This window comes from Eleutherodactylus coqui, chromosome 7, assembly GCF_035609145.1.
Source record: "Eleutherodactylus coqui strain aEleCoq1 chromosome 7, aEleCoq1.hap1, whole genome shotgun sequence".
Lineage (NCBI taxonomy): Eukaryota > Metazoa > Chordata > Amphibia > Anura > Eleutherodactylidae > Eleutherodactylus > Eleutherodactylus coqui.
The window spans coordinates 28,305,784-28,446,746 of record NC_089843.1 but is presented as its reverse complement, the minus strand read 5'-3'; the positions used below and the strand labels follow the sequence as shown (position 1 = coordinate 28,446,746).

Here is a 140,963-nt window from a genome sequence, read left to right as displayed (position 1 = left end):
GGATAATTTCAATTCTCCCTGCTCCTGGCTACAAAACTTAGCCAAGAGCCTAGAGATTCCACGGGGGGCCGCGGTGAGCGGTTCCTGGTCACGTGTTCGCCGTTATACAATGGATAATGGCGATCACGTAAAAGTTTTAAAAAAAATTAAAGTTTCATCTCCCCTCACCGATGCGATCAGTGAGAGATGAAACTTTTTACCGGAGGCCACCGTATTTAAACCCTGACGCGATCCTCCTTCGTGAACCTTCCCGGATTTTGCACATGCGACAGCCGGCAAAATGGTAGACACATGCGCAGGTGTCGGGGAGCCCAAGAAACTTAAAATCTCCTTGCTCTCGGCAATCGTTGGTCGCCGAGAGCCTGGAACAGTGACAGGTGGCCTCGTTGAGCGGTCTCCGGTCACATAATAAAAAAGTACCGATCAAACATAGGTCGGTCTCACATGGCCGGATAAGAATTAGATTCCGCATGCGTCTGATCTGCGGTAATACGCAGATCAATCGCATTGGATTACACAATTCCGCCCACATTAGTGGGTCGCAATTGTGTAATCCACTCGTAGAAAAGAGAACGCAGCAGGTTCTATTTTACTCCGGATATCTGCAACGTAGAGCCCATTGTGCTCCATGGTCATGGATATACCCGCTGCCCATACGCAACTACGTTGTGTACAGGCTGCAGGTACCCACGTCATCGCTAAGCGACGGTGCGGGAAATACAAAAAAAAAAAAGTGTACTGCGAATGACGGCCTGTGTGAGTAGACAGTTATGCGCAGTACTTTACGCAGCCGTACGTAGGGTCACAGCCGGGCTCACAGCTGGGATCCGCTGCGGGCCTCCGCAAGCGGATTCCACATATGGATGTGTGAGCCCGGCGTTATTCAGACCGCTACCTGTAATACGTATTTTACAAGAAGCCCCGGGAACGCTTGCCTTTCTGCAGTTCCAGAAGCAGCTTGTTGAGCGCCTTCTGTGCGAGACCGCCGCACCTCCCCAAGCTTATGAAGACTCATGGAGTGCCATTTTTTACACCCCACACCCGCCACTGAGGTCAAGAAATGACCCCCAAAAGTATGAGAGGAGGGGGGATACCGGTTTTATTGCCCCATGTGCCCATTCCAACCAGCCTCCGTAATTACCCCTGTCTTAGGAAATACCACACAGTTCACATTATTACTTTTATCTAAGATTTGGGGAAAGCCAAAAAAGGGCACGGAGTGGATATTTTTAAGGAGTCAATTTTTATTTTGTACAAATGAGGAATGGGGCCTGGGATTTATACAGTTGTGCCCTGCAATCCAACGGGTGTTTCCTCGATTATAGGCCTTGCCATGGGCCCTGTAAGTAGATTAGGGCCACAATGGGTATGTTTCTGAACTCGGAACAAACGTGGGTATCCATTTTGGGGTGAATGTCTTCATTCCTATGTACGCTGTACAAAAAAACTGTTTTTAATTTGAAAAAATTGCCAAAAAAATTGAAAATCGTAATTTTTTCCTTCTGCTTTGCTTAGATTCATTCAAATACTGTGGGGTCAAAATACGCAGTATAACCTTAGATGAATTTGTTAAGGGGTCTAGTTTTCAAAGTGGGGTCATTTGAGGGGGTTCCTTATCGTTTTGGCCGCTCAATGGCTCTATAAGTGGGCGATGGGACCTGGAATTTATTCAGTTGTACCCTGAAATCCAACGGGTGTTCCTTTCATTATAGGCCTAGCCATGTGTCCTGTAAGTAGATTAGGGCCACAATGGGTATGTTTTTGAACATGGGACAAACAGGGGTATCTATTTTGGGGTGAAAGTCTTCATTTATATGTGTGCTGTACGAAAAAACCTGTTTTTAAATTGACGCAATTGCCCAAAAAATGAAAATTGTAATTTTTTCCTACTGCTTTGCTTAGATTTATTCAAAAATTGTACGGTAAAAATACACAGTACACCCCTAGATGAACGCGTTAAGGGGTCTAGTTTTCAAAATGAGGTCATTTGTGGGGGTTCTCTATTGTTTTGGGCACTCAAGAACTCTACAAGTGTGGTATAGGGCATAAAAGGCCTTCAAGCAAAATTTATGTTCTAAAAGCCACCGACTGCTCCTTTCATTTTGGGCCCTGTTGTGCATCCAGACATAAAATTAGGGCCACAATAGGTATATTTCTGAAAACAGCACAAACAGGGGTATCCAGTTTGGGGTGCAAGGCTTCATTCACATGTGTGCTGTACAAAAAAAGCTGTTTTTAAAGTGACAGAAAGCCAAAAAAATGAAAATCACATATTTTTTCCTTTTGCTTTGCTTGAATTCATTCAAAAACTGTGGCATCAAAATAGGTAGTACACCCCTAAATAAACTCGTTAAGGGGTCTAGGTTTCAAAATGGGGTCATTTGTGGGGTTTCTCTATTGTTTTGGGCGCTCAAGAACTCTACAAGTGTGCTTTGGGGCCTAAAAGGTCTTCAAGCAAAATCTATGTTCTGAAAACCACCGATTACTCCTTTCATTTTGGGCCCTGTTGTGCATGCGGACATAAGATTAGGGCCACAATGGATATATTTCTCAAAACAGCACAAACAGGGGTATCCATTTTGGGGTGCAAGTCTTCATTAATATGTCTGCTATACAAAAAGAGCTGTTTTTAAAATGACAGAATGGCTAAAAAAACGAAAATCACATCTTTTTCCTTTTGCTTTGCTTGAATTCATTCAAAAACGGTGGGGTCAAAATGGGCAGTACACCCCTAGATAAATTCGTTTAGGGGTCTGGTTTTCAAAATGGGGTCATTTGTGGGAGTTTTCTATGGTTTTGGGCGCTCAAGAGCTCTACAAGTGTGCTATGGGGCCTAAAAGGACTTCAAGCAAAATCTATGTTCTGAAAACCACCGATTACTCCTTTCATTTTGGGCCCCGTTGTGCATCCAGACAGAAGATTAGGGCCACAATGGGTATGTTTCGGAGCACAGGAATTTCGGTTTAGACAGTCTATGCACCCTATCCACTATGCGATCTTGTTCGGTGCTATTTGGCAGAAGACACGCCATAAATTTAGAGAGGAAGTTCTTCAGGTGAGATTGACTAATGTTTTCCGGAATTCCTCTGAGTTTAATATTATTTCTCCTGTTCCTGTCCTCCAAATCTGCTAGTTTGAGTTTAATAGAAGTGACCTCCTCCTCTAGTGCATACTGAGCATCAATCAAGTCATTGTGTGAAGAAGTGAATTCTGCTATTTTAGATTCATTATGTTCAGTGCATTCTCCTAGCTCTTGTAGGGAGTTATGGAATGTAGAAGTAATATGCTTTATGTCGCTCTGTAATGACCCTCTCAGAGCCAGAATCATATTTTTAATAAAGTCCTCTGAAGCTGGAGTATTAGATGCTGGGAAATTTATAATTAAATCTTCTTCTGCATCCTCAAATCTGTTTAGGGAGGAAGGAGGTGTAGAAAGCCTAGGCTTCTGCTTTTCTGGGCTCATAGAAGGGGATGGGGGTTGGGAGGGGGAGCTAGAACATGGAGATGAGGCCATTTTATTGTGCTGTTTGATTTGGGAATAATCCCATGTCACCCCTTTCTCCTTAGGAGGCTCCCTCTCCCCACCTCCCACATATCCTCTCTCTTGTCTTTTCTGTTTTGGGAAGTTTTCTGCTCCCACACATAATGGGTTAACTGATGTATTCACTGTCGGCAGCGTGGAAGACAGGGCGGCCGGGGAGAATGAGGAGCGCTCAAGTGAGACACTGGAAATGCTTGACTGCACTCTGTCCGTCTCTCGTCTCCCCTCACTCACCCCTCCTCGAAGCAGGATCTTCTGTGCTGTGTTCCGCGGTGAGCAGCTTTCAGCAACAGGACCATCAGCGCTGGTATTACCCGCAGGGAGACTCCTGCCTTCCTCTGTACTGGCTGTAGTAATGGCTGGGAAAGGAGGTCTCCCGTAGCCTGCGTCCCACTCCCAATTCTCACCCCTCTCCTGGAAGAAATCTGAGACCCTCTGTGGAGGTGGTTTGAATGCCCTCTGCTTCGGCATCTTGTCCTGCAGGCTTTTCTCTCTTTAGGATCGCTGCTGGTAAGCTTCAAAGTAGGTTTTAAGGCTGGATCCGAATGGAGCTTAGCTCAAGACCTCTGTCTTCTCCTGCAGTCAGGCCACGCCCCCGGGCACCACTGCTTTTTCACTTAGCAGTGAATTTTTTAATTGTGACCCTTTCAATTTTTGTATTCAGGAGCTAAAGAATGCTCCTGAGAAATGTTTGTACAGCTTTGGAAAGTTAGAGAATTAGATTTAGTACATTACAAAGGGCTGCCAATATACTTGCACTTAGCATCGACTTTTCAAGTTGTGACCCTTTTACTTTTCCTATCTGGGACCTAAAGAATGATCCTGCCAAATTTCATGTTTGCACGACATTGGTAAGTTAGAAATTAGATTTAGTATATTACACATGGGTGACATTTTTTTTTGCACTTAGCATTGAATTTTCAAGTCTTGACACCTTTAATTTTTCTATATAGTACCTAAAGAATGCTCCTACCAAATTTAATTTTTTTAAACTATTTTGGGAGGTTAAAGAATTAGATTTGGTACATTACACAAGGGCGCGAATACTTTTGCACTTAGCATTAACTTTTCGAGCTGTGACCCCTTTACTTTTTCTATTTAGGACTTTCAAATGCTCCTGCCAAATTTCATGTTTGTACGACATTGGGAAGTTAGAGGATTACATTTGGTAATATCATAGATACATCAGTTTTTATGCACACTTGAAAACTCCCCTATTTTTATGGATTTTATTGGAATTTATAAATATTTAGTAACTCTGTACCCCCATAACCCTCATCATTACGTACAGTACAGGCGTCTACGTATGCTATTTCCAGGATCAGTGGATTGTTACGTCTGCACAGTCATGCTATTCTCACCCCTCTTCTCATGTACAATATGTAGATAAAACTTTGACTTACTCTAAACAAAATACAGTCCTGGAATTGTCCGTTTGAAACTGTCTACCAATTGGTTTTGCGAAACTTGTCAACAAGACACCAATGATGAGGTCTCCATCCTGGTAAGTCGGTTTTAACTCTGTATAATGAAATACTCTTATTTTGAGATCACAGAATGATTGTGTTACAGGAAGCCATGGAAGAACCAATATAATGAGACAAAACATCTTCTTGTAGGAATATGAAAGCTATAAAGAAGTACATAGTATTATAAGTAATACACGATGAATGGAAGCAGCAAGAGCAGCAGTGACACAGAGCTCACAGGATCAGTGACATTATGCTGACTGCTATCATCTCCCCTCTTTTTATACAGTATGATGGGATATATTTTACATTGTCTGCTCTCATCACACAACATTCTGAATCCGCTCCCCGGTGATTGTGGCCCGAACCGGCTTTACATTAGAGAATTACAGAAGATGAAGAAACAGAAATAACTAGTCAGCCATCCTTGTGTTATAAAAATTTATTTATTTCCTGTTACTTTATAACACAGACAGTTCTGTACAAAGACTGCCATCACTCACAGTAATCCCTGTCACCGGCAAAGTGACCAATCTAATGTTCACTCTAAAGGACACACATTAAACACCCAGGCAATTTTATAATAAGACAATTAAAGGGATTATCTACTTAACGCACTTCCCCCCACCTCCCCCTTTCCCCAGGTCACTGCTGACGCAAATAAAAAAACATAGTTCTGCATTCTATAACCCCTGGCATCATGGTGCTCAGGATTTGAACATTGATGCCAAGGGAGTGAGAGTACATACTGCAGCTTCTAATTGGCTGCAGCTGTCACCTGACTCCTGATGACAGCAGCTATCATGACAAACATCAGCACCACAGCAGGGCTGCAGTGTTGGATCCCCACATAAGTGTAAGTACAGCTCAGATTATTCTCTTAATACAAGCAGCCCTATTAAAGGGGCATCGTCAGGTCGGCAGATAATACCTATTTACCTATCAAGAGGTTTGTGGATTTGGGGAGAAATAAACAGGAAAACATGGAGGAACCCAAGTAACCCCTTGAATATGTCATACTTGTTCAGTAGAGATGAGCGAACGTACTCGAGTTAATTTCATTTCCTTCCCTGCAAGTTTTGCGCCATTTTCTGGCCAATAGACATGCAGGGAAGGCATTACAACTTTCTCCTGTGACGTTCCAGCCCTATCCCACCCCCCTGCAGTGAGTGGCTGGTGAGATCAAGTGACCGTCGAGTATATAAAGCAGTCCTGCCCGCTGCTCGCCTCAGACACACGCTGGCAGAGATTAGGGAGGGTGCTGCTGGTGCTATAGTTAGAGTGTTGGCGTCTTCAAGAACCCCAACGGTCCTTCTTAGGGCCACATCTGACCGTGTGTATTACTGTTGTGGCTGCTGGGAGCAGTTTTGCACAAATTTTTTGTTTTCATCTTGGGCTATGCAGACTATTGCGTTCTCAGTCTGCAGCCAATGATACAGAGTATAGGGGCAGTACTGGTCAGGCCGGGACAGTGGTAGTGTAGAATCCTGTCAACAAGTACCCCAAAAAAGCTCCTCCATAGGGGTTCCTGTGAACGTGTGCATTACTGTTGTACTGGCTCACTATTAGCCAGCTAGGCCCTTCTGCAGCTCAGCGCATATTTTTTTCGGCCAACAGTGTGCATTACATAACCGCTGTGACCTTCCAAGTGCAGGCCAATAGTTGACTAATTTTTTACCCCGCTCTGTGCGTCCCGTCAACTTCACGCACAGCGTACGCCCACAGCTGCTGATAGAGGGAAAGACCTATACACGCTATCTAGGCTGTTTGTTTTTTCAAAAAAATTTGAAAAAAAGCTCCTTCTTAGGGCTACTTGTGACTGTGTGCATTTTACTGCGTGGCCGCTGGGAGTTGTAGTGGCTCACTATTACCCAGCTAGACCTTTTTGCAGCCTAACATATAATTTTTTACGGACTGCAGTGTGCGTAACATAACCGCTGTCAGCCTCCAACTGCACGCCACTAATTGCATAATTATTCAGACCGCTCTATGTCTGCTCTATTGGTAATACACCATGCTGAAGGGTAGGGGTAGGCCTAGAGGACGTGGCCGTGGACGCGGGCGAGGACGCGGAAGTCCAAGTGAGGGTGTGGGCAGAGTTCCTGGTCCAGGTGAATCGCAGCCGGCTGATGCGGGATTAGAAGAGAGGCAAGTTTCTGGGGTCCCCAGCTTCATATCACAATTTTTGGGTCCACGTGGTAGACCTTTATTACAAAATGAGCAGTGTGAGCAGGTCCTGTCGTGGATGACAGAAAATCCATCCAGCAATGTATCGACCACCCAGTCTTGTACGCCGTCCACTGCTGCAACTCTGAATTCTCTCGCTGCTGCTCCTCCTTCCTCCCAGCCTCCTCACTCCATGAAAATGACACATTCTGATGAGCAGACAGACACCCAGAAACTGTTCTCGGGCCCCTGCCTTGATTGGGAAAAAATGGTTCCTCTCCCACCTGAGGAGTTTATCGTGACTGATGCCCAACCTTTGGAAAGTTCCAGGAGTCCGGGTGATGAGGCTGGGGACTTCTGGCAACTGTCTCAAGAGCTTTCAGTGGGTGAGGAGGTCGATGATGATTAGACACAGTTGTCTATCTGTGAGGTAGTAGTAAAGGCAGTAAGTCCGAGGGAGGAGCGCACAGAGGATTCGGAGGAAGAGCCGCTGAACGATGAGGGGACTGACCCCACCTGGCTCGCTAAGCCAACTGAGGAGAGGTCTTCAGAGGGGGAGACAAGTGCAGCAGCAGGACAGGTTGGAAGAGGCAGTGGGGTGGCCAGGGATAGAGGCAGGGCCAGAGCGAAGACTCCCCCAACTGTTTCCCAAAGCACCCCTCGCGCCAAGTCACCCTGCAGAGGCCTAGGTCTTTAAAGGTGTGGATGTTTTTCAGTGAGAGCGCGGACGACCGACGAACAGTGGTGTGCAACCTGTGTTGCGCCAAGATCAGCCGGAGAGCCTCACCACCACCAGCATGCGCGGGCATATGTTGGCCAAGCACCCCACGAGGTGGGACGAAGGCCGTTCACTGCCTCCGGGTCACACCACTGCGTCTACCCCTGCGCCCCAACCTGCCACTCAGATCCAACGTCCCTCTCAGGACGCAGGCAAGAGCGCCTCCCGGCCAGCACCCACACCCTCACTTCCGCTGTCCTCGGTCCCATCCAGCAATGTCTCTCAGCGCAGCATCCAGCTGTCGCTAGCACAAGCCTTGGAGCGCAAGCACAAATATGCCGACACGCACCCGCACGCTCATGCTTTAAACGTGCACATTGCCAAATTGATCAGCCTGGACACATGGAAAAGTACTGGCGGGTAGGGCCACTATATCTCCCTGACGGCACATTGGGTGAATTTGATGGAGGCTGGAACTGAGTCAGAGCCTGGGACCGCACACGTCCTACCCACACCCAGAATAGCCGGTCCTTCCTCGGTTCTGGTATCTGCGGCGGTCTATGCCACCTCCTCTAAACCCTCCCCCTCCTCCTCCTATGCAACCTCTACCTCTCAATTAAGAAATGTGAGCAGCACGTCGCCAGCAGTCGGTGTGGCGCGGCGCGGCAGCACAGCGGTGGGCAAGTGTCAGCAGGCCGTGCTGAAACTACCCAGCCTAGGTGACAAGAGGCACATGGCCCCCGAGCTGTTGCAGGGTCTGACTGAGCAGACCGACATCTGGCTTTCGCCGATGAGCCTCCAACCGGGCATGGTCGTGTATGACAACGGCCGTAACCTGGTGGCGGCTCTGCAGCTCTGCAGCTCGGCAGCCTTACACACGTGCCATGCCTGGCCCACATCTTCAATCTGGTGGTTCAGCGGTTTCTGAAATACTACCCGCACTTGTCAGACCTGCTCGGCAAGGTGCGCCGCGTCTGCACACATTTCCGCAAGTCCACTACGGACGCTGCCACCCTGCGGACCCTGCAAATTCGGTTTAATCTCCCAGAGCACCGGCTGCTGTAGGACGTGCCCACACGGTGGAATTCTACGCTCCACATGTTGGCCAGGCTGTATGAGCAGCGTAGAGCAATAGTGGAATACCTACTCCAACATGGGCAGCGTAGTGGGAGTCAGCCTCCCCAAATCTTTACCGAGGAGTGGGCCTGGATGGCAGACATCTGCCAGGTCCTCGGAAACTTTGAGGAGTCTACCCAGATGGTGAGCGGCGATGCTGCAATCATTAGCGTCACCATTCCTCTGCTATGTCTGCTGAGAAGTTCGCTGCAAAGCGTAAAGGCAGACGCTTTGCAGTTGGAACAGGAGACTGGGGAAGAGAGTATGTCGCTTGATAGTCAGAGCACCCTCATGTCTATATCTCAGCGCGTTTTCGAGGAGGAGGAGGGGGAGGAGCAGCAGGAGGAGGGGGAAGAGACAGCTGGGTCCACTGCAGAGGGCACCCATGCTGCTTGCCTCCCATCTGTTCAGCGTGTATGGCCTGTGGACGAGGAGGAGGGGGAGGAGGATCCTGAAAGTGATCTTCCTAGTGAGGACAGCCATGTCTTGCATACTGGCACCCTGGCACACATTGCTGACTTCATGTTAGGATGCCTTTCTCTTGACCCTCGCGTTAGATGCATTCTGGCCACTACGGATTACTGGGTGTACACCCTTCTCAACCCCTGGTATGAGGAGAACCTTTCCACTCTCATTCCCAAAGAGGAAAGGGGTTCGAGAGTGATGCAATACCACAGGGCACTGGTAGACAAACTGATGGCAAACTTCCCATCTGACAGCACTAGCGGCAGAAGGCGCAGTTCCGAGGGCCAAGTAGCAGGGGAGGCATGGAGATCAGGCAGCATGTTCAGCGCAGGCAGGGGAACACTCTCCAAGGCCTTTGCCAGCTTTATGGCTCCCCAGCAAGACTGCGTCACCATTTCCCAGTCAAGGCTGAGTCGGAGGGAGCACTGTAAAAAGATGGTGAGGGAGTACGTAGCCAATCGTAGCACCGTCCTCCGTGATGCCTCAGCTCCATACAACTATTGGGTTTCAAAGCTGGACACGTGGCACGAACTTGCGCTGTATGCCCTGTAGGTGCTGGCTTGCCCTGCCGCTAGCGTCTTGTCAGAGAGGGTGTTTAGTGAAGCTGGGGGAATCATCACGGACAAGCGTTACCGCCTGTCAACTGCCAGTGCCGACATGCTTACACTCATAAAGATGAACAAAGCCGGAAAAAAAAATTACGAAGGTCTGTTCTGTATATGTATACTGTTTTCTCTAGGATGTCTCACTTTCTACTTATGGAGATAAACTCCCACTCTAGAGATACAAGTCTACAATATGTAACCTTTTCATTGCTAAAGACCTACAATAAAAATCTATTGGTTGAAAAAAAGATGAACAAAGTCAGGATTTCCCCAGACTTCTCTTCTCCACAAGCGGAACCTAAAGATTCTTTTCGCTGCAACAGCAGATAAAAGCACTCTCCTCTATATTACTGGTTTAACTGGGCATTTAGCTTTGTCAATCTGTCTCTGACATTAGTCCTCCTCCTGCTACTCCTCCTCCAGAAACAACATGTCATCGCGCTGAACGGCCAATTTTTCTGCGGCCCAAAAGGCTCATCTACATCTACCAATGTTTTTTACAATTTTTCAGTTTCAAAAGTATTGAGACTGTAACATGAACCAATTTTTTTCAACAGGGCTGCCTCCAGGCTCTGTTACCAATTAAGCAACAGAGCTGTATCTTTAAAAAAATGTTTATGGGTTTCACCGGTCCTCTCGGTTGATAAATTTTTCAGAGGTACACTTGTACTCTTGGTACAATAATTTTTGGGGCCCACGCCTACACTCTTATCCAACTAATTTTTCCAGCCTTTGCCTACGCTCATGGTACCCCAATGTTTCAGAGGTTGGCCTATACTATTACTACAGACATTTTTCTGGGGTCTGCCTGCCTGCCTATACTTCTGCTACAAGAAAGTTACAGCTGTCTGCCTATACTGCTGCCACAAGGATGTTACAGGGGTCTGCCTATACTGCTGTCCCGTTAATTTTACTGGGGTTTGCCTATACTTCTGCCATCTAAATTTTATAGGGGTATGCCTATACTGCTGCCCCGTAAATGTTACTGGGGTCTGCCTATACTCCTGCTACAAAAATGTTACTGTGGTCTGTGTATACTGCTGACACGTAAATTTTACAGGGGTCTGCGTATACTTCTACTGCAGAAATGGTGCTGGGGTCTGCCTATACTGCTGCTACATAAATGTTACTGGGGTCTGCCTATACTTCAGCCACATAAATGTTAAAGGGGTCTGCCTATACTGCTGCTACAAGAATGTTACTGGGGTCTGCCTATAATTCTGCCATGTAAATGTTACAGGGGGTCTGCGTATACTTCTGCTACAACAATGGTACTGGGGTCTGCCTATGCTTCTGTTGCATAAATATTACAAGGGTCTTCTTATACTGCTGCTACAGAAATGTTACAGGGGTCTGCCTATACTACTGCTACATAACTCTCACTGGGGTCTGCCTATACTTCTGCCACATAAATGTTACAGGGGTCTGCCTATAATGCTGCCACTTAAATGTTACAGGAGTCTGTCTATACTTTTGCTACAAGAATGTTACTGGGGTCTGCCTATACTTCTGCCACGTAAATGTTACAGGGGGTCTGCATCTACTGCTGCTACACAAATGTTTCAGGGGTCTGTCAATACTGCTGCTACACAAATGTTACAGGGGTCTGCCAATACTGCAGTTACATAAATGTTACAGGGGTCTGCCTATACTTCTGCTAATGAAATGTTACTGGGGTCTGTCTATACTGTTACTACAGAAATGTTAATGGGGTTTCTCTAGACTTCTTCAACATAAATGTTACTGGGGTCAGCTTATACCTTTGCTACAGGAATATTACAGGGGTCTGTGTATACTATGGGTGCACTAAGTCTTCCGATCACAGTGTTCTACCTATCTGGCCCCCCAAAAACCCAGACTGACTAGGGCATGGATTGTGGGCCGAGGCCAACGTATATTTCCTCTCACGTAACCTCAGCTATCCGGGGCACTGCAATGGGATTTCTTTATGTACCGTCTGTGTGTTCCTGCTAGCCACCCATGCTGTGGGTGCACACAGTTTACCCATAGCAGAGTTGTACCTGCCTGGCACTTTAAAAAAAAAGAAAAACACAAATGTCTAGGGCACGGACTGTGGGCCGCAGCCAACATGTATTTCCTCTCACGTAACCTCAGCTATCCGGGGCACTGCAATGGGATTTCTTTATGTACCGTCTGTGTGTTCCTGCTAGCCACCCATGCTGTGGGTGCACACAGACTTGCCATAGCGCAGTTGTACCTGCCTGGCACTTTAAAAAAAACAAAACAGAATGTCTAGGGCATGGCGTGTGGGCCGTAGCCAACATGTATTTCCTCTCACGTAACGTCAGCTATCCGGGGCACTGCAATGGGATTTCTTTATGTACCGTCTGTGTGTTCCTGCTAGCCACCCATGATGCGGGTGCACACAGACTTGCCATAGCACAGTTGTACCTGCCTAGCACTTTAAAAAAAAAAACAGAATGTCTAGGGCATGGCGTGTGGGCCGTAGCCAACATGTATTTCCTCTCACGTAACATCAGCTATCAGGGGCACTGCAATGGGATTTCTTTATGCACCGTCTGTGTGTTCCTGCTAGCCACCCATGCTGTGGGTGCACACAGACTTCCCATAGAGATGTTTTACCTGTTTGCCCCCAAAACACTGACAGACTTGGGTATCGTGCAGAATGCAGATGGTTTACCCCTTGAGTTGTCGATGAGGTATCCGACACCCAAACAGAATGAGTAGTGTGTGGACACATGGAGTCCCCATTGCTATGTCATTCGCAGCACCTTGGGCCACACAAGGTGTTTGCTGGGACAGAGGCTGACCCAGGGCCCGCTCACATACTTCCTACACCAAGTATTGCTGCATTGTGGAGATGTGTAGAAGTGCTGGGCTGGCAGTGGAGTCCCATTTATGCCCACGTTTGCAGCTCCTGACGGAGGTGGCAAAGGATTGGAATGAAGATGGAACGTCAATCTATTATAAATTCTTAACAACATTGTGGGCTATCGCCGACCCCCCCTTTTCAAAGAGGGTCGCTGCCTGGCCCTGCCAACCCTCTTCAGTGTGTGCCTCCGGTTCCTCCCCATGGCAGACGCACTTATAAATAGACATGAGGGGGTGTGGCTATGAGGCCAGCGTGTGGCATGAGGGCAGCTGAAGGCTGCGCAGGGGCACTTTTGTGTGCACTGCGGACACAGGGTTGGGCAGCATGTAACCCAGGAGAAGAGGCAGTGGTGTGTCCCACAGGCAGTGATTGTGCTTGGTTGGAGGTAGTGTGGTGCTTAGCTAAGGTCTGCCTTGCTAATGAGGGTTTATCCTAAGTAAAAATTGTTAGGGGGAGGGGCCAACTCTTGCCGCTATTGTGCCTCAATAGTGAGACCTGGAACCTGAGATGCAGCCCTGCATGTTGCCCCTTGCCTGCCCTATCCGTATCTGTTTTGTTTCTATCACTTTCGTAGGTTTTGAAGATTTGCACAAATGAAAACCTTAGCAAGCATCGGTCATATACAAAAACTAGCTGATATACCCGACTTCGCCCGTGTTAATTTGGTACTGGTGTTTATCTGGTGTTCACATGGAAAATCTTATGAAGTTGTGGTTACTTTAGAGATACCGGAAAAACATATGTTAACAATGTTGCATAGTTCTCTGCGTTACCCAGGAAACACCACGGGGAGGCAACCTAGCAACGTTTCCTTTATATAAAATGACATCAGGAAGTGAGAGAATTAGACTCTGTACGTAAAATTTGGACGCCAATTCTTTTGCACATAGAATTGAATAATCGAGTTGGGACCCATTAGCTTTTCCTATTTATGACATAATCAATGCCTGTTCCAAATTTCATGTTTCTATGACACCAAGAAGTGAGAGAATTAGATTCCGTAAGTAAAATTTTGACACTAGTTCTTTTGCGCTAGAATTGAATAATCGAGTTGGGACCCATTAACTTTTCCTATTTATGATATAGTTTATGCTTATGGCAAATTTCATGTTTCTATGACATTGGGAAGTGAGAGATTTAGATTATGTACGTAAAATTTTGACGCTAATTCTTTTGCGCTAGAATTAAATAATCGAGTTGGGACCTATGAACTTTTCCTTTTTATGACATAATCAATGCTCGTGCCAAATTTCACGTTTCTATGACACCGGAAAGTGAAAAAATTACATTCCGCACATAAAATTTCGACGCCAATTTTTTTGCGCATAGAATTGAATAATCGAGTTGGGACCCATTAGCTTTTCCTATTTATGACATAATCAATGCTCGTGCCAAATTTCCCGTTTCTATGACACCGGAAAGTGAGAGAATTACATTCCGCACGTAAAATTTGGACGCTAATTCTTTTGCGCATAGAATTGAATAATGGAGTTGGGACCCATTAGCTTTTCCTATTTATGACAATCAATGCTCGTCCCAAATTTCCTGTTTCTATGAAACCGGAAACTGAAAAAATTACATTCCGCACGTAAAATTTTGACGCCAATTCTTTTGCGCTAGAATTGAATAATCAAGTTGGGACCCCTTTACTTTTCCTATTTTGGACATAATCAATGCTTGCGCCAAATTTCACGTTTCTATGACACCGGAAAGGGAGTAAATTAGATTCCGTACGTAAAATTTGGACGCTAATTCTTTTGCACATAGAATTGAATAATCGAGTTGGGACCCATTAACTTTTCATATTTACGACACAATCAATGCTCGTGCCAAATTTCCCGTTTCTATGACACCGGAAAGTGAGAAAATTACATTCCGCACGTAAAATTTGGACGCTAATTCTTTTGCGCATAGAATTGAATAATGGAGTTGGGACCCATTAGATTTTCGTATTTATGACATAATTAATGCTCGAGCCAAATTTCACATTTCTATGACACCGGAAATTTAAAAAATTACATTCCGCACCAATTCTTTTCAAGCTTCTCAGCAGACAAAACAGTGGGATGGTAACGCTAATGATTGCCGTATTGCAGCTCATCATGTGGGCAGACTCTTCAAAGTTTCCGAGGACCTGGCAGATATCTGTCATCCATGCCCATTCCTCAGTAAAGAATTGCAGAAGCTGACTACTAGAGATGAGCGAGCATACTCGTCCGAATTCATGAATGGGTGTAAGTGAGGGATGCCTCTGATTGGTCAGGCTGTGACCAATCAGAGGCATCTCATTCAGCAGGCGGGGATTTTAAATCCCCGGCTGCTGAATACTACTCACAGCTGTTCAGAGCAGTTCAGGAGAACTGCAGCCTGCCGCGCTGAACTCCGTCTGCCGGGACCAGGTAAGTATATATATATTTTTTATTTTTACACATTTCTGGATGAATTGCAGGGAAGGGCTTATATATTTAAGCCCTTCCCGACAATTCATCCGGCGTACGCCGGCAACCCATTGCTTTCAATAGAGCCATTGCCGGCTCCATTGAATTCAATGGGCTAACATCGTTCTTCTCTGCCACAGCTGTTACAGCTGTGGCAGAGGAGAACGATCTTTACGCTGACAGTGGGGGGGGGGGGGGGGTCTCACTCTTGCCGCTATTGTGGCTTAATAGTGGGACCTGGGAACTTGAGATGCAGCCCAAAATGTAGCTCCTCGCCTGCCCTAATCGTTTCTGTGTCGTTTCCATCACTTTCTTGTGTTTTGCAGATTTTCACAAATGAAAACCTTAGCGAGCATCGGCGATATACAAAAATGCTCGAGTCACCCATTGACTTCAATGGGGTTCGTTACTCGAAACGAACTCTCGAGCATCAGTGAAAGTTCGACTCGAGTAACGAGCACCCGAGCATTTTGGTGCTCGCTCATCTCTACTGACTACCTCTCCGCCGCCCATGTTGCAGCTGCTGTTCCACTATTGCTTTCCGCTGCTCGTACAGCCTGGTCAACATGTGCAGTGCAGAATTCTAGCGTGTGGGCACGTCGCACAGCTGTCGGTGCTCTAGCAGCTGAAACAGACTCTGGAGGGTCCTCAGGGTGGCAGCGTCCATGGTGGACTTGCGGAAGTCTGCGCAGACGCGGGGCACCTTGCCGAGCAGGTCAGACAAGTGGGGGTCGTTTTTCAGGAACCGCTGAACCACGAGATTAAAGACGTGGGCCCGGCATGGCACGTGTGTGAGGCTGCCGAGAGGCAGTGGTGTGAGCCCGAGGCGGTGAATGGCCTTCGTCCCACCTTGTGGAGTGCTTGGCCATCATATGCCTGCACATGCTTGGGGTGGTGCGGCTGCTAGTGGTGGCTCCCTGGATGATCTTGGTGCAACACAGGTTGCACACCACTGTTCATTAGTCATCTCGCGCTCTCACTAAAAATATCCACACCTTTGAACACCTAGCCCTCTGCACGGAGGCATGCCGCGAGGGGTGCTTTGGTAAACAGTTGTGGGATTCTTTGCTCTGACCCTGCCTCTACCCCTGGCCACTCCACTGCCTCTTCCAACCTGTCCTGCTGCTGCACTTGCCTCCCCCTCTGAAGACCTGTCCTTAGTAGGCTTAGCAAACCAGGTGGGGTCAGTCATCTCATTGTCCAGCTGCTCTTCCTCCGAATCCTCTGTGCACTCCTCCCTCGGACTTACTGCCTTTACTACTACCTCACTGACAGACAACTGTGTCTCATCATCCTCATCCACTAGAAGCTCTTGAGATAGTTGCCGGAAGTCCCCAGCCTCATCAACCGGACTCTGGGAACTTTCCAAAGGTTGGACATCGGTCACGACAAACTCCTCAAGTGAGAGAGGAACCGTTTTTTCCCACTCTGGGCAGGGACCTGGGAGTCTGCCTGCTCAGAATACGTCATTTTCATGGAGTGAGGAGGCTGGGAGAAAGGAGGAGCAGCAGCCAGAGGATTCAGAGTTGCAGTCCCTAGGCCGAGAGTAGTGGACTGAGTAGAAGACTGGGTGGTCGATACATTGCTGGACACGTTTTCTGCCATCCATGACAGAACCTGCTCACACTGCTCTGTTTGTAATAAAGGTCTACCACGTGGACTCCTAAATTGTAATATGAAGCTGGGGAGCCCAAAAACTTGCCTCTCTTCTAATCTCGTAGCAGTCGGCTGTGATTCACCATGTCGAGGAACTCGGCCTGAGGCCACACCGTCAATTGGACGTTCCTGTTCTCGACCCTTACCCCTACTCCTCATCATGGCGGATTAAGAATAGAGCAGGGCCCAAATAAATTTCCCCACTCAGAGACTTGTAGATAGCGGAGGCTTTATGCTGTGACTTGAAAAATGTAACCCGCTGTCTTGCGCTGATACGTAGGGGTAATTTACCGCTCGCAGAGACTTGTAGATAAGAGAGGCTGTATGGAGTGGGAGAAGACTCTAAAGCCAGTGGATAGTGCTGGTAACTGCGGCTATCTCAACCCCACCAAGGAAAGGGTATTGTGAGACGCTCTGCACAGCAGCAGAGCTGAAATACTTTGCAGTGGCCCATGAAATATTACAGTACTGTTTAGCGATGTGACCTCTGTCTAATGCATTGCAGACACAGAACTGTATAACTGAAGTCATTTGCAGTAGGCTAGGAAATTTTAGAGTGCAGTTTCATGGTGAGAGCTGGTTGTACGGCACTGCAACCTGAGAACGCAATTACTGACAAGCTGGAAACTGGCCTAGGCCCTAGATGCATAATACAAAAATTGATGCACTATAACTCCCAGCCAGCAACAACTATAATGCACACGGTGAAATGTAGCCCAAAGAAGGACCATTGGGTTTCTTGTACAGAGGATCAAGAGGACTGTATAACTTTCCCTATATAAGTAGCGGTGTCCCTAAATTCTGCGTTATGCACTGCACACACAGAACGGTATAGCTGAAGTCACTTGCAGTAGGCTAGGAAATGTTAGAGAGCAGTTTCACGGTGAGAGCTGGTTGTTTGACACTGCAGGCTGAGAACGCTATTACTGAAAGGCTGGGAACAGGCCTAGATGCGTAATGCAAAAGTTGATGCACTACTGCTCCCAGACAGCCACAACTATAATGCACATGGTAAGATATAGCCCTAAGAAGGAGCGTTGGCGTTCTTTCAGGAGGATCAGAACTGTATAACTTTCCCTATAGAAGTGGCGTTGTCCCTGGACTCTGCGTTATGTACAGCACACACAGAACGGTATAACTGAACGAGTTTGCAGTAGGCTAGGAAATATTAGAGTGCAGTTTCACGGTGAGAGCTGGTTGTACGACACTGCAGGCTGAGAACGCTATTACTGCAGGGCTGGGAACAGACCTAGATGCGTAATACAAAAGTTGTTGCACTACTACTCCCAGCCAGCCACAACTGTAAAGCACACGGTCAGATGTAGCCCTAAGAAGGACTATTGGGGTTCTTGAGGACCAGGCCTGTATAACTTTCCCTATAGAAGCAGCTCTGTCCCTTAACTCTGCGTTATGCACTGCAGACTGAGAATGCTATAGTTGAAATGGCCTGCACAGCCCAAGATGCTTAAAAAAAAAATTGGTGCACTACTGCTCCCAGCCAGCAACAATAGTAATGCACACGATGTGGAGTAGCCCTAAGAAGGACTGTTGGGGTTCTTGAAGACAGGATCCTACTCTAACACTTTCCCTAGATCAGCAGCAGCACTTTTCCTAACCTCTGCCAGCATGTGTCTGAGGCGAGCCGCGGGCGGGACCAGTTTAAGTACTCAGCGGTCACCTGATCGGCCCAGCCACTCACTGCAGGGGGGTGGGATAGGGCTGGCACGTCACAGCAGGAAGTGGTAATTCCTTCCCAGCATGTTTATTGGCTAGAAAATGACGCTAAACATGCGGGAAAGGAAACGCAATTGACTGGAGCACCGCGTGGTGTTTGTCTCGAGTAACGAGCATCTCAAGTACCATAAGGCTGGGTTCACACAGGGAGGATTTCCCGCGGAAAGGCACATCCGCCTGCGGCCCCTAATCGCGGGATTAGCCTGCCATGTGGACGAGATTTCTCAGAAATCTCATCCACATGGGGCGGCCAATCCGCTGCGGTTAATCCGGCCGAAACCGGATGCAGCATGCCGAATGCAGCATGTCTATTTATTTTTTCTTTCCGCTGCGGCCACGCTCTCCTCTATGGGAGCACCGGCCGCAGAGGAAGAGCGGCGGCCGGGCCGCTTCAAAGCCACCGTGTGTTCTTCCGCAGCGCTTCTCCGGCGGAAATCTCGCGGTTTCTGCTGCTGCCACACCGCGAGATTTCCGGCGCGAATTTGCCCCGTGTGACCCCAGCATAATACTCGAATGAGCATCAAGCTCGGACGAGTGTGCTCGCTCATCTCTAATTGAAAGATACAGCTTGTCCCACACGGTTTAAAAATAAATAAACTGCAGAAGGAATAAGTCATAATACAGGAATCGAAAAACAAATTTTATTAGACAATTGTAAAACTTTTTATTTATTCACTGATAAATCTTTATTTTTATAAAACCAGAAAACTTCCTTATTGTGAATCTAGAAGATGTATAATGTCAGGAAGCGGTGACCCTATACGTAGATATCTACTACATTGCTTTTTATGAGAGCTTCATTCATCAAGTTCTTTCATGCTACAGACGGCTTAAGAGAAAATTCTGCATCTAATTCCCACTAGAAAGAACAGAAAGCTCTGCAGTTGTAAATAACTAAAAGTTCAGTCCGTATTCTCTAGAGTGATGATGACAGCGGTAATACGGTTCCTGCCCTGTAATTATGATGTGAATTGTGGCATATGGCAGGGGAATTCTACAGGGGGCGGGCAGCATCCTGTAATGTGAGGAGGGGGCCAGCATGCTCCTCTGGTTCATTTTTACCGTCAATGAACTTTGATTCTCCGTCTGCCCTGTGTAATTATGTATTCAGGTGACTGACTCCTGGATGTAGTACAGATTTATCCATGTAGTGAGGGAGGGGGAGCGGAGCGGAGCGGCTGCTGTGACTGCGGCTCTGACCTGTCATCTGGTTATACAAGAGGATTCAGTGTAAAATGTAATACAATAAAGCCATAGAGCTACACGATACAGGTTATAATACAATGAGTAAGCCAATAAACAATGCGGAAGACAATACACTCACAGGTCTGGAGTATACAGGGTATAATACAATAAACGTACAACATAGCGAATGATACACTAAACTCATAGATATATAATACAGTGAATGATACAATATTGCCTTAGGTCTGAACAGTACAGGATATACTACAATGAATAATACAATCAATTTAAAAAGAAATTCTTAGTTCAAATACAGAACATACAAGAAGATGATCAGTAAAATGCATATAAAATGAAATTAATGGTTTCAGCAAATACATCTTTCTTATATACTTCATATATTAATGTAACCCCTTAACCCCTTGAGTGGCGGGTTTCCTACCACCCTGTCGTGCCCACCAGGGCAGGTTTTTTAAAATGGTCTAATCATTGAATTTCAACTAATCTTGCAGTTGCGTCTCAAGAGCCATACCTTTTTCATTTTTCCATTGACATGGCCATATGAGGGCTTGTTTTTTGCGGGACAAGTTGTGATTTTTTTAAACAGGGGGGAGGAAAAAAAGAAATGGGGAAAAAAGAAAAAAAAGGGGCCATGTCATTAAGGGGTTAAATAATGGATTAACTTCCTTCTCTGGGTCATTACGATGCACATGGATACCACATGTGTGATTGTATTTTTGATTTTTTTGCAAAGTAAAGGGAGACAAGTGTTTTTATAATTTTTCTTTATAAGTTTTTTACTTTTTTTATTTTTTATTTTTTTTTGTCCCTTTAGGGGACTTCCACAGGGACCCATCAGGACCCCTGATCACATTCCGGGGGTCCGATGGTGACAGCCCTTTACATGCTGCAGTGACAGCCCTTTACATGCTGCAGTCACATAGACTGCAGCATGTAAAGGGTTAACACAGCAGAGATCGGAGGTTTTCTCTGATCTCTGCTGTAAGAGCAGGTACCTAGCAGTCCTCTGACAGCTAACAACCAGCTCTCCCTGCCACAGAGACCATCGGCTTGCTTCTGACAAGCCGATGGTCTCTATGGCAACCTGTAAACAAACCAGGAGATTGCCGGCATATCGGCAATATCTTCTGCTGGTTTTTCAAAGCCCTTGCTTTGTTCTCTGTGGGTCTGTGCAGGCAGAGCACACTGTCACAGCTTGAGGCATTGTGCTCTGCAGCTCCCATAGTGATACATAGCCCGGAAATCTTCCGGGCTATGTTGCTATGAGCAGTGGAGCTCGTCCCGGAAATTTTCCGGGCGTGCCACTCAAGGGGTTAAGGTGGTATCGCTGGAACAGCGCTGCTAAGCAGTGCTTAGAATGCACTTCTCTAAGAACCAATAGGTTCCTATAGAAGCGTTCACATGAATGATTGTTAAGTGCATGAAATTGTGCACATCTAACAAAGATAGGAGATAGGAGTGCAGATTCACATGTCGTCTCCGAGGTGTGGGACAGATAGGACATGTTCTATCTTTGCTGCGTGCTTTCCATAGACTTCTATGGGAGCCTTGAAGGCATGCAGCACGCACTTCGGATCGTGTGAACGGGCTGCTACACAGAGCTTGAAACAGCCCGTTCACGCGATCTTTTCAGGACTATAGCAGAATGGAATTCTTGCTGCTTAGCAGTGCAAAAACAGCGCTTGTCTGAACAAGGCCTGAAAGTGGTTTTAACATTACAATAAATGTCCCTTCACCTACTGAGCCTGGCCTAAAATAAAAAAGGAGAGCATACTCACCTCTCCCGGAGCCCCAGGAAACAACTGAGTGCTGTAATCTATATTGGCAGCAACTTCTGGGTAGATGGTCTGGCGGAAGTCAGGTGTCCACTGCAGTCCATCAGAGGCTGCAGCGTCACCGTACATACTCATGGTATCAGCACTGGGTACAATGATACTAGAATATGTATGGTGACGCTGCGACTTCTGATTGGCCACAGTGGACACCTGACTTCCGCCAAGCTGTCTACTTGGAAGTAGCTACCATGGGGCTCCGGGAGAGATGAGTAAGCCCTCTTTTTATTTTAGGTTGGGTCCAGTGGGTGGATGGGGTTTTGTTGTAATGACAAATATCCTTCAGCGAGGACAAAAGAGAAAGTTAGTTCAGCTCTTGACTTATGAAAGGCCACTAGAGGTCACCTCGGCCTGCGCCCACACCCTCACTTGGACGTCCGCAGCCGCGTCCGCATCCTTGACCCTTATCCCGTTTTTTTCCCCACTCAGGGCAGGGACCTGAGAACAGTTCCTGGGAGTCTGCCTGCTTAGAATCTGTCATTTTCCTGGAGTAAAGAGGCTGGGAGGAAAGAGGAGCAGCCAGAAGATTCAGAGGTGCAGTCCCTAGGCCGGGAGGAGTGGACTGTGTAGAAGACTGGGGGTTTGATACATTGCTGGACGCGTTATCTGCCATCCATGACAGGACCCACAAATTTTTATATGAAGCTGTGGAGCGAATGGACGTGGCTCTCTCCTAATCCTTCAGCATGCGGCTGTGATGCACCCCGCCCAGGACCTCGACCCGCGGCCACGTCCACGTCCACATTCTTGACCCTTACTCCTACTCCTCATCATGTCAGATTTATGATAGAGGGGGGGCCAAAATAAGTTACCCCACCGTATAGCACTGAGAACTGTTTCTAATTCACTGCACACAGAGACTTTTATATACTGGAGGCTCCATGCTGTGACTGGAAAAAAATTAAACCTCTGTCTTGCGCTGATACCGAGGGGTAATTTACCACTCACAAAGACTTGTATATAATAGAGAGGCTGTATGGAGTGGGAGAAAACTAGAAAGCCAGTGGATAGTACTGGTTACTGCGGCCACCTCAACCCCCCGAAGGAAAGGGTATTGTGAGACTGTCTGTGGACAGTGCTAATAACTGCGGCAACTTCACCCAACACATAGAATGGAATCTGTGAAATGGTCTGCAGTGGCCCAGGAAATATTAGAGTACTCTTAAGCGATGAAACCTCTGCCTAATGCACTGCACACTCAGAATAGTGTAGCTGAAATTCTCTGCACAGGCCTATATGCTTAAAAAAAAATTGCTGCACTACTGGTCCCAGCCAGTCACAACAGTAATGCACAGGATGAGGAGTAGCCCTAAGAAGGACCATTGGGGCTCTTGAAGACAGAATCCCACTTTCACACTGTCCCTATATCAGTAGCAGCACTTTCCCTAACCTCTGCCAGCATGCGTCTGAACGCACAAACCATACGATCAAAAAGGACACAGCTACAAACTACAAAGCATTCTGTGAAGTTCTTCTATGACTCACTAACTTATCCTAAATGCACCAAAAATGTGAAAACAAACGCTGCCCAAAAGATACCACTCCCATACTCATCCCCACAAATTATGCCTGTCCACCACCGAATCACTCAAGAAAGGGAGTGAGACTAGTTATCTGCGACTCTCTGAAGCCATCAGTTTCTTGTTGTCCTTTCAGGTTCGGAGCACTAAAAAAAATTGGTCACATCTAGAACATATAACATTTTAACCCCTTCCCAACATACGCCATACATGTACGGCACACTGAGTATCTGTGTATGGAGTGGGCCGTGGAGCCAAGCCACTACATATACAGCGGGTATCAGCCATTTTTGACAGCTGAAACTGGTCAGGAACAGCTGCAATCAGCATTCATGCAGATCATAGCTTTTAACCATTTAAATGCCACTGATTTCTGGCATCAATATTTAAATGCCCTGATTGTAATTTGGGAGTCCCGAACAGCCCCCATGCAATGTGATCGGGGGGCTTTCTGAAAGTCCCCTGTGCTGCCATTAATGATAGCCTATCAAGAAATGCCCGCTGCACATCTTTTCAATGCCTGTCAGAACATGGTATAAAGGCCCATTTACACGGGACGATTACACTGTGCAACCATTTTTTGTAAACATTTTGTAACAGAAAGTAATAGAAGTTTCTGCAAACTGAAACCGTGCTGATTACACTGGTAAAACGTTATAATAGCTAGCATGTGTCATTTTCAAGTCATTTATTCCCGTAGTGACAAAACCTTTTTTTTTGTTTTAAAAAATCGTTACTCCTTTATTTATCCATCAACTTAGCTGTATGAGGGCTACCATCGTCTGAATGCAATAACTTTATTTTTTCTGACCAAATATAGATTTGCTAGAGTTCATTTCTTGTGGGACATCCTGTAGTTTGTGTTAGAACCATTTTGGAATAATACAACTTTGTTATTGCATTTTTATTTGGAGAAAAAATGACCAAAAAAGTGCTTTTCTGGCGTTCTTAGGTTGCATTCACGAACGTATATCGGCTCGGTTTTCACGCCGAGCCGATATACATCGTCCTCATCTGCGGGGGGGGGGGGGGGGAGGATGGAAGAGCCAGGACCTGAACTGAGCTCCCGCCCCCTCTCTGCCTCCTCTCCGCCTCACTGCATTATTTTCAATGGGGAGAGGTGATACTCTAATTTAGTCAAACCAATGACCTGTAAAAACACAGTTCAATAATTACTACTTACTGGTGGATGATCCGCAGTGTTTATGCCACAAGGAAACATACCCTATATACCCTATGTACACTATATGTTACCTACCACACCCTTATATTGTTCAGTCAGCCCGTTGTGTGTAAGGGCTTGTTCAGACAACAGTATATCGGCCAGGTTTTCACGCCCAGCTGATATACTTTGTCCCTCTCTGCAGGGGAGGGGGCTAGAAGAGCCAGGAGCAATCCACTGAGTTCCCGCCCCCTCTCAGCCACGCCCCCTCCCATTGCAAATAGTAGCTAGGGGCGAAGTCCCACCACTTAACTTTCCCCCTTTGCAAATAGAGGCGAGGTGCGGTATATGGTCGTCTGAAGCCGCCCTAACAATGATTGCAAAATAGTTGTGCAATCACTTGTTATTCTTTTCATTAAGCAAGGTTAATGGTGAGCCTGCTGGATTAATTGTAAAGGCAGATTTCCAAAAAATACAATACAATGGCAATTGGATTACATTATTCCCCATAACTATAAAACCCCAAGTATCAGGGAAAAAAAACAGATTTGAATTCAGCGGAGTAAAGTTACTATAAGCCGCCTATCTGCTTATCTGTTAGAAAAATTGTGTTGCAGTGTTCTCATTCAGAATTGTTCAAAACATCAGTGTAAACAGCAGTTGGTCAGCTCTGAACGACTGCCTGCTTACAGTGAATGGAGGTGAGTGGAGGAGAATGCTCCCCAGCTGGCCCGCCTCCTTGTTTGTTGGCTGCGCTCTGAGCGATGCCAGTGATACCCACTTCCATGTAACAATACCAGAGTGAACTTCCCTGGGACGCATTTACGGGGCATCGTTTGCCTGACAGTTTGTCCTGTGTAAATGGAACTTTATGCAATACTATGTTATTAAAGTCCCCTGTGAGGAATAATTTATATATATAAATGTATGTCTGTTTGTCCTTTATGTATTACTACACCATTCATCCGATCGCCAAGAAACTTTGGGAAGTTGTTGAGTACACTCCTGCGACGGTTACTGGCATAGTACATCTATCCTACGATAGGTGGCGTGTGTACAATCATCGTCGACAGTTATGCCCCCCAGACGTAGATCGTTCGATTTCCATCGCAGGCACAAAAGAAAAAGGCATTACGAGTAGAGATGAGCAAGCATCAAAATGCACGGGTGCTCGTTGCTCGAGTCGAACTTTCTGCGATGCTCGAGAGCTCGTTTTGAGTAACAAACCCCATTGAAGTCAATGGGCGACTCGAGCATTTTTGCATATGACCGATGCTCCGCATAGGTCTTCACTTGTGAAACTCTGGAAAACATCCGAAAGTCATGGAAACACCACAGAAATTGATAGGGAAAGGCAGGGGCAGCATGCAGGGCTGCATTTCAAGCTCCGAGGTCCCACTATTAAGCCACAATAGGGGCAAGAGTCTGCCCCCCCCTCTAACAATTTTTACTTCAGTCAAACCCTCATTAGCAAGGCACACCTTAGCTAAGCACCACACTACCTGCAACCAAGGACAATCACTGCCTGCGGGTCACACCACTGCCTCTTCTCCTGGGTTACATGCTGCCCAACCCCCCGCACGACCCTGCGTCCACAGCGCACACAAAGGTTTCCCTGCGCAGCCTTCAGCTGCCCTCATGCCACATGCTCACTTCATAGCTACACTACCCTTATGTCTATTTCTAAGTGCGTCTGCGATGAGGAACCGGAGGCACACACTGCAGAGGGTTGGAAGGGCCAGGCAGCGACCCTCTTTGAAAGGGGGGGGGGGGCGATAGCCCACAATGCTGTTGAGAATCGATGATAAATTGACGTACGATCATCATACCAATCCCGTGCCACCTCCGCTGCAAAATTGTCAGGAGCCGCAAACGTGGGCATAAAGGGGACTCAGGTGCCAGCCCAGCACTTTTACACATCTCCACAATGCAGCAATACTCTGCGTGGGAAGTATGTGGGCGGGCCCTGGGTCAGGCTCGGTCCCAGCAAACACCGTGTATGGCCCAAGGTGCTGTGAGTGGCATAACAATAGGGGAATCCATGTGTCCACACACTACTCATTCTGTTTGGGTGTCAGTTACCTCAATCGACAATGCAAGGGGAAAGCCATCTGCACTCTGCACCCTACCCAAGTCAGTCAGTGTCTTTGTGCCAGACAGGTAAAACACGGCTATGGGAAGTCTGTGTGCACCCACAGCATAGGTGGGTCCTAGGAAACCCAAGACATGAACCATGAAGAAATCAGAGTGCCCAAACATGGCAGACTTTCACTGCGCCGAGGACATAGGCCTCTACACAAACCCTCAGCAATCGCGGTCATAGAGTGCACTCCGATGCTAGTGCAGCTGTGAACGTCTCATTAGGGCAGTATCGCTCCTCTTGTTGGGCCCAAACCAGTGCTGCGGATATCTGTGGTTACATGAGAGAAAATACATGTTGCCGAGTGCTGATCCCCTGTCCCCAAGCAGGAGGAGGAGGTGGCATTACAAGGCCAAAAATTCATGACCAGGACCCGCTATAGTCTGTGTGGGAAGTATGTGAGCGGGCCCTGGGTCAGGCTCGGTCCCAGCCTCCACCTTGTGTGGCCCAAGGTGCCGCGAGTGACATAGCAATGGGGAATCCATGCGTCCACACACAACTCATTCTGTTTGGGTGCCGGTTACCTCATCGACAACGCAAGGGGAAAGCCATCTGCACTAGTCTGCACCCTACCCAAGTCAGTCAGTGTATTTGTGCCAGACAGGTAAAACACCGCCATTGGAAGTCTGTGTGCACCCACAGCATAGGTGAGTCCAACGAACCCCAAGACATGAACCATGAAGAAATCAGAGTGCCAAACATGGCAGACTTTCACTGCGCCGAGGACATAAGCCTCTGCCCACACCCTCAGCAATCGCGGGCATAGAGCGGACTCCAATGCTAGTGCAGCTGTGAACGTCTCATTTAATCAGTTACGTTTGCTTTCACCGCTCCAAGGACTGCATTAACCAGGAAGAAGTTCCACGGGCCCAAACTGGCACTGCTGCATTAACCCCAGGACATAGACCTCTGCCCATACCCTCAGCAGTCGCGGGCATGAAGCGGACTCCAATGCTACTGCTGCTGTGAACGTCTCATTAGTGCTCCTCTTGTTTGGCCCAAACCAGTGCCGCGGATAACTGTGGTAACACGAGAGAAAATACATGTTGACCTCGGCCCACAATTCATGCCCTAGTTAGTCAGTGTATTTGTGGCAGATAAGTAGAACACCACGATGGGAAGACTTAGTGCACCCATAGTATAGACAGACCCCAGTAACATTTCTGTGGCAGAAGTATAGGCAGACCCCAGCAACATTTCTGTGGCAGAAGTATAGGCAGACCCCAGTAACATTTCTGTAGCAACAGTATAGACAGACCCCAGTAACATTTCTGTAGCAACAGTATAGACAGACCCCAGTAACATTTCTGTAGCAACAGTATAGGCAGACCCCAGTAACATTTCTGTAGCAACAGTATAGACAGACCCCAGTAACATTTCTGTAGCAACAGTATAGGCAAACCCCAGTAACATTTCTGTAGCAGAAGTATAGACAGACCCCAGTAACATTTCTGTATCAGAAGTATAGGCAGACCCCAGTAACATTTATAGACATGAGGGTGGTCTGGCTATCAAGCGACATACTCTCATCCCCATCTCCTGTTCCAACCACAAATTGTCAGCCTTTACGCTTTGCAGCGAATTTCTCAGCAGGCATAGCAGCGGGATGGTAACGCCAATGATTGCAGCATCGCCGCTCACCATCTGGGTAGACTCCTCAAAGTTTCCGAGGACCTGGCAGATATCTGCCATCCAGGCCCACTCCTCAGTAAAGAGTTGAGGAGGCTGACTACCACTACGCCGCCCATGTTGGAGTTGGTATTCCACTATTGCTCTACGTTGCTCATACAGCTGGCCAACATGTGCAGCATATAATTCAACCGTGTGGGCACGTCGCAAAGCAGTCGGTGCACTGGCAGATTAAACCGTTGTTGCAGGGTTCTCAGGGTGGCAGCGTCCGTGGTGGACTCGCGGAAATGTGCGCTGACGCGGCTCACCTTGCCGAGCAGGTCAGACAAGTGTGGATAGTTTTTCAGAAACTGCTGAACCACACAATTGAAGACGTGGGCCAGGCATGGCACGTGTGTGCGGCTGCCGAGCTGCAGAGCCGCCACCAGGTTACGGCCGTTGTCACACACGACCATGCCCGGTTGGAGGCTCAGCGGCGAAAGCCAGAGGTTGGTCTGCTCTGTCAGACCCTGCAACAGTTCGGGGGCCGTGTGTCTCTTTTCACCTAAGCTGATTAGTTTCAGCACGGCCTGCTGATGCTTGCCCACCGCTGTGCTGTTGCGCGATACCGACTGCTGGCGACGTGCTGCTCACACTTCTTAATTGCGAAGTAGAGGTTGCGTAGGAGGAGGAGGAGGGGGAGGGTTCAGTGGAGATGGCATTAACTGCCGTAGATAGCAGTACCGAGGTAGGACCCGCTATTCTGGGTGTGGGTAGGATGTGAGCGGTCCCAGGCTCTGCCTCGGTCCCAGCCTCCACCAAATTCACCCAATGTGCCATCAGGGAGATATAGTGGCCCTGCCCGCCAGTACTTGTCCACGTGTCCGTTGTTAAGTAAACCTTCCCAGTAACCATGTTGGTGAGGGCGCGTATAATGTTGTGGGAGATGTGCTGGCGCAGGGCTGGGACGGCACACCAGGAAAAATAGAGGCGACTGGGGACCGAGTAGCGCGGTACCGCTGCCGCCATCATGTTTTTGAAAGCCTCCGTTTCCACAAGCCTATACGGCAGCATCTCCAGGCTGATCAATTTGGCTATGTGCACGTTTAACACTTGAGCGTGCGGGTGCGTGGCGGCGTACTTGCGCTTGCGCTCAAACAGTTGCGCTAGCGATGGCTGGACGCTGCGCTGAGAGACATTGCTGGATGGGGCCGAGGACAACAGAGGTGAGGGTGTGGGTGCAGGCCAGGAGACGGCAGTGCCTGTGTCCTGAGAGGGGGGTTGGATCTCAGTGGCAGGTTGGGGTACAGGGGGAGAGTGAGTGGTGCAAACCGGAGGCGGTGAACGGCATTCTTCCCACCTTGTGGGGTGCTTGGCCATCATATGTCTGCGCATGCTGGTGGTGGTGAGGCTGGTGGTGGTGGCTCCACGGCTGATCTTGGCGCGACAAACCTTGCACACCACAGTTCGTCGGTCGTCTGCACTCTCAGTGAAAAACTGCCACACCTTTGAGCACCTCGGCCTCTGTAGGTGGCATGGCGCGAGGGGGCTCTTGGGGAAACAGTTGGTGGATTATTTGGTCTGGCCCTGCCTCTACCCCTGGCCACCGCACTGCCTCTTCCAACCTGCCCTGCTGCTGCACTTGCCTCCCCCTCTGAAGACCTGTCCTCAGTAGGCTTAGCAAACCAGGTGGGGTCAGTCACCTCATCGTCCAGCTGCTCTTCCTCCGAATCCTCTGTGTGCTCCTCCCTCGGACTTACTGTCCTTACTACTACCTCACTGATAGACAACTGTGTCTCATCGTCTTCGTCCTCCTCGCCCACTGAAAGCTCTTGAGACAGTTGCCGGAAGTCCCCAGCCTCATCCCCTGGACCCCGGGAACTTTCCAAAGGTTGGGCATCGGTCACAACAAACTCCTCCGGTGGGAGAGGAACCATTGCTGCCCATTCTGGGCAGGGGCCCGAGAACAGTTCCTGGGAGTCTGCCTGCTCCTCAGAATGTGTCATTGTAAAGGAGTGAGGAAGCTGGGAGGAAGGAGGAGCAGCAGCCAGAGGATTCAGAGTTGCAGCAGTGGCCAGAGTAGATGTCTTGGTGGTCGATAGATTGCTGGGTGCACTTTCTGCCATCCACGACAGGACCTGCTCACACTGCTCCTTTTCTAATAAAGGTCTACCGCGTGGACCCATTAATTGTGAGATGAATCTGGGGACACCAGAAACGTGCCTCTCTCCTAATCCCGCAGCAGTCAGCTGCAATACACCTGGATCAGGAGCTCGACCTGTGCCCACAGCCTGACTTGGGCCTCCACATCCTTGCCTGCGTCCACGTCCTCTAGGCCTACCCCTACCCCTCAGCATGGTGTATTACAAGTAGAGCAGAAACAGAACGCTGTAATTAAATGTGCCGCTTATTGGCCTGTGGTTGGAGGCTGACTTCGCTTACGGAACGCACAGCAGAGCCAGGAAACAATTTTGCGCACGCCTGTAGTGAGACGTAGGTGCGTATGACTAAGCGAGTGCAATTCACAGCGCAGAAGCAGTCAAGTGGCCAAAGGGCAGTGGTAGGCCTTAAAGGGGTTGTCCCGAGGCAGCAAGTGGGTCTATACACTTCTGCATGGCCATAATAATGCACTTTGTAATGTACATTGTGCATTAATTATGAGCCATACAGAAGTTATAAAAAGTTTTATACTTACCTGCTCCGTTGCTAGCGTCCTCGTCTCCATGGAGCCGACTAATTTTTGGCCTCCGATGGCCAAATTAGCCGCGCTTGCGCAGTCCGGGTCTTCAGCAGTCTTCTATGGAGCCGCTCGTGCCAGAGAGCGGCTCCGTGTAGCTCCGCCCCGTCACGTGCCGATTCCAGCCAATCAGGAGGCTGGAATCGGCAGTGGACCGCACAGAAGAGCTGCGGTCCACGAAGGTAGAAGATCCCGGCGGCCATCTTCAGCAGGTGAGTATGAAGACGCCGGACCGCCGGGATTCAGGTAAGCGCTGTGCGGGTGGTTTTTTTAACCCCTGCATCGGGGTTGTCTCGCGCCGAACGGGGGGGGGGTTAAAAAAAAAAAAAACCGTTTCGGCGCGGGACATCTCCTTTAAGTATTTTGCTTCAATTTTTTTAAATTGCGAGCTGAAACACCAGACAGATACTGTATGCAGCGTATATTATGTATACTGTTTCCCTCTGGCGCTATGACAGCGGTCATGTAACGGGCACAGCAGAGCCAGGAAACAATTTTGCGCACGCCTGTAGTGAGACGTAGGTGTGTATGACTAAGCGAGTGCAATTCACAGCACAGAAGCTGTCTAGTGGCCAAAGGGCAGTGGTAGGCCTTAAGTATTTTGCTTCAATTTTTTTAAATTGCGAGCTGAAACACCAGACAGATACTGTATGCAGCGTATATTATGTATACTGTTTCCCTCTGGTGCTATGACGGCGGTGATGTAACGGGCACAGCAGAGCCAGGAAACAATTTTGCGCAAGCCTTCTGTAACGCTTAGCTGTGTATTAATTAGGACTACTACTCCCAGCAGACTCACAGTACACTGAAGACGGTCACAGGCAGCCCAAATATAGTATTTTTCCCCATTTTTTTAAAAAAAGCCCACTGCCTATATAGACAGTATATCTCTTTCACCTTTCCCACTGTCCCTGCCTCACCAGTACTGCCCCTATACTCTGTACAATGACTGCAGACTGAGGACGCAATGGTCTGCACGCCCGATATACAAAAAAAAAAATAAAATGTGCAACACTGCTAAAAGCAGCCTCAACAGTACTGCACACGGTCAGATGTGGCCCTAAGAAGGACCGTTGCGGTTCTTCAAGACGAATATAACACCTAACACTCTCCCTATAGCAGCTACAGCAAGACCGCACTTTCCCTGATGTCTGTCAGAATGCATCTGTGGCGAGCCGCGGGCAGGGCAGATTTTAATACTCGGGTGTCATCTGATCTCCCCAGCCACTCACTGCAGGGAGGTAATATAGGGCTGGAACGTCACAGGAGGAAGTTGTAATGCCTTCCATGTCTTTCTATTGGCCAGAAAAGCGCGCTAATGTCTCAGAGATGAAAGTGAAAGTAACTCGAACACCGCGTGGTGCCCGCCTCTAGTAACGAGCATCTCGAACACGCTAATACTCGAACGAGCATCAAGCCGGACGAGTACGCTCGCTCATCTCTATTTGCAAGTCATTATTGCTGAACTTCAGACAGCATAAAAACTATTGCTGGATCACTGGTTTCTCGTTCCGTGTAAATGCTTCCCACTTAGCGGTTCCCATAGAAGGTGAAGCACTGAGCGATATGCCAGCGAGAATTCTGTCAATCTAAATACTCTGCACCAGCCTAATGACCTTAGCGGTGACATCAGTGCTTGCACAAGAAGCAGGAACCAAAGAGTGGCAACAGCATGCAAAATACATTTACTATCAGAGGTATACGTACCTATAATCAGTACTCTGACCACATTAAATAATGCAAGGTTCTTGGTATATAATTTGATCAAATCATATTGGCCCATCTACCAATGTCCAGGTGACCAGGGAGAAGCTGTGGCTGCCTCCACCTAGTCATGAACGCCCACTGCCCATTTACCTTCTGTGTCTCCTATTAGAGCATATAAATGGTATCCTACCTTCCCTGATTTTATTTGTAGGCTTATTCCCAAGAGAAGAGCATTCTTAAGGCCCATTTAGACCCAATGATTATAGCTCAAAGCCATCGTGCAGTTTCCCCTAATGAGTCGTTCATCATTGTCTTTCCACAAGCTGAAATAGAAGGATGAGCCTTATCAGTGCCGCACGCTGAGTACTCAGCAGGATAATGTTGATACTATTGTTTCAGCTGGTGTCCTGCTCAGAGAACACAGCCAGAGTATGAAGAAGACAGCGCTGGATACCAGCTCAGCGCTCCGAGAAGACAACAGCTGTGTGCAGAAGATAGCGGTCCCGCTTGTGTTCTGCATACAGCATTAGCCTTCATTTACACACTTATGCAAAGTGAACGTTCAAAACTGTCACTCAAACTGTCGTTTAAGCGAATTTTGAGCGATCATCTTGCCGTGTAAATGCTGTGGGAGGACAGCTCGGTAGAGTGCGGGTTTTGCGGCAGTCAGAGATTGAGACAAGTATGTAAAGTCCAAGTGCAGGCGTGACCTGCGTTTATTTCAGTCCAGAAAATCATAACAAATCCAGTCTTAGCTTCAGTCAAGAAAACAACAGTCCAGCATTAGGAAAATAGGCAGTCCCTGTCGGTACAGGTCATGTTCAGCAGGTGCACCACACAGCAGGGCATTTACCTACAGCAGGTATCTCAGGCTGCCTGGGTCCAGCAGCCATCCAGTCTCCCCTGTGTCAGTGCACACTGCTATTTATATACACCTCTTCCTGGCCCAGCCTCAGCACCTGTGCTGATTGACCTTGTACATAACCTGGAGTGGAGGAAGTGGAATGGATGGCCCCACTACCTACCTGACATCCATTCCAAAAATCCAGGCCCAAAGACTTTTAAAGAAAAGACCTCCAGCAACTACTTGCTGGAGATTACATTGCACTCCTGGATTTTCATGTTTCAAACAGCAGGACATGGACTTCCTCCAGCTCCACTAGGCATAATAATGGAACCTAGGGGCGACATAGCGACCATCGACTATCATGCCCCTCAGTACCTCACAATGTACACAATGATTAATGCTCAAAAGATTTCTTTTGAGAGACTTTTGAGCAATAATAGTTGTGACTAAATAGGCCTTTACTATGGAATGTGAAAAGGCCATTAGAGGTAGGTAGCCATATTTCCAATGTTAAGATTAAACCCCCTGGTATTAGCATTAGGACCCATCTGAGCTTGTTCACCTGGACGTTGGTAGATGGGCCAATATGATTTGATCAAATTATATACTAAGCACCTTGCATTATTTAATGTGGTTAGAATATTGATTATAGGTATGTACACCTCTGATAGTACATGTATTTTGCATGCTGTTGCCACTCTTTGATTTTTGCTTCTATTGTATGTTGCAGCCATGGTTTAATGTACATCTATGGATTTCTATTAGGAAGTGCTGACCTATTTTATACTTTTGTTGTCAGCGCTTGCACAGTCATTTAGCCGACTGTCGCCCATTGTAAAAGGGCCATAAAACAGTGCAAATATATGATCATCTAAATAATCTCTTCCCACTACTAACGTCTCCCATATCTGCATAATCATTGGGTAAGTGAACAGTGTGCTAACATGAGGTTTACCATTCAGTGTCAGATTATTGTCTGCTGCTCTTCTAAACAGGATGTGTTTGAGTATACTCATATATGTGTGATCATTAGTATTAAATCCCCATTTCATAGGTATATTGGCTTTGGTCACTGACCTCACTACGGTTATCTCTTATTTGACCTAAACACATGAACAGTTGTGGAAGGAGAGAGAGCACACACATGAGGTAAAAGGTATGTGACTGATTCCGCCTTCCCCACTGGGCATGGACCGATTGAGAATAAGCCAAGAATCCTAGCACCAAGCACCAACTTAGAGTGTATAATCTTTTTTTTTTTTTTTTTCTCATTCTTTATTTTATTATGGTAGAAGAGTACAGAAAATCAACTATAATCACATTACAATGCAATATTGAGCTAAACATAGTTGTACAATGATTAGTACATTTTAACAAGTTTTTTGAGGGTAGGGATGTGAAGGGATGGGGGGTGGGGGGGAGGGAGGTAGAGCATCTTTTTTATCTTATATCTGACGATGTCTCATACTTGAGGGCGAGTATGTTAGGTTTACAATCTAGATTTCTTTAAGGAAAAAAAAAAAAAAACTGTGACTTGAGATTTTGGGCTGTACCAGTGAGTAAGAGAGTAAGGTCCAGGTTTGTTGCTGTTTTATTTGTGTGGTGAAGGTGGGTTTCCTGGCCAGTGTTCCCACGTTTTCTTGAATTGTGTATGTGTCCTGCATGACCAACTCGTTAGTTCCTCGAATCTGCGTATTTCATTTACCTTTGCCATCCATTGTGCGTAGGTTGGTGCCTGAGGCTAAAGCCATGATAAGGGTATTAAAGCTTTTGCTGCTGATATAAGGTGTGTGGTCAGACTTGTTTTAGAGGGCCTATATTCTTCTGACGGTTTGGCTAGAAGTATGTGTTCCGCACAGAGGTTGAAAGTGCTGTTGACTACTTCTTTTATTTTAACTTCAATTTGGTCCCAAAAGGGTCTTATTAGCGGACAGGTCCACCAGATATGCACCAAGGAACCTATATGTTCTTTGCATCGCCAACATTTGTTTGTGTTTGAGAGTTTGTAGGCATAGAGCCATTCTGGTGTTTTATACCAGCGTGTTAGTAATTTGTAGTGGTTTTCTTGTATTCTGATGCACCTGGAGTGGCCGTGCGAGCTGCTCAGAATTGACTTTACCTCTTTGTCTGACAATTGTATTTTTAGCTCCATTTCCCACGATCTGATGAATGCAGGTCTAGTTGTGTCTTGGTAGTTTACAAATTTTTTTTTGAGGAGCGCGAGTTTTCTGCCATGTGTGATTTGAGCTGCCGCTATTCGCTCAAATTCAGTTAGCGGACGCGAGGATGGAAAAGTTTTGTTAAATTTTTCCAGAGTTTTAGTTAGATGTAGGATTTGTAGTTGGTTAAGTTTAGGGCATGATGTTGATGTTAGCAGTTTTTCGGTGAGCTGTGTGTCTTTGGTGGAGCGGTGAGACCACAGGTCCGCTATAGTAAGTTTTCCGAGGATATTCCATAGCTGTTCTGTGTGTTTATCGAGTTTTGTATCTAAATACTCAGGGATGAGAGACAGTGGTGCTATAGGGGATGGAAGCGGGGCGAGTTCCCTTTGTAAGGAATCCCAGATTTCACATGCTCCACTCAAAAGCGGGTCAGATGAGGGCTTTTTGTAGTTTTTACGTGCAGGGAGCCATAAATCTCGTGTGAAAGTTGTTCCATGAGATGATTGTGCTAACGCGCTTACTATTGGATTTTTCGAGGGTTTCACCAGTTCTAGCCATCTGTTTAGTTGAATTGCTCTGTAATATTGTGACATGTCTGGTAGATTGATGCCGCCGTTCTCCCTTCTCTGAGTCAGCAACTTATGCGACAATCGGGGTCTTTTGTTATTCCAGAGAAATCTAGAGAAGATTGACTTGATGTTTTTAAAGAAGGAGTTTGGTAGCGAGATCGGTAACATTTGTAATTTATATAGGATTTTAGGGACAATGTATGTTTGGATCAGATTTTTCCTGCCAAACCAGGTAAGAAAGGGTAAATCATATGTTCGTAGTAGAGCTGTTATTTCTTCTAGGAGGGGAATGAAGTTTTTATTGTATAGGTTTTCGAGGTTTTTTGTAATTAAAATCCCTAGGTATTCGATGTGGGTTTCGGCCCAGCTAAAGGGGGAGGATGTTTGGAGTTTTTTCGCAGTTGATGGTGGAAGGGTTATATTTAGTACAGTAGATTTGGATGTATTTACTTTAAAGTTTGAGATTGAACCGTATATTTGTAATATTTCGTTAATTTTGTCAAGGCTCTTTTCCGGGTTTGTTAAGATGAAGAGTATATCATCCGCGAATGCTACTGATTTAATTGAGTATTGGTTCAGTTCTATTCCCTTGATGTCATTGCTCTGTCTAACCATCTGCAATAGGATTTCCAGAGAAAGGATGAAAAGGGTGGGGGAGAGGGGGCAGCCCTGTCTTGTGCCGTTAGTAATTGTAAAAGGTGTGGAGAATATATTGTTAATTTTTATTTTTGCGTGCGGGTTAGAGTATAATGTGAATATGGCTTGAATTAATGTGGTTGGGAACTTGAATTTATCTAGTACCGCTTGGATAAAGGACCAATCAACTCTATCAAATGCTTTTTCGGCATCTATACTAAGGAGTGTTAGAGGAATTTTTTTGTTTTGAGCGTATCTTATAATATGCAGGAGGCGGGTTGAGTTATCTTTTTCCCTCGCGACCCGCTACAAACCCGGATTGTTCTTCACTAATTAAGTTTGGGATGACTTTGTTAATTCTTCTGGAAAGTAATTTAGCCCAAATTTTAACATCCAAGTTTAGGAGAGATATGGGCCTGTAACTGCCGCACTGAAGGGGATCTTTGCCTTCTTTGTGTATTAATGAGATAAAAGCTTCTTGGGCCTGTTTGGGTAATTGTGCCCCTTTCAGTAGGGCGTTAAAGGAGGTGACCAATTGTGGAAGTAATATTTTTTGGAATTTTTTATAGTAGGCCAGAGGGAGGCCGTCCGGGCCTGGGCTTTTGTGCAACGGAAAACTATTTAAAACTAGTGTCAGTTCTTCGGGAGAAACAGGTTTTACTAATTCAGACGCCTCGTCGCAGTTCAGGCAAGGGAGGGTTAATGAAGATAACAGGTCTTTAATTGTTTCCTTTTTGTCGCTTTCCTTGTTGTTATCTGGTTTGTTCAAGTCGTATAAATTTGTGTAGAATTGTTGGAAAGTCTGCGCTATTTTAGTGGAGCTATGGTGTAAATCTCCTGCTTGGTCTACAATGCTATGTATGTGTGTTTTGCTTCTGGCCTTTTTAATTAATGAGGTCATCAGTCTACCTCCTTTGTTGCCATGTGAATAAAGTTGGTGTTTAAAATAAAGTAGGGATTTTGCGAATTTGTTATTGAGTATATCTTTTAGTTTTTCTCTGAGTTCTGTGAGTTTTGTTTGTGCCTCTTGTGCTTTTTTCTGTTTTGCCATCTGTTCTAGGGAAGCAATTTGCAGAAGAATATCATCGATCTCTTTTTGGTTGCGTTTTTTCTGAGCTGCCCCTAAGGCCTCCTTCCCACGAACGGATTTCCGCCGCGTAATTCGCGGCGAAAATCCGCTGCGTTGCACGCAGCTATTAGGTTCTATTGAACCTAATAGCTCAATGCTCACGATGCGTAATTCCACCGCGGAATTACGCACCGCGATTTCTCCCGTCCTCACCCGCAGCATGCTCTATTTTCTGCGGGTGAGGACGGGCTGTACGCACTGACGGCTTCCATTGCAGTCAATGGAAGCCGTCCATTCACGCTATCTCCCGCTGTAACCAGCGGGAGATAGCGTGAAAAAACGCTTTCCCGCCCACTGCCGAGCGTCATATGACGCCAAATGACGCGGTCCGGCCGCGTCACGTGACACGGCCGGCCGTGCACGTGACACGGCTGGTGACGCGAGAGCGGTGGGCGGTGACGAGCGGTGACGAGCGGTGACGCGGCGGTGGTGGGCGGGGAAGCGATTTCACGCTATCTCCCGCAGGTAAGTATAGGGGCTCTGGGGGGCGCCGTGACGGGCTTCACTGCGTAATATTACGCTGCGGAGCCCGTCACGCTCGTGGGAAGGAGGCCTTAAGCTATGAATAGGCCTCTGATATATGCCTTATGGGTCTCCCACACCAGAGGTTGTTTTTCTGGGGTTTGAATGTTTTCTTTGAAGAATAGTTCCAAGTTATTAGATATTGTTTTAATTGTTTCCTGGTTATCCAATAATGACTCATTTAGTCTCCAGCTCCAGCTTTTGCGTACTGAGCCCGTTAAAGCGAGCGACATTGTAACTGGTGCATGATCGGAGACTGTTATATTTCCTATACTTGAGTTTTTTATTTGATGGATTAAGGATGTAGAGACAAAGACATAGTCTATCCTTTGATGTGATCTGTGCACCTGTGAGTAGAAAGAATAGTCCTTAGTTGATGGATTAAGGGTTCTCCATACATCTATGACCTGGATATCTTGGAGTGTGCTTAGTAATTTTTTCCTCGCTTTCTGGGGTATTTGAGACTTCCCAGAGGACGAGTCAAGGATGGGGTTTAAAGTAAGATTGAGGTCAGATCCTATAATTATTTTGCCTTCCGCAAATAGTTTGAGTTTATTTAAGGTTTCTATTAGCCATTGTGTCTGATTTCTATTTGGGGTATATAAATTTACCAGAGTATATGTCTCTGAATATATCTTGCCCTTTAAGAAGAGCATTCTTCCTTCAGTATCTACTAGTTTGCTCTCGAGGATGAATGGTATTGAAGCGTGAATCGCTATGGCTACGCCTTTGGATGCGCTTGAGGGGTGGTTATTGAAATGCCATTTGTCAAATGGTTTTTTTAAAAGCTTGGGTGGGTCACCACCTTTAAAATGAGTCTCTTGAAGAAAAACAAGTGATGTTTTTAATTTCTTCAGGAGCCACATTACTCTGCTTCTCTTTTGAGGTGTGTTCAGCCCTTTAGCGTTTAAGGTAGTGACAATGAGTTCCTCTGCCATTGGGATTTGTGATGGGGGGTTGTGCATTGGTATTAAGTTCATCAGATATTTTAGATGCTCTCCGGGATAGGATGTGGTTTGGTTTAGGGAATAGGGAGGGAAAAAAAGGGTCTTGTAACGATCTCCTGAGACAAAGTCTAGGAGGTTGGTATCAACACTTCTCTGTCTGACAACAGATTTGTCAGGGACTTTGAAAGTGTGGTTTGTTCTAATTGAAAAGTGCCCTACTTAACGCAGTTAGGATTTAAATTAACCTTTAACTTTTCTTAACAAGAGACAATTTGTATGGTCATGCTTAGATTTGGGTTTTTTGTATCATGCATACCAGTAAGTTTTCCAAATTACTAAGAGCAATCTGGATAACGTGTGTTCTCCGTCCCCCTCAAACCAGGGGGAAGGAGCCCAGAATCGTCTATAACAATAAATTCACCTTATCAATATATCACGAGAAAGAGAAAAAAGAAAAACGGGCAGCCTGTACTCACCCGCCCCCCCTATGTGAGGAGGCGAGGAGCCCAGACCCGCCCACTGAAATAAGTTCAACATATCGACCTATCAATCAAGTTGTGGGTAATATGTACCCGCCCGTCCCACAGCGGGGGGGGCGGAAAGCCCAGAACCGCCCGCTGCACGGGACTCAATGTGTCTACACCTCAAGGGAGGTACGGGCGGCATGCACCTACCCGCCACCCCGAGGCGGAAGGGCAGGAGCCCAGGCCCTCCTACGACAACATATTTAATGTGTTATCACGTCGAGGAAGAAACAGGCAAATTGCACCCGCCCGTTCCCCCGAAAACGGGGGCAGGGGGCCCAGGACCGCCCATTACAGTAGATTTAACATATCACACATCAAGGGGAACATGAGCCGCCAGTACTCGTCTGCCCACCCGCCATGGGAGGGGGAGCAAGGAGCACAGGCAGGCCCACAGCACTAGAGGCAACGCACCAGCACTCCATCTCACTAATTCCACCGATGGTCTGATGCAAGGCCGGTTGCGGGGTCGGATCCACCGCGGGGAGCCTATGGGCCACCCACGAGTGGGCCCAAGCCGCCCGGCCAAGTCGGAGAGTGGAGATACGGGTGCATTAATGTAGGAGGCAAGACATATACGCAGGTGCAGGTGTAGGTTGGTACTTATCCACTGAAGTTTAAGTCCATTTCTGCAGCTGCGTCGTCTCTCCAAGAAAGAGGGTTCCTTTCCCGCTGTGTTAGTGTTCAGAAGTTTCTTTTACCTGTGTAATACGTCTAAAGAAATGGAGAGGTAGGGTACAATAGTTAAAATTAACCATATTCCTCTGTCAGTTTTAGGTGGCAGGTCTGCTTAGCTGTACGTTGATGTCAAATTAAGTCAGACCATCTGTAGGTCGTGGTCCTATTTCGCATATTTCTCTACGGGTCTTGTGTAGCGGGAGTCTCTGTGAGCTGTGTTTGCTGGAATTCAAGTCTGGCTCTTGTTCTTCTGTTTTTGGGTGATCTGAAGCGTGGCACCTCCTTCCAGGGTGTCTGTTTTTCTATTTTTCTGTCTGCCCGCCTCTCCCCAGAGGGCATCCATGAGGGGATCTGTATCGGTTCTATTTCCAATATATTCCAGGCCTTTTCCAAGTCTGCTGGCGTGTGTATAATGACGCGTTTGCCATCTTTAAGTATCGCCAATCCGAATGGGAACAACCATATATATTGTATATTTTTTGCTCTGAGCGTTTCAAGAAGAGGTTTCAGTTGTCTTCTTTTAGCAAGGGTAGAAGGCGCTAAGTCCTGGTATAATTGGATGTTGGTGTCTTGGTATTTTATTTGGTCTTTATCTCTAGAGGCCGTCAGTAGTGCTTGTGTATCGTTGAAGGAAAGGAGTCCACAAATTATGTCTCTTGGGGGGTCTCCCATTCTTGGCTTGGGCCTAAGGGCTCTATGTATTCTTTCTATAATAATTGGTCTGGCTCGTTCTTCACCCAATAGGTCTGAGAATAAGGTTGCAGCCATATTTCTGAGGGTATCAGGAGTGACGGATTCCGGGACGCCTTTAATTCTAATGTTGCGTCTCCGGCTCCTGTTCTCTTGGTCCTCAATCAAGGTCAGCGCTCTGTCAATTTGATCCCTCTGTGCTTCCATGTGTTCAGATATATCATTTGTTTGTGCGATAAGGTCTGTACAAGTATTTTCCAGATCTTCCACTCTGTTTCCAATTTGCTGTATTTCTGTTTTTATATCTGATAGTTCTTTTAAGACTGGGTGTAACGCTTGTGTTAGCGCCTTTTTAAGGAAGTTTTTTTATATACTTGATCTATGCGTGCTGCTTGATTCTGCCTCATTGTCGCTTTCCATGTCTGATGCTGAGGTATTTTCGTCCTCCACCGCTGGCGGAGGGTTCTTTTTGGCTGATCCCGCTGGAGATTGAACACTTTTTTTTTTTAAGTAGCGTTGTAGGTCCGGTTGGTTTTTGGATGTTGTCTGCTGTCCAGCTGCGTATTGTACTTTCTCTTTTACTGTTTTAACCATTGCGCTGTCTGTTAAGAGCTATTGTTTCTGCGTAGGGCACTAATGTAGGTAGATCTTCAGAACATGTTTGTTAAGCAAATTTATTGCTTATGTCTTTTAAATTGGTCTTATTAGCATTGGTGTCGTTACAATTTGGATAAAGAGTATTTGCAGAATGTAGAAGTAGGTTTGTTTGCAGTAATTGGGGGTTATGGTTCACCACCACTAAATGGGAGAGACAGCACAGATCTAGAACAGATAGGATCTGGCCACAGTGAACAGTGTGAGATAAACACTCTAGGCTATTTGCAGGTTGAATGAGTGTTCTATTTCTGTGGTGACCGTCTGTGCCTGTGGATGTGCACAGTGCTGTCTGAGAGGGAGACACGTGACTTCTGTGCAGGGGGAGAGATGTTCTATGTCGGCTTTCTCGGGGCTTGGAGCTCCTGCTGCACCGGCGGGCTAACTCCTACAGGCTGCTGTGGGTAAGTGTATGCTTATTATCAGCAGGCTTGCTAATTAGCTTTCTCCCTTACCGCTGCTTCAGGGCTTCTCCCGTTGTTTTCCTTGTCCCTCAGGTGGTCTGCTGGGGTGAGGGAGGGTGCAGGAGGGCTCTCTCGTCCAGCGGCACGCTCCGGATCCTTCTGACGTGGAGCGATCGGCCGCGGCCGTTGGTAGCCGGAAATTTAGTCCCCTGCTCCTCAAAGTCCACCAGGCCTCACTTGCGGTGGTGTTGCAATACTTCCCTCTCGGTGCCGCAGGGTCTCCGTTGGCTCCTTCTGCTTCTAGATGGTCTTACTGTAGTCTAGAGAGCTATGGGTATGTGGAGAGTGTGTTAAAAACACAGTTTTTATGGGTATCTCCAGCGAGCTCTCTTTCAATGCGTCCTCCAGCTATGGTGGTTAGAGAGTGTATAATCTTTGACCTGGCTTTTTCTTTTCATCTGTATGAATTTAACATTGTTACAGACTATGTGTTGGAGTTCTGATGGAATTATGGGTGTCGTGGATTTCCTTTTGCATCCAACAACTTACTCAATTAGGAATATTTACACTCTTCCAGATTAATTCTGAATTGATTATGCGCATAAGAAGTTTTCACACTGACACAGGTTCAGCATGTATGAGCTTCCTCAATTCTGCTTTATTGTTGGGCGCGCAGCCTCATTTAAAGAGTTTAACATATCTGCCCATCTAGGCAGGTCAAAGATTACATAGATACAACGTATTTTTTGATTATTGGATAAGCATCTTGCAATTCTTCCATCCTCCGGTCATCTGTGATTGGCCATCATGTGGTGGACGAGATGAGTGGGTTGTCTCGGACCCACGTGTGGTTCCTTCAATATGATTGGATGTTACATCATGAATTAGTAATTGCACAAACCCCCCGTGTTATTTGCATAGGTTTCCAGTAAAACTGCTTGGGTTATTATTGTGGTAGCTGCTTCAGACTGCGGTTATCTATGTCTGATTTTTAAGATTCTAAAGTTACAAAACAGATGGAAAAGTATAGCGTGTTCATGTTACATATTATCTTTGTCAGCATAGTTTAGGAAAAAGATGTTTCATTAAGGAAGTAGAAATATTGCATAAATGTAAGAACATATATCTATATTTGTATCAGAACAGAAGACAAACATGTCATTTGTTATACAGAATGTTTAAACGTACAAATACAAGTTCACTGTCCACTACCAAAGGTCCACAGTCCAGAATATAGATATATTGGGTTTTCACTACATGGGGAATAAAGGGGACTGCTATTTACAGCATAGGTTTAGCAGATATGGGACTATGTGTGCATTTCCAACAGTTTTTATGTTTCTCTAATCTATCAAGTCTTCACAATAATCCCACAATGCTTAATAACATATTGTCCCAATGTTCATTTTGCACATCATACAGTCCCTTTATACTGAGGATTGTCCATAACAGCAGAAACAACCTTCCAAGCATTCATCAGGCTCTGGAGACAAAACCTTTTTTTCTGTGGCTACATGTAACCAGGTCTCTTTTCCTTCCAACTTGACAGAAGTGGCAGTTGTCAACTAGATCTGGTGTGGACCATCAAATCTTGTTTTCAAACCTTTTCTGACACATCTTTTGAGGACAACCCAGTCTTCTAGAAGCAAACTATGCCACCCCTTTTTTGGGTAGGTATCTGGAATCCACGAAAATACACATTTATGAGTGACAGTTAATTGCTGATGTGAGGCATTCACGAGGGAGTTAAGGTCCTCATGCTGGAAATGGAGAATGTATAGGCCTGTTATAGGCGCCCTATCAAAGAAAACGTTTTATGGGAACAATAAAATGTGTACCTCTATGGCTTTCTATGACTTCTGGCATACTATGTATACAAATTATTTCAACAATTTCTTAGCCATAGTCTCAGCTTTGGCATTTTTGTTTTCATTTTTATTTTACAAGCCACTCCTTTAGCTAAGCTTAGAAGAGGTCAATGCAAACCAACATAAACTCCAAAGCACTTATCTTAGGTAGCTGTATATAGCCAATCTGCAGTCACTGGCATGCATTGAATGACTGTGGAATAACAGCGAGGAGTTTGTCGGATGCAAACCATGCATCCCTGCACAAACCTAGTCACAACACTGTTGAACCCTGGGGTAATCCAAGCAAAAGACCCTGCACTACACATTAACTCCTTTGACTTGTAAGTTGGTCCGTGACTCAAATATATCATAGAATAGAGCATTCCAGGAAGGCACTGGTGTTTACAGTTCCTCCAGACTCCCTTTTCATCCAGTTCCACGTCCCTTTTCACCTCTAGGGGCTGTATCCTGCAAAAGGGACAACAAAGTGATATCTAAACCTAAATCAGTTTCAACCAGATTGATGTCTGCTGTATCCAGTGGGAGTAGGGCTTCTGCATGCACCTTTCGATTTCCAATGGCCTCTGGAGCCACTTCCTTGGTGTGAGCCTGGAATTTGAGGACAGCTACCTGTTTGAGAAGAGCTAAAGCTTTGTACCACAGAGACAATGCTTCTACATTCCAGGCTGGTTTACCAGAAGATCCAACAAAATTCTATTGCACCACAAGGGTATGGAATCAAATCGGTTTGGCCTACTGAGCAGAATTCGCAGAGGGAGTGGTTTCTGTGCAATTAGCTCATTGGTGGTTACCGCTGAATAGCCTGTTTGTTTGCCAATTTTTTACATTAGTATTTATTTATTTTACATTGTACAGAGTGCGGTAATAACTGAACATGGATGGTATATTATATACCAATGCAAATATAATATAACAAGATAAAAAAATACAGTAATAGGTGATTTTAGTGCTTCTAATAGATGTGTTTCTTTTTTATTTTATATCTCTGCCCCATTATAGGGTCACCCATCAAATAATGGCCAGGTCAGGGCCTAACTCCTAGCCTACAATTATTAAAGGGATGGGGAATAAAGGGAAGTAAAAGGGAGGATGAGGTTTTATCTTTTGTAGAGTCACAATTCAAAATACACAAAGTATTGTCAGTTTTACTAGTGCGGCAATTTATAGGAAAATTAATTAGATGTTTTTTGAAGGGAACATATAGCCATGGTGTCCAGACTCTCAGAAATGCCTAGTGGCAATCAAGAATTATTGAAGTCAGTCTTTGTTTAATCATCTTTTTTATTTCTGAAAAGTCCAAGACTGGACAATTGTCTGTTTTGTTGTTAGGAAAAAGAAATCTATTTTCCTTATTTTGGAGATATATTTGCGATGTTTTTATGTAATATGGAGCCTTTCGCATATTGCAAAATGTAACCAAATAAATTAATGAGTAGACTCTTATCCATAGTTGTTTGATTCGGAGACAGAACGACCAAATGTGTATCATGTCATCTGGAGGTTGAAAACCACAAAAACAATTTGAAGGGTATCCTGGCACACTCGGGGTATTCGGGTTGGGACTAGACACCAAGAGAATAGTTCTATAAAGGGGGTTGCTAACATGAGTATATTGCAGGAGCTTGTTTAGTTGATTCCCAGATCAGAGACCAAACATCTTCAATAAAGGGAACTTCCAATATCTGTGTCCCAGTAGGAGATATATGATCATGGAGTATGATAAGAGGAGTGGACTAGTCTGGCATAGATTTGAGATATAAGAGCTCTGTTGTATACTTGTGATTGTTCAATAAATACTTTAAACACTTTAATAGTGTTGTGTGTAAATTTTTAGTTGGCTGCTAATATAATAACAATTGAGGGTGGTGGAAAGAATAGGCTCAAGGCTCAAGTGTGGAAAAATTAATAACTCCTGTGTCAGGAGAAACTCATTGAGCGACAGGTTGGGCCCTCACTACTCCAGGAATGGAGGTGGACTGATTAGCAGTACTTAAGGGTGGGGCCACCTGCACTATTACATGGAGCGAGGAAATACTTTGACGAGATATGATAAGTGGGTTGGTACATGTCTCTTTCCTGCGAATGGGTGGTTTGATGGGACATGTACATACTATACTACTTTATATTATCAGGTGGTAATATTTTGCCAACATTACTTCCTTTTCCCCAGCAGATCAATTTTTCTATTCATTTCAGATTTGAACAAAATGATAAAACATTTTGGGAAAAACACACAACCTAAAAGTCCAGCACTGGATGCCATTACTGCAAATATCTCCACCACTACCATATATTTCCCTCTGGTACTCAGATAAGCCGGGATCATGGAGATCCAGACACTGCAGAACAGCAGCATGCTGAAGGTGATGTACTTGGCCTCATTAAAACTGTCCGGTAATGTCCTCACCATGAAAGCCAGAATAAAGCTCACCACTGCCAGGAGCCCCATATAACCCAACATGGAGTAGAAGCAGATATTTGATCCTTCATTACACTGAATAATGATCTTCCCAGGATAAGACTGAGTGTCCAGGTCCTGGAATGGGGGAAAAATAGACAACCAGATAACACAAATGACAACTTGAATAGATGAGCACAACAGCACTATGGTATAGGGCAGCTTCACATTCAACCATTTTCTCCAGGGGCTTCCAGGCTTGGTGGACTTAAAAGCAACACAAACCATAGTAGTCTTGGCGAGAAGTGAAGAGACGGCTATTGAGAAAAAAATCCCAAAACTAGTTTCCCGTAATCTACAAGTTACATCTCTGGGACGACCAAGAAACAAGAAGACAGAGAGGAAGCTGAGGATGATGGAAACCAGGAGGAGATAACTCAGGTTCCGGTTATTAGCTTTAACAATAGGAGTGTCCCGGTAGGAGATAAATATTCCAAATATGAAGCCAGTCAAAAGACATCCAAAGACCGAGATACCAGAAAATACAGAAGCCATTGTGTCATTCTGGTAAGAGATGAATTCCAGGACTTTGGGCAGACATCGGTCTCTCTTCTCATTTGGCCATTCATCACTTTGGCATTTAATACAGTCCTCAGCATCTGTAGGAATATTTCATAACACATTAAATGTTACATTTATCTATCCTTTGGCATAAGCTTTCCCAAGATGACTCACTTCATGGACAACGTGAAAAGTTATTTGTAGCCGTTTAGGCTGTTTTCATGTTTTTGTTGCATTTTTAAACCACAATTTAAAAAATATGTCAAAATACTGCATGCAGTATTTAAAAACTACATGCATTTTCAAGAAACTGCATACTCTATTGAAAATGGCATGTGGATTTAAATAATACCGCATGCAGCTTTTTGTGCGTTATTTAATTGTATATAAAGTGTGACATCATATACAGGAGGTACCCAGGTTATACTAGCACGGTACATATTACTATATACAGGGAGTTGCATAACTTATACCAGCTGTGCAGATATAATTATATGCAGGAGATACCCAGGTTATACCATGGCGATCAGCAAGTGACGACGACAGAAGGACTGTGAAATCTGGAAGCCCCTAGCCACAGACTGGCACATGGGTGCTGGGTAGAGATGAGCGAGCATTGCCTTTAGCGAGTATCTCACCCGCTCGAGACTTCAGGTTCGGGTGCCGGTGCAGGGGAGCGGTGAGTAGCGGCTGTCAGCAGGAGGGAGCGGAGGGGAGAGAGAGATCTCCCCTCTGTTCCACCCCGTTCTCCCCTGCAGCTCCGTTCCCGCTGCCGGCACCTGAACCTGCAGTCTCGAGCGGGGGAGATACTCGCTAAAGGCAATGCTCACTCGAGCAATTGCCTTTAGCGAGTATACTCGCTCATCTATAGTGCTGGGTATGGATTCAGTTGATCTATTGTAGTGGCCCAGAGTTAGTGGGGCCTCTCCATAATATTCTATGTCTGCCTTGTGTCATTGTCTTGTCAGTGTCTTGTATGCAGAGTGCATTAGATTTATGTGTAGGTTGAATGTCTGTAGGACTGAAAGGGTTAATGTCGGGCATGTTCTGTCCTGTCTGGAGAATGAATCGTTATGTATATATCATTTGTATGCACGTGATATGGATAGATATATGTGTTTGCTGGAGATTCAAGAGAGAGAGGAGATTCTGGATGTTCTGGAACTCAGATACACGAAAGGAAGAGACAAAGTTGGTCTGTGTGTGAAGTCATGGAGGAAGCTGTGCAGCCTCCTTATGCTCAGCGTGGGCCCATTCGACCTAGGAGTCCTCGATGCTTCTGATGAACGCTGAGAGATAGATAAGTCACTTCATAGCTAGAAGGAGAGAGAGAGAGAGAGAGAGAGAGAGAGAGAGAGAGAGAGAGAGAGAGAGAGAGAGTGTGTTTGCCGGTGGAGAGAGAATTTGCTGGGAGATAAATCTTATCGATAACAGACTGTAGATTGTGCAAATGCCCCAATAATCCTCCCGGGTACACCACTATGACTTGTTTTCTGTATAAAGACTGTTTATTTGGAACTAAGTTTGAGAGATTCAGTAAACAGACAGAATCTGACAGTATCGACCTATCTTGTTCAGAAGTTACCCTGTGTGGGATTACATAATAATAATAATAATAATAAACTTTATTTGTATAGCGCCAACACATTCTGCAGTGCTTGCATAGACGGGGGATACAGAAAGACAAAAAATAGAAAAATTACAGAACCACGATTACATGTAGTAATCAGTTGATAGAAACAATAGGGGTGAGGGTCCTGCTCCAACGAGCTTACATACTACAAGTAATGAGGTTATACCTTATTACATCTGGAAGATCCACCACAGAGGACAGAATGGTTGCATAAAGAGTGACAAATGGTCTACATGTAACCTCTGGTTACTAACCATGTGATCTCCCCCGGCAGTGCCTTGGTCTGGTCCGGAGCTACCCCCAGGGACAGAGATTGTTGAGCCCTGTGACAAGGCTTTTATCTACCCTGCTGTTTCCTTGGCTGTGGCCTGCTCCTCGGACGCTGCACTATCTCAGGGTACGAGGCAGCTGAGCAGTTCGGCATCTATATTCATGACCGAGCAGTTCTATTTAGGACCCACTCTGCTCACCCCACATGGGGAGGGAGCTAAAAAAGGTGCCCTAAAACACATTCTGCCTCTCTCTTCTCTGACTGGACTACTGTATCCAGAAGCGTCACCACCTTGTGGTCAAAGAGGAAACATGAACAATAGGGACCGTGGCCTGGATGGCGGTGGGAGTAAAAGCAGATGACTGAGATCCGCTGAAAGAAACCTTTACAAGCAAGAAACAAGTAAGGAGAAAAGAAGAATTAGGACTTACGAGAAAGAAGAAGAAGAGGAAAAGATGCAGAGGAAACGATTGCTAAAGAAGGAGATGCAGAGTTTTTCCCAGTGCGAGATGCAGGAGGGAAGATGGATGTGCCGACTGCAGGCACAGAGCAACTGGAGATCATGGAGACAGTGGGCTCAGGGGATACCCCACAGTGAGAGCAAGGTAAGCAAGCTTCCCAATCTCACCTACTGCACAAGGAAGAAGCTGGGGAAGTGAAGAAAAGAAGAGAGAGAGAGCAAGTCTTAAGCCCAGACCCTGATAAAGAAAATGGCGCCTGCAGCGCTGCAAGAGGTTGGGCTATAGTTGGCAGCCACAAAGAGGGGAAAGGAGAGAGGGGAAATAAAAGAGCAGTAGCAATGCAGAGTCCCTCACAAGAAGGGGTGCATATCATACAGAGAGAAGGAATAGGAGGAAAGATAGGTGAATAAAGAGCAAGATAGAGAGAGGTGCAGCCACTCACACACAAAGCCCCTCAGAGGATATTACACCAAGAACACCACAAAGAGGGCAAGAGGAAACTAGCAACAGTGAGAGCAAGAACATGGGGAGAGGCAGAGATGATACTACAGTCTCCCAGGCCCCCATAAATGAAAGGGTGTCCACTGCACAACAAGAAAGAGGGGAAGCAGCTCTCCATAGGAAGAAAAAAATTATGTAGACAGCCTCCACAATGAGGAGGATGGAGCAGCAAGGGAGATAGCAAAAGAGAGAGAACCAATATTGGATATCTACTGCTTAGCTAAGGCTGCATGTTTCATAAGAGAGATGATCCTAGCTACCAAAAGGCTGCACTCTGGAACTTCATATGTAGAGATAAAACTTTCATACCTGCAGGAAAAAATGTCAGAAGTGAATCTAGATCCACTAAATGAAACTTGTCACCGAAAGGACCAAAAATAATAAAACTTAGCTTTTATTGATTTTTAAATAATAAAAAGGCGTCCTTATTAGAGATGAGCGAACATGTCCGTTACGGACACATCCGCACCCGGACACCGGCTTTGCCGAACACTGCAGTGTTCGCGCGTAAAGGTCCGGGTGCCGCCGGGGGGCGGGGAGATGCGCGGCGGCGCGGGCGGCAGTAGCGGGGAACAGGGGGGAGCCCTCTCTCTCTCCCTCTCCCCCCCACTCCCCGCCGCACCCCCCCGCGCTGCCACGGCGGCCCCCGAACTTTTTCGCCCGAACACTGAAGTGTTCGCAAAGTTCGGTGTTCGGGCGAAAAAGGGGCGGGGCCGAACGTGTTCGCTCATCTCTAGTCCTTATATTTTCTCATATGTGCTAAAAGTCACACAATAATTAAAAACAGTAGGGCTTAGATATATAGATGAATACTGCTCTGTCCCAACAATCTAGGTGCATTGGCCGGGAATCGAACCCGGGCCTCCCGCGTGGTAGGCGAGAATTCTACCACTTCTACCACTTTTGTATTCCCTGATGTCTTTTTCTATCCAGGGTTCCTCAGATTACTATTTGTCAATGACTTGTGCCACCAGATGTTTATTAAAGTGTGGTGAAGCACTCACTGTCAGTGACCTTGAACACTTTTAGTTCTCTATCACAGGGTAGGCCTGATGTCCTCTGATTAGTCACAGTGCAGTGGTGTCTGTTAATTTACAGTCAGTAATATTGTACCTGACACACACATTTACTAGTACTGTCGTCCCATTTATAACAGTTGCTCATTAATATTGCTTGGGTCGTATTTGTTCTTATTATTTCTAGAACAATATCGCGGTGATTGATTTATATAGAAATCACCCCGATGTGTCACCATTAGGTGTTAAGTCCGGAGTATGTTTTTGTATAACGTAGACCCAAGCTTATATTGGCTTGATACTCTATGGTATTCCCTTATGCCTATGACTGATCGCATGGGCCATTCATTTCTTATGGCTCATGTGATTATATACCAAGGTTAATTGCAACCAGACGACAGTTTCAGTGATTATCAAGGATAGAGATAAGTTGTTCCAAATAATAATGTGTTTTCAATATGTTCTCTCTCCTACTTATACATAGGCTCTCTGCTCATTTTACATCCTGACAGCCTGAGAGGCTGGTCATGTTAGGTTAGCTCCATCCTGAGGAAGCAACCATCTCCAAGGTTGTGGAAACGCGTAGATGGAGAGGGAGGGATAGGTTCCATGGGCCGATTCTCTCCATAAGAACTAATCTATGTGGGGGTTGTATGTTCATCATAATGCAACCCACGTAGACATATACAACTACAACTATAACAGACAGAGTCTATCATTATCACTCTAGTCAGCAGCTGTTGGTGCATCACAACAGACTGCATATACAGAGACAGAGATTTATCCAAAAGGGCATTGGATATAGGTAATAGCCTAGAATTCAGTCTGGGCTACCACCAAACTATCTATGTGCATTTTATTGTAGCTATTTAAATCCTGAAGGATGAGTAGCTCATAGATGAATACTGCAGCTGTTCCATTTAATGCAGCCACTGTCTTTATTCATTTTATATATGTTCTACCTGTAATAATCACTTATACAAGGGGGAGCATCATCTCTCCGGAATAGAGCCTATGTATAAGTAGGAGAGAGAACATATTGACAAATAGAAATCTGAGTAACCCTGGATAGAAAAAGACATCAGGCAATACAAAAGTGGTAGAAGTGGTAGAATTCTTGCCTGCCACGCGGGAGGCCCGGGTTCAATTCCCGGCCAATGCACCTAGATTGTTGGGACAGAGCATTTTATTGCAGCTATTTAAATCCTGAAGGATGAGTAGCTCATAGATGAATACTGCAGCTGTTCCATTTAATGCAGCCACTGTCTTTATTCATCTTATATATGTTCTACCTGTAATAATCACTTATACAAGTGGGAGCATCATCTCTCCGGAATACAGCCTATGTATAAGTAGGAGAGAGAACATATTGAAAACACATTATTATTTGGAACAACTTATCTCTATCCTTGATAATCACTGAAACTGTCGTCTGGTTGCAATTAACCTTGGTATATAATCACATGAGCCATAAGAAATGAATGGCCCATGCGATCAGTCATAGGCATAAGGGAATACCATAGAGTATCAAGCCAATATAAGCTTGGGTCTACGTTATACAAAAACATACTCCGGACTTAACACTTAATGGTGACACATCGGGGTGATTTCTATATAAATCAATCACCGCGATATTGTTCTAGAAATAATAAGAACAAATACGACCCAAGCAATATTAATGAGCAACTGTTATAAATGGGACGACAGTACTAGTAAATGTGTGTGTCAGGTACAATATTACTGACTGTAAATTAACAGACATCACTGTACCGTGACTAATCAGAGGACATCAGGCCTACCCTGTGATAGAGAACTAAAAGTGTTCAAGGTCACTGACAGTGAGTGCTTCACCACACTTTAATAAACATCTGGTGGCACAAGTCATTGACAAATAGTAATCTGAGGAACCCTGGATAGAAAAAGACATCAGGGAATACAAAAGTGGTAGAAGTGGTAGAATTCTCGCCTACCACGCGGGAGGCCTGGGTTTGATTCCCGGCCAATGCACCTAGATTGTTGGGACAGAGCAGTATTCATCTATATATCTAAGCCCTACTGTTTTTAATTATTGTGTGACTTTTAGCACATATGAGAAAATATAAGGACGCCTTTTTATTATTTAAAAATCAATAAAAGCTAAGTTTTATTATTTTTGGTCCTTTCGGTGACAAGTTTCATTAAAGTTGAAAAAGGATTTCATTGCTACGGTGACAATTTAGATCCACTAATTAGTGACCCACGAGAAGAGCTGAGAAGTTTTATGAGGCAAAAACCCTCCGGTTTAGACCGAATTATTTTGTATAAAATTATGATACTTCCCAGGATTCTCTACATCTTGCATACAATGATATTCCCCATTCCCTTAAATTTAATAAATATACTTCAGAAACAACTGCAGACATTAATCTAGAATGATAAGCAACCAAGAGTAGCAGCATCAATATTATATGCCCCAAGTAAAAAAGAGGGGTTATGGGAGTACTGTAAATTTCAGCATATTACAACACAATTTGATTAACAGGAGGTGTACCATTACATGCCATACTTTGACGTATTCACACACTCTCTCTCTCTCTCTCTCTCTCAGCCAGCCCAAAGATTTGCCATTGATACGCGCGCTGCGTCGCGGTGGGGAGGGGCCAAAACAGGCACGTCACAGCAGGGAGGATCCAAATACTCGAACAAGCATCAGGCTCGGCAGAGTACGTTCGCTCAACTCTAGTATTTACTTAAAAATAGGTATAGTCAATAAACAGAGCACAGTCCTCTCTTTCAAAGGTGAAAATTGAAGGTTTATTAGCAGGACATGTTGAAATATCGACCAAAATGGGACAAAAAAAAAAAGGCTATTGCAAAGGTTTCAAATGTTAATAAGGCCTTTTAAGAAAAGTTGACTTTCCTGCAATGTTGCTTTAAAAATGCTTTCAAATGTATGTTGTAACAATCTTTCAATAAAAAACAATGGGATTAAATATAAATTAACTTTGTCAAATTGAACATTCGGACACTATTGGACAATATGGACAATGAACGCCCTGAGCGCAGAACTGCTATTGTATCAGGGGAGCTGAAGTGCTTTAACATCGATATAGCAGCACTTCAAGAAACCCAGAGAGCAGGAGAGGGACAGCTGAAGGAAGAAAAAGGATGCTACACCTCTTTTTCGGAGGGCATGCCTGAACAAGAATGTAGAATTCACCGGGTTGGCTTTGCAAATAAAAATAGCCTGGGGAAGTATCTATCTGAAACACCAGTCAGCATCAATGAACGACTCTTGACTCTCCGAATAAATCTTGCCAAAACCCAACAGGCAACTATCATAAGTGCCTATGCACCAACTTTAGATGTTGATGAAGACATCAAGTAAATATTTCACTGTTAGCTGGACACCATCCTATCAGAAATACCCAAGGAGTACAAAATTATCCTCTTCAGTGATTTTGATGCAAGAACTGGATGAAACTTCAAACTGTGGCCAGGGACTACAGGAGAAATGGAGTTGAAAACATCAACATGTATGGAATCCTACTACTTACCAAATGTGCAGAACATAACCTTGTTATCACTAACACGCTGCTCTGCCAGAAAAATAAATTTAAGACATTATGGAAGCACCCCCGGTCAAATCATTGGCACCTCTTAGACTATGTAACTATGCGTGCTAGAGACTGCTGCAATGTACTTCTAACAAGAGCCATGACAGGGGCTGATGATTGCTGGACAGACCACAGGTTAATTCTATCTATCATGGCCATCAAGATTGTCCTCAAATGTAGATTCCGAACTTCCAAGCATTTCAAGAGCCCTCTAAACGATCCATTCTCCAAACAATACTCAAAGATCATCTATCCATGAAATACCCTGAAAATGTTGACAAATATTAGAATAAACTGAAGATCGCCATTATTACAGCCTGTGAAGAAATCATTGGATACCAAGCTAATAAACATTAAGACTGCTTTGATGAAAATGATGAGATCCGACAACTAATTAATAAGAAAAGGAAAGCTTTCAAAATATGGCAAAGATACACCAACTGTGTTGCTATGAAAAGATCTACACTAGTGCAAAACCTGAGGTCCAAAGAAGGACTACCGAACTCAAGAACATCTGGTGGACAAAAACGGCTCAAAATATCTTACATTTTGCAGATATTCCTGGTGCACATGGTTTCTTTAAAGCCCCAAATGTTATCTATGGGCCAAAAGATCATGGCATACACCCCTATATCAATCAGAGGGAACCAAGCTTCTAAATGAGAAAAAAATCAATTGCACTATGTTGGAAAAAGCACTTTAACCCTTTCCAATCCAATTTGTATCCTGGTTTTCCTAGGAGGTTACTCTTTTTCTGACGTTATACAGGGGCACTATATGCTGGCTAAAGCCAGTACTGCCTGAGGTGACATGTTACATAGGCTCCGACAGCAGAGAAGTTGGCAATATGCAGTAAGAGAACCCCTGAAGGACGTCTTTCAACAACGGAGCTGTACAGCCTTAAATCATAATGTCTTCAGACGTCAGACAGTGGATTGAAAAGGGTTAAACATCTTTGCAGAAGCATATGAAAAGCTTGGCCTCTTACTGAAAATCAAGAAAGCCAAAGTGTTCTATCAGCAGGCACTAACTAATCCTTCTGCAATGCCAGACTTACAGCTTAGTAGTGTAACATTGGAAAGTGTTAACAATTCCACTCCCTTGGCAGCCAGATCTCCACAAAAGCTAACATCTATGCAGAAAACAACACTGTCTAAGCCCTGCAAATGAAGCATTTTTTCGAATGAAGCAAAGAGAGTTTAAGGACTGGGACATTCGTAGGGATACCAAGATGCTTCTTTATAAAGGTATTGTTCTCCCAACCCTGGTATATGCCTGCAAAATGTGGACCATCTACAAATGTCACTCTCAACTTCTGGAACTATTCCATCAGCGTTGCCTTCAAAAAATCTTACAAACCTCTTGTGAAGACACGTGTAAAAATGTCAGTGCTGTGGAAGAAGCAAAGATCACCAGCATTGAACTAATCAACTTCGCTGGACTAGCCACTTTGTGCGAATGCTGATTACCGTCTCCAAAAGCAAATACTATACTCTCAACCCAAGAACGGAAAACGGAATGTTGGTGGACCGCAAAAGAGATTTAAATTTAGATGGACTTGAAGCTAACCTTAAAAACTGTGGCATGGACATCGAGAACTGGCAAGACCTGGCAGACGAGCGTTCAATTTGCCATCAGCCGTTACCAACAGCACTGTGAATTTCGAAGATGCACAAATAGAGGGTGAAATCAGAAATGTAACAAGAGTAAAGCACGTCAAGCAAACCCTTGTCAGGACTGTCAACGGTATATTATATATATACACACAGGGAGATTGTTAACCTATACCAGCTGTATATATTAAATATAGGGGATATCCAGGTTTTATCAGCAAGGTGGATCATGGCTTGCAGCTATTAGTGCACAGGAAACCAGGTTAGCTTTTGGATAGCAGAGCTGTGATACAACAATTAGATGTATTCAGGTGGGCAGATGGTTTTGAATGGTTAACTTGTGATGTTGTCAATTTGTATTCATGTGAACCACACCATGTAGCCATGCAAGCCGTTACATTCCATCTTGGCAAATATAGAAACTATTCTGCTGATCTGAAGGAATTTATTGTATTGAGCATGGGTTTTTTGTTGAAACACAATTTTTTTTTAAATTTGACAATGACTATTTTTTGCAGGTCACCGGAGCCCCTGTGGGCCCCAAATTCTCCCCCACCATAGCTAATCTTGGTATAGCATGGTGGAAGTAACTATTCATTTTTTCACACAGTAATTTACAAGTGTGCAAAACAAAATAGATTTATCTTTTTTGGATCTAAAGCTAAGCTAACATTGCTACAAAAAGAATAGACACATCTCTATATACAAAACTCAGTGCAGGGAACACAATCTTACAGGCCGGAAGTTGTCATCCTAAACATACAATACAAGCTATTCCAAAAGGTGAACTCAGCAAAGCAAAGCATGCCTGCTCAGATCCAAGAGACTACGCAAATGCTGAGATTGATATTTGTCATAGATTATGTGGGAGATGGCCGATAGGTTCACCATTTTGTATGTATTTTCTGTTGTCAGCTATGAAGATGCTATACTGTGTCTCTAATCTAATCCTCTGGGGGAAGGGAACATTGCCCCCCCCCCCCCCCCCACCTTCACAAGAACTAATGGAGCAGTGCTTTGTGTCCATAAACTGGTCAAACTGGTTCCAACTGGCAAAAACCTATCTAGGAATGTCTTTGTCTTGGACAAGCAGAGAGGAGAAACAGGATGTTCTTCTCATGAGACCAAATTCCAGAATGAACTGAGCGTGCTCACCGAAGTTCCTTCCAGATGGATGACATCACAAGCTGCCTCACAAATACCTCCCTCTGAGAATGACCAATCAGCACACTAAATAATGTAACTGTATCCTAAATTACCTAACTTCCTGTGTTGAAACTTTATTTAAACTTTATGCGCCTTAATAAAGACGGACTCTTTTGGGACACATGATGTAGACATGTGGTCTTTGAAAGGCTCTCCAGGCCTGAACACTATTCTATATAATATGGAACCCACAGTATATCTAAAAGCGTAAAATTGTGCTAACAATTACATACTAGGGGCTACAGTAAGTCATCCCTAAATAACGCAAAAAATAAGGTGAAAAATCTTGAGAAAAAAGAAATAAAAGACAAATCACAGCGGTAAGTGGGGCCAAATAAGCTTGGTTTTTCTACTGCGTATAGTAAAGATTTTTATTCTATCCAAAAAATCTTTTTTGAAAAATCTGCTGATTTTATAACAGGAAGAAACATTTTGGACAGTGGAATACAACGTGCTGCTAAAGAAAATTGTCTTGGGGGTAAATTAGCTTCAAGTTATTTTTTTAGCAGTAGAGGAAAGGGACACTGGTTGTCCCAAAAAGGGTTTTACAGATGTGGGATAATAAATGCCAATATGCGATGAAAAATAGTAGTTTTGAAAGCAGCGACAATAAAACCAAATATGTTATTAAAGATTTCATCAATTGTAATTCCAACAATGTAATTTATGTAATATCCTGTACACATTGTAAACTAATGTACATGGGATGCACCACCAGAAGATTAAACATGTGTATTATGGAACATATAAGGAACATGAATAATGTGAGTATGAACACCTCCGGGCACCCAGACATTTCCTGGAGGAACATAATGGTAACTGAAATATTTTTTCATTTTTTTTTTCCATATTGAATTTTTATTAGGGATTATAAGCAAGTACAAGTATTTTGCATAGTGTTGAGATAAGTACAATGAGCTGACAGTACTTGATATTTTAAGTATGCATATCACAATTTAAAATGCATATGTCCCATTTTGATATTAATATAAAAGAAAGTTAGACATTAAACAGCTGTATGAACTGTAATCCTATTCAAACAAACATTTAATAAACCAAACTTTTGGCAATGAAACTGTTTATCATAAGATTATTTTCTTTGGACCATCTCCACAATTTCCAAGCCTCTTTGTGTCTTCTCATAGAGTTATTTCTCAACGCCAACCATTTCTCGAAAACTTGTTGTTCTTTGAACTCTCCGAACGTGGGAGGGGCAAGTTCACTCCAACGTTTGGCAATAAGGGCTTTGTTTGTCATCAGAGCGTGGCACAGTAGGTATCTAACATTGGGGGTGTATGTATTTAAGTCGATCAATAGTAGTAATAATTTGGCCTTCTTTTCTATGCGGAGCTTTAAACTAGATTCTAATAGATTGAGGATCGGACCCCAGTAGTTGTCCAAATTAGGACACGACCAAAATATATGGGAAAGTGTGCCTCTTTGCCCGCATTTTCTCCAGCAGTCGTTTTCGTTGTTCTGGAGTCTGGTGGCCAATAAGCATGGTGTATAATACTATCTCAAATTTATTTTCAGCTGTGTCTCTAATATACCCAATCCCCTGGTGGAGCCGCAGGCCGCCCTGTACGCTTTTTCCCAAGCGTCATTTGATATCTTTTCTCCTAATTCTTTTTCCCAACTCTGCATGTGTGTTCTATTGGATAAGTTGTTGTTGCCTGTCAAGACATCATAAAAATATCTGGTGTCGGATTTCTGAGGCAATGGGTGTGTTGTTATTTTATCTAACACTGTGGCTGGAATTTTGATTTTGTGAATGGACGATTTTTTTAAGGTTCTAATTCTGGTGTAGTTGAAAAGGTCTTTTGGGGATAGATTGAATTTTGAGCTTATGTGCTCAAAGGATATTAGTTCAGTGCCTTTTGTCAGGTCATCTATCGTTATTATTCCCTTTTCCTTCCAGGCATCTAGGTTTAAGTCAGTGATGAATAAATTTAATATTTCAAGTGGTATGCTGGGCTTTTTATAGGTATCATATATTGCCGCTTTTATGGTATACTCTTTCCAAGAGTCCAATGAGGCCATCACTGTAGGAGCTGGGTTTGCTAAAATAATTTTAACCTCTGTTTTTTTTTGCATGGCCTCAAGGGAAGCGGCGAGTAATAATGATTTACCCTTATGGGAATTAGCGAGGCTGGTTTCCATGCCCACCCAGGCCATTGCATCATCTTGTTTTGTCCAATTTCTTGTTTGGTTTAGAATAATTGCTTTGAGATATAATTCTAAATTAGGTAGGTCGACTCCCCCCTTTTTGCGGTGTAAAGCCAAGATTGGTAAAGCTAGGCGTGATCTTTTCCCTTTCCAAATAAATTTAGATAGTTGTCTTTGTAATTTGTTGAGAGTGTTCTTTGATATGGGGATTGGGAGGACCCTGAAGAGATATAAGATTTCCAGTAATATTTTCATTTTATATGTCATGATCTTGCCTAGCCATGATAGATTTATGATGGATAAATGCTCAAGTTCCTTTTGGATTGATTCCATAAATGGGATAATGTTGGTAGATTCTAGATTAGCAGTGTTAGTTGTCATAAGTGTTCCCAGATACAAAATGCTTTCTTTACCTCATTCAAAGGAAAACTCCGACTGTATTGTATGTTTTAATTTTTTTTAAACGTTTCTACCTAGTATTGTTGATTTGTCAATGTTAAGCTTATAGTACGAAGTCTCGCCGAACTGATTGAGGATCTGGCAGGCAGTTCTCAAGGATTCGAGAGGGTGAGTCAATGTTAGGACAATATCATCTGCAAACAATCCGATTTTGTGCTGCCGGGAGTTGAGAGGGACTCCCCTTATTTCTATAGAGGACCTAATCATTTCAGCCAACGGCTCCACCATGAGAACATATAACATTGGGGAAAGCGGGCACCCCTGGCGAGTTCCGTTTGTTATAAGGAATTTGTCAGAGAGGGCCCCATCCACCAACACTCGAGCTGTCAGGCAGGAGTACAGGGCCCAGACGGCGCGAATTGCACTCTCTCCCATGCCAAATTTTTCTAAGACTTTAAATGCATAGCCCCAATGGACCCTATCAAAGGCTTTTTCAGCATCCAATGCTATCAGAATTGATGGGGAGCCTGTGTGTTTTAACGAGTGGATAATATTGAGGAGTCTCCTAGCGCCGTTCAAGGGCTTCCGCCCCTTTACAAAGCCGACTTGGTCAGATTGTACAATAGTTGGGAGGACATCAAGCAGTCTGTTTGCTAATATTTTTGCATAGACCTTGACGTCCGTATTAAGTAGAGATATCGGTCTAAAATTTGCCGGAGTGTCCGTCTCCTTGCCGGGTTTGGGCAACACTACCACTGTGGCTTGAAGCATTTCTTCAGGGAAACTACCTTTGCACATAGCTGCATTAAAATTTTTTTAGAGGTGCTGGGCCAGCGATCCTGAGAACAACTTATAATATTCAGCCGAAAATCCATCTGGCCCTGGGCCTTTTGGTGTTTCATGGAAGATATTGTTTTTAATATCTCGGACCTCGATATTGTGCGGTTTGGCGCATCAGCTTGGGTTATATTTATTGATGGGAGGTTAATTTTGCTTAAAGGGGTTGTATCGAGGAAGCAGTGAAATTTTTTTTGCCCAGTCCCCCTTATTAAGCATACATTACTAAGCACCCGTGTAAATGACTTTTCTAGCTGGTTTGTACTTACAGTTCCAGCGTTTCAGCAACTTATAAAAAATTTCCCAAGATGGACGCCGGCTTTTTTCCCGTCGCTTGCTGTAGCCCGACGTGCGCGCTCCCGAGACGCTACCAGCTGTGTCTCCCTGACAACCAGACGCCCCGCAGCCGCCGACCGGAGCCCGGGATTGAACGCGGCCGACCACGGCACACAGTCACCCACCGCCAGGCAGCAGGTAACCGGCGCTAGACCCCTGACAACAGACGAAGGCCCCCCCGGCCCAGCGGCAGTCCCCCGGCCCAGCGGCAGACCCCCCGGCCCAGCGGCAGACCCCCCGGCCCAGCGGCAGCCCCCCGAGCCCAGCGGCAGCCCCCCGAGCCCAGCGGCAGCCCCCCGGCCCATCACTTACCAGGGCGGCAGGACGGCGGGACGGCAGGACGGCGGGACAGCTGAGCGGCTTCTCGGGGCGGCTGGGCGGCTTCTCGGGACAGCTGGGCGGCTCAAGTTTCTGCACCTTCCTCTAAGAGAGGATGGTACAGAATGGCCGCTCCAGCGCGCTCCCGAGAAGTGACAGCTCGTCTGTGCATGCGCAGAAGAGCTGTAGCGGCGAGCACACTGAAGCGGCTCGTGCTCAGAGCAGAAGACCGGACTGCGCAAGCGCGTCTAAAAAAGCAAGCCGCCAGCGAATTTAGACGGAACCATGGAGACGAGGACGCTAGCAACGGAGCAGGTAAGTGAATAACTTCTGTATGGCTCGTATTTAATGCACGATGTATATTACAAAGTGCATTAATATGGCCATACAGAAGTGTATAACCCCACTTGATTTCGCGAGACAACCCCTTTAAGAATTTTTCTATGTTTGCATTTTTTGGTTGGGTAAGTTGGGGGTCATCCTTTAAATTATATAGTTTATTATAAAAGGAACGGAATGCTTCTAATATTTCTTTTGGATGGGTTAATTTGTATTCTTTATTTTTTGAATTCCAGATGAATGGGACGTTGGTTTTGGGTATTTTTCTTTTTATCATGTTCGCCATCCATTTCGAAGGCTTGTTAAGGGAGGCGTATATATTAGCGCGATGGGATGTTATTTCCCTGTCATGGTCCCCCTGCAGTACTTTGCGTAGCTCGAGACGTGTTTTGAATAGTTCATTAAAGGGCTTCTGGTTCTTTGAGGTTTGAGCCTGTTTCTCTAGGGATTGGATCTGGGACAGCAGTGCCTCTGTTTTAGATAATTTTTCTCTTTTGTATCTGGCTCCTATTTTTATGAGGATGCCTCTCATGTAGGCCTTATGTGCTGTCCAGAGCGTTTCTGGGCTGACATCTGAGGTGTTGTTTAATAAGAAATAGTCTTCAAGTGCGTCCTGTATGTTTTTCCGATATTTAGGAAGTTTCATTATATAGGTATTGTTTTTCCACAATTTGCTAATGTGGCGGTTCTTTTCAAAAGCTAAGGAAGTTAATATGGGGGCGTGATCCAACCACGTTATTGTGTCTATTTCGGCTTTGATTACCGAGGTGATAAGGGATTTGCCAACCAAGCAGAGGTCGATCCGAGAAAAGGATTTGTGGCGTGCAGAGAAGAAGGAAAATTCTCTGGCGGAAGCATTGGTACATCTGAACGTGTCAAAGAGGGCATTGTTTTTTATCCATTCGCTCAGAGTCGTCCCCCCTTTCCTCTCGAGATTTGTGGTGTCAATGTATCTTTCCGGCACTAAGTTAAAGTCACCTTTTATGATAATTGACCCTTTGGCTACCTTTTTTTATAATTCTCATTATTTTGTTTAGGAAATTAACTTGTTTTGTATTTGGGACGTATACATTAACTATTGTTGTTTGCGTGTTTCTTAATAAGCCAACCAATATTATGAAATGGCCCCTGGGGTCACATGTTTGTTTGTCTATCTTAAAAAGGGATGATTCCCTGAACGCTATTAACACACCTGCATGTTTTTTGGGGGCACAAGCATACACAATCTGGGGGTACATCTTGTGAGACATTCTTTGACTGTCCGTGTCCAGTAGGTGTGTCTCTTGGATACATACAATTTCTGCATCAAGGTGGCGTGCCTTCCTCCACACCGAGCTCCTTTTGAAAAAGGTGTTCAGACCGTTGGCGTTTAGTGACATCATCCTCATCGCCATTTTTTTGTGGCTGGAAGGTTACGATGGGTGGCGGTGGGGTGAAGAGATCCGTGTTTATCTGCCAAGAAAACAAGTAACACAAAACAAGCAAAAACAACATGTTGGTTAAACATAACAGCCTCACTGTAGATGGGGTATTCCTCTTTCTTTGGTAGATATGTAGCGCAGTCTGTGGCCCAACAAGTTAGGGAGACTTTTGGGTGATTAAAGATTTGCTGCATGAGTAATGAGGTGGAGAGGTAATATATATGGATAGTTGTCAACACAAGCTTATGCCTGTGGGTTCGGTTGGGGGGTAAATTCACCATGGTGAGAGGGCTCAGAACATCTTGTGTTATGACGGGTTAGATGGGTAGGTTTTTCCTTGCTCTAGTAAACTCTTTTTTGGACTACCTCCAGAACGAGATATGCTTTCATCCTTATCTTCTGATTTCATCAGCATTAGGTTTATCAGAGGAGGACTTCGCCCAATTAGGAATTTTGATACCCCATGCGCTCAGGGTTTCTATGGCCAAGTTGGGGCTGTGAAAGACATATGTCGAATTTGCTTTTGTGGCAATGATTTTTGTAGGGAATCCCCATTTGTAAGGGATGTTTGCGTCTCTCAAAGCTGATGTTACTTCTGCAAAGCTTCTTCTTGCTCCCATAGTAGCTTGTGGAGAGGTCAATATATACACGAATGTCTGCGTACGGACTTGGGAGGGTCTTTAGTTTCCTGGCGGCGTTCATGAGGGCCTCCTTAGTGCTGTAATGATGTATGCGCACTATAATGTCCCTGGGAGTATTGTCTTTGAGAAATTTTGGTAGAGGCAGTCTATGGGCCCTGTCTATTTTTAGTTCTTGTTCTGGGATGTCTGGAAGAATCTTGCGGAGAAAGCGCCCCACAAAGCCTGCAATTTCAGCATTTGACACCTTCTCGGACACTCCTCTTAGTTTGACGTTGTTTCGTCTATTTCTGTCTTCCAAGTCTGTCAGCTTTTACTGCAGTTTGGCGACGGAGCCTTCCAACTCATAGTGGGCATCTATTAGAGAATTGTGAGATTTGACTAATTCTTCCATTTTAGATTCTGTCTTTTCCACGCGGTTATTAACATCTTGGATTGAAGTGTTAACGTTGGACGTTAGGTTTTTAAAGTCTGCTTGAATATTTTCATGCAGTGCTAGGATGATCTCTTTTATATAAAGCTCTGAGGCTGGTTTATTAGAGGCAGAAAGGTTTGCCAGCGTGCCTTCTTTTGCATTAATGTAATCATCTGAGCTGGCCGAGCTGGTATCAACAGATAGCTTTTGCCTCTGCTTTTCAGGGCTGCCTGTGGGGGAGGGGGTGCATGATGGTAGCGTGCTCGGTGCCATCTTGTGTCCCTTAATATATTTTGTGTTGTCCCCGACTTCTGGGATTTCTCCCTCCTCTGCACCCTCTGCAGCACTCTGGGAGCTCTCCGCTGCTGTTCTCTTCTCTCTTACAGCCCGCGGCTCACCTGTCACTGCAGTGCCCGTGATCCCCGACATCTCCTCCGATGCCGAGCCGCCGACCGGGGCTTCCCCTGCTTCCATGTCAGAAGGGGAGCCACGCGCCGGGAAAATGTCCTCCAGTCTAGCAGGTCCCGCTCTGGTTGTGCTTCTTTTTGACATCGCTGGGTCCTCTGTGGGTTCCTGTGTCTTGTAGTATGTTCTTCCCCGTCTTCTGTTGCTTTTTTCTGTTGCTGGAGAGCCTAAGCTGAACGGACCCTAGGTGGATGCGTCCGTCTTGGTGCCTCTCTTAGCCACGCCCCCATTTTTTCCCATTTTTTAGTATTGAACAGATTAGGGGCACCAAAAGATAAAGTGTTAATAAAAATGTGGTATTGAAAAAGACTCATGGATTCCGAAATTGGACACAAAGTTCACTAAGGGGTTAAATTCTAAAACAGGTCTGATGTACATATACTGAGAATTTGTGTCCTATGTCCCAATCATATTCTCTCTTCAAAGATGCTACAAGCGATCTAATAACGTTATGTTTATGTGCATGGTTTATATAATAATAATAATCTTTATTTGTATAGCGCCAACATATTCCGCAGCACTTACATAGACAGGGGGAATACAGAAAGACAAAAGTACGAAATATTACAGAACCACGGTTACAATCGTAATCAGTTGATGGAAACAATAGGGGTGAGGGTCCTGCTTCAATGAGCTTACATACTACAAGTAATGGGGTGATACAGAAGGTAAAATGGCTGGAGATGTGCACTGTATGGCAAGGTGGAGAATGAGGGATGCTATAAACAGACAATGGTCAGACATTTAGCTATGCAACGGCAGGATCAGTACGACTACAGGAGCAGTTTATGATGGCTAGCAGGGATTGCAGTCAGTAGGTCAGGGAGCATGTTATCAGGCAGCGTATAGAGGAGTTTGTTTAGAGAATGCGGCAAGCCTCCCTGAAGAGGTGCATTTTTAGAGCATGCCTGAAGTTTTTCGAGTCCTGGATTGCCCATGTATACTTTGGTAGCGCATTCCAGAGGACTGGTGCTGCTCTGGAGAAGTCTTGGAGGCGGGAGTGAGAAGTTCGAATTAGAGGGGTGTGCAGTCTAGTTTCGTTTGCCGAGCGGAGAGCCCGGGCTGGGTGACGGATTGAGATGAGGGAGGCAATATAGGGGGGCGCTGCGCTGTGGAGGACTTTGTGGATTAAGGTAGTAAGTTTAAATTGAATTCTGTATTTAACGGGCAGCCAGTGCAGTGACCGGCACAGGGCAGAGTCATCCGAGTAGCGGCTGGACAGGAATATGAGCCTGGCTGCCGCATTCAGGATGGATTGGAGAGGGTAGACTCTGGTGCAGGGGAGGCCGATCAGCAACGAGTTGCAATAATTGAGCCGTGAGTGGATGAGGGCAACAATAAGCGTTTTCAGCGTGTCTATGGTAAGAAAAGGGCGGATTCTTGCGATGTTCTTGAGGTGCAGCTGACAGGTTCGGGCCACAGATTGGATGTAGGGGGTAAATGAGAGATCGGAGTTGAATATGACCCCAAGGCAGCGGGCATGCTGTTTGGGAGTAATGGTGGCGCCACACACTGAGATGGAGATGTCAGGATGAGGTCGATTAGTGGAAGGAGGAAACATGAGTAAGTCAGTTTTAGAGAGGTTTAGTTTTAGGTAGAGAGAGGACATAGTGTTAGAGACAGCGGACAGACAGTTGGTGATGTTTTGGAGGAAAGGTGCAGAGATGTCACGGGAAAAGGTGTATAGCTGGGTGTCGTCAGCATAGAGGTGGTATTGGAGGCCAAAACTCCTGATGGTTTGTCCAACAGGGGCTGTGTAGATAGAAAAAAGGAGGGGGCCAAGGACTGAGCCTTGGGGGACTCCAACAGCAAGGGGAAGAGAAGGAGAGGTAGAGCCAGCAAAGTAGACACTGAAATAGCGGTCAGATAGGCCGATGGAGTGAAGCATACGGAGGAGGAGTTTGTGGTCGACAGTGTCAAATGCTGCGGAGAGGTCGAGGAGGATCAGTAGGGAGTAATCACCCCTCGATTTGGTTGTCAGTAGGTCATTTGATACCCTTGTAAGGGCAGTTTCTGTTAAGTGTTGGGGTCAGAAGCCAGACTGTAGGGGGTCGAGGAGAGAGTTCTCTGATAGATAGCTTACAAGGCAGGAGTAAACCAGCCGTTCTAGTAGTTTGGAGATGAAGGGGAGGTTTGAGATGGGTCGGTAATTGGCAACGTCAGTCGTGTCAAGAGTCGGCTTCTTTAGCAGTGGGGATATGATGGTGTGTTTGAAAGAAGAGGGAAAGATGCCAGAGGTCAGAGAGAGGTTGAATATAGTGGTGAGATGGGAGATGACCACTGGGCAGAGGGATCGGAGGAAGTGTGAGGGGAGAGGGTAGCTAGCGCAGGTGGTGGGGCGAGCAGAGAAGAGCAATTTGGAGACTTCTTCCTCTGTCGTTGGTCTGAGTACAGACAGTGAGCAGGAGCTAGATACAGTGCTGACAAGACTAGGGTCAGGGCTAGTCTGGGATTGGGAAGTTATTTCTTGACGGATGTCATCAATTTTCTTTTTGAAGTAGGCAGCCAACTCTACAGCAGTGAGATCCATCACAGGGGGCTGTGGTTTAGGGCTGAGAAGCGAGTGGAAAGTATCAAAGAGCCGTTTAGGGTTGTGTGATAATGAGGAGACGAGAGAGGTGAAGTAGACTTGTTTGGCATGATGGAGGTCAAGGTTGTAGGTTCTGAGCATGAATTTGTATTGGAGAAAGTCTGCGGATGTTTGCGACTTCCTCCACAGCCGTTTAGCACTTCTAGAGCACCGCCGGATGAAGCGTGTTTGAGGCGTGAGCCAGGGTTAGCGCATTCTACATCGGATGGCTTGGATCCTGGGGGGAGCTGCTTCATCCAGGGCATGTTTGAGAGCAGTATTGTGGCGATCGGCAGCCAGGTTGGGGCAGGAGAGGAGAGAGATAGGGGACAGAGAGGACTGTAGGGACTCAGCAAAGTCTTGGGTGTGAATGGCCTTAAGGTTCCTGTAGGTACGATAGGTAGGTGGGTCTGAAGAAATGTTAGGGAGCATGACAGAGAAAGAGAGGAGGTTATTATCTGAGAGCGGGAGAAGGGAGTTAGTGAAGTTGGAAGCAGAGCAGAGCCGGAGAAAGACCAGATCCAGAGTATTGCCATCCCTGTGAGTGGGAGAATATATACACAATAGTTCAGACAGCGCCAACGGATATTAAACAGGCTCCCAATGTGCTTTTCTCCTATCCCCCGTGAAGGAGGAGAGCTGCAATGACAGTAAGGGGGAACTCTCACCAGGAGAGTGAACCCCCAATAAAAACAAACAGTAGGGTTTCAATAAAAAAGCTATGCGCTCACGAAGATAGCAGACAGGTCAAGCGGAATGTATACGATATCCGTCCTGTAAGGGACGGAAAATAAAATAAAATAGAGAGGCACTTACTCGAAAGGAGGGGGGTGTATGAAACAAGAAGCCCCCTCCTCTAAGTGCTGACTCCTCTAGGTCCTCTTAGTCGCCGATGGAATTTGCAGGAAGCAAGTTGATTTGTTCGGTTTTATTTGTCTAAAAACAAATTTACAAGAAGGCAACGCGTTTCGGTGCAGCATGCACCTTTCTCAAGCCTATGCATACATAAGTATAAACATACATTTACTCACATTTATAAATCTCTGAGTAGCACTTTCGATCTGTGTATGGCTCCATTTTCTGGGTGGAGTTATGTGATTCTAGAGGGAGGAGACTGTGGTGATAGGTCCGTATGTGTCACATGTTCAGTATGGTGATGTGGCCGCATTCACCGGATGTGCTACGTGGCACTGTGTGTTTTACTTTCGCTTCGGAAGTTGCGTGGTAACGCTGCTTAAGCGTGCCACGTCATCACGGAAGGTGATTGGTCACATGACCTGATGACGCGATCGCGCTGTCAGTGCGTGCCGCGACATCCTGGGAGAGCCGGTGGATTAGTGATGCGGTCACGTCGGGCGTACGTACCGCCTGTACTGTGAGTCACATGATCCTGAGTTAAAGTCTAAGCTTCTTATGTTGCTATGGAGAGCGGTCACGTGACTGTTCGGTGTAATAGAATGCTATTCTAGCATTCTCTGTCTCTATAGAGACTGTGCAGTTTAATTGCTATAGAACGTGTAACCGTTGTTTGTAGGGTAAGTGTGTATTTTTTGCACAGTAGCATAAAATCCTCATATTTAAAAGTAAATATGCATTCTATTTTTTTAAAAAAGACAAACAGTAATTTTTTCTTGTTCTATAACATCCGATAAAAAATAGATACAAATGAATATAAATATAAATATATATTGATTAATAGGTTTTACATAAAAGAAACTTATTCATTATTAAAAAAAACATGTAGTGTCATCATATATGTTTTTTGTATATATACCAAAGTATATCTTATGGCATGTATTACCTCTTGGATGGCGGGGAGGAAGTGTGTTTGGTGTTTTTATGTATACACCAAAGTGTATCTTGTAGGCATATATAACTTTTTAGATGGTATATTGAATTAAATTGCAGAAAGAAATGTATTTACCACTATGTGTATTTAGAAGTTCTTTTCCAGTGCTTCATTGAGCCCCTGGGGAAATAATGTCTGCATTTTAAATATCCAGTACATTTCTCTTCTTTTCAATAGAGAGAAGAGACCTGGTTTTATTGTTTCCACTGGGACAACTTTCAGTCCTGTGGGATCCATATTGTGTGTTAGTTTAAAATGACGAGAAACACTGTGTTTTTCAAAGCCTTTGATGATGTTATTTCTGTGTCTATTAATACGTATTCGGAGGGCGTTAATCGTGCGACCAATGTATTTAAGGCCGCATGGGCATTCAAGTAGGTAAATGACATAATTTGTGCTGCAGGTCATCAGAGATTTCAGTGCATGTTCTTTTCCAGATTGAGGTAGTGGGATTTCCTTCTTACCATTAATGATAGATGTACAACATTTGCATCTTGCCAGTCCGCATTTGTATGCACCCTTAATGGGCTTCATGATGCTATTTCTTGTGGAAATATGGATCCCACAGGACTGAAAGTTGTCCCAGTGGAAACAATAAAACCAGGTCTCTTCTCTCTATTGAAAAGAAGAGAAATGTACTGGATATTTAAAATGCAGACATTATTTCCCCAGGGGCTCAATGAAGCACTGGAAAAGAACTTCTAAATACACATAGTGGTAAATACATTTCTTTCTGCAATTTAATTCAATATACCATCTAAAAAGTTATATATGCCTACAAGATACACTTTGGTGTATACATAAAAACACCAAACACACTTCCTCCCCGCCATCCAAGAGGTAATACATGCCATAAGATATACTTTGGTATATATACAAAAAACATATATGATGACACTACATGTTTTTTTAATAATGAATAAGTTTCTTTTATGTAAAACCTATTAATCAATATATATTTATATTTATATTCATTTGTATCTATTTTTTATCGGATGTTATAGAACAAGAAAAATTTACTGTTTGTCTTTTAAAAAAAAATAGAATGCATATTTACTTTTAAATATGAGGATTTTATGCTACTGTGCAAAAAATACACACTTACCCTACAAACAACGGTTACACATTCTATAGCGATTAAACTGCACAGTCTCTATAGAGACAGAGAATGCTAGAATAGCATTCTATTACACCGAACAGTCACGTGACCGCTCTCCATAGCAACATAAGAAGCTTAGACTTTAACTCAGGATCATGTGACTCACAGTACAGGCGGTACGTACGCCCGACGTGACCGCATAACTAATCCACCGGCTCTCCCAGGATGTCGCGGCACGCACTGACAGCGCGATCGCGTCATCAGGTCATGTGACCAATCACCTTCCGTGATGACGTGGCACGCTTAAGCAGCGTTACCACGCAACTTCCGAAGCGAAAGTAAAACACACAGTGCCACGTAGCACATCCGGTGAATGCGGCCACATCACCATACTGAACATGTGACACATACGGACCTATCACCACAGTCTCCTCCCTCTAGAATCACATAACTCCACCCAGAAAATGGAGCCATACACAGATCGAAAGTGCTACTCAGAGATTTATAAATGTGAGTAAATGTATGTTTATACTTATGTATGCATAGGCTTGAGAAAGGTGCATGCTGCACCGAAACGCGTTGCCTTCTTGTAAATTTGTTTTTAGACAAATAAAACCGAACAAATCAACTTGCTTCCTGCAAATTCCATCGGCGACTAAGAGGACCTAGAGGAGTCAGCACTTAGAGGAGGGGGCTTCTTGTTTCATACACCCCCCTCCTTTCGAGTAAGTGCCTCTCTATTTTATTTTATTTTCCGTCCCTTACAGGACGGATATCGTATACATTCCGCTTGACCTGTCTGCTATCTTCGTGAGCGCATAGCTTTTTTATTGAAACCCTACTGTGAGTGGGAGAGGCTGTGAGTTGAGAGAGACCAAAGGAGGAGGTGAGCAAAAGAAGCTGAGAGGCAGATGGGGAGTTGGGGTCATTAGTGGGGATGTTAAAATCGCCTAAGATGAGGGTTGGGATTTTGCAGGATAGGAAGTGGGGGAGCCAGGCGGCAAAGTGGTCCAAAAACAGGCGAGGAGCACCTGGGGGGCGGTAGATAACTGCTACTCGCATGGACAGCGGGCGGAAAAGCCATAACGTATATACCTCAAATGATGGAAAAGTGAGTGAGGGTACAGGGGGGATGACCTGTTAGGTACAATTTGGGGAGGGAAGAGCACCTACTCTTCCGCCATGCCTGTCATCTGGTCTAGGGGTATGGGAGAACTGCAGGCCATTGTAAGACAGTGCAGCAGGGGAAGCCGTGTCAGACTGCTGTATCCACGTTTCTGTGAGAGCGAGTAGATTTAAAGAATGAGCAGTAAAATAGTCGTGGATGGTGGGGAGTTTATTACATGCTGACTGGCAATTCCAGAGGGCACATTGAAAGGAGTCAGGGTATGGTTTGCATGGGCTAGCAGTTGGGCTTGAGGGGTGTATTAGTAAGTCAGGTAGGGGGTAATAGTTAGGAGCAGTGGAGGGTGGGCCAGGATTGGGAGAGATGTCCCCAGCTGCTACTAGCAGCAAGATAGCATTGTTAGTGGTATTAGCTGGTGTGAGGCTTAGTAAAAAAGTATAAAGTGCATGCGAGCTGTGCATAGGGGAGGACAGGAGAGAGGGGCTAATGTGAATAGTGCCCCCCGGAGGTGGGCACTTGAGAGAAGTTCTAAGACTAAGAGCAAGGATTAGAAGAGAGGTGACAGCATTAGCGAAAGCTTTGAAGTGCAAAGCATTTAAGCAGAGTTTGCGACCTACCTGTCTCTTGTCATGTTAAACTGCATAGAAGTTACACTTGATCACGGGCACACTTCAGCACAGGGACCACATGCGTACACTGCCACATGCGTGTCAGTGAAAGGATACTACTTTTAAAACCAAGCAGCGGCCAACACCTGGGAGGGACTAGTCCAATTTAGCTTCGTTAAGCAACTGGCTGGTGACCCACCCAGAGGTTTTATGGCTTGCTTACATAAATAACACCTCCACACTAAAAAGCTGGACATAGAAGTGGGGGATGCACAAATATGGCCAGTAGTCAAGCTAGGCAAGAAACACATACCATAAGCATAATAGTGAAAAGATGCAAGAAAATAGCAATGGTGCAGGTTATAAAGATTTCATTGTCTTAGGGAAGCTCCTTCTTTCTTCCCCTTTTTATTCTCTCATGTTCCTTTTCAGGGCTCCGTTAGACAAGCGATTTTTTGTGCGCGCCGATGTGCACAAAAAAAACCCCATCTATTAGAACCATTGGTTCCCTTTTGGACTGGTCAGATATCTGTTTTTGAGGGCATAAAAATACTCACACCTGCAAAAGATAGGACATCCGTGCATATAAGGTACGCTTGTGAGGCCGTGCTGTGCGTAAAGAAAGAGCCAAGCTCGGTTAACCAGTGAGCAGTGCATAAGTTTCCATTGACTCCTATGGGACAAGTAGCATGCACCTCCGGCCATGTGAACGAGCCCATAGTCTACAATATGTTCTCAATCTTTACAGGGAAGGGGGATTTTGGTGCGCTTGCAAATAGCCTCTAAAAACATTTGCTTGTGCATTAAGGGCTTCATTCTGTCGGGTAGTGATGGTAGCAATTATTCTGGGGTAAACATTTGGCTTGCTTGAAATACAAGTGATATGAAGGCGGATGTTTAGATCAGCTATTGCCCCAAAACAAAAAGTGTTTGTGATGCCCTTTTTCTGTCAGGAATGGTCTCCATATAGGCCAGTGTGCCTAGAGTCCTTAATTTAGCCATTGCATTGGGTGCACTAGTCATGCAGTTTGTTCTTACACGCTGGCGCATGAGCGCCGTTTTTGGGCGGCTGAGAGGCAGTTTTATTAATTTTGCAAATGCTGACAGCTTTTCAGGATAGACTTTGGAAATTAAATCATGAGGGTTATACTGTGTACTTACTGTTTGCAATTCAAATCAAGTGCACTTGCTTGACCTCTCTTTGGCCAATATGCAAGCAGTCTCTGAGTTCTCTCCTATTTGTCTTTCAGAAGCAGACAATTTCATTCTATCATTTTGCATATTTTTAATTTAGCCCTTCTCCACGCCAAACGTGCTCTCGTGCTTCCATTTAGCACTCATGTCAAATTAATTATGGGCCCAGCTTTGCCTATTTTCCGCCACTTTATAAGCCTCATTGGCATGCGGTGGAGGTGCGGTTGACATGTATATTGGCATTTGTTTATTTTGGACTCATTAAATGGACTTTATCACACTGCCTTTGTGCTAATGCTCAATACGTATATCTGCTAATGAGCTGGGCTGCAGCACCTTTTGTTCTAAATGCTATTTGTGTGGCTGCTTTTGGCCCCCTTTTATGTGCCATTTGTGGCCCCTGTATGTGGGCCATGCTCCTGTACCTTGTTTGTTTTGTAGACTACTGCCCTAGAACACCTGCATGCCATTGGAATATTACTCCCCTCCCCTCTTTTAGTTTCTTTATTAATTAGCTCATGTATATTAGACACACTGTTTTTTATAGTCCTTGATGTTACTGTTAAGTAATTGTCTTCTTGGGTGTTATGACCCAAATCTCCCACCCTATAGTGAACAAAGTTCGAACATTGTGGTGGTCAATCTGAGACCATTTCCGGAGGGTGCTGGCCTGTCAAGGCTGTTCTTGCATGCCCTCCATGGAGCCTTTGCATTACAAATTTGCACATGTGCTTGGCTTCCTGCGACCTGTACTGGAGCTAAACCTGTAAGTATAGGCATTACTTGGACATTTGTGTGAAAGTGTTGGGGGGAGGTTGTGTTAAAGAAGCACTTCTTAGCACTCATGAGTTTGCAATTGCTAAAGCATGTATCCTACAGTCTCTAAAGGTTTTTCCCCTTTTTTAGCTTTAAAAATGCCCTTCAATGCTTAGTTATATATTTTGAAATGGTGAAATAAACTAACTCCCACTCCTGCCATCCTGTGTCTCCACCATGCCCTCTCCAGTCCTTCCAGGACCATGCCGATTAGTGCAGCCTCTGACTGCACTAGTGGCCATGTATTTCCGCACCAATGTGCTGCCAGGTCCATCCTTCCAAGGTTAGCCTCGGCCCTGTCTTCGGCCAAGAAAGGATCCCCCTGAGCCCTCTACTGCCATACAGTTTGAAGAGACAATGCTAACTCCCTTGGAATTACAACTCCCCCAACAGCTACCGTGGCACCTCCAGATGTTCATGATTAAGACCATCTGGGGCCTGCAGAGCCATCTCTGTGGTCTGCCTTCACACTGGGGCGAAGTCAAGGATATGGAGCATTGGCGAGGCAGGAAGGGGAGGACCCTTTGGGTGAGCCACAGGACCTCTTTCTGTCGGCAAGGCCATCAGCAAGGAGGCCATGGGACCGCCCCAAAAAGACATCACTGGCTACGGTCTCTGTGGCCCGCCATTCTCCACAGCTATACCACCAGTACTATGTAACTGTCCTTTTTTGGGTTGTGAATAGAGATGAGCGAGCATACTCGCTAAGGGCAATTACTTGAGCGAGTATTGCCCTTACTGAGTACCTGCACGCTCGGAAGAAAAGATTTGGGTACCGGCAGGGGGCGAACGGAGGGGAGATCTCTCTCTCCCTCTCTCCCCCCTGCTTACTCCCGGAACTCACCACTCACCCGCGCCGACACCTGAATCTTTTCTTCCAAGTGGGCAGGTACTCACTAAGGGCAATACTCGCTCGAGTAATCACCCTTAGCGAGTATACTCGCTCATCTCTAGTTGTGAATTTAAATTTTGGTCTTTAATTTTCTTAATCTTTGTGCAATTTATTTTAAAAGGTGATGTACATTTCTAACTTGGTTCAATGTATTTCTGCAAAGCACATTTTTGCGTGGTTGGAGGCATCGGTAATTATGCTAAGGTTAGCACTGGCAACATCTGGTAGGACTGAGGTGTGACAAATGTTTGCCTTTACCATTAGGCCCTGATGACCCATTGTTATCCCGGGGCAGGGCCTTTCTCCACTCACTAGGATAAAGAAGTTATTTTCCCCCACAACCCCAAACACTGGTGCACAGCAAGGTTGCGCACACTTGAGCACAGAGCAAACTCAAGGGGATAGGCTGCCACATTGTGGTAACACATATTGCTTTGTGTTTTTGTATCATGTGTTCTAATCCTAAGCTTTTTACATTTTATGTAAACAACATAGCGTATGCCTCGTCAGCCGGTGGCCTACTTCACCTACGCTGTGTGGCCCATTACTACTAGCTCTGCAGTCTTTTATGGGTGACAGGCAGGGCTGGAGTGACAATGGCTTGAGTTTAAAAAACTGACAGAGTAGTTCTCTTCTAATGCCCCGCCTCAGGGACAAGCCATGCTTTTTAAAGTGCTGTTTCGGACACAATCACTAGAGGGGACCACATTTATGGGGCTGCAAACGTGGCATTTTAAGTGTTTGGCCTATGCAAATTCAGAAAAGCTTTATATTGGGTTTTGGTACTGCAAACCTACATAATGTATGTCCCAATTATAGGCCCTTCTAATAAACTTTACTCACAGTTTTGCCTATCCTTCATCTTAAGCTCTCTTTTATGTTATTTTGTCAAATATTGTGGACATCATGTGTGGTCTCTCTGGTTTGAACAGCCAAATGGGTCCTCTTTAACACACATGCTTGATGTTGGGTGGGTGAATACCTCTTATGGAGTTATAACATTCATGAGCCACTTCTCTGCACTACCTCTATCCTTTCCTTAGCCACAGTTGCGTTGCCAACACAAAAAACACATTATCTGTAATGGTTGCTTGCTGCAATATATTTTTATTATTGTGAAGGTTTACAGGCCCATTGCGATTTGTCGGGGATGCGCGCCTCTAAGTGACTCCTAATAGTCAGGTGCCAAAAAAGGCGCATGAGCGAACATGCGTGCCCTGATTTTGGCCACTCTCATATACAGCACAAGGTCAAATGGTGAATTTTTATTGATTTTGTGGGTTCCTCCCATAAAACGATGCCATCATATTGTGTGCCAAGGCAGTTCATATACTCGTTGGCTTGAAAATTCTCTGAATAGCGCTGGGGCACTGGTGAATGAAAATATTTTCCGAATTGCCATGGTTGCGCAGAATCTGTTTGTGTCAAAGACCAGAGAAGGAGTCTACTGTGCATGTCATGTCAGCTGTGCATGGCCATCCCCACGAACTGGCGCATGTCCCCTGCATGCCTGTTAGGCACATTTGGCAAAACAAGTTGTCATTTAGAAGTGCAAAAGCAGAAATGACTGTCCGCCCTTCACCACTTGGACAGTGCAAAACATGCCTGGTGGTCCATATGGTGAACCAGCAGGGTATGATAGGAAGCATGGCCCTTACCTGCATTCCAACAGCCATAAAAAAGCCATTCTTTGCAGGATCGTGCGGGCGATGGCGAAGAAATATGGGGCTGTGCGCAGCCAGCAGTAGCTCCAGAAATGGTGGAGCGACCATAAGGCCAAGGACCATGGTCGCCCGGACCATGGGCGCATTAGGCCCAAGAGCATTATCAGGAAAGACGTAAGGCGATAGTGTGTGCGGAGCAGCGCAAAGTTTTATGTGCATGTTATTTGTGGCATGTCTAACGGCGGCCATTTACCCGTTTGTGTGTGCGATGTAAAGGCACTTAATTAATGTGGCTGGGCGACATTTAGTTTAGCTCTGGTCACATAGGAATGCTTATATTTTGACCTGAAATTTCCTAACCGAATTAATAGAGAGAAGCATGCAGTGAGTAGAAATTGAGAATGTAACCCTTGTTTTTTTCTCTCCAAGCAGACAAGCAACACTGTGACAGTTCTGAGGCAGGACTGGTCGCCACATCCGGCAGAGGATGGCCCCACATCCACCCACTACACCATAAGCCTCCTGGAGCCATCTGGTATGTATCTGATGCTCCACCCCTACCCCCCCAAATGGCAGGAATTAAAATTTATATGAAAGATAACAACAACTATGGTATTATGTCTTTTGCAAAAGAAGAGCCCCCGGCCCATTTCTTCCTTGAGCTGGAGGGTTCCCCTGTGGGGGCTTCTCCTCGGAGGTCACCCCTGCCAGTGGTGAAGGTGTCAGGCCCACAGCTGAAGGGGTCCTGCCCTGTCACAGGTAAATGTCAGGTATATGTGTTGACCGTTGTATGCTACCTAAACCGGTTAACTTAAGCAAGATATAAAGCAAGCAAAATCCCCCTGCCCCCCAAAAAACTAAGGAGTAAAATTTAAAATGGGATTAAAAAAAGTCAATGTTTTTAATTGCCCACATTTGTCTGCATACACTTCTTTATAGCCATTACAGTAATGTAGAGGGCCAAACTGCGAGGGAGGCCAATATGGCTGCCAGCAGTTTCTGTTGATTTTGACTCATCTGAGAGATGTGGTGTCTGGCCGGCCATCCTAACTTCTTCAAAAAATTTGCTTAGGAAAAGTAAGGCCTTGAGCTATTGCCATCCCCCTTTTGGAGGGTTGTAAGATTAGGCTGCAGCTCCAGATAGGCCAAACAACCAGACCAGCACACCACTTGCATGGCAGGTCTAACTACCATGATGGCTGATAGTTGCATAATTTCCTGCCGCTTTTTGGGTTAGCTTTCTTAAAAGTTATGTTAGACTTCACATTGTGAAGTCAGACCAGCCGCATGCGCTGAAACTGCTGAGCCACATGCAGCAAGCATGGCTTAAGCAGGGTTGTGTTGCCAAGGTCACACTACTTATTGTTGCTTGTAACATCAAGCTGCCCAATGTGTACAGAATGCTGGTAGCGTATTTTGGACTGGATGCCTTTTCCTCAGGCTCTATTTGTTTAGAATTAATTTGTGGAAGTGTGCACATTGAGAAAATGCTTTTAGCACTTACTCTCTTTCCCCCCACAGAGTGGTGAGATGTTCCCCCTGGTGAAAGGATGGCCGGGTTCTTTGTGGAGATGCGCTCCACAAAGAGACTGAGCTGGACGATGTCCGCAGACACCTGGCCACCTTGATCCAGTGGGGAGAGAACTATTTCCTGACAATGGATCCAAGGTCACTCTACCCAGCTCCCAGCTATGCACAGTCCATGCCACAATGAATCATGGCTTTTAAGATGCAGAGGAGGCCATGCTTTGCTGTTATCTTCTGCTGGTCAAGCATCTCTCGACCCAAAAGACATGTTTTTATGGCTCTTTTGCAAGTTCATCCTATTTATCTTTATCTTTTACAAATGTGTTTTAATATAATCATTCAAAATGGTAGTCATTGGTTTTTTTTTTGACAAAACAAAATTTACACCATACGCAATAATTAGCCACACGGGAAGGCTAAAAGCTTTCAAGGGAACTTGTTGAGTGTCAAAAACTCCTGGGCTGGTGGGGGGAGTGGCTGGTTTTGGAGTAGGCAAATGTCTTAATGTCAATAGGTAAAGGTTACCAAAAAAGAAAAAAAAAACGGCCTAAACAGCTTGAAGGATCATGTAGTTTGACTGCATTTTAGACCCATTTTAACAGCAGACAACAGCAGCCCCCACACAAAGGACGTTCTGAACAATTTGAAAGCAGTTCACATGTGTGTGCAAGGACACATAGGCAGCTTTTAGAGTCTTCTGAGGGGTAATCTGTTTGAAAGTATGAAGTTGCCGTGCTGCTGACAATACTTTGAGCACAAAATATAAGGGTTTTCTTCCACAGTGTCTAAAGCAGTCTTGAATTGTTTTCGTTTTTGTTTCCCAATTAAAAAGTTTGCCCACAAAACAAATTTTCAACAAGCCCTGGTTGGGTCTGTCCCAAAGCTGTCCATAAAGATTGGATTTTGAACAAAAGGGAAAATATACATACACAGGTAATAGAAGTGAAATAACATAACGCACACACAGAAGATGGAATGATACTGGGCACCAGAGCCTTCATGAGGAACACAGCATGTCTGTGGGCGTTCAAAGGTGATACACACGCTGTTATCTGTAGTGCAGCTTTTGCTAAATTCTGCCAATAAATTGTGGGACAAAGGGTGGCAATTGAAGTTCCCAGCCAAAAATTGGAGAAACCAACTGATTGACTAATGTTTGCAACATCTTTTAGGCAAACCAATAAACAAAACTATCAGGGTCGGGTGCAGCAGATAATACATACTGTCAGCCATCACACTTTTGATGGCCTCGTCAAAAGCAAGACAACATACTTGGGCCCATAACTACAGGGAGCCATAACTAACTGTACAGCTAACATTGTAACAGAAGTGGGGCCAGGCAGCACACTTATACATCCAGATGTGAATATGAAAGTCATCAGCATTTGACTTCCCTCATATCTATTAAGGCCAGAGGCTAACTAGTGTGTGCAGAATGACTGCCTTGCCAGCTAATGATCTCTGCCATTTAGTACATTGGTTGACTAGCAGCCTTTAGACTCTGCAAAGTTCAGGCTAAACAACGCTGCTGCCAATCAGGAACAAGTTTGGTCAAAAGGGATTGCCCATAGCTCTGCATTGCAGGTCATTCACACATCTGTGGTGCAGCCAGGCTGCTTCCCCAGCTCTTCTAGGAGCCTATGGAAAAGCATCCTGGACAGCATGCAACATGCAGCTGAGTGGTGAGTATGCAACCGTCTTTTGAACGTTCTACAAACCTAGTTCTCCCCATCTAAAATGTGGCCATGTGAGTGTTGTCCAAGCAAAGATTGGTAGCTATCAAAACATGCTTTAGCCGCTGCAGCAGCAGTGTGTCAAAGCCACTTGAAAGACCGTGTCCTAACAGAGAGCAAACACTGCTTTAACACCTGACATGCCTGCAGCCAAAAGTGAACTGTAAAATATAGGGGCAGGCAAAACTTGTTTTAGCCAACAAAGATTATGAGGGAGAAGTTAGAAGTCAACAAAGGTTTTTGTGATTAAAATTTCAAAGGAAAAAAATAAACTTGACAAGCAGACTATCCTGGGAGAATTTGCTCCTGTTAGGGCGCCTACCCACTTGCGTTGCCGATTTTCGCACGTGAAAAACGCGGCGTTTTCACGTGTTTTTTGCTGCATTTTTTGCGCGTTTTTTGCGGCTTTTTTGCGCGTGTTTTGCAGCCCTCCATTGACAATCATGGGTGCATTAAGAGAAAAATAAGGAGACATATGCAACTGACAGTTCCTATGTGAAAAAACCCCACGAAACGGAAAAAAAAAACTCAGATGGACAAGAACACATTCTATACTAATTGCTCTTGAGAAAAAACGCAAAACATCGCAGGAAAAAAAAATCGCAAGTGGGTAGGCGCCCTAAGGGTGAATAACCACTTGCGTTTTTCTTGTGCATTTTTTCATGCAATATTGCTGTGGGTTTTTTTTTACACGATTGTCAATGGGACTTTCTAATGTTAAAAACGCATCACAAGTTGGTGCTTCGCAATTTTTGTGCGATGCTTTTTTGACATTAGAAAGATCCATTGATAATTGCGTTAAAAAACGCAGTGATATTGCGTAAAAAAAAGTGCAGGAAAAACACAAGTAGGTATTCACCCTTAGAGGGGGGATCAAGGCGGTATTGGTTTACTATGTTGGCCGCCTTCTGCTCCTGTTTGAATAATCGTGTGCAAAGTACAAATACTGTAGCACAGTTAGCCCTTAGAGTGGGAGGGGACCACTTTAGTGCAAGCTTGCGAACCCATGTCAAGGGTCACCGTTTTTTCAAGTTCGTAACTATAAACATGTGCTAATAAGTATCCAAATAAGGAAAAAAAAGGCCACAGCCAGCATTAAAAAAAATACTAGCTGGAGAGACCAGCTGGTATCTGTCTCCTTGCTCATGGTCCACCTGCTATGGTAATGCTGCTTGATGTGTCAGGAAGTAATCCACAAAGATGTCCCGGCAACGGACAGCAGAATTTGTAGGCCTACCATACAGATACGGGTCCTCAACAACATCCTCCCCAAAAGTTGTTAGGTGCAGACTCTCGATTCCAAACTCTATTATGCTGCCAGCAAAAATTACGGAGAACCACACAGGCGCCAATTACCACACACATATTCTCCAGAGCCAGCTGAATAGCACTAAGCAGAACACTCCAGCAATTGGCTAGTATCCCAAATGCGTTTTCCACATAACACTGGGCACATGTGAGGCGGTAATTAAACACCTGCGACTTAGTGTCCATGTGTCTGTAAGCAAAGGGACACATAACATGTGTTTCTAGCCCAAAAGCCTCATCCGCCACAAAGACAAATGGTGCTTCTGGTCCAGACGACCCAGGAAGGTTCCGGGGCCCTGGAACAGAGAGCTCATCGGCCTTCCGCCACCGACCCATTCTGGAAGCCCGGAAAATGCAAGCATCCCTAGCACTTCCAAAGGCCCCAATATCAGCAAGCAGGAAACAATAGTTATTATCTGCAACTGCCATAAGAACCCCCAAAAAGAACTGCCAATAATTGAAATACAGGGACGTTGAGTTTGGTCACTTTTGACCATGAATATGCTTCCCGTCCAGTGCCCCGATGCAATTTGGAAACTGTGCGGCATCCATAAATCCCTTAGCGACGTCCATCCACTCAATGAGAGGGGGGGGAGCCATCACTAAAGGCAACATACGCTGTCAGATGACATCACAGGAGAATTTCTCCTGCTCCTGCCCTGGCTGTCCCTCACTGCACAGGCAAACAGAATCTGGTTATTAACCCTTTTGGGACCCACCAATTGCTTGTATAGCTTGTATGTTTTAAACACCAGCTGAACTGATGAAGGGGTTTTCCCAAAATGCGTTTTCATAAACTGATCGCGTACTTTATTAAATAAAAGGAGAAGTTTTCCACACCTTTGGTCACTTCCTACTTGTTTTACCTGGAGTGTTGCGCCTTCTCCACTGCCAGTTTTTTAGTCCTATTCTTTTGCTCTGTCACGCCCACCCAGGTGGTTAGTCATCTGGTCAGGCAGCACTTCCACTATTGAAGTTACCACTTCACTCTCCACGTATGTAGTATCATTGTTCGCAACAAACACAACTGTACAGGTTTTGCTCCACCCCTCTTTTTCCTCCTCATCTACACAAGTTGAAGCATTAGACCGCCATTCACACAGTTTGCGTCGCAAGAGCAGGGAATAGACCAAAGAAAAATGGCCACAATTAGTGTGGTACAGCGAAACTTTGAGCACAACATATGGTGAAAACATTAACAAATACACTAACAAAATATTAGGTACCGAAAAGACACAAAGAAAATGGAACATGGCTGTTAAAAAACACTTACCGCAGAGTAACCAGGAGTCTGTGGTCAGCACAGATACTCTCCACCTCCAGAAGTTCATCGAACATAATGACCGACAAACAACAGAGTGTAATTAATTTGTCTAGGTGGCGCCTCAAGTGCGCTTAAAGGGAGTAAAACTGCCCAATACGGTCATGTTGGGCCACCATTGGATGAATCCAGTACCTCCTAGACATCCTACTCTTCCTGACCGGCCCAGCACTATTACTAGTACCAGGTTGGTCACTAGGAAGGTCACTAGGCACCTCCTCCGGTGTCTCAGGCGAGTCCCCAAATGCGCTCAACAGTAATCAGCCCAAAAGAATATCATCTCATAATGACATGTCTCCAAGTCCAGTCACAGTCTTGCAAATTCAGGTCAAACCAGAAGTTGAATGAAGCACAGCCTTAATTGGCTTCATTTTATTGCAGCTGGCAGTGGGTGGGCCAAAGATCCAACCATCAGGAATAAAGATTCAGTCGCTCAGAGAAAAATATCCAGCTAGTTCGGTGGTTCAGAGTATTATGTGCGGCTGTGTTGAAAGACACGCATAACACAATACTTTGTGCACATGTTCAAAAAGAGCAAAGAGCTTCGGTCATGTGCATTTTCCACATCCGTGCAGTGCATTTTTTTGTGCACATCCACGTGCGAAAAAAAGCGCCCATCTGACTGAGCCCTCAAAGTGTAATAGGAGGATCTCATGCATTTATATGCGCTTGAAAAGTGTTATAGGAATATTTCATACATTTTTTATACACTTGATAATATATATACACTTTTTTCCTCCTGTTCCTTTTCAAGGTATAATAGGAAGATTTCATGCATTTTTATGTGTTTGAAAATGTTAGTTTCTATAGCGAGTTTGTTTATGCAAGTGTAATTACATGGATATTTATGAATTGTACTCTATTAGATACTTGTACTGTTGTACGGTTGGTCTCTGCATGTAAGTGGAATCTTGCTGAAAAATGATTGAGATATGTTGCTAACATCATACAACGTTCATTCATGCTTTGTCATAATAGAAAAAATAAATGGCAACTGTGTTATTGTGGGACTGCATCCAGTTTTCTGAATGTGGTGCTGAAAAAAAATATTTAATATGTTAGTCCTATATAATTTTAGGGAATTCTCAAGCCTCTTTCTCAAACATGCAGCAATTAGAGATGAGCGAGCACCAAAATGTTTGGGTGCTTATTACTCGAGTCAAACTTTTCGGAATGCTCGGAAGCTCGTTTCAAGTCAATGGGTGACTCGAGCATTTTTCAAGGCGACCGATGCTCCGCATAGGGGAGGTTGTGTGAATCACCTGAAAACATCATAAAGTAATAGAAAAACACGACAGAAACATATAGGAAACGGCAGGGGCAGCATGCATGGATGCAACTGAGGCTCACAGGTCACAATATTAAGCCAAATTGTGGGCAAGAGCCTGGTGGTCACCGTCCAAACAATTCACTTGGGCCAGACGATAATCAGCAAGGCACATTGCCTGGCACATCTTAGCTAAGCAACACACTAGGTGCAACTAAGGCCAATCACCACCTGCGGGTGACACCACTGCCTCTTCTCCTGTGTTACATGCTGGCATTGCTGTCCAATCCCCCGCAGGAGCCTGCATCCACAGCGTACTCAAATTTTTCCCAGCGCAGCATTCAGCTGCCCTCATGCCACACGGTCATTTGATAGCCACACCACCCTCATGTCTATTTATAAGTGCATATTGGATGAGGAGGAACAGGAGACACACACTGCAGAGGGTAGGCAGGGCCTGGCAGTGACTGCCTTTGAAATTGTGGGCGATAGCCAACAATGCTGATGAGAATTGCTGATAAATAAACGTACGATCATAATCACATGCCACCTCCGTCGCAAAATTGCCAGGTGCCATAAACGTGGCCCAAAAGGGGACTCGGATGCCAGTACCTCTACACATCTCCACAATACAGCAACTCATTCTAAAACCAAAGATTTGGTTTGAAGCAAGAGGTGTCGTAAAAGTAGCCACCACAGGTTAACAGTGAAACTGTGAAAGTCTGATTAAATCAGTTACGCTTTTTTTGATTGGTCCACACTAGTGTCTCAGATAACTGTGGTAACACGAAAGATAATACTTGGTAACCAGCGCTGCCCCCCAGGGATGCGTGCGTCCATCAGACCCAGACCAAACCAGCAATTTACCACTCAGCGTATTTAACGTCCGCTTTTATCCTAAAATATGCAGTGTACAAGGAGTTCTGTCTGGTTATACAGTGCTGATCAGAATTGCAATCCATGACGACATTGTCAGGAGCCACAAGCGTGGGCATAAAGCGGATGCTAGTACTTCCACCCAACTGCTCAATTCAACAACCCATTCTAAAACAAAAGATTGGCTGGAAGCTGGAGGTGTCACAAAATTTTCCACCACAGGTATGCAGTGAAAGTCTCATTAAATCAGTTACGGTTCCTTTGATCGCTCCAAAGACTGCATGTATCGTGAAGAAATTTGAGTGGGCAAAACAGGACAATTCTTTCTGTGTATGTGTAAGATAGCTGAACACTGTGCTGGGAAGCCTTTGTGTACCCAGAAGATAGGCGAACCCCTGAAACATTTTTTTTTTTTTTAATCAATAGTAATTGAAATTTTTCATGTTATATCCAAGACAAACAAAGCATAATCCAAAAAACAGAGTAATATCTTTGTTACTAAAAGTTACTATCGACTTAGCTTTAAAGTTAGAGCTCCAGATAAAAAAAAAAACGGCCTTGAATTAAAATGATCTGAAAAGGCTCGGATCAAGTTTAGTCGTGACTATTAAGTCTACCTGAGCCTCTCCAAAAAACACAGAAACAGAAAAATAGAAAACAACAACAACCATACAAGGGAGACAAAGGGAACAAACACTGGGGAGGGATAGGAGTGGGGTGGGATAGGGGGTGAGGGAGGGAACTGGGGGGAGGGGGGGAGAGACCCCTCCCAAGGCACATCAAGAGAACGCCTATAGAAGCGTTTTTCTAGGGTTGTGTTGTGGGTAAGGTGGGAATCCTAAAAGAATAGGTTGAGAGGTAATTGGTTCGTCAAGACAAAAAAGAAGTAAAACCTCCTACCGAGGGACTTCATGTCCTATCATGTCAAACATGCCACACCAACATCTGAGAGTCTCTAATGGAACTCATCCCTCAGAGAACTCCACGGGATCTAAATTTTCAGAAATTTATCATGGGTTCCATTAGACCAACTGGACAATTCCTCCAGATTCCCGAGGAGTTCCCTGCTATCCCTGCAAAAGTTCACCAGAATAATGGCCACATCAAGCAAGAAAGCCACAAGCTTATGTTTAATAGGGTGAAAGGAGGCAGAAGGCTTCCACAGGAAAACTACTTCGGGAGTAATAATCAGATTCGGGGCTAACTTTTTCAGAACTCTCCCAACATCATGCCAGTAGGGGGCCAAAAGCGGGCATTCCCACCAGAGATGTAAATAGGAGCCTATGTCTGCATCACATCTCCAACACCTGCCGTGCGGGGCCAGTTTATGGTCAAGCAGCCACTGCAGCGTCCTGTACCATCTCACTAGACGTTTATAATGGCTTTCCTGTGAAGTGATACAGGGGGATAGGGCAAAGGCTGTTTCCAGAATGAGTTTAGTTTCGTTCAAAGATAGAGATGTATGTAACTCCTTCTCCCATGATATAAGGAAGTCAGGTTTCAACGTCACAGGTGGAGAAATGAAGTGTTTACGTAAAAGTGCGATTTTCCTAGTAGTACTCCCCTTTAAAGCTATCTCAAATGGGGTCAAGGGCTCAGAAGATTTGTGTAAGCTAAGGAAGTCTCCAAGCAATCTTTCCATATGGGTAAATTGCAGCAAAGAAAGTGGCTGGTTTGGGAAGAAGGCTCTGTACTATATTAGAGGAAGGTTTATGAGCCTGCGACTGTAAATCACTAATTCTGAAAACCCGTGAAAATTCTCCAGATGCGTGCTGTGCAAGGGTCTAAGGGGAGATCTAGGAGTTTATATATTGCACGTAGTGGAGTGGAGGGAGAAGGTCTAGGTGCCAAGGTCTCTCCCAGGTTATCCCACGTCTCAAGGGGTCCCTTAAGAAGGGGTTTCACACTTATGCCCCTAAGTCTGCTTGTACTGGGGAACCACAAGTCTTCCAGGAGGGTCGGACCATAGCATATCTCGGCCAATAAATAAATAAGGCAGTCTCTATTTGGATAGTTCAATTCCATCCAGTAGCTCAACTGGGAGTCTAGATAGAAGTTGCGGACACAAGTCAATACCCCCTCATTGCCTCTCTTCACCAAAAGGCTATAAGCCAGTCTCGGTCTCCTCCACCTCCACATGTATCCTAAAAAAAGCCACACGGATGGCTTTGAAAAAAAACTTGCTGGAAGGTAGATGGGTAGAAGACAAATCTTATACAGAATAATAGGAAGCACATAGGATTTCATGACATTTTTCCTACCACACCTCAATATAAATGGAAGGTCATACGATCACAAGAGGCTCTTCACCTTAGCAAGAAGGGGCAAAAAAATTTGCAGTATATAAATCTTCTGCTTTTTTTGTAAGCTTAATGCCCCCCAAAAAATCAATATTGGTTTCAGACCAAGCAAAAGAGGAATCAGCCCTTAAGGCTCTGCAGCGAGCTAGTGGAGTAGAAATGCTGAGAACTGTAGATTTTGCTAAATTGATTTTAAAATGGGAAAGACTCCAAACTCCTCTAAAAGATTGGTAAGTCTAGGTAAGCCCTCCTCAGGGTTCATTATCAAGAAAACAATGTCGGCTGCAAAGGTCGCAACAGAGAGCTCCTCTTTATCAATTCTCAGTCCCTGGATTGCAGGATCTAACCTAGCTTTTTGTAAGAAGGGTTCCAATGCAAAGTGAACAGGGCGAGCGAGAGTGGGCAACCCTGATGTGCCATTATTAATATTAAAGGGCGGAGACACAAGGTTATTAATTTTAAGCCTGGCGTAGGGCGTAGCATACAAGGAAAAAATAGCCGACGCAAACCCCGAGGGAATGTCAAAGGACTGATTCCATATATAGCCGATCCACCCGGTCAAACGCTTTTATGGCATCGGTACCTACTAAAGCTAAGGGGATATTATGAGTTGGAGCATATCTTGGCACATGCAGTAACTGAAGACAATTATCCTTGCCCTCCCTCTCTTTTACAAAGCCCGCCTGTTCTAGGTTTATCAAATTAGGGATGTGTTTCTCAAGTCTTTAAGCAAGGAGTTTAGCCCAGAGCTTCATATCAAAATTAATTGGAGATATGGGTCTATAGCTTCCACACATCTCTGGGTCCTTATTCTCCTTCTGCACTAAAGTAATGTGAGATTCTTGGCTTACTTTGGAAGTGGGAGCACTTGTAACAAGGAATTAAAGAACTCGGTAAGGTTGTTTTAAAGGATTTATAATTAGAGATGAGCGAGCACCAAAATGCTCGGGTGCTCGTTACTCGAGACGAACTTTTCGCGATGCTCGAGGGTTCGTTTCGAGTAACGAACCCCATTGAAGTCAATGGGCGACTCGAGCATTTCTGTATATCGCCAATGCTCGCTAAGGTTTTCATTTGTGAAAATCGGGGCAATTCAAGAAAGTGATGGGAACGGCACGGCAACGGATAGGGCAGGCGAGGGGCTACATGTTGGGCTGCATCTCAAGTTCACAGGTCCCACTATTAAGCCACAATAGCAGCAAGAGTGGGCCCCTCCCCTCCCAACAATTTTTACTTCTGAAAAACCCTCATTAGCAAGGCATACCTTAGCTAAGCACCACACTACCTCCAACAAAGCACAATCACTGCCTGCATGACACTCCACTGCCACTTCTCCTGGGTTACATGCTGCCCACCCCCCCCCCCCTCCCCGCACGACCCAGTGTCCACAGCGCACACCAAAGTGTCCCTGCACAGCCTTCAGCTGCCCTCATGCCACACGCTGGCCTCATAGCCACACCACCTTCATGTATATTTATAAGTGCGTCTGCCATGAGGAGGAACCGCAGGCACACACTGCAGAGGGTTGGCACGGCCAGGCAGCGACCTCTTTAAAAGGGGTGGGGCGATAGCCCATAATGCTGTACAGAAGCAATGAGAAATCCAATCCTGTGCCACCTCCATCAGGAGCTACAAACGTGGGCATAGCAATGGGGAACCCATGTGCCACACACTATTCATTCTGTCAAGGTATCTGCATGCCCCAGTCAGACCGGGTTTTTTTTTAAATAGTCACAGGCAGGTACAACTCTGCAATGGGAATTCCGTGTGCACCCACAGCATGGGTGGCTCCCTGGAACGCACCGGCTGTACATAAATGTATCCCATTGCAGTGCCCATCACAGCTGAGGTAACGTCCGATTAAATGCAGGTGGTCTTCGGCCCACACTGCATGCCCCAGTCAGACTGGGGTTCTTTAGAAGTGGACACATGGAGCTACAACTCCGTGTGGACCGACAGCATGGGTGGGTCCCAGGAAGCCACCGGCGGTACCTAAATATATCCAATTGCATTGCCCATCACAGCTGAGGTAACGTCAGGTTAAATGCAGGTGGGCTTCGGCCCACACTGCATGCCCCAGTCAGACTGGGGTTCTTTAGAAGTGGACACATGGAGTTACAACTTCGTGTGGACCCACAGCATGGGTGGCTCCCTGGAACCTACCGGCGGTACATAAATATATCCCATTGCAGTGCCCATCATAGCTGATGTAACGTCAGCTTTAATGCAGGTGGTCTAAAAATTTGTAGGATTACACTGTAGGCGAGGGCCCAAAAAATTGGTGTACCAACAGTACAAATGTACTTCAGAAAAATTGCCCATGCCCAACCAAGAGGGCGGATGAATCCCATTAATCGCTTTGGTTAATGTGGCTTAATTTGTAACTAGGCCTGTAGGCAGCCCAGTTCAAATAAAAATTGGTTCAAGTGCAAGTTTCAACGCTTTATTGAATTGAGAATTGAAACGTATAAACATTGTTTACAGAACTTATATGACTGAGCCTTGTGGGCCTAAGAAAAATTGCCCGTTCGGCGTTATTACGTGAGGTTTCAGGAGGAGGAGCAGGAGGAGGAGGATGAATATAATTCACAGATTGATGAAGCTAAAAGGTCCCCCTTTTTGATGGTGATAGAGAACGATGCTTCCATCCGCAGGTGCAGCCTATGTATTGTTTAGGGTGCAGCCTATGTATTGCTGCTGTCCGCTGGTGGAGAAGAGAACTCTGGGGAAATCCAGGCTTTGTTCATCTTTATGATTGTAAGCCTGTCGGTTGACAGGCGGGTACGCTTATCCGTGATGATTCCCCCAGCCGCACTAAACACACTCTCTGACAAGACGCTAGTCGCAGGACAAGCAAGCACCTCCAGGGCATACAGCGCGAGTTCAGGCCACGTGTCCAGCTTCGACACCCAGTAGTTGTAGGGGGCAGAGGCGTCATGGAGGACGATCGTGCGATCGGCTACGTACTCCCTCACCATCCTTTCACAGTGCTCCCGCCAACTCAGCCTTGACTGGGGACCGGTGACACAGTCTTGCTGGCGAGCCATAAAGCTGGCAAAGGCCTTGGATAATGTTCCCCTGCCTGCGCTGTACATGCTGCCTGATCTCTGCGCCTCCCCTGCTACCTGGCCCTCGGAACTGCGCCTTCGGCCACTAGTGCTGTCGGATGGGAAGTTTACCAACAGTTGGTCCACCAGCGCCTTGTGGTATAGCATCATTCTGGAACCCCTTTCCTCTTCGGGAATGAGAGTGGAAAGGCTCTCCTTATACCGTGGGTCTAGCAGTGTGTACACCTAGTAATCCGTAGTGGCCAGAATGCGTGTAACGCGAGGGTCACGAGAAAGGCATCCTAACATGAAGTCAGCCATGTGTGCCAGGGTACCTGTACGCAACACATGGCTGTCCTCACTCGGAAGATCACTTTCAGGATCCTCCTCCTCCTCCTCCTCTGGCCATACACGCTGAAAGGATGACAGGCAAGCAGCATCTGTCCCCTCAGCAGTGGGCCAAGCTGTCTCTTCCCCCTCCTCCTCATGCTCCTCCCCCTCCTCCTCCTCCTCCTCGGCCATACACTCTGAAAGGATGACAGGCAAGCAGCATCTGTCCCCTCAGCAGTGGGCCAAGCTGTCTCTTCCCCCTCCTCCTCATGCTCCTCCCCCTCCTCCTCAACGCGCTGAGATATAGACAGGAGGGTGCTCTGACTATCCAGCGACATACTGTCTTCCCCCGCCCCCGTTTCCGAGTGCAAAGCGTCTGCCTTTATGCTTTGCAGGGAACTTCTCAAGAGGCATAGCAGAGGAATGGTGACGCTAATGATTGCAGCATCCCCGCTCAGCATCTGGGTAGACTCCTCAAAGTTTCCAAGGACCTGGCAGATGGCTGGCAACCAGGCCCACTCTTCTGTAAAGAATTGAGGAGGCTGACTCCCACTACGCCACCCATGTTGGAGTTGGTATTCCACAATAGCTCTACGCTGCTCATAGAGACTGGCTAACATGTGGAGCGTAGAGTTCCACCGTGTGGGCACGTCGCACAGCAGTCGGTGCACTGACAGATTAAACCGATGTTGCAGGGTCCTCAGGGTGGCAGCGTCCGTCTTGGAGTTGCGGAAATGTGCGCTGACCCGGCGCACCTTCTTGAGCAGGTATGACAAGTGTGGGTAGCTTTTCAGAAAGCGCTGAACCACCAAATTAAAGACTTGGGCCAGCCTCCACTAAATTCACCCAATGTGCTGTCAGGGAGATAGAGTGGCCCTGCCCGCCTGTGCTTGTCCACGTGTCTGTTGTTAAGTGAACCTTGGCAGTAACCGCGTTGGTGAGGGCGCGTACAATGTTGCGGGAGACGTGGTCGTGCAGGTCTGGGACGGCACATCGGGAAAAGTAGTGGCGACTGGGAACCGAGTAGCGCGGGGCCGCCGCCGCCATCATGCTTTTGAAAACCTCAGTTTCCACAAGCCTATAAGGCAGCATCTCCAGGCTGATCAATTTGGCTATGTGCACGGTTAACGCTTGAGCGTGCGGGTGCGTGGCGGCGTACTTGCGCTCGCGCTCAAACAGTGGCGCTAGCGACGTCTGGACGCTGCACTGAGAGACATTGCTGGATGGGGCCGAGGACAGTGGAGGTAAGGGTGTGGGTGCAGGCCAGGAGACGGTAGTGCCTGTGTCCTCAGAGGGGGGTTGGATCTCAGTGGCAGGTTGGGGCACAGGGGGAGAGGCAGTGGTGCAAACCGGAGGCGGTGAACGGGCATCGTCCCACCTTGTGGGGTGCTTGGCCATCATATGCCTGCGCATGCTGGTGTTGGTGCCTCCCCAGCTGATCTTGGCGCGACAAAGGTTGCACAGCACTGTTCGTCGGTCGTCAGGCGTCTCTGTGAAAAACTGCCACACCGTAGAGCACCTTGACCTCTGCAGGGTCGCATGGCGCAAGGGGGCGGTTTGGGAAACAGTTGGTGGATTATTCGGTCTGGCCCTGCCTATACCCCTGGCTAATGCACTGGCTCGGCCTGTGCCCACACCCTGACTTGGGCCTCGGTGTCCTCGCCCGCGTCCACGTCCTCTAGGCCTACCCGTACCCCTCAGCATGCTGTATTACCAGTAGTGCAGAAACAGAACGCTGTAATTTAATGTGCCGCTTATTGGCCTGTGGTTGGAGGCTGACTTCGTTTACGGAACGCCAGGAAATAATTTGGCGCAAGACTGCTGTAACACTTAGCTGGCTGCGTATGAATTAGAAGAACTACTACACCCAGCACACACAGACCCAGAACACTGAGCACAGTGACAGGCAGGCCAAATAGATTTTTTGCCCAATATTTTTTGGAAAAGCCCCACTGCCTATATTCAAGGAATATATGTCTTCTGTCCCTGGAGTATTTCACTGAACTGCAGAGTGTTGCACTGTGGACTGCAATACTGCAGTAATTTCAGAGCCCAGACAGAGCCAGGAAATAATTTGGCGCAAGCCTGCTGTAACACTTAGCTGGCTGCGTATGAATTAGGAGAACTACTACACCCAGCACAGACCCAGAACACTGAGGACAGTCACAGGCAGGCCAAATAGATTTTTTGCCCAATATTTTTTTGAAAAGCCCCACTGCCTATATTCAATCAATAATATTTATATGTCTTCTGTCCCTGCCTAACCACCACTTCTGTCCCTGGAGTATTACTGCAGGGCGCAATGCTCTGCACGGCCGATATAGCAAAAAAAAAAAAAGTGCAACACTGCAAAAAGCAGCCTCCACAGTACTGCACATGGTTAGATGTGGCTCTAAGAAGGACCGTTGGGGTTCTTGAAGCCTACAATCACTCCTAACACTCTCCCTGCCTAACCACCACTTCTGTCCCTGGAGTATTACTGCAGGGCACAATGCTCTGCACGGCCGATATACCAAAAAAAAAAAAAGTGCAACACTGCAAAAAAGCAGCCTCTACAATACTGCACACGGTTAGATGTGGCCCTAAGAAGGACCGTTGGGGTTCTTGAAGCCTACAATAACTCCTAACACTCTCCCTATACCAGCTCCAACACAACAGCACTTTCCCTCAGCTAAGTCAGAACGCATCTGAGGCGAGCCGCGGGAGGGGCCGATTTTTATACTCGGGTGACACCTGATCTCGCCAGCCACTCACTGCAGGGGGTGGTATAGGGCTTGAACGTCGCAGGGGGAAGTTGTAATGCCTTCCCTGTCTTTCAATTGGCCAGAAAAGCGCGCTAACGTCTCAGAGATGAAAGTGAAAGTAACTCGAACATCGCGTGGTGCTCGTTACGAGTAACGAGCATCTTGAACATGCTAATACTCGAACGAGTATCAAGCTCGGATGAGTACGTTCGCTCATCTCTAGTTATACGTAGTTTTGCTGCAGAAATCAGTATTTTGGGTAAATGTCTTCAAGAGGTTTATCTGTCCAGAGGGCATCCACAGTAGCACCTCCTCAGGGGTGAGAGCGAGTGAGGTACCGCATATTTTGTTTATATGTGTTATAATCTGTTGCCAGAAAGCTTTGATGATTGGACAATGCCACCAAATGTGCAATAAATTTTCCTTGTGTGAGTCACATATCCACGTTATGTCTGTCTGTGAAAGATTAGATTTACATAGTGTGACCGGAGTCTTGTACCAGTGAGTGAGAATTTTGTATTCGAGTTCTTTTGTATTCAGACACACTAAGAGAAACCGTGCGAGTTGTTTCGGACTCCTTTGGTGTCTTACTTGTCCAAAGTGACACCGAGTTCCTTTTTCCAGACTCTGAGAAACCACGGTTTATCGGATGAGGTGCTTAGCAACAAGCCTTTGTACAGGCGTGTCATGAGCTTCCGAGGTCGTTCAGATAGAGATAGATATGTTTCAAACCCCAGTGGGTCTCTCAGTCTGTCACAAAACTGCGTCTGTAGCTTTTTTAGTGAGGTATATATGCATAATGTTTCTAAGGAGTTTGAGGGGCTATCTGTTATAAGTGTGGTGGTATGATTTAGGCTTGTTATTTTGACCGCTTCGATAATATCGTGTATTGTCATGGGGTACAGTTTTGTCCATGGATTTAGGATTCTTCGTGGTTTCTTAGATAAAATTGAGGGAGTCGGGGAGGCAGGCGTCATTACTTAAAGTCTGGAGTGTTCTCCTTTCTCTGTTCTCAGGTGGTACATAGCCTTGATTGTGCCCTTTGTAATAGGGCTGAGTGTTTGAGTTCTGTATAGAGGGAGGTCATTGGACCACAGAAGATATTGTCCCTCCCGATTCAGCATGGCTCTTTCTATGCTAATTGAGGGGGGTTCATTTTATTATCTACTAAAGAGATCCATCTATCTATGTGTATTGCTTTGTAGTAAAGAAGTATGTTTGGTAGGCCAAAACCTCCCTGTTTTTTTTTGGTTTAGGTATGAGAATGCCTAGCGGAGTTTGCATTTATTCCAGATGACCAGATGAATCTTGTAAAGAGTTGATGCAATTTATAAAATAAGTGGTGGGGGATTCTTATTGGGACTGTTTGTAATGTGTATAAAATATATGGGAGAACATAAGTGAATATTACATTTTTCGTTCCCATCCATGATACCAAGGGAACATCAAGGTGTTGGAATTGACTTTGTACTTTGAGAAGGGGAATATAATTTGCTTTAAAGAGTTGGGAGAGATCAGAGATCAAAAAAGTATCCCGATATTTAATATTAGAAGAGGGCCATTTGAAAGGGTATCATTTCTGTATAGTCATTACTGTGTTAGCTGGTGTGGATATGTTTAAGGCTTCTTTTTTCAAAGTTGACTTTGAAGTTTGATATTTTGCCAAATTGCTTGTAAATCTTTAAAATTTCCGGGAATGTCGTTTTCGGGTTGGTCCCTAGTATGAAAAGGTCGTCTGCGAGTGCAGCTGTAGTGTGTGTAAAGTTTCCTCCCTTCAGGCCTTGGATGTTGGGATTTTGTCTAATTTGCTGTAGTGAAGAGGGCCATGTGAAAGAGTATCGTTTCTGTATAGTCGTTACTGTGTTAGTTGGTGTGGATATGTTTAAGGCTTCTGATTCTTCAAACTTGACTTTGAAGTTTGATATTTTGCCAAATTGCTCAAAAATCTTTAAAATTTCCGGGAATGCCGTTTTTGGGTTGGTCATTAGTATGAGAAGGTTGTCTGTGAATGCAGCTGTAGTGTGTGTGTAAGGTTTTCTACCTTCCGACCTTGGATGTTGGGGTTTTGTCTAATTTGCTGTAGTGAAGTCTCCATTACTAGTACAAACAGGATGGGGGGGATAATGGACAGCCCTGTCTGGTCCCATTTGTGATGGGGAAGGTGACCGAGAGGGTTCCGTTTATATGGATTCTGGCTGACGGGTTTGAGTAAAGGGTAAGAATGGAGTCAATAAATTGTTTTGGTAAACCAAATTTTAGTAGCAAGTTTACCATGGAATCCCAACTCACTCTATCAAAGGTCTTTTAGTGTCTGTTCCCAGAAGTACTAATGGTATTTTATTATTTGTAGCGTAAGGGATTGCAATTATAATATGAGATGTATTAAATATTTCTTCTTTAGGTGGGACAAAACCCACCTCATCTGGGTGGATAAGCGTAGTTAGTAAAGGGGATATACGTTGAGCTAAAAGTTTTGCCCAAATTTTAAGATCTACATTTAATAAGAATATAAGGCGATAGTTGCTGCATTGTTCTGGGTCCTTACCATCTTTTGCTATTAAAGTTATAAATGCCTCCAGAGATTGTTTGGGGAGACCTGCTCCTAATAGAAGTGAGTTGCATAAATCTGTGAAGATTGGGAGGAGTATTTTGGAGAATGTTTTGTAGTAGATAATTGGTAGACCGTCCGGACCTGGGCTTTTTTCATTGGGGATAGAATTAAGCATTTTCTCCACTTCAGAAGCGGTGAAGGGATTGAGTAGGGTCAATTTGTCATCCTTGGTTAATGTAGGTAGGTTGAGACTCTCTAGGAAAGCTAGTATTGAGTTAGCGATGTGGTTGTGTTCTTCCATTAAGTTATCAGTAGAGAGGTTATACAGGCTTTTGTAGAATTTTTCAAATTCCGTGGCTATTTCATTTATAGATGTTGCTTTGTAACCTGATATCGGTTTTATTTTGGAGACAAAAGCGTTTTCTTTTTTTATTAATTTTGTCATGGTTTTAGAGCCCCTATCTCCATGCATATATATCTTATATTTAGAGAAGAAAAAAATCTTTGCACCTTTTATATTAAGGCTATTCTTAAGTTTGTCTCTAAGAATCATCAATTCTTGGAGGGTGTCTTTATTTAATGAGTTTTTGTGTATTTTCTGTAGGCTTGAGATCTGCGCTAATAGAGAGTCTATTTCCTTTTCTTTTTGTTTTTTTAACCTCCGATCCCAGGGCTATTAGTTCTCCTCTAATAAATGCTTTGTGCAATTCCCAGAGGATCGGGGGAGAGATGTCTGGGGTGCTGTTAATGTCAAAGAATTCTTCTAATTTTCTATAGAGTGCGGAGCAATGCTTTTCATTACTTATTAATGTGCTATTTAGGCGCCATGACCACTCTCTGAGAGGGAAATTATGTATTGGTGCTGATATAGATATTGGTGCATGGTCAGAAATTGTTGTGGGACTAATATCTGCCTCCCTAACAGATTGAATGTGTTTCCCACATATTAGCAAGTAGTCTATTCTATGAAAAGTTGAGTGTATGTGAAAAAAGTAAGTGTATTCCTTGTCTTCAAGGTGTAAAATCCTCCATGCATCTTGGAAGTTCAATTCAGGTAGGGTGCTTTTTAGCTTGCAAATTTGTCTATGTGGAATTGATTGTGCGGTTGATGTAGTGTCTCTGGAGGAGTCCATTGCTAAATTAAAATCTGCTCCCACAATAATTAAGCCATCTGCGAATTCCATAAATCTCTCCAGGGTGCGAATTAATCACAGGATCTGATTTTGGTTTGGTGCGTATAGGTTGGCGAAGGAAACCCTACTATTAGCTATTGTACCCTTTAAGAAAATGTATCTGCCTCTTGGGTCAATTATCTGAAGTTAGGGGATTAAGGGTATGTTTTTCCCAATTGCAATGGAGACCCCTCTAGAATCTGAGGAGTATGTGCTATGAAACCACTGATTGAAAGCGTAGGAGGGGAGTTTGGTATATGGTTGTGTCTTAGATTAGTCTCCTATAAGAACACTATTTCTGATTTTAGTTTTTGTAGTAGGGAAAAAAATTGGCTCCTCTTTTGGGGAGTGTTCATTCCTCTAAAATAAACAATGTATATTTAATATTAGCCATGGTAAGTATGTATCAGATAGCCAATGTATTTTAGGACGTTCTCTAGTGTTGAGATTAATTGGCAGGCCATCTCATTGACAATGAATAAACTATATACAAAACTTGTTTTGAAAAACAGCAAGTAAAACAATGTAGAGATACTCTGTCAGAAAAAGGCCCAGATCGGTGAAATGAACCCCTCTGCGCCTTCTCTTGCGCATTTATTGAGGGGATCCGATAGAGGCTCCTCTTGCCTGTGTGAACTGGGGGGTGGGTAGACATACTCCTTAAACCTCGAGTATACCACCGAGACTTGGTCAAAATTGTTATAATAAACTTTAATAGAGATTCAAAACATCATGAAAAACCTGTCTGTCATCCATTTCCCAGTTAATGATGCAGAGCCCAGGAAACAGACAACAGCGCTTACCAAAGAATTTGTGTTCTCTGCCCAGGGCCCCCACCCCCAGATGAGCCTGAAAAACGGGGGGGGGGGGGGTCTCGAGAGGAACCAAGGGATCCCGGCCAGAGAAAGGCCAAGCAGGCTCCCATCCAGACAAGGACACGGCTCCCACCCAGGGGTGAGGGCGAAAGATCCCGGTAGAGGCGAGAATTCCAACTCACAGTTTCCCTGGTTGCCCAGACTGCTAAAACTCTTGTGTCCTAGGTTTCATAAAGAGTTCTCTCCATTAGACCTCAGATCTCTCTGTCGTTTCCGGCAACTGGGAGAGAAGGCAAAATAGAAAAACAAACAAGAACATAATAGTATCAGATAATGGCAAGTTATTTCCAGGCGATGTCCCTCACCTCAATCTTGAAAGCCCGTTAGAGTGGACCACGAAGACTCCCATTTGATTAAGAGCAAGAGTCAAGTGATGCTGGGTGTCTTGGTCTTTGAGTTGAGGCTCCAGCCTTCCGCCCTTGGAAGTTGAGGCATCTGGTGTTGAATTTGGACAGGCAGCCAGGAGGGGATCTCTATAGGTGGGATTCCCATCTTTTTCCAGGCAACTTTTAAGTCTTCGAGAGATCTAATTGTTATCTGCTGTCATTCTTTAAATATAGCCAGGCCAAATGGGTAGAGCCACTTAACTGGGAGTTTCCTCGCTCTCATAGCGTCCTTTTGGGTTTTAGAATACGTCTCTTGGCCAGTGTGCTCGGTGCCAGATCTTGAAAACGTTGGATTTTGTTATTTTCCAAGAAAATCTCAGGTGTCTCACTTGATTTTTAAAGGACGGCTGCCGTGTCCACATAGCTTAGTAGTCCACAGATGACATCTGAGGGAGGAGCCGGTGGTGCAGACCGTGGGTGAAGAGCTCTTTGAATGTATTCAATTACTATATTTTCCGCATCTTCTTTTCCCAGCAGGGATTAAAAAATCTGTAAGGCTGTTAATTTAAGGGCTTCATTTGCTGTGGATTCAAGAACACCTCTCAATCTAATAATCCTTCTCCCGCTCCTGTTTTTTCTGATCTTCTGAACAAAAGAGCTTGATTTAAGTGTTCTTTTTGGGCTAGTAAATTATTTTGGGCTTCCTCAGTGAGTTGAGTTAACTCCTGATGGGAGGATTCAAGGTCTTCGACTCTATTACCTATGTGTTTAACCTCTGCTTTGATATCAGCGAGATCTTCAAGAATTGGTGAGAGTCACTGTGACAAAATCTTTTTGAGAAAAGAGCGAGAGATCAGGCCCCGATCCTGGTCTTCGCCGTGATTGGAATTTATTGATGTGCATTCTATATCAGAGTCTTTTGCATCCTGATCCGGAGGGTTTATGTATAATTTGGACTTTTGCGCAGCTGGGAAGAAATACTTCTTCTTTAAGTACTTATCCATGTCAGATGGACTCTTGCTCCTTTTTGGTGTGTCCTCAACATCTCTGCTCTTATCCTTTCCAAGTTTGCCTATCTTGCTTTGGTCTGTGCTTTAAGTTGTGTTGAAATCTCTCGGTCTCGGCGGCATACGTGTGGCAGTTCGTTAAGCATGCTTTCTGTTGTGTAGAGTCCCTTTGAGGAAGGCATTTGACTCCTTTTTGTTTTTAATGTAGGAGCTGAGCCCGGGAAGGACAGGGGGCTATGGGTGCAATGGAAGGTGGTTACATGTTGTACTTGTTTCCCCTAACCACAGCAGCTCACACTCCCTCTCTGGCTGGCTGGCTGCCAAGAGCAATGGAGGGGGTGGGAGCCCTCTATGGAGCCCCTCAGAGACTTTGAATGTCGCTTTGCTGTGGGCCTCCTTGCCCTCTTAGGTGACTCTTGCACCCACTGCTCTCAGTCCTGACAAGGGAGATCTCCCGCAGGCCCCAGACAGAGGGCAGAAGTAATGTCCACTGGAACAGCCCCGGTGTTTGTCAGCCCCTGTAAGTCTCTCTCACCTCTTCTCCTCAGCTCTCATGCGGTCACTCTCCTGATGGTACCCATGTCTTCCTCCCGCTCACTGTCCGCTGAGTGTCCCGCTCTTTTAGCCGCTATTATCCACTACAACCGGGCTTCCTCCCTGACTTCCAGCAGATTGCAGTCCAAAATTTAGCCTGGGGATGCGCCTTCCTAAGTAGGCCGCGTTTCTTCATCTCAGCATGGAGGTCTGTGGGAGGTCTCTATCTGCTCCTCTGCGTGTTATGGAGCTGGCAGTGGTATTTGTCGCCCACAGGAAGCCCCTAGGGCAGCGAAAAATCCCCTCAAGCCCGCCTTTAGCAGGAGCCTTAGGGAAAGCTCTCTGCTCCCACCGCTCACCAAGCCATGCCCAAAAGTGAAACTTTTGAGCAAAAATGCACAACACTTCTTGGGGGAAATCAACACCAAAGCCTCATCAAAAGCCTGGTGGAGGCAGCATCATGGTTGGTGGTTGCTCTGCTCCTCAGGGAATGGACACCTTCTAATCATTAAGGTAACAATGAATTCTACGGTAAATCGGAACATCTTATAGGAGAATGTAAGGGCCGCCGTCCATGACTTCCAGCTGTAGAGATGCTGGGTGATGTAACAAGACAATGAAATAAAGCACACAATTAAAAATCTAAAAATGCTAAACATTAAAATTCATGTTTTGGAATTGCCAAGTCAGAGTCATGACTTTAACCCTTTGGAGATAATGTGACATGACCTGAAGCGTATTCATGAATTGAAAAACACTTACAGGATGAAATTATCCAAAGTTCTAGCTCAGTGGTGTTTGCAAATCTTATTTGCAGCTCCAGGACATGTTTAGTGGTGATAGCTGCTAAAGAAGGATCAATATGTCATTAACCTATTAGTGACCTAGCCTATTTGCGCCTTAGGACCAGTCCAAATTTTGGAAATCTGACATGTGTCACTTTAAATAGAATAATTCAGTAAAGATTTGCATATCCAAGTAATTCTGACAGTTTTTTGCCACATATTATACTTCATTAAGGTGGTACAAATAGATACATAAAATTTGTGTATGGAAATCTGAGTCAACCTTGAGTTGGCTACCTGAACCAAGTGGGGATTGAACCTGCAACCGTCAGGTTGTGAGCGAGAGTTTAGGACTGCATATTGCTGCATTAACACCCTACATAACAGTTGCCTTGTTAATCCCATATTTGGTCATTTTTTTCAATAAGTATGGTATTGGATACTTTGTCAAATACTTTACTAAAGTCAATATTTAATTATCTGGATATAATATGGGAAGACGAAACCTGCAAATCTTACAAAGGATGATAAGATTTTGAGAATAATTAAACATAACTACCTTATCCAACTTGTGTGTGAGCCAACTAGAGGGAGGGCCACTCTGGACTTATTATTAACTTACAAACCAGACAGAATCTCAGGGTTGCAGGTATAGGGACACTTATTTGTTTAGGGACACAGGTTTAGGGACACAGAATCTCAGGGTTGCAGGATATAGTGACCACGATATAATTAATTTCTAGCTGTCATTCAACAAGAAGCCTAATCAGGGAGCTACAAAAAAACTAAACTTTAGAATAGCTAAATTTGATCAGCTCAGAACTACTATCTCTAAAATTAATTGGGATAATGTCCTCAAAAATAGCAGTACAGACGACAAATGGGAAAAGTTTAAAGACATTCTAATGACCTCATGTGAGCTGTTCATACCCTTCAAAAATCAAAGAACTGCAAGTAGAAGGAAACCAATGTGGTTCGACAAGACGGAAATGGGGGCAATAAATGAAAAAAGAAAGCGTTTAAACTACTGAAACAAGAAGGCAATGAGGAAGCTCTAAAATCATACAGGGAAAAAAAAAAAAAACAAGTCATGGAAAGAAAAGATCAAAATTGGTAACGAGGAGGCAGAAAGACTGATCTCCAAAGAGGGCAAAATAATCCTAAACTATTCTTCAATTATATAAACAGTAAAAGGATTTGCATTGAGAGCACCTAACAAATAATGCAGAAGAAACCATAGAAGACGATGGAGGGGGAAAGCAGGGGGGGGGGGGAGCAAATCTATTAAACAGTTTCTTTTCAAGTGTATTCACAAATGAAAATGAAATGTAACATAAGATGCAGGTGAATAAAATGAACCCCCAGCTAAATATTACATGCCAAACACAGGACAAAGTGCAGAGCCGGCTAAAGAGGATCAAAATCATAAATTGCAGGGCATGGATGAAATATACCCAAGGATTATAAGGGAACTAAGGGACGTGATAGCTAGACCGCTATTTCTTATATTTATGGACAATATTAAGACCCGGGTTGTACCACTAGATTAGCACATTGCCAATTTGGTTCCAATATACAAAAATGTGTCTTAAAAAAAAGCCTGGTAACTACAGGCCAGTAAGTCTCACTTCAATAATTAGAAAAAAAAATTGAGGTGTTTCTGAGATACGTTATCCTCGACTACCCAAAGAAAAACAACAACAAAAACATAACTCCTCATCAGCATGGGTTAATGAGGTGTCAATCATGTCAGATTAATTTGATCAGCTTCTACGATGAAGTAAGTTCTAGGCTGAACCTGGGAGAGTCTTTTGATCTCATAGATCTGGGTTTCTCTAAAGTATTTAACACTGTGCCGTATAATAGGTTGGTATGTAAAATGAGACAGCTCGGTCTGGGCGAAAAAGTGTGCATCCAGGCACGGAAAGCAGTGGTGGGAATAAATGGTTCATACTCAGATTGGGCCACTGTTGCTAATGGAGTGCCACAGGGTTCAGTATTAGGCCCCATTCTGTTCAATATATTTATCAATGACCTGATAGAAGGACTACACAGTAAAATATTAATATTTGCAGATTATACAAAATTATAGTAGACAAATAATACAACGGAGGATAATGTACTGCTACAAAAAGATCTAGATTAAAAAAAATGGCAAATGTAGTCCAATATTGATAAATGTAAGCTTATGCACATGGGCAGGAGAACCAGATGTCACCAATATACACTAAATGGGGTACTGCTAGGGCAAAGTGATATGGAAAAAGAACTGGGGGTCTTTTAACTTAACTAGAGCAATCAATTCCGATCAGCTGCTGTGAAAGCAAATAAAGTATTGGAGTGCATTAACCCCTTCCCTCCATATGACGTAAGGGTATGTCATGGCTGTGGAGTACTTCCCACAACTGGACGTACCCTTACATCATAGGGATAGCGCAAGATCATAAGACATCTCACGCTTTCCAGTAAAGGGAGCCAGCTGGCTGTGATAGCTGGCCTCCTGCTGCAGCAGGATGCACGCTCCCTCTGTGACATTGCCAGGCTCTCGCAATATAATCGCAGAGAGCCCTGCTGGTTGCCATGGCAACAGGACAGCAGACACCGGCGCCCTGTATTGTCAGTGCCTCTGTTTTAAGCGATAAATTATTGCAGGAGACAAGTCCTGCAATGCCTTAACACAACCATCAGAGCTGGTGAGTTGCAAGTCCCTCAGATGGACACAAGAAAAATGTCCAAAAAGTAAAAATGTAAAAAAAAAAACCTTGGGGGGATGGGGTTTCTTTTATTAGCAAAAAAAATAAATCCCACATATTTGGTATTGTCGTGTCCGTAATAAGTTGAACATGTTTTTTATCCTGCACGGCAAAAAATTTATCACCGAGGCAGAAAAGTTCCCACTGGAACGAAAATCTAAGTCACCGAAGGGAACCATTGAAAGTAAAACTTAAAGGGGTTGTCTCGTGAAAGCAAGTGGGGTTAAGCACTTCTGTATGGCCATATTAATGCACTTTGTAATATACATCATGCATTAAATATGAGCCATACAGAAGTTATTCACTTACCTTCCCTGCGCTGGCGTCCCCGTCACCATGGCTCCGTCTAACTTCAGCGTCTAATCGCCCGATTAGACACGCTTGTGCAGAAGGTTAGTATAGTGAACTATAGTTAGTATAGTTACTATAGTTAGTTCACTGATATATTATAGCTACATAGAGTCCATTCACGGACATAGCAGCTAATAATGTAAGTACAAAAAGGATGCACCAAGATATACTGTGTCCCTAATGATTGTTAATACAGCTAAAATTGCACTGTACTGTGCAAGTCTAGGAATTAATGCATTTTCATTAGTTTAATGCATATACATCTCATGTATGACTCTACCAGATAATAATTAAACTCCCGAATCAAGAAAGTGGGAAAAACAGTATCAGCTCCTTGTGTAGTCATAAGGGGACGTGGCAGTGGAAGATGTTATACCACCAATCCAGTGACCATTGGTATTTTATTGTCCACGATTTCATATCAAAAAGATTAAATCTACCTGATCCATAGGATAGAGTACATAGAGAATGACATAGTTTTTATCTCGCAGGCTAAAAGGATAGACAGAATTTTGTTTATGTCTGTCTTGATGCCGTGTGTTAATTGGTGTCTAATTCAATTATAGTCCCATTATCGTTAAACTTACAAGGTTTTTTGGCGATTATAGAGCCCTCAAATGAACGCTACAAAGGATTGACTTTCATTCAATCCCCTTGGTGTACACGAATCCAAACAATGGATCCACTGGCTCTCTTTTTGAAGTAGTTTCCGATTGCGATTGCCTCTCCTTCCATTTTCTTTGATAGTCTCGATCCCCTGAAATTTAACCATATTAGGGTCATTATTATGATGGTCTCTAATATGCGTTGCCAGGCTGGTATGCTCCCCTCGATCTATGTTGCCGATATGTGCTAATACGCGTCTCCGTAGTTGTTGCATTGTCTTGCCAACATAGTCGAGGGGGCAGGGGCATGTAGCTTTATAGACGACTCCACTCGATCTACAGTTAATAAACTCCCTGATCTTATATTTATGACCTGTGGAAGAGCTGGTGAAAATTGCTCCCCGTCTCATGAACTTACACACCTTACACCCGGAGCAAGGGTAGGAGCCTCTTGGTAATTCCGAATTCAGCCACGTAGTAGATGATGGTCCAGGGGTCAGATGACTATGGACTAACCGGTCACCCAGATTCCTTCCTCGTTTGTATGTTATAAGAGGTTTCTCTGGTAAGTATTCCGATATGTCCATATCACGTTGGAAGATATGCCAGTATATTTCTCACTTCATTGGAACAGTCGTCGTAGGTTCCTGTCTAATCAAACCACCCTGATGAAGCAGTAGTTCTATCTCGCTGCAGAAACGCATTGGTGGCAGGCTATATAGGAGAAGATGAACTTTAAAAACCTAAGATAGTTCATCTTCCCCTTTTTTCAGGTGTGACCATTCATGCTTGATTATCGTATGCATGAATATGGTCTACCTATTGAGCAAGACATTAGATAATTGGTCACAACAGAGCAATTAGCTCAGTGATCTATCTAAACAGAATAGTTGATTCTGTATTGGGGATTATGTCACAATTGAATCAGTACTAATTAGAGAGGAATGCCAATTATATCTATACATTCTTCTCTATATTACTGTGTGACATTCATACCAAGAGCCAGGGAGTACACAGATTAAAATCACATCAATCTGTTGTACTCTTAGTCTCTTATGACTATTATATCACCTGTTTGCTCTAAACTGAATGTCAAAATAACAGAAATCAATTAACTCTGTTTGACACACAGTATTACCATCTGTCACACTTTATACTCAGCGCTGAGTTTATTATAATCACTTTAATATCTTAGTAAACTAGTGATTATGGTGGCAGATGGCAACAAGTGTTTAGCGGACATATATTGAGCTATTGGGTCAGTATGATATATTGCTCGAAAAATATATAGTATCGCAACTGATCCCATATCAGGAGTGTACATATCTCCATTTTTATGAGCGCATAGAACAGAAAAACACATATCCGATTACGCAGTTGTAAACATTTTTATTATTAAAAGTTAAGTTTTACTTTCAGTGGTTCCCTTCGGTGACTTAGATGTACGGCAAAAAACATTTAAAAAAAATGCTAAAAACACATGCAAAATGCTATTTTTTAGCATTTTGCCTCCCAAAAAAACGCAATAAAAGTGATCAAAAAAGCGATATGCACCCCAAAATGGTACCCATAAAAACTACAGCTTGTGCTGCAAAAAATAAGCCATCACAGAGCTCCGTCCATGAAAAATAAAAACAAGTTATAGGATTTTGAATACAGCCATTTAGAGGAAACAAAAGATAAACAAAAAAAAAGGTTTTTATTGCAGAAAATTGAAAAATTAAAAAAAAATAAAAATTTTGTATCGTAATCATACCAAACCACAGAAAAAATGTTTTGTCATTTATGCTGCATAATTAACGCCATTTAAAAAAATAATAAAATCTATTACAGAATTAATGCTTTTCTCTCCCTACGATCATTAAAAAAAATAAATAAAAGTTTTACAATACAGTCTATGTACCCAAAAATGGCACAGATAAAACTACCGTTTGCCACGCAATAAACAAGCCCTTATACGGCGGGTCGATGAAAAAAAAAAAGGTTACGGCTTTTGAAAAATGGAGATGAAAATCCGCCAAAAATTGTTGCGTCCTTAAGTCCAAAATAGGCCATGTCCTTAAGGGGTAAAAGAGGTATAGGGGCGAGGGACAAGAACATTATTCTTCCTCTATTTAAAGCACTTGTCATGCCTCACATGGAATACTATGTACAGTTCTGGACACCGGTGCTCAGGAAAGATGTCGCAGTTCGAGTATTTTTTTCTATACTGCACATGAAAATGAGGATTTGCCCCCCAAAATGGATACTACTGTTTGTCCTGTGTTCAGAAACAATCCTGTTATGACCCTAATCTTATGTTTGTGAGCACAGTGGGGGCCAAAAAAAAAAAAGGAGCTGTCGGTGGCTTTCAGAACAAAAATTTTGCATGACAGCATTTTAAGGTGCACTGCTTAGGATGAAATACACACCAGAGCTATCTCCTGTTGCTTGAAAATCTAATCACTATTAGCATAAAACCTTTGGCTTGAGGAAGGTCTATTAGGACCGAAACGTTGCCGAACTTTGTAATGGGGGAATAAATTTTGCATCTTTCTACATTGCTGATTGCTGCCGGTTATTATCTTCTTTACCTATTAGCATAAAACCTGTGATACCAAAATAATAAAATAACTAATAAAGAAAAGTAGCGATGGTGGGTGACAGATATGAATGTGTACGGCTGTCAGCCATTCTTATACATGACTACTAGGACCTCCCTTGGAGCGGGTAGCTTCAGCTTCCAGCCAATGGTTTTAAAGTGGGAATACCCCAAAGTTGCAGGCACTCCCTGTGTTGGGGAGGCATTTACTTTCGCTGCTCATCAGAATAGAGCAGACCTTCTGACACCGCATAAACGCAATGATGAAAATTTTTTACGCATAATAGGTACCTTCGATACAGGGACCAGTCAAGTGCGGGATATTCTGTCCCGGTGACCAGTACTGAGACGTTCTCGTGAATGATCCCGACCTACAAGAGGCATTACCTACCAATCCAGTGATCACATTCTGCCGAGGTCGCAATATTAAGAAACCATCTTGTAAAGAGTCATCTCCACCCCAACGAGTCTGATTCAATTTGGTTAAGCTCATACAAATCTTCGGGAACATCCCCTTGCCACAATTGCTCTGCCTGCCGGTATATCCATAAGAATAACTCATTTAAAAGCGCTTCCACTGGAAAAACATATTCTAACCGGGACTTTATTAATTGCAGGACACAGAACACTGTGTATCTTGCAATTTGTTCCTGCCCAAAAAATTATGTCGGCAAGACAATTCAACAGTTCCGACGTAGAGTATTGGCACACATTGGGAATATTCGTAGACGCGAAACAACTCCACTGGTGGACCAAATGTGGTCAGCACATAAAGGGGATTTGGAACATCTCAAATTCCAAGGCATAGAGCTCATGAAAACCAATAGCCGTAGGGGTAACATAGATAAAAAATTACTCCAAAAAGAGACCAAATGGATTTATTGTTTAGATTCATTTTCTCTAACTGAGTCTCCGTTTGTCCTTGTTTTCTCTCTTTCTTGGGCACAGTGAGTTTGCCAAGCTATCATGCTCTTTCTCTTCATCTTACAACATCACCTATCGAGTAAATGCGATTTTAGCTACAAAAGACCTATTTAATTATACCAGTCTAATAGATTTGAGCAAATAGTATGCATCCCTCTTAATCTATCCCAAATTGTGCTGGTACTGTTGATTATCTCATTATTAGACACATTGGTTAACATATCTATCTATTTTGATTATTTGGTAGGTGTCCAGCTTTATTCACTGTCTGTTTAGAGTAGGATGTAGGACGTCAGATGTACATGTGAGAGACGTGCTCTATTTACAACTGTGACATGCCTCTTCACCTCTGATCTGACGTCTCTTCATCCACATGAATGACCCTAACCCTAAACCTAACCCTAAACCTAACCCCGTGCTGCTTAAGTGTAGTGTGTAGTGCACGTCTGCTTAACTGTAGTGTGTAGTGCACGGCTGCTGAAGGCAATCCGCGTGCACGCTGTGTAGTCACGTGGTGCTGAAGAGCCAATCAGGTGGCTCTAATCAGCAGCGCTGCTGAACTGCGGCTGAAATCCGAAATATGCTCACCAGGATTAGTGACGACAGGACCAATCCTCTGCAGGAGTAGCCCCGTCATGTTTAGATGATACCACGGACACTGATGGGAATGATCGGCTGCTGTTACAATGGATCGGGTAAGCTGCGTTAGCCAACAAATGAGTCTGCTTGGCCTCATCCATATTAGGTGTATATACCTATAAGTGAGCTTGAGTTTTTTGCTCTATATCTATAACAGGGGGAGTCCCTGCAACTTTGGGGTACTCCCACTTTAAAACCATTGGCTGGAAGCTGAAGCTAACCGCCCCAAGGGAGGTCCTAGTAGCCATACATAAGAATAGCTGACAGCCCCACACATTCATATCTGTCACCCACCATCGCTACTTTTCTTTATCTGTTATTTTATTCCTTTGGTATCACAGGTTCTTTGTTATGCTAATATGGTTTAGATTTTCAAGCAACAGAAGATAGCTCTGGTGCTTACTTCATCCTAAGCAGTGCACCTTAAGCAACGCATAGAGCAGACTGAATCAGCGGGAATCTATACGCCTAGAAATTGGCAGTACATGGGGCAACACATTCCCGAGTCTGCATTGGCTGGCCTGGCAATTTCCCCTGCCTGTTTGAATCTGCTCTTTGTCTCCTCAACTATTTTCCAGCTTAGAGGGTATCTCGCGTAAATTCTTGGATTACTGCATGAACATATCTATGCAGCTCCATATATTAATTGAAAAGTCAGAGAGACTTACTAGGACCGTGGAGTTATATCATATCCCCCTAAATATTATCGTATAAGGGGTTTTATACTCTAGAGTCCCTCTAATAGAGGCAAACTGGTTTATATTAGTCCAGCTGTATGATATGCTATGTCCTAGATATGCTCGGATATAACTACTACCATCCCTAGTGCTCTAACACACCTATCCTAATTAGTACCATCATTGAGATATTATTCTAAGAAATATTGGTTTAGACCTAAAAGATCCTGTTTTGGGGCTAACTACTAAAGATGAGCGAACACCAAAATGTTCGGGTTCGCGTTATTCGAAACGAACTTCCCGCGATGTTCGGGTGTTCGTTTCGAATAACGAACCCCATTGAAGTCAATGGGCGACCGGAACATTTTTGTATTTCGCCGATGCTCGCTAAGGTTTTCATGTGTGAAAATCTTGGCAATTTAAGAAAATGATGGGAACGACACAGCAACGGATAGGGACGATGTTAGCCCATTGAATTCAGTGGAGCCGTCAATACAGCCGACTCCACTGAATGCAATGGGCTGCCGGCGATCGCGGGATGAATTGTCGGAAAGGGGTTAAATATATAAGCCCTTTCCTGCAATTCATCCAGAAATGTGTAAAAATAAAAAATATATATATACTCACCTGGTGCCCGCAGACGGAGTTCAGCGCGGCAGGCTGCAGTTCTCCTGAACTGCTCTGAACAGCTGTGAGTAGTATTCAGCAGTCGGGGATTTAAAATCCCCGCCTGCTGAATAAGATGCCTCTGAATGGTCACAGCCTGACCAATCAGAGGCCAGCCCTCACTCACACCCATTCATGAATTCATAAATGGGTGAGTGAGGGCTGCCTCTGATTGGCAGGAGAGCTGGCAGGAGAGCTGCCCCTGAGCCAATCAGAGGCAGCCCTCACTCACCCATTTATGAATTCATGAATGGGTGTGAGTGAGGGCTGGCCTCTGATTGGTCAGGCTGTGACCAATCAGAGGCATCTTATTCAGCAGGCGGGGATTTTAAATCCCCGGCTGCTGAATACTACTCACAGCTGTTCAGAGCAGTTCAGGAGAACTGCAGCCTGCCGCGCTGAACTCCGTCTGCGGGCACCAGGTGAGTATATATATATTTTTTATTTTTACACATTTCTGGATGAATTGCAGGAAAGGGCTTATATATTTAACCCCTTTCCGACAATTCATCCCGCGATCGCCGGCAGCCCATTGCATTCAGTGGAGTCGGCTGTATTGCCGGTTCCATTGAATTCAATGGGCAAACATCGTTCTTCTCTGTCACAGCTGTTACAGCTGTGGCAGAGAAGAACGATTTGTCTTCTATATGTTCTCAATGGGGTTGGCGCTGCTGCCGCCGGCCCCATTGAGCGCATATAGAAAAGATTTCTCAGGGAAGAAATTAAAGTAACCCGAACATCCGAACATCGTGTGGTGTTCGTTACGAATAACGAACATCCCGAACACCCTAATATTCGCCCGAGCATCAAGCTCGGACGAGTACGTTCGCTCATCTCTACTAACTACCCTTTATGTATCTGACTTTTTATATATTGAAATAAGGTTCCTGATGAACTGCCCAAAATTTGACAGAGAAACGCTTTGAACCGACATTGAACCTGAATTATGCCATTGTCAACTACGTCATCTCAGATGAATTGACTTTGAACTCAATCTAAGTCATTTCAGACTTAACTTGAACAGTGCTTTTTCGGCTAATTCATTATAGATGAGGTTATCATCAGCAACTGTAAATCCAGACAGCCAATCGTATGCTGTAGTGTATTACTCTTAGGTCCATTATTGGAACCTTTGAGGTTTAGTGGAGTTTGATTCTTCTCAACTAAATTTCAACAGCCAACTGCACTTTGTGGTCTTTGAACCGTCTCACTTTGGGAGTACCCTAATTCGTAATTTAGAGTGAGTTCATGTGATTTCATGATTTGTACACACGTCCTCTCATAAGGGTCTCCAAATTATGTATGATATCTAGTATATGTTTGTCCGTCCACTCTCTATATTTTAACTATTAATAATAAAATTTAGTTTTAATTTTACTAGTCTGTTTTGTGAATTGTCTAGTCTACTCCACAGCCTATATACCCGCCTCTGTGATTTCCCATAGACTTCTATAGTAGAGCGCACGCAGGGCAGTCTGAAAAGATATTTCAGTTCACTGTGTGACTTTAGTGGCAAACAATGCAGGAACCCGGGAGCAGGTGAGTATAAAGCATATATCACCCAACTCCCTGTCATCTCCCTAACAGGACCAGGACTTACTTTAGGGTTTTGTAGGGAGGGGGCAGATTTGTTTTAAATTTATAGGTTCACATACATTTTCTTCATGCATTTTGGATGATTATTTAATGTGTACAATAAAATATATGACTGGCAGAACGTCTTTGTCTTTAGTTTAGTTTGACCATGTTTTTCTATTTGACTTAAATTGTGATGGACCTCACCTGACACATTTTATTAGTAATGATTGCAGGAATCCAGGTAATTCCAAAGGGTTCACTTATTTTTTCTTTCATATGTACATCCCTTTGATACATCATTGTCATCATCACCTACTGCTCATACTACCATATACCGGTTATATTGGATATCTCCCCTTCTGCACACGGGACGCAGTCATAGCAGCAGGCATGGATTGTTTCTCCTGTCTTTTTCCTGCTTCCAGTTGAACATTGGTTGGAGCAGCGGGATACTGGGATCTGAAGGAAAAGACAAGAACCTTTACTACAAAGATAAAACACACAGGTATGATAAGAGGATGTAAACCATATAATAATGTTATAGGGCGGACAAGATTTACATAATCACCTACATAATATAACTCTTCTCACCTCCTTTGTGTGTTTCCATGTTATAGACTGACGATTTATGTGAAGCTTTTCACCACTGACGGCCCACGGAGTAAAATTTCCTACTTCAACCTCCTGTATGGCATCTCCTATATATAACCAGTTTATTATCTTATATGGATGTGCGGCTTCCCCCCGCTCATTAAAGTAATATGAAGGTCTCATTGGATCCGGTGAGGACTTCATCATTTGTATGTAGCGCTGTAACTTCCATCTGTAGTGTAAAAATCCAGTTACTGAGTTTTCTTCATATTTGTCCTTTATAAATAAGAACATTTCATGTAGAGCTTTTGCCAGAACTTCTACTGCAGAATACAGAACTGAGACAACCCCTGATGTAAGGCTATCCCTCAGATTTGGTACAGTATAGTTCTGAGTGTAGTTGTGCTCTTTATTGATGACATAGTCTGGTATGAAGAAATCTATGTTATTACTCTTAGTTAGATCATCTAGTAATCTCCAGTAAGACTGTATTTGGTCCATCTCATCATGTTTCCTGTATATTTTTTTTAAATCCTCCAGACCTGGAAAAAATGATGAAAACTTCACTGCTAGACTTCCACTATATATCGATAGGTAGTTATTAAACCCTTCGGGAGCAGTAGAGATCCAGGATGGTGAAAGTATGAAGGTGGTGTCTAAAAATATAAATTCATAATTATGTGTTAAACAAAGAAAACTAAAAGAGAAGGTCCCGCACATTATAATGATGTTGACTTGTGGATTGTTTATAGCTTGTAAAATCCTATTATAATTTTCCTGTGTAAGTGTTATGATGAAGGCAGCACAGATCCCACGCTCTCTCATGTACTTTGTTAGTATAAGCAGCTCATTCTCTCCAGTTTCATCATCCGATACTAAAATCCCAACCCAGGTCCAGCCAAAGTGCTCCAGCAGTTCGCTGATCGCCATATTGTGGATGTGGTGATTTTGGACCATTGGGAAAACATGAGGATAGAGGAGTCTATCAGATAATGAGGGGTCGGAGACTCCATAGCTGATCTGCAAAACACAGAAGAAAACTAAGATCATTTTGTACAGACTGTTCTCGGTCAGTTAGCTAGTAGGACGTCCTCAGTAATCCAAAACTCCAAATACAAAACCCGTTCTGTCATACTGTATTTAGATGTGCTACAGCAAATTGTGCTCAAGAGTCTTGGATGCAGAACACATCACACGGCACATGGACACCCCGGCTATGTGCTGTGCGAGGTGCCAGAAACCTCACATTACATGTCCCATTGTCTAGCAAGATTCACACAAAGATAGGACATGCAGCGATTTTCTAACTGAAACAAAAAAAATTGCTCCTGTGAATGAGCTCAGTCAAAGGAATGGGCTCATTTTCTGTGTGAGATCTGTCCATGTCGGTCAAGGGCAGAATTTGTGTGAGAATATCACCAGCAGGGGGCGGAGCCTGACCGCGGAGTGTGATGGCCGCATAGGACTAGTGCTCCGTCACACAGGCACAGTTACAGGCTCCTAAAATCTGAAATCTTTGCCAAAAATGGGGAAAATCACTAAAGAAAGAGGAGGTGAGCACCAGGGGACCCCTCGACCAGCCCGAGGCCAGTCGGATCTTCAGCGCTTCTTAAAAGACCGGAGTACCTGCTCACCGCACGCAGCAGGCAAGATGTCGCCGGCAGCGGCCCTGATCACAGCGCTGGAGGGAGAAAGCTCTTCAGATGAGGACGAAGATGAACCCCTCTCAAAAGGGTTTATGAAAGAATTACTCTCCAAGACAATGAAACCAGTCATGGCAGATCTAACTGAAATAAAGGAGGAGGTAAGAAACATGGGGAGGAGAGTGGAAGATTTAGAAAGCTCTCCAGCCACTATCACCACACATACAGGGGAGCTGGCTGCAGTTGTTAAAGAACAGCACCTCCATCTAAACAGAATGCTCCTCATGCAAGAGGACATAGAGAATAGGAACCGTCAAAATAATGTGCACATTAGGGGTTACCGGAATCCTGGGCTCAAGATACTTTACAGAAAATTGCCATGGAGATTTTCACAGATCTCTTGGGGGCCGACAGAGCTATATCTATTACTATAGAAAGACTCCATAGAGCTCTGAGACCACAACCCGCCCCTAGCGACCCCCCGAGGGACATTATCTGCCTGGACTCCTGGCCTTTCCAGACACCGCAGCCATCTTGAATGCAGCACAAAGTGCCAGAAGCCTGCTATATGATGGAATAGCAATCCAAATATATCAAGACCTTTCGCCCACTACCGTAGCCAAACGCAGACTGCTCAGACCCCTCCTCGAAGGTCTTAAAGCAAAGAACATCAGATATGCATGGCTATACCCGTTTGGCATCGGCATCACTCATAAAGGAAAGAGACTGAACATTTGCTCTCCAGAGGATCTCCAAGGTTGCTGGCAACATCTGGGGCTAGAGTCTATAGAGTTACCGAATTGGCTACCCCTTCCGGAGTTCCCGACTCTCCCACACCTTCCTGCTCCTGAAAGCTGGCACACAGCCAACTACTCCAAATCCCCTAGGAGCAAACTCAAGAAGAAGTAAGTCCAGAGAGAAGAATGCACTTGGAGACACCTGATCCTCTAGGTACAATCCTAGGATACTCACTACAAGACCGTAAACATTCAGCTCAGCTCTAACCAGTTCCCTGGTTGGACCCCCTCAACGTTAAGGGGCAACTCTGACTATGTTCTTTCACCCGTTACAATTTACAAACTTTCTCAGGAAAAGAACTTTATCTTTACCGAAAAGCAGAACTGTTCGCACAGACTATCCCCACAGAAGGAGGAGCCTGCCTGTGCCCCTCCGATCAGGCACCCACTGAACCTACGAAAAGCTAAGGCTTGGGCCTTGGTTCAACCTTTGACAAACTTTTCTTTCACACTACATATCCCGCCTCACCCATACAGAGGGGCTCCTGTAATTTGGAAAACACCCCCCCTCTCTGTATCTCTTGGAAAAGAGAGTTGTTAAAGACCCCACTTTCAGCATTCAATAAGCCGACGAGAAGGGTCATTGGTATACTTATCCCCCCCCCCTCTCCTTATTTTTCCTTCTTTCTCTCTCTCTCTCTTACATCTCCTCTGTCTTTATCTCCGTCTTCCGCTCACAAACTGCCTACTCCCACCTTCCTTACTCTAGTTTTTCTTGTCTCCTCATTTACCACTTCCACACACCCAACTGCAATAGTTGGCCAAAATCTTGTAATTTGCTCTAACTGCTTTGTTATATTTTACAGAATATTTGTCTCCGCCGCGTCTCCTCCTAAACCTGTTACCGCTCCAACAAAAGACAAACCGAGATCATGGATTTCGTGAGGGTCACGTCTTTCAATGTCCGGGGTCTCAACACGCCTCAGAAAAGGTATAGTATCTCCCAACTTATTAAAAAATACGAGTCAAAGATTTTATTACTACAGGAGACACATTTTAAACTAGACAAATGCCCATGCTTACCAGGGAGAGCTTTCACCCAGGCCTACCATAACCCGCATCCGACCTCCGCCTCCAAGGGGGTCTCTACTATGTTCCACAAATCTATAGACTTTAACCTCAAGGCCAAATACTCAGATGAGTTAGGAAGAGCACTATTTTTGAAAGGTACTATTAATAATACTAAATTAACGATAGCTAACTTATATGCACCCAATGCTAACCAAGTAAATTGGTTGGCAAGTCAGTTGAATATACTAAAAGAGTTTGCAGAGGGTCCTATCATCATAGGCGGGGACTTAAATACTTCACTAAATCCCCTTCTAGATTCCTCGATGGGAAGATCTTGGATCCCACAGATTAAAAAACTCAATAAAACCCTTCAGGACCTGGGAGTCGTGGACACATGGTGAGCTGTAAATCCCTTAACAAAAGACTACACCCACTACTCCCAAGTACACGACTCATACCAGAGGCTAGATTATATTCTAATCTCCCATAATATGCTAACAAAGGTCGAAAAAACAAAAATAGAGGCAATTACCATCTCCGATCACGCGCCCATTCATGCAGATATCAATATCAAAGGGGATGGCCCCAGAGAATGGATCTGGAAGCTTAACACCTCATTGCTCGATCCAGAAACAGATAGCGCATATATATCTAAAATGCTAACAGAATATTTTCAATTTAACACCGTAGGAGAAGTGCAGTTTCCCATGATATGGGAAGCACACAAGGCCTACATAAGAGGCTTACTAATCTCACTGGGAGCAAGGGTTAAAAAACAACAACAAGCAGAAATAGATAACCTCTTAATAAAAATAGCGAAATTAGAGCAGTTATCCAAATTGTCACAAGCCTCAGATAAACTGGGAGAACTAAAGGAGCTGAGACGCACCCTTAAATGCCTCCTAGAATCCAGACAATAAAAGACACATATATTTTAAACACATTGCATACGCCCATGGCAACAAAGGGAGCAAATTTACATCATCCCTAATTAAAAAAGCGAAAACTAAGAACCTCATTACAGCAATCAAAGACAGTGAAGGCAAAGTAGCAACTTCTCAGGAAATTGCAGAGTGCTTTCAGCGGTTCTACGCAAACCTGTATGATCTTAAAAGACTGAATCCTCTCAGAGAACAAGAGAGCAATGAAGAACAAATAAAAAGATTCCTAAACTCTATCAAATTGCCAACACTAGGAGAGAGTGAAGCCAACTCCCTACTCAAACCTATCTCATTACAAGAAGTAGAGGAAATAATAATGCAGAGTCCCGAGGGGAAAAGTCCTGGCCCGGACGGCCTCTCATTAAGATACTACAAAGCCTTTAAAGAGATTCTAGCCCCGAAATTAAAAGATCTCTTTGACGCACTTATGTCAGGGAACCCCCTGCCAAAACAAGCGCAAGAAGCGCACATTACGCTTATATATAAAGAAAAAAAGGACCCTCAACTATGCAGCAGTTACAGGCCTATATCTTTAATTAATTTAGATATTAAATTTTGGGCAAAACTCCTGGCAAGAAAATTAGAGGATCTGATACCATCCCTAGTAAACAAAGAACAAACGGGCTTTGTCAAAGGCAGAGAAAACAGTTATAGATTACTACACTCAATTAAATACGCCCAAACCCACAGAATTCCGCTAGTGTTGAGTACAGACGCCGAAAAGGCGTTCGATAGGGTGAACTGGAGCTATATGAAAAATGTCTTGGCCCATTTTAATTCCCCCCCCCCCCCCATATTCATCTCGGCAATCCTGTCACTATACAAAGAACCCTATGCTAGACTAAAAATTAACAATATATTATCCCCTCCTTTTGACATAAAAAATGGGACCAGACAGGGCTGCCCACTCTCTCCGACCCTGTTCATCCTAACTATGGAACCCCTCTTACAAGGAGTAAGAATGAACTCAAACATACACGGGCTCAAAATAGGCACAAAGACCTTAAACACGGCTGCTTTCGCAGACGATGTCATGTTCGTTATATCCGAACCTGAAACGGGCATCCCGAACCTGACGTCTTTGTTAGAAACCTTTGGATCTGTGTCTAATTTTAAAATTAACTTTGCAAAATCCACCATCTTAAATGTTTCACTGCCCCCAGTAAGACGTGACTCTCTTAGCTCCGGTTAACCCTTCGTATGGTCAAACACCTCAGTAGATTATCTAGGGGTCACAATTACAAAAAAGATTGAAGACCTATATTCCCAAAATTTCATACCGCTACTAACACAGGTTAAACACCTTCTTCAGACATATGATCTCCCGTTCATCTCATGGATCGCCAGGAAAAATATATTAAATTCTTACATTCTCCCAAAGATCCTATACAAACTTAGAATGCTCCCGATTGCCCCCCCCCCTCCCCCAGGCCTTCTTTAAGGCTCTCCGTTCAGCATTTAATGGATACACATGGAGACAGAGAAGACCCCGCCTGGCATACAGCCTCATGATTAGAAAGAAGGAAGAGGGGGGGGTTGGCTTGCCATGTGTCCATGACTTCTACTTAGCAACACACTTAAACTATTGGCTAGAACTTAACTCCCCCAAGAAAGACGATATACTATACCTGCTGGCGTCGGGCTCGCACGGAGACACCCTATAAGAAGACTTATGGTATCCCAACAAAAACCTCTACAGGTCAAAAAAATTTAACCCCTTAATAAGAGGACCCTGCGAAGTTTGGGACAAACTGAAAATGTCCTTAGCACCAGACTAGAGATGAGCGAACGTGTTCTTCCGAGCTTGATATTCGTGCGAATATTAGGGTGTTCGGTATGTTCGTTATCCGTAACGAACACCATGCGGTGTCCGGGTTACTTAAACTTTCTTCCCTGAGACGTTAGCGCTTTTTTCTGGCCAATTGAAAGACAGGGAAGGCATTACAACTTCCCCCTGCAACGTTTAAGCCCTATACCACCCCCCTGCTGTGAGTGGCTGGGGAGATAAGGTGTCACCCGAACATAAAAGTCGGCCCCTCCCGCGGTTCGCTATGGATGCATTCTATATGCGCTCAATGGGGCCAGCGGCAGCAGCGCTGACCCCATTGAGAACATATAGAAGACAAATCCTTCTTCTCTGGCACAGCTGTAACAGCTGTAGCAGAGAAGAACGATGTTTGCCCATTGAATTCAATGGAACCGGCAATACAGCCGACTCCACTGAATGCAATGGGCTGCCGGCGATCGCAGGATGAATGGTCGGAAAGGGGTTAAATATATAACCCCTTTCCTGCAATTCATCCAGAAATGTGTTACACTAAAAATATATACCGGCGTATAAGGCGACGGGGCGTATAAGACGACCCCCCAACTGTCACCTTATACGCCGGTAATACAGTGGAGCAAAGAATAAAAAGCATTACTTACGTTTTTAGATGATCTGCGGCGCTCCTGCAGGCTGTCGCTCCCTCCTGGTCCACGGCAGAGTATTGCTTTCTCCACGAAAGACTTTAAATCCCTGCCTCCAGAAGCACACGTGCCTTCAGCCAATCACAGCCAATGACAATGATGTCATTGAATGGCTGTGATTGGCTGTGTTTCTGGAGGCGGGGATTTCAAGCCTTGAAATCCCCGCCTCCAGAAACACAGCCAATCACAGCCATTCAATGACATCATTGTCATTGGCTGTGATTGGCTGAAGGCACGTGTCTTTCTGGAGGCAGGGATTTAAAGCCTTTCATAGAGAAAGCTTGTCTGCCGTGGATTAGGAGGGAGTGACAGCCTGCAGGAGCGCCGCAGATCATCTAAAAACGTAAGTAATGCTTTTTATTCTTTGCTCCACTGTATTGCCGGCGTATAAGGTGACAGTTGGGGGGTTGTCTTATACGCCCCGTCGCCTTATACGCCGGTATATATTTTTAGTGTATCACATTTCTGGATGAATTGCAGGAAAGGGGTTATATATTTAACCCCTTTCCGACCATTCATCCTGCGATCGCGGGCAGCCCATTGCATTCAGTGGAACATGCTGTATTGCCGCTCCATTGAATTCAATGGGCAAACATCGTTCTTCTCTGCTACAGCTGTTACAGCTGTGCCAGAGGAGGACGATCTTTATGCTGACAGTGGGGGGGGGGGGGGGGGCACTCTTGCCGCTATTGTGGCTTAATAGTGGGACCTGTGAACTTGAGATGCAGCCCACCATGTAGCCCCTCGCCTGCCCTATCCGTCACTGTGTCATTCCCATCACTTTCTTGAATTGCCCAGATTTTCACACATGAAAACCTTAGCGAGCATCGGCGAAATACAAAAATGTTCTGGTCGCCCATTGACTTCAATGGGGTTCGTTGTTCGAAACGAACCCTCGAGCATCGCGGGAAGTTCGTTCCGAATAACGAACACCCGAACATTTTGGTGTTCGCTCATCTCTACACCAGACCCCTCCCACGTATCTCCGCTGAACACCATTAACAAATTATTAGGGAGACCGACCGACGGCCCAGTGAGAAGCCTCTGGAAGGCCTTTGCCCCGCTAAAAATAAAAGACCTCCAGACACACACCCACAAAAAAAGCTTCCGACATCGCATCAATATTGACCTCCATTGACCTCCAATCTCCTTCCTACAAAAGGCACACATAACTAATGTATTTGAAGAATTTAAGAAAAAACACAGATCCACCAGACCAGAAACCCCTTTTGAAAAACTACTCAGTCAAGACCCCCCTAAAAATAAAAATAAAATAATCACCTACTTACGCAAAAAGATTATAGCGCCACCCGACCACTATAAACCCACTTTCCTTAAATCATGGGAAAAAAACTAAACATGTCACTCTCTTCCTCTGACGTTAAGATAATTCTACAAACCACCTTCGGTCATTCACCTTGCATATTACTACAAGAAAGCCACTACAAGTTCCTCGTTAGGTGGTATAAAACCCCACAATGGCTCTATGCCTATAAACTTGCATCGCATGACAGATGCTGGAGGTGCAACTCTGGAGTAGGTTCCTTCAAACGCATTTGGTGGGACTGCTCTGAAATAGTAGCTTTTTGGTCAGAGGTCGAGAGAGTCATACAGCAACTAAAACCGGGACTCAAGTTAACAGAGGAAATGATATTCCTATGGAAACCCTCCTCTACCTTTCACCCACTAAAAGATAAGCTAATTGCATTCCTAATAGATGCAGCAAAAGCCCTTATACCCACCCTCTGGCTCCAAAAAACTCCACCCACTCTAACCCAATGGAAATTGAAAGTAGACTCAATTTGCAACATGGAAGAACTTTCAAGCTGGAACAAAGGAACACACAACAAATTTGCTGAGGTGTGGGCCCCTTGGAGGCGGACTGTCTAGACCGGTAAGGCATGGAGGCCCCAGGAATCATAAATAGATCAGGAATAATCTAACTACAGAAGAGTAAGACCCCTCCCCCCCTTTCCGCCATTTCTGGCAAGGAGACCCCGGAGACTGAAACTAGAACCAAAATCTGAGACCAGTCGTATCTCTATTACGGGCGAAGAAGCAGATACAGACTAAAACTCGGACTGTAGTGGACCAAGATGTTGGAGGAGCGGACGCGGCAGAGACCAGCAGTATGTTATTCAAGAATCCATCCACTGCACCCCCCCACACACCATCCCGTACCCCTCCCCCCCCCCTTTTCCCCCCTAAGTTTATGTTTCTTCTCAAGTTTAAGGCGCAGTCATCCTCACAGGGTGCTCAAACCGTGTTGATCTGCCACGAGTATGCACAAGAAGCCCACCCAAGAAGCTCTTTAGAGCCTGCATCCTCAAGCTAATGTAGATTATACGACTCCGTACAGTAGATGATGTTGTGGTTTTGACTCCCTGTGAGGAGAATGATTGTGTAATATGTTTACATTTGATATTAACCTGTTCTAATCTGAAAATTCCCAAAAAATTGGATTTAAAAAAAAAAAAGAATATCACCAGCATGAATATGGCCTTTGGGCGGCCTCACAAGGGTGTATTCACATAGGAAATTTTTGTTCATGCAATATGCAGTTAACTGATTGATATCAATGGGATCATTCTCACGGCTCTTTTCTGCGAATGCATTTTGTGAGTGAAAAAAAAAAAAACATGACATGCTCTATTTTGGTGCACACTTCTGCCACAAAGGTCCCTATAGAAGACTGGAAGTGGGAAAATATGCACATGTGCATACCTGCAAACACCGGTACCGGCTAATTAGCCTTTTAAATCAGGACAAGAGCGGTTCCATCGCCCATGTGAACGAGTAATGCCTGTGCAAAAACACACAGGTCTTGAACTTGATGCAAGAAGACTCCTTCACTGCACAAACATACTGCACAGGAGCGAGCGTTTTTGTGCTTACGCTCATCTGCAGCAGCCCTTATTCAGGATAACAGAGGAAAGAAGAGACGATTGAAACATATGAGAGGTGCCACTACAGTGGCATAGCAATGTCAGGTGGTGCCTGGTGTGGAGCATTTTTTGTCGCCCCCTTAGTGATAGCACCTGCCGCACCCCCCTTCCTATGCCACTACATCCAGAGACCCAAAAATGTGCTAAAAATCCACTTTATTTCATATAACTACGGTTGGTGGGCCACCACCAGTCAACGCCTGACTATCAATTATAGCTGGAAATCTCCTTTAATCCAAATGGTTCCTCGTGAAAATCCATTAGAGGGTCAGACAACATTTACAAGTTTTTTACTATCTGATGATCGCTTGTCAGAATCAGTGCTTCCAACTGAAACTGTCAAATGCATCCTTAAACAAGCCTGTAAGCTCCTCCCCTTGGTCTTGTTCAGAGATAGTTTTACAACTGCACAACCCCTTTAAGTAGCATCAGAAATTATCTCCCACCCTTGCTGAATCTTCAGACATGCTTATGGGGCTGTTGTTGTTGATGATCATTGGCAGTGTTACGGCACTCTGACCCCCCCCCCCCCCCCCCCGAGCGCCTGGTGGGGTGCCCTGAACTTACCGCACCCCACTGTCCCTGCCTACTTGCCTCGACCTGGCTAACCCCAGGTGGACAACTGGACGGCGGTCCCTACCCTGGCTAGGGACTTGGCGACTGCACTAGATGTACCTAACTAACAGGGGACAGAGTACCGACAAGGAAAGGCAGATGGAGTGACCAAACAGAAAATACTGGAAAAGGAAGCTGATGAGCAAACTAGGGTACTGATTGAGAAGAACTGCAGACAGGACTAACTAGGAGCTGACAGAACCAATAACTGGCGGTGAGCTCAGGTCACTTCCAGCCTTATGACCACAGGACTCCGCCCAGGGGCGGAGGGGGGAAGAGCCAACTCCCCCACTACTGCACAAGAGAGGTGGAGGCATGCAGCCGACACCCTACGGGCAGACACGCCCACGCTGCCGCCCACCAGCCGGCCCCTGTCGCCGGAGAGGCCCTGATGTCAGAGCTCCAGGACGCTGGAGCCGAAGTCGGGGTGGCGCACGCTGACCGGGGGACCCCGCGCCGCCTTGCACGGCAACATTACCCCCCCTCTGACGGGGTACCTCTGGGCCCCCGGAAACCCGACCAGGCTTATCCGGAAAACGACGGTGAAAACGCCGTACCAACACGGGAGTGTGAACTTCCCGTGCAGCCACCCAGGAATGGTCTTCAGGACCAAAACCCTTCCAAGCCACCAGATATTGCAAGGTCCCCCATCGCAGATGAGAATCCAGGATTTCCTGAACCTCATACTCGACCTCGCCCCGCACCGCCGAGAATGCCCTTTTGAGATGATCGAACACCTCCAGGGCCTCAGGTGACCATCGTACCCCCTTCCTGGTAAGGTCGGTCAATGGTTGAGCGATGATCGAGTAGTTTCTAATGAACTTGCGATAGAAATACGCAAAACCTAAGAACCATTAGAGTGCTTTCAGATTACCTGGTCGGACCCACTGGGAGATAGTTGCCACCTTATCCGACTCCATTTGCACGGAAGTCGGAGAAATTACGTACCCTAGAAAAGACACTTGTTGAGTGCCAAACAGACATTTTTCCAATTTGACAAACAGCTGGTACTCACGTAACCGGGTTAGTACCAACCTAAGGTGCTGCACATGAGAGTCCCAGTCAGGAGAATATACCAGGATGTCGTCGAGGTAGATGACTAAAAACACCCCCAGGACGTCGTGAAAGACCGCATTCATAAACCCCTGGAAGACCGCAGGGGCATTACAAAGGCCAAATGGCATCACAAGACATTCAAAGTGTCCCAACGGGGTATTGAATGCAGTCTTCCACTTATCCCCCTCGCGGATACGGATCAAATTATAAGCCCCTCTTAAATCTAGTGTAGAAAACCAGTGGGCTCCACCACCTGATTCAGGAGGTCAGGAATCAGAGGCAGAGAGCACTGGTTCTTGACTGTGATCTGATTCAAGGCCCGATAATCTACACAAGGCCTCAATGTCCCATCCTTCTTCTCGACAAAGAAGAGACCCGCCCCAGCAGGGGAACGGGATGGCCTAATATGATGTTTGGCCAGGGACTCCGTAATATAGACATTGAGAGCTTCGTGCTTCCACCTGGATAAGTTAAAAATGGCTCCCTTAGGGATGGGCTTATTTGGAATAAGGTCTATCCCACAATCCCACTCTCTGTGAGGAGGCAGGGTCTCTGACAGGCTTTTGGAAAACACATCCCGGAAGTCAGACAAGTATTCCGGAATGAGCGCGGTATCTACTGAGCAGAGAGGAAGGGGAGCAAGATGGCTATGGCAGGATGGTCCCCAATGAGTCAGTTCCCGGGTGGCCCAATCGAATTGGGGGTTGTGCAACGCCAACCACGGCATCCCTAGTACCATGTCTACCGACATTTTCTCCATCACCAGGAATGATAGTTCTTCCGAGTGGAGAATCCCCACCGTGAACTGTAACACTGGGGTCTTCCATCGTACCAGGCCCGTAGCAAGAGGGGTAGCATCAATGCTAGCAAAACGAATTGGCGTCTTCAGCGCCACCAATTCAGCCATCAGGGGTCTAACGAAACACAGGCTTATCAGGTTAGTGGCCGCTCCGGAATCAATAAACGCCTGCCCTGGTCGGGAAAAATTCCGGAATCTAACCTGACAAGGTACCAGAAGCTTAGGAAGTACCTGAAGTCCTAGACGATCCTCCCTACAATCGCCTAGGACTCGGGGTTTTCCACCGGTTCCGACTGCGAGCGCTGAAGCCTCAGGGGGCAGGTTATCACCCGTTGTCCAGCTTTCCCGCAGTAGAGGCAGAGATGATGCAACAATCGAATCCGGCGTCGCTCTTTGGGGTCCAGTGGGTCCACCTCCATGGGCTCGGGAACCGAGACTGGTAAGGAAGAAGAGGGAACAGGACAACCGACCTCCCCGACTCTACGGGCCTGTCTATCTTGCTTCCTAGACCTGAGCCTCCTATCTGCCTTCACCGCTAGCTCCATAGCCTCCTTTAAGGACCCGGGAACGGGATGGGAAATCAACAGGTCTTTTACCGCGTCCGAGAGGCCCTGCAGGAAAACGTCTTTCAGAGCGCTATCGTTCCATGCCGTATCACCCGCATAGCGTCTGAAGTTGGAGCAATAATCCTCCACACAAAGCGACCCCTGATGTAACGCCAACAACCGAGAAACTGCCAACCCCGCTCGGTCCGGTTCATCGAAGATACCCCTGAGTTCCTGAAAAAAGTAGTCCACAGACTGCAGGCAGGGGGAACCCTCGGGAATGGAAAAAGCCCAAGTCTGGGCAAGCCCCGCAGCAGGGACATTATAAGCCTGACCCTCTGGGCCTCCGACCCGGAGGAACGGGGACGTATCCGAAAAAAACAAGCTGCAAGCTTGTTGGAAAACAAAAAAATTGTTCCTCTCCCCAGAAAACACCTCGGGAAGAGGGCACTTGGGGTCTGGACTGGTCGAGGCGTCCGGACCCTGCGACAACCCCTGCTGCTCCTGGGCTGCCATACGAGCGCATAAATCCTGGACCACCGGCACCAGGGCTTGCAGCTGGTTCGCGAGGGAGCTGATCGCCTCCATAGAAAACAGTTTTAAGGGCCAGTTATTATGTTACGGCACTCTGACCCCCCCGAGCGCCTGGTGGGGTGCCCTGTACTTACCGCACCCCACTGTCCCTGCCTACTTGCCTCGACCTGGCTAACCCCAGGCGGACAACTGGACGGCGGTCCCTACCCTGGCTAGGGACTTGGCGACTGTACAAGATGTACCTAACTAACGGGGGGCAGAGTACCGACAAGGAAAGGCAGATGGAGTGACCAAACAGAAAATACTGAGCACAAGGCAAAGCTGGAAAAGGAAGCTGACGAGCAAACTAGGGTACTGACTGAGAAGAACTGCAGACAGGACTAACTAGGAGCTGACAGAACCAATAACTGGCGGTGAGCTCAGGTCACTTCCAGCCTTATGACCACAGGACTCCGCCCAGGGGCGGAGGGGGGAAGAGCCAACTCCCCCACTACTGCACAAGAGAGGTGGAGGCATGCAGCCGACACCCTACGGGCAGACACGCCCACGCTGCCGCCCACCAGCCGGCCCCTGTCGCCGGAGAGGCCCTGATGTCAGAGCTCCAGGACGCTGGAGCCGAAGTCGGGGTGGCGCACGCTGACCGGGGGACCCCGCGCCGCCTTGCACGGCAACATTACCCCCCCTCTGACGGGGGACCTCTGGGCCCCCGGAAACCCGACCAGGCTTATCCGGAAAACGACGGTGAAAACGCCGTACCAACACGGGAGTGTGAACTTCCCGTGCAGCCACCCAGGAATGGTCTTCAGGACCAAAACCCTTCCAAGCCACCAGATATTGCAAGGTCCCCCATCGCAGATGAGAATCCAGGATTTCCTGAACCTCATACTCGACCTCGCCCCGCACCGCCGAGAATGCCCTTTTGAGATGATCGAACACCTCCAGGGCCTCAGGTGACCATCGTACCCCCTTCCTGGTAAGGTCGGTCAATGGTTGAGCGATGATCGAGTAGTTTCTAATGAACTTGCGATAGAAATACGCAAAACCTAAGAACCATTGGAGTGCTTTCAGATTACCTGGTCGGACCCACTGGGAGATAGTTGCCACCTTATCCGACTCCATTTGCACGGAAGTCGGAGAAATTACGTACCCTAGAAAAGACACTTGTTGAGTGCCAAACAGACATTTTTCCAATTTGACAAACAGCTGGTACTCACGTAACCGGGTTAGTACCAACCTAAGGTGCTGCACATGAGAGTCCCAGTCAGGAGAATATACCAGGATGTCGTCGAGGTAGATGACTAAAAACACCCCCAGGACGTCGTGAAAGACCGCATTCATAAACCCCTGGAAGACCGCAGGGGCATTACAAAGGCCAAATGGCATCACAAGACATTCAAAGTGTCCCAACGGGGTATTGAATGCAGTCTTCCACTCATCCCCCTCGCGGATACGGATCAAATTATAAGCCCCTCTTAAATCTAGTGTAGAAAACCAGTGGGCTCCACCACCTGATTCAGGAGGTCAGGAATCAGAGGCAGAGAGCACTGGTTCTTGACTGTGATCTGATTCAAGGCCCGATAATCTACACAAGGCCTCAATGTCCCATCCTTCTTCTCGACAAAGAAGAGACCCGCCCCAGCAGGGGAACAGGATGGCCTAATATGATGTTTGGCCAGGGACTCCGTAATATAGACATTGAGAGCTTCGTGCTTCCACCTGGATAAGTTAAAAATGGCTCCCTTAGGGATGGGCTTATTTGGAATAAGGTCTATCCCACAATCCCACTCTCTGTGAGGAGGCAGGGTCTCTGACAGGCTTTTGGAAAACACATCCCGGAAGTCAGACAAGTATTCCGGAATGAGCGCGGTATCTACTGAGCAGAGAGGAAGGGGAGCAAGATGGCTATGGCAGGATGGTCCCCAATGAGTCAGTTCCCGGGTGGCCCAATCGAATTGGGGGTTGTGCAACGCCAACCACGGCATCCCTAGTACCATGTCTACCGACATTTTCTCCATCACCAGGAATGATAGTTCTTCCGAGTGGAGAATCCCCACCGTGAACTGTAACACTGGGGTCTTCCATCGTACCAGGCCCGTAGCAAGAGGGGTAGCATCAATGCTAGCAAAACGAATTGGCGTCTTCAGCGCCACCAATTCAGCCATCAGGGGTCTAACGAAACACAGGCTTATCAGGTTAGTGGCCGCTCCGGAATCAATAAACGCCTGCCCTGGTCGGGAAAAATTCCGGAATCTAACCTGACAAGGTACCAGAAGCTTAGGAAGTACCTGAAGTCCTAGACGATCCTCCCTACAATCGCCTAGGACTCGGGGTTTTCCACCGGTTCCGACTGCGAGCGCTGAAGCCTCAGGGGGCAGGTTATCACCCGTTGTCCAGCTTTCCCGCAGTAGAGGCAGAGATGATGCAACAATCGAATCCGGCGTCGCTCTTTGGGGTCCAGTGGGTCCACCTCCATGGGCTCGGGAACCGAGACTGGTAAGGAAGAAGAGGGAACAGGACAACCGACCTCCCCGACTCTACGGGCCTGTCTATCTTGCTTCCTAGACCTGAGCCTCCTATCTGCCTTCACCGCTAGCTCCATAGCCTCCTTTAAGGACCCGGGAACGGGATGGGAAATCAACAGGTCTTTTACCGCGTCCGAGAGGCCCTGCAGGAAAACGTCTTTCAGAGCGCTATCGTTCCATGCCGTATCACCCGCATAGCGTCTGAAGTTGGAGCAATAATCCTCCACACAAAGCGACCCCTGATGTAACGCCAACAACCGAGAAACTGCCAACCCCGCTCGGTCCAGTTCATCGAAGATACCCCTGAGTTCCTGAAAAAAGTAGTCCACAGACTGCAGGCAGGGGGAACCCTCGGGAATGGAAAAAGCCCAAGTCTGGGCAAGCCCCGCAGCAGGGACATTATAAGCCTGACCCTCTGGGCCTCCGACCCGGAGGAACGGGGACGTATCCGAAAAAAACAAGCTGCAAGCTTGTTGGAAAACAAAAAAATTGTTCCTCTCCCCAGAAAACACCTCGGGAAGAGGGCACTTGGGGTCTGGACTGGTCGAGGCGTCCGGACCCTGCGACAACCCCTGCTGCTCCTGGGCTGCCATACGAGCGCATAAATCCTGGACCACCGGCACCAGGGCTTGCAGCTGGTTCGCGAGGGAGCTGATCGCCTCCATAGAAAACAGTTTTAAGGGCCAGTTATTATGTTAAGGCACTCTGACCCCCCCGAGCGCCTGGTGGGGTGCCCTGAACTTACCGCACCCCACTGTCCCTGCCTACTTGCCTCGACCTGGCTAACCCCAGGCGGACAACTGGACGGCGGTCCCTACCCTGGCTAGGGACTTGGCGACTGTACAAGATGTACCTAACTAACGGGGGGCAGAGTACCGACAAGGAAAGGCAGATGGAGTGACCAAACAGAAAATACTGAGCACAACGCAAAGCTGGAAAAGGAAGCTGACGAGCAAACTAGGGTACTGACTGAGAAGAACTGCAGACAGGACTAACTAGGAGCTGACAGAACCAATAACTGGCGGTGAGCTCAGGTCACTTCCAGCCTTATGACCACAGGACTCCGCCCAGGGGTGGAGGGGGGAAGAGCCAACTCCCCCACTACTGCACAAGAGAGGTGGAGGCATGCAGCCGACACCCTACGGGCGGACACACCCATGCCGCCGCCCACCGGCCGCCCCTCGTTGCCGGGTAGGCCCTGACGTCAGAGCTCCAGGACGCTGGAGCCGAAGCCGGGGCGGCGTGCGCTGACCGGGGGACCCCGCGCCGCCCTGTACGGTAACAGGCACTCTATCACTATAAGGGTATAATTATGTGTAAGGACAATTATAGGATCATCATTGTCCTATTATACAATTGCAAAAAAAGTAAGTGAACCCTTTGGAATTCTCTGCACTGGTTACTAATACAAGGCGGTCAGATATCTAGACCAGCAAAATGTAACTAACAACACACAGCTGTACTACTCATGTATTTCACTAAGGAAACATTCACAGAACAAATAAGTGAACCCTTGAATTTAATAAACTGTAGGTCCGCATATGGCAGCAATCATCACCACAAAACATTTCCATTAGCCACAAATTGTCACGTGTCAGTATGTGGCTGCTGATTTCACATGACGGTGACATTGTCTCAGGTCTTGGAAGCACACAGCTGCTGAGGACCGGTGACCAACTCCAATCCCTTTTACTATATCATACCAGTAAGCTGTGCATTGTGCCCCCAGAAACACTGGTGCTAAAATGTCCTAATAATTACTAGTGTGTGTGTATATATATTATATATATATATATTATATACATATATACATACATACATACATACACACATATATATATATATATATATATATATATATATATATACACACATATATATACATACATACATACATACATACATACATACATATATATATATATATGTGTGTGTGTGTATTCTTACTGACTAGATATAGATTCCGATGCAAAATAGGAGAAGTATCATAGAGGTGACTGCAACGTAGGAAGAGTTCTGTAACAGCAACCATATACATATAACTATAGAGCACAATGCAGCACAGTCACACACAGTCACATAGTCATACACTGACATGTATAGTCACACACTCAGCCATTCACTGAATTTAATGAATGGCTGAGTGCTGCCTCTGATTGCCTGAGCGCAGGGACAAATCACATGCAGCGCTCAGCTGTCATTCTATAGCTGAGTGCTGCCTCTGATTGGTCACAGTGCACAGCCAATCAGAGGCAGCGCTTTCAGCAGCCAGGGATTTTAAATCCCCACCTGCTGAAAGTACTTCCAATCAGTTCAGGAGAAAAAGCAGCTGGACACACCTGAGCCCTGGCAGCTGCGGGGAGGTGAGTGTATATATATATTTTTTTTTTTTTTTTTTTTTACACATTTTAGGAATGATTTTCAGGGAAGACCTTATATTTAAGGACCTTCTCTGAAAATCACTGCGGCTCCATTGAATTCGATGGGATAGCATTGTAGTCCTCTGTCACAGCTGTGGCAGAGGATCGCGTTCTTCTCTGTATGTCCACAGGGCCGCTGCTGCTACTGCTGGCCCCATTGACCACAAGATGAAACCCCTGGATGTGACAGGGGTTTCACATCCAAGGACTCCCCTGCTGTAGCTATCACAGCCATAGCAGGGGATTGCGGGCAGCACACTTTATGTTCGCATAAACACAGCCAAGTATGTTTTTTTCAGCGTGATGCCCGCTTCAATCACGCAAATTTTTGTGCAGTTGCGTTCTGCGCAAAGAGACGCACAACAAACAAACACCCGTCTGACTGAGCCCTGAGGAGCGGTGAATTCCACAGTGGAAACGGCAATAAAATAGACATGCTGCAGAATTGGTTTTGTGCGGGTTATTTGTGGATGACATTTTCAGAATGTTATCTACTTTGCTGCTACTTTAAATGCCACAGAATTTCCGTGCGGAGGATCAGCAGAGAAATCCCACTGCAAATCTGTCTTGTTTGAAACTCACCTAAATGATGCAGAAAATTTGCAATCAAAGCCACTCTGGTAATTCTGCAGCATTTACAACCCATGTGAAGGCGGCTTAAGTCCAGCTTTACATGAACATAAGCCTATTTGGTGCGCATGAGTGCCGCATATTTGTGGAATTAATAATGCTTTTTTGCACATGCATTAGTTTATATTCTGCAGGCATGTGCATTTGTGCATGCAAAAAAAATATCACCGATGCTTCCAGCAATTGGAATGGCTAATTATTCTAATAAGTTCAAGATGTGTTATTTTTTTCCTGTGGAATTCCACATTTTTTCACGCATCTCCCAGCGTATTGTACATGCATTTGCACATCCCCATTGACTTCTATGGGGAATTTTGGTGTGCAAATGCGCAGGAATATTTGCATCACTGAAATGTGCATGTGAGCGAACCCATTGAAATTAATGGGATCTAGTCACTGCGTATCGCCCATGCAAATTTTGTGTTTGTAATTACGCACACAATTATGCCAGAAATATGCCGACCTAAGGGCTCCCACCCACTGGTGATATTTTCTTTCTTGCCCTGCGAGAGCACGACAAAACTCTCGCATTGCAGCGCAAGAAAGAGGCTGGTATAGAACCGGCATATCGCAAGTGGTTTCAATGGGGCCAGCGACAGCAGCTGTACCCCATTGAAAGCATAGAGAGAATGCCGCGGACTTCTGCCACAGCTGTCACAGCTGTGGCAGAAGTCCGCAGCATTCTAGCCCATTGCTTTCAATGGGAACGGCACTGAATGATTATCGGGTAAGGGCTTGAAATATAAGCCCTTCCCCGATAATCATCAATAAGTGGTAAAAAAAGAAAAAAAAAATATTACTCACCTCTCCTGCGCTCAGCCGCATCCTCCTGCTGGCTCCCCGGCTAAGATATAGCTATTGATGAATGAATAGCTAAAGGACTATGCGTGATTGGCTGAGCGCTCAGCCAATAGCTAAGCAGAAGCTGCTATTGGCTGAGCCCTCATCCAATCTGCAAAGCCCTTTCAGGAGGCGGGGATTTTTAAATCCCCGACTGCAGAAAGAGCTGAATAGCAGTGCCGGGAAGCCAGCAGGAGGACACGGCTGAGCGCAGGAGAGGTGAGTAATAATATTTTAAATTTTTTTACACACTTTTGGCAGATTATTGGGGAAGGGCTTATATTTCAAGCACTTACCCAATAATCATTCCGCGGGGCTTGGCAGAAAGCACTGCTTTCAATGGGATCTGCAGCAGTGCCGATCCCATTAAAAGCAATGGGCTAGAATGCAGGGGACTTCTGCCACAGCTGTGACAGCTGTGGCAGAAGTCCCCGGCATTCTCCATCTCTTTTCAATGGGGCTAGCGCCATTTACCATTAAAAATTGGCTCAATGATAGAAAGCAGAGGGTGGTAATAAATGGCTCATACTCCGATTGGGCCACAGTCACTAGTTGGGTGCCACAAGGTTAAGTATTGGGCCCCATTCTGTTCAATATATTTATCAACGACCTGATAGAGGGACTACACAGTAAAATATCAATATTTTCAGATGACACAAAATTATACAAAATATTTAATGCAATGGAGGACAATGTGCGGCTACAAACTGACCTAGATAAGCTAGGGGCTTGGGCAGAAAAATGGCAAATGAAGTTCAATGTTGATAAATGTAAGGTTATGCAAAGGGGCCATATATAACAGTTGCGCACAGTAATACACGTGGGGTCCATATATAACAGTTGCGCACAGTAATACACGTGGGGTCCATATATAACAGCTGCATGCAGTAATACATGTGGGGTCCATATATAACAGCTGCACACAGAAATACATGTGAGGTCCTCATATAACAGCTGCGCACAGTAATACACGTGGGGTCCATATATAACAGTTGCGCACAGTAATACACGTGGGGTCCATATATAACAGCTGCACACAGTAATACATGTGGGGTCCATATATAACAGCGGCACACAGTAATACACGTGGGGTCCGTATATAACAGCTGCAGACAGTAATACATGTGGGGTCCATATATAACAGCTGCACACAGTAATACACGGGGGGTCCATATATAACATCTGCACACAGTAATACATGTGGGGTCCATATATAACAGCTGCACACAGGAATACATGTGGGGTCCATATATAACAGCTGCATGCAGTAATACGCGTGGGGTGCATATATAACAGCTGCGCACAGTAATACACGTGGGGTCCGTATATAACAGCTGCACACAGTAATACATGTGGGGTTCATATATAATAGCTGCACACAGTAATGCACGTGGGTCCATATATAACAGCTGTGCACAGTAATACATGTGGGGTCCATATAGAACAGCGGCACACAGTAATGCACGTGGGGCCCATATATAACAGCTGCACACAGTAATACACGTGGGGTCCATATATAACAGCTGCACACAGTAATACATGGTGGGTCCATATATAACAGCTGCGCACAGTAATACATGGTGGGTCCATATATAACAGCTGTGCACAGTAATACACGTGGGGTCCATATATAACAGCTGTGCACAGTAATACACGTGGGGTCCATATATAACAGCTGCGCAGAGTAATACATGTGGGGTCCATATATAACAGCTGCACACAGTAATACATGTGGGGTCCATATATAACAGCTGCACACAGTAAGACATGTGGGGTTCTCATATAACAGCTGCGCACAGTAATACACGTGGGGTCCATATATAACAGCTGTGCACAGTAATACACGTGGGGTCCATATATAACAGCTGTGCACAGTAATACACGTGGGGTCCATATATAACAGCTGCGCAGAGTAATACATGTGGGGTCCATATATAACAGCTGCACACAGTAATACATGTGGGGTCCATATATAACAGCTGCACACAGTAATACATGTGGGGTCCTCATATAACAGCTGCGCACAGTAATACACGTGGGGTCCATATATAACAGCTGCACACAGTAATACATGTGGGGTCCATATATAACAGCTGCACACAGTAATACACGTGGGGTATATATATATTAGCTGCACACAGTAATACATGTGTGGTCCATATATAACAGCTGCGCACAGTAATACATGTGGGGTCCATATATAACAGCTGCACACAGTAATACACGTGGGGTCCATATATAACAGCTGCACACAATAATACACGTGGGGTCCGTATATAACAGCTGCAGACAGTAATACATGTGGGGACCATATATAACAGCTGCACACAGTAATACACGTGGGGTCCGTATATAACAGCTGCATGCAGTAATACGCGTGGGGTGCATATATAACAGCTGCGCACAGTAATACACGTGGGGTCCGTATATAACAGCTGCACACAGTAATACATGTGGGGTTCATATATAACAGCTGCGCACAGTAATACATGTGGGGTCCATATATAATAGCTGCGCACAGTAATACGCGTGGGGTCCATATATAACACCTGCGCACAGTAATACATGTGGGGTGCTTATATAACAGCTGCGCGCAGTAATACACGTGGAGTCCATATATAACAGCTGCACACAGTAATACATGTGGGATCCATATATAACAGCTGCGCACAGTAAAAGACGTTGGGTCCATATATAACAGCTACACACAGTAATACACGTGGGGTCCATATATAACAGCTGCACACAGTAATACACATGGGGTCCATATATAACAGCTGCACACAGTAATACATGTGGGGTCCATGTATAACAGCTGCACACAGTAATACATGTGGGGTCCATATATAACAGCTGCACACAGTAATATACGTGGGGTCCATATATAACAGCTGCACACAGTAATACATGTGGGGTGCATATATAACAGCTGCACACAGTAATAAATGTGGGGTCCATATATAACAGCTGCACACAGTAATATACGTGGGGTCCATATATAACAGCTGCACACAGTAATACATGTGGGGTCCATATATAATAGCTGCACACAGTAATACACGTGGGGTCCATATATAACAGCTGCACACAGTAATACACGTGGGGTCCATATATAACAGCTGCGCACAGTAATACACGTGGGGTCCATATATAATAGCTAAACACAGTAATATACGTGGGGTCCATATATAACAGCTGCACACAGTAATACATGTGGGGTCCAAATATAACAGCTGCACACAGTAATATATGTGGGGTCCATATATAACAGCTGCACACAGTAATACACGTGAGGTCCATATATAACAGCTGCACACAGTAATAAATGTGGGGTCTATATATATATAAAAGCTGCGCAGAGTTATACACGTGGGGTCCATACATAACAGCTGCAGACAGTTATGCATGTGGGGCCCATATATAACAGCTGCGCACAGTAATATATGTGGGATCCATATATAACAGCTGCGCACAGTAATATATGTGGGGTCTATATATAACAGCTGTGCACAGTAATACACAAGGGGTCTATAAATAACAGCTGCTCACAGTAATACACGTGGGGTCCATAAATAACAGCTGCGCACAGTAATACACGTGAGGTCCATATATAACAGCTGCACACAGTAATAAACGTGGGGTCCATATATAACAGCTGCACACAGTAATACACGTGGGGTCCATAAATAACAGCTGCACACAGTAATACATGTGGGGTCCATAAATAACAGCTGCTCACAGTAATACACGAGGGGTCCATACATAACAGCTGCACACAGTAATTCATGTGGGGTCCATATATAACAGCTGCGCACAGTAATACACGTGGGGTCCATATTTAACAGCTGCACACAGTAATACATGTGGGGTCCTCATAACAGCTGCGCGCAGTAATACACGTGGGGTCCGTATATAACAGCTGCATGCAGTAATACATGTGGGGTCCATATATTACAGCTGCACACAGTAATAAATGTGGGGTCCATATATAACAGCTGCACACAGTAATAAACGTGGGGTCCATATATAACAGCTGCACACAGTAATACACGTGGAGTCCATATATAACAGCTGCACACAGTAATACATGTGGGGCCCATATATAACAGCTGCGCACAGTAATACACGAGGGTTCCATATATAACAGCTGCGCACAGTAATACACGTGGGGTCCATATATAACAGCTGCACACAGTAATACACGAGGGTTCCATATATAACAGCTGCGCACAGTAATACACGTGGGGTCCATATTTAACAGCTGCTCACAGTAATACACGTGGGGTCCATATATAACAGCTGCACACAGTAATACATGTGGGGTCCATATATAACAGCCGCACACAGTAATACACGTGGGGTCCATATATAACAGCTGCACACAGTAATACATGTGGGGTCCATATATAACAGCTGCACACAGTAATACATGTGGGGTCCATATATAACAGCTGCACACAGTAATACATGTGGGGTCCATATATAACAGCTGCACACAGTAATACACGTGGGGTCCATATATAACAGCTGCACACAGTAATACATGTGGGGTCTATATATATAAAAGCTGCGCAGAGTTCTACACGTGGGGTACAAACATAACAGCTGCAGACAGTTATGCATGTGGGATCCATATATAACAGCTGCGCACAGTAATATATGTGGGGTCTATATATAACAGCTGTGCACAGTAATACACGTGGGGTCCATATATAACAGCAGCGCACAGTAATACACGTGGGGTCCATATGTAACAGCTGCACACAGTAATACATGTGAGGTCTATAAATAACAGCTGCTCACAGTAATACACGTGGGGTCCATAAATAACAGCTGCGCACAGTAATACACGTGGGGTCCATATATAACAGCTGCACACAGTAATACACGTGGGGTCCATATGTAACAGCTGCACACAGTAATACATGTGGGGTCCATAAATAACAGTGGCTCACAGTAATACACGAGGGTTCCATATTTAACAGCTGCACACAGTAATACATGTGGGGTCCATATATAACAGCTGCGCACAGTAATACACGTGGGGTCCATATTTAACAGCTGCACACAGTAATACATGTGGGGTCCTCATAACAGCTGCGCGCAGTAATACACGTGGGGTCCGTATATAACAGCTGCATGCAGTAATACATGTGGGGTCTGTATATTACAGCTACACACAGTAATACATGTGGGGTCCATATATAACAGCTGCACACAGTAATACACGTGGGGTCCATATATAACAGCTGCACACAGTAATACATGTGGGGTCCATATATAACAGCTGCACACAGTAATACATGTGGGGACCATATATAACAGCTGCACACAGTAATACACGTGGGGTCCATATATAATAGCTTCACACAGTAATATACGTGGGGTCCATATATAACAGCTGCACACAGTAATACATGTGGGGTCTATATATATAAAAGCTGCGCAGAGTTATACACGTGGGGTCCATACATAACAGCTGCAGACAGTTATGCATGTGGGATCCATATATAACAGCTGCGCACAGTAATATATGAGGGGTCTATAAATAACAGCTGCTCACAGTAATACACGTGGGGTCCATAAATAACAGCTGCGCACAGTAATACACGTGGGGTCCATATTTAACAGCTGCACACAGTAATACATGTGGGGTCCTCATAACAGCTGCGCGCAGTAATACACGTGGGGTCCGTATATAACAGCTGCACACAGTAATACATGTGGGGTCCATATATAACAGCTGCACACAGTAATACATGTGGGGTCCATATATAACAGCTGCACACAGTAATACATGTGGGGTCCATATATAACAGCTGCACACAGTAATACACGTGGGGTCCATATATAACAGCTGCACACAGTAATACACGTGGGGTCCATATATAACAGCTGCACACTAATACATGTGGGGTCCATATATAACAGCTGCACACAGTAATACATGTGGGGTCCATATATAACAGCTGCGCACAGTAATACATGTGGGGTCCATATATAACAGCTGCACACAGTAATACATGTGGGGTCCATATATAACAGCTGCACACAGTAATACATGTGGGGTCCATATATAACAGCTGCACACAGTAATACACGTGGGGTCCATATATAACAGCTGCACACAGTAATACATGTGGGGTCCGTATATAACAGCTGCACACAGTAATACATGTGGGGTCCATATATAACAGCTGCACACAGTAATACATGTGGGGTCCATATATAACAGCTGCACACAGTAATACATGTGGGGTCCATATAAAACAGCTGCACACAGTAATACACGTGGGGTCCATATATAACAGCTGCACACAGTAATACACGTGGGGTCCGTATATAACAGCTGCACACAGTAATACATGTGGGGTCCATATATAACAGCTGCATACAGTAATACATGTGGGGTCTATATATAACAGCTGTGCACAGTAATACATGTGGGGTCCATATATAACAGCTGCACACAGTAATACATGTTGGGTCCATATATAACAGCTGCGCACAGTAATACATGTGGGGTCCATATATAACAGCTGCACACAGTAATACATGTGGGGTCCATATATAACAGCTGCACAAAGTAATAAACCTAGGGTCCATATATAACAGCTGCGCACAGTAATACACGAGGAGCATATATAACAGCTGCACACAGTAATACATATGGGGTCCATATATAACAGCTGCATACAGTAATACACGTGGGGTCCATATATAACAGCTGCACACAGTAATACACGTGGGGTCCATATATAACAGCTGCACACAGTAATACACGTGGGGTCCATATATAACAGCTGCACACAGTAATACACATGGGATCCATATATAACAGCTGCACACAGTAATACATGTGGGGTCCATATATAACAGCTGCACAAAGTAATAAACCTAGGGTCCATATATAACAGCTGCGCACAGTAATACACGAGGAGCATATATAACAGCTGCACACAGTAATACATATGGGGTCCATATATAACAGCTGCACACAGTAATACACGTGGGGTCCATATATAACAGCTGCACACAGTAATACACGGTGGGTCCATATATAACAGCTGCACACAGTAATACATGTGGGGTCCATATATAACAGAAGCATGCAGTAATACACGTGGGGTTAGAGATGAGCGAGTATACTCGCGAAGGCACTACTCGCTCAAGTAATGTGCCTTAGCCGAGTATCTCCCCGCTCGGCTGTAAAGATTCCGGGGCTGCCGCGGCTGACATGTGGACTGCGGCGGGGAGCAGTGGAGAGTAGGGGTGAGAGAGGGGGATAGAGATCCCCCCTCCATTCCTCACCGCTCTGCCACGCCTCTCCCCGCCGGCCCCAAAATCTTTAGAGCCGAGCGGGGAGATACTTGGTTAAGGCACATTACTCGAGCGACTAGAGCCTTATTGAGTATACTCGTTCATATCTAGTCTTAATATAACAGCTGCGCACAGTAGTACATGTGGGGTTCATATATAACAGCTGCACACAGTAATATGCGTGGGGTCCATATATAACAGCTGCACACAGTAATACACGTGGGATCCATATATAACAGCTGCACACAGTAATACATGGTGGGTCCATATATAACAGCTGCACACAGTAATACACGTGGGATCCATATATAACAGCTGCACACAGTAATACATGTGGGGTCCATATATAACAGCTGCGCACAGTAATACACGTGGGGTCCATATGTAACAGCTGCGCGCAGTAACACATGTGGGGTGCTTATATAACAGCTGAGCACAGTAATACACGTGGGGTCCATATATAACAGCTGCACAGAGTAATACATGTGGGGTCCATATGTAACAGCTGCACACAGTAATACATGTGGGGTCCTCATATAACAGCTGCGCAGAGTAATACATGTGGGGTCCATATGTAACAGCAGCGCACAGTAATACACGTGGGGTCCGTATATAACAGCTGCACACAGTAATACACGTGGGGTCCATATATAACAGCTGCATACAGTAATACATGTGGGGTTCATATATAACAGCTGCCCACAGTAATACACGTGGGGTCCATATATAACAGCTGCACACAGTAATACACGTGGGGTCCATATATAACAGCTGCGCACAGTAATACATGTGGGGTACATATATAACAGCTGCACACAGTAATACACGTAGGGTCCATATATAACAGCTGCACACAGTAATACATGTGGGGTACATATATAACAGCTGCACACAGTAATACACGTGGGGTACATATATAACAGCTGCACAAAGTAATAAACCTAGGGTCCATATATAACAGCTGCACACAGTAATACACGTGGGGTCCATATATAACAGCTGCACACAGTAATACACGTGGGGTCCATATATAACAGCTGCGCACAGTAATATACGTGGGGTCCATATATAACAGCTGCATACAGTAATACATGTGGGGTCCATATATAACAGCTGCGCACAGTAATACACGTGGGGTCCATATATAACAGCTGCACACAGTAATACACGTGGGGTCCATATATAACAGCTGCGCACAGTAATACACGGTGGGTCCATATATAACAGCTGCATGCAGTAATACACGTGGGGTCCGTATGTAACAGCTGCATGCAGTAATACACGTGGGGTCCATATATAACAGCTGCACACAGTAATATATGTGGGGTCCATATATAACAGCTGCCCACAGTAATACACATGGGGTCCATATATAACAGCTGCACACAGTAATACACGTGGGGTCCATATATAACAGCTGCATGCAGTAATACACGTGGGGTCCATATATAACAGCTGCGCACAGTAATACACATGGGGTTCTTATATAACAGCTGCGCAAAGTAATACATGTGGGGTCTATATATAACAGCTGCGCAGAGTAATACATGTGGGGTCCATATATAACAGCTGCACACAGTAATACAAGTGGGGTCCATATATAACAGCTGCACACAGTAATACATGTGGGGTCCATATATAACAGCTGCACACAGTAATACAAGTGGGGTCCATATATAACAGCTGCACACAGTAATACACGTGGGGTCCATATATAACAGCTGCACATAGTAATACACGTGTGGTCCATACATAACAGCTGCAGACAGTAATGCATGTGGGGCCCATATATAACAGCTGCGCACAGTAATATATGTGGGATCCATATATAACAGCTGTGCACAGTAATACATGTGGGGTCCATATATAACAGCTGCACACAGTAATATATGTGGGGTCTATATATAACAGCTGCACACAGTAATATGTGTGGGGTCCATATATAACAGCTGCACACAGTAATACATGTGGGGTCCATATATAACAGCTGCACACAGTAATACATGTGGGGTCCATATATAACAGCTGCACACAGTAATACATGTGGGGTCCATATATAACAGCTGCGCACAGTAATACATGTGGGTTTCATAT

General features: G+C 45.2%; 1 protein-coding gene across 1 annotated transcript; it reads right to left on the bottom strand.

Annotated features, from left to right (window-relative positions):
- Positions 1-46,459: 46,459 nt before the first annotated feature.
- Positions 46,460-126,256, bottom strand: LOC136573457 (vomeronasal type-2 receptor 26-like). Its single transcript, XM_066574747.1, has 6 exons — positions 125,894-126,256; positions 122,761-123,024; positions 112,598-112,802; positions 111,783-112,438; positions 111,527-111,650; positions 46,460-47,364 (listed from the first exon to the last, which is right to left on the bottom strand). Exons 1-6 carry the CDS (start codon positions 126,254-126,256, stop codon positions 46,460-46,462), a joined length of 2,517 nt encoding a protein of 838 aa, XP_066430844.1.
- Positions 126,257-140,963: the final 14,707 nt, after the last annotated feature.

Excerpts from the sequence above, each read along its gene's own strand:
- LOC136573457 (XM_066574747.1), bottom strand. The coding sequence starts at position 126,256 with ATGGAGTCGGATAAGGTGGCAACTATCTCCCAGTGGGTCCGACCAGGT. Across the intron at positions 123,025-125,893 it reads AAGTTCACACTCCCGTGTTG|TTCATTAGAAACTACTCGAT; the intron begins GTACGGCGTTTT and ends TTCTATCGCAAG. Across the intron at positions 112,439-112,597 it reads AACAAAGTACATGAGAGAGC|ACACCACCTTCATACTTTCA; the intron begins GTGGGATCTGTG and ends TTATATTTTTAG.